The sequence below is a fragment of the Lynx rufus genome, unplaced genomic scaffold (genome assembly GCF_022079265.1).
Source record: "Lynx rufus isolate CCGP_SWC_20201006 ecotype Redwood Valley unplaced genomic scaffold, mLynRuf1.p SCAF_19, whole genome shotgun sequence".
Taxonomy (NCBI): Eukaryota; Metazoa; Chordata; class Mammalia; order Carnivora; family Felidae; genus Lynx; species Lynx rufus.
Genome location: NW_025814833.1, coordinates 23,349,333 through 23,493,511, shown reverse-complemented (window position 1 = coordinate 23,493,511; position 144,179 = coordinate 23,349,333). Strand labels below are relative to the sequence as shown.

At 44.0% G+C, this 144,179-nt stretch overlaps 2 protein-coding genes across 7 annotated transcripts; one reads left to right on the top strand and one right to left on the bottom strand.

Moving 5' to 3' along the window:
- The first annotated feature begins 29,948 nt into the window (after positions 1 to 29,948).
- On the top strand, positions 29,949 to 35,621 carry APLN (apelin). Its single transcript, XM_047081796.1, has 2 exons — positions 29,949 to 30,015; positions 35,455 to 35,621. Exons 1-2 carry the CDS (start codon positions 29,949 to 29,951, stop codon positions 35,619 to 35,621), a joined length of 234 nt encoding a protein of 77 aa, XP_046937752.1.
- A 31,263-nt stretch (positions 35,622 to 66,884) lies between these two features.
- OCRL (OCRL inositol polyphosphate-5-phosphatase) lies at positions 66,885 to 136,970 on the bottom strand. Of its 6 annotated transcripts, XM_047081928.1 has the most exons (24): positions 136,357 to 136,539; positions 136,016 to 136,095; positions 131,300 to 131,379; positions 128,510 to 128,548; positions 119,930 to 120,040; positions 119,411 to 119,500; positions 118,579 to 118,699; positions 118,330 to 118,491; positions 116,969 to 117,070; positions 115,867 to 115,981; positions 114,275 to 114,391; positions 113,983 to 114,170; positions 111,207 to 111,318; positions 109,515 to 109,624; positions 107,787 to 107,922; positions 103,048 to 103,158; positions 102,223 to 102,388; positions 101,723 to 101,958; positions 94,404 to 94,427; positions 91,487 to 91,603; positions 90,505 to 90,589; positions 89,756 to 89,883; positions 88,526 to 88,637; positions 85,846 to 88,322 (listed from the first exon to the last, which is right to left on the bottom strand). In XM_047081928.1, the coding sequence occupies exons 1-24, from the start codon at positions 136,393 to 136,395 to the stop codon at positions 88,201 to 88,203; spliced, it is 2,703 nt and encodes a 900-aa protein (XP_046937884.1). In that variant the 5' UTR covers positions 136,396 to 136,539; the 3' UTR covers positions 85,846 to 88,200. The 6 variants fall into 6 exon arrangements, with proteins under 6 accessions (XP_046937882.1, XP_046937884.1, XP_046937886.1 ...); XM_047081930.1 differs by lacking the exons at positions 136,016 to 136,095; positions 136,357 to 136,539 and adding an exon at positions 136,876 to 136,970; XM_047081925.1 differs by lacking the exon at positions 136,357 to 136,539 and having other exon boundaries at positions 136,016 to 136,268.
- Between the last annotated feature and the right edge of the window lie 7,209 nt (positions 136,971 to 144,179).

Sequence of the window (144,179 nt, the reverse complement as noted above, 5' to 3'; positions counted from 1 at the left end):
GCAGGCAGTCTACTGAGCAGGTTCAGAGCCGAAAGTGGCAAAGTACCAAACAGGCCCCTCCTGTTTGGAGAGAGGGCACTTCTGGCCTTTTGTACCTCACACATATCCACCTCCATGTACCTGAAGGACCAGCTATTTATCAAATCTCTGTTCTGTCTTCCTGGTGGGATATTTCATGCTTTCCCCCCTCTGGAACAAAGCCATGAGGCTCACCACTTTGCTCAAATGGAGCTGAGATTAGATTAGCCTTGTGCCCATTGCTCAGATGTCAGGGCCTTGAGCAGTAATCAGCATAGGTAGCTGAGTGCAGGGGAAAAGCCAGGCAAAGTTCTTCCAGTGACTTCCTTTGGGCCCTTTATGGGTCCACCCAGGACACCTGACCCCAGGCTCTGCTCTAGAGCCTTTAGCTGTGGAGAATTTGGGTTATTTGATACTCCCACTGCAATGGCATCTCCAGGCTGCCATTTCTGTAAGGCAGAGGTAGTCCTAGATCTTGGCTTGGGATGGTCTTTTAGGAAAACAATGGGCAGGCTGGTGCCAGTGGGGATGGGATAGGTTTGCTTCTTAGCAACAAAGGGAGCATTTAAGTAGAAGAGAAGCCCGGGGGCCCTCTGGGACTGTTGCAGTTGGTTATTTCTCTCTGCTCCTACACAACTTCAGACAGCTCAGGGACCTGGACTCCCTTTGCCTGTAGCCTGTGGCTGGCACCTACCCTGGAGTGAAAGGGGGCTGTGTTTCCAGGTCCTCAAGTGGAGGAGTTGGCCTTTTCCACACCAACACTGGCAAAGGCTCATGCGTCATTCAGAAAGTTGCAAAAACTGGAAGGCTGTGGCCGAGGAAGAATAGGAAGAGAGTTTAGGATGGCTGAGCTATTTGAAATGGGCTCTGCTGTCAGCTAGGGTTTTCTCTGGAGGGAGGTCAAGGACACAGCTGAAGCCTATTTGCAGCTCCCTCCCTCCCGAGTCCCTGTGATAATAGCTTCTTCCTATTGAACCCTTGGTACGAGCCAGGCACTGTTCTCAACACTTCCATGGATTATCTCATTTAATCCTTCACAACAGCTCAGTGAGGTAGGTCTATTATTATCCTTATTTTGGAGATTAAATATTAATAACTTTTTAAAACCCCAAGGCACATAGAGTTTAAGTAAGCTAGTAAGTGGCTCAACCAGGATTATGAACCCAGACAGTTTGGCTGAATAGGACAACACCTAACCACACAGGCTTACTGCCTGTCACCTGACAGCCCAGCTATATTGATCCACTCTCTGGGACTTCTTTCTTTTTTTTCATGTTTATTTATTTACTTTGAGAGGGGAGGGAGGGAGGGGCAGGGCAAGAGAATCCTAAGCAGTCTCGCACTGTAAGGGCAGAGCACGACCTGGGGCTCAAGGCGGGGCTCCATCCCATGAACCTTGAGATCATGACCTGAGCCAAAATCAAGTCGGATGCTCAACTGACTGAGCCACCCAGGCGCCCCCTAGGACTGCCTTCTGAAATGTCCCTTCAAGCCAGTCGCTTGGGGCCCTACATCATGCTTTGACTATAACAGCCATCAACTTACTGAATGCTCACTATGCACCAGGGATTGTGCTAAACACCTTTCATGGCTTATTCAGTAAGTGCTGTGGAATAGGTATTGTTGCTCTCTCCATTCTACAACTAAGGAAGCTGGGGTTCCAGAAGGTTTAATAACATGTTCAAGGTCAAGCTAGTAAGTAGCAGAAGCAGGATTTATTTGAACCAAATAAATTTGAACCAAAGTCTGTCTGATTCCAAAGCTCTAAGAACACACTTCATTCATTCATTCATTCATTCAACCAACTAACCAAAATAGACCATCTACCACATGGTAGGCACTGTGCTGGGCACAGGTGGATATACACAGTGGCAATGTTTCTGTATTTCTGACTCTCTGTCTCCAGCTTAGACTGCTCTCTAGAACTGCAGATTCCCAAATCCAACTGCCTATTTGACATTACTGTCTCAGGCTAATGTGTTCAAAATAGAACTCTTGACAACTTCCTCCAAAGCCACTTCCCCAAAGCCTTCCTCAGTTCTGCAAATGGCATTGCCATCCACACAGCTGCTCCAAAAGGGGCTCGAAAAGTTAGAGGCCATCTTTGTTTTTTTTTTTTTAACGTTTTATTTATTTTTGAGACAGAGAGAGACAGAGCATGAACGGGGGAGGGGCAGAGAGAGAGGGAGACACAGAATCGGAAGCAGGCTCCAGGCTCTGAGCCATCAGCCCAGAGCCTGACGCGGGGCTCGAACTCACGGACCGCGAGATCCTGACCTGAGCTGAAGTCGGCCGCTTAACCGACTGAGCCACCCAGGCGCCCCTAGAGGCCATCTTTGAATCCACGCTTTCCTTCATGTCCTACGTTCAATCTATCAGCCTGTCTGGTTGACTTTATCTCCAAACATATCCTAAATCTTTTCACCTTTTCTCCATCCCCTGATTTTCCCACCTATCCATTCTCTATAGGGAAGTCAGCAGGATCTGAAAATATCAACTTTACTGTGTCCTTCCCCCTGCTTCTGTCACTGCAGTGGACTCTCTGTGCTCCTGACCTGCAGAGCCCTGCCCAAGCTGGTCCCTGTGTTGCCGACCTGGTTTCCTGTGCTCTGCCTCACTCCCTGTCCTTCTGCCTTCTGTTTGTCTAACATGCCAAGCTCCTTCCCACCTTTGCCTTAGCCCAATACCTCCCTCTGCCTGGAATGTTCTCCCCCAGATCTCAACTTAAATGTCACCTTCTCAGAGAGGCCTTCTCTAGTCAGCTTCTATAAAGTTGTCACTCTCTTCTCTCTGCATGGCTCTTATTCGTAAAAAATATTTTCTTTTTTTATTTTCCTACTCATCTGTCTCCCCCACCCACTAGAATAAAAAGCACCATGGGAGCAAGGCACGGACTTTTCTTATTCATCATTTTCTTCTCTGCATCTGAAAAGGTACCTGACACATAGCAGGTGCTCACAAAGTAAAGTGGATGCTGGTGGCTACAGTGAGGAGGCGGGGTACGCAGAGCAGCATTCGGTCCTTGGGAGGTGACAATATTTTGTCAAGAACCTGGAAGTAGCAGAAGGAAATAAAGAACATGCTGACCCTTCTCTGAGCCTGGAGCCAGGCGAGGGGGAGGTGTGAGGCCTCCACATTTCCGCTCTGCCCCTCACTACTCAAGGCACTGAGCTTTCTGAGCCATAGTTCCCTCATTTGACAATGGGAATAATGCTACTGTCTTGTAGCAGCGCTCCCGGGGGTGGGGGTGTGTGGCTCCATTCAAGCCTTCTCACCTCCCCTCTGCCCTCCTCTCCCACCACTCTTCCACTCGCTCCTCTCCTCCAGCCCACAGGCCTCCTCTGTGTTCCAGCCTCAGGGGCTTGGCAAAGCTGTTCCCTCTGCCCAGAATGCTCTTCCTCCAAATCCCTGCGAAGGCTCACCCCTCACTTCCTTCAGGTCTAGTCCCAAATGCCCACCTCCTCAGTAAGACTTTCCATGGTCACCCTGTTTGACACTGCCCCCACTTTTCCCAAGAGGTACTCCCTCTCCCCTTTCTCTGCTTTGCTTTTCTCCATAGCACGTAGCACATCTAGCAAGCTGGCATACTGTGTCATTTACGTATTTACTCTGCATAACAATTTGTCCGTCCCTCTAGAGTGTACACTTCAGGACAGCTGGGAGTTTAGCTGTCTTATTCCCTGCCATCCCCACAGCCCCTAAACAGTGCCTGGCACAGAGCAGGCACTCAGTAAATCTTTATTGAATGAATGAATGAATGAGTGAGTGAGTGAATGAAGTGCCAGCAGGTACCTGGCATTTAAAAAGTGTTTGGCAAGTGTAGGTATTATTACTAATAGCTATCTCTCTGTGGCCCCCGATTCTGGTGGCGAGGGGCATAGCACAGAGCCCTGCACTCAGCAGATGTGCAGTTGACACGTGTGGAAAGAGGAACACTGTTGGAGATGAAAAGTCCTCCACCTGCCACAGAAGAAAACCAAATGACATAGGCTCTAAGAGTGTAGAGGAGAGACGGCAGGATGGCAGGCTGATTCTGAAACCACATCTCCAGCTCCACCCCTTCCCCCCCAAAATGAGAGCTGCAGTGAGGCAACTTGAAGCAAAGGGCCATTCCCATAGATGGGTATCTGTGGGTCCTTAACCTGGGCCTCTAGCCTTCTAAGGGGTCTGTGATTGGAATTCAGAGGGTTCATGAACTTGGACAGGGAAAATTGCATGTTTATATCTGCTCTCTTTTTTAAAAAAGTCTATTTATTGTTTTCATAGAGAGAATGTGCACGTGGAAGGGGCAGAAAGAGACGGAGACAGAGGGAACGCGAAGCAGGCTCCGTGCTGTCACCGCAGAGGCCAACGCAGAGCTCCATCTCAGGAACTGTGAGATCATGACCTGAGCAGAAATCAAGAGTCAGACGCCTAGCCGACTGAGCCACCCAGGCGCCCTTGTATCTGCTCTTTGTTAAACTATATTTTAGCACTTCTTTCAATCATGAATGCAGGCAAAAATGCACCAGAATACCAGAGGACCCCCAACAGAATTCACACATATTTTCATATCACAGTTGAGCGAAGTTTGATCTCTTAAAATATCAAGATGCTCATGACTATTTTGAAATTGTTGTAAGACTTACTGCTAGATCTTATTTCACGTGCTAGTAATGAGGCACAAATTTTAAAAATATGTTGTTAGCTGTATTTCATCATAATTGATTTCAATCATAATCCTTTATGTTTTATTTTATGCACTTAAAAACATTAGTCTGAAAAGGGGACTGTAGGCTCCACCAGACTGCTAAGGGGTCTGTGGCACACACAAAAAGGCCACAAGCCCCACATTATAGTACACACAGTCTGGTTGCAAGTGGTGCCAGCCCTCCTAGGTGACTTCCTCCAAGGGGAGCCTACACATTTGCATCTTTGAGCCTCAGGCTGACAGAGCAGGCCCTTTCTAGTCATTCCTGGATGGAATGCCCCCCTTCCCAACAGTCTCACCTTCTAACCCTATGATGTGTTTATGAAGTGGTTTGTCAAATGAGCGGTAGGACCAGTGTGATCAGAACAGGCAGTGGGGTCTCAAACTCCTTCCAAACACCCCTACTGGCCAAACTAGATTGCTCACTGTGCCCTGGGAGCGCTGCACATCTCCCACCTTCCTACCTTCACCTCTGTCATTCCCTCTGGCTAAAATGCTGGTTCAGCTCCAGCCCCAGCCTCAAGGCCATGCTACTCAAACATCACATCCTCCAGCCGTCCAAGCTAATGTGTTTTCACACTCCAAGACCCAATATTCTGGAACTTCATCTGCATACTTGTTCAAACACTTGAGCTGATCCACAGCTGTTTCTTTAAGGAACATATTGGCCCTGCTCCTAAGCAGTTTAGCAGCTTGAGGTGGGCGCTGGCCTTCTGTCTAGGCACTATGAAAGGCAGGCATGTTCATTTTGAAAACAAAATGCCAACTCCTCTACCTGTGTTAATGCTGTTGGTATCCAGAGCACCAAGATCTGAATTTTAATCTGCAGCACAGAAGCCTACCCTCTGAATACTCATGGAAGAGCTCAGCCTTGACCCCTCCTATCCAGGGTCTGTAGGGTGCACAACTCTTACCCCAGATCAGTGAAACTGAACCTCAGGGTTGGAACCCAAGCATGGGTATATTTTTAAAAGTCCCCTGGGGATGTTAATTTTCTGGGAACCTGTGATCTACATAGGTACCTCTCTGCCTTTCATGCTTCATCTTGCCCCATGACAACCCTGACTACATTCTGGCCACATGCCCAACTGTCAGTCTCTCTGCCTAGAACATTCTCTCTTCCTTCCAGCCTTTTCACCTATTAGTGACAATTCATCCTCCAGATTGCAGGTAAGTAATTTTCATTTTCCTGCCCTTACTCTCCCCATGTACACATTAAATCAGATTCTTTCCTTCCTAGCGCTCAGTCAATTGTACATTTCCATTTATTTTGGTGATTATTTGATTACTGTCCATGATAACACTAGACTGTCAGCTCCATGTCAATCTTATTCACTGCTGAATCCTTAGTAGCTAGCACAGTGCCCAGTACAATACAATGCCTCAATAAATATTTGATGATTGAATGTGAGGTAAAACGAAGTATTTGAAACCATACAGACCAATTATGTTTATTGATCACAAAATGAATTCTTAATTTGGTCATAACCCTACAGTTGGGCCCAGTATGAAATCAATGTCCCTGGCTACAGCCTATGTCCCTCCTCACAGCCGCTTGGGTGAGTGGTTCCCAATCCCGGCTGCCCATAAAAATCACCTGAAAAGCTTACTTAAGAAAAAGCCCAAATCTCACCCTAGACCAATTAAATCAAACTATCTGGGGGGGGGGGAGCATGGGGTGGGGCCTGGCCTAATTAGTTTTCCCCCAGCTTTATCACAGTACCATTGAGAAATAAAAATTGTATATATTTAGGTTGTACAACATGATGTTTGTAAAGGTTTATGATTTAATATAGGTATACATTGTGAAATGATAACACAATTGAGTTAACTTATCCATAACTTCACATAGGCACTTTTTTTTTTGTAGTGAGAACATTTAAGATTTTCGCTTTAGTGAAGTTCAAGTGTTTCAAGCTCCCCAGGTGATTTTAATACCCAGCTGCAGTTAAAAGCAATGATCTACCCCCTTGGTCTGGCTCCTAAGTGTGGTACAGGCAGCAGCGGCATCGCTTGGGAGCCCGTGAAGAATGCAGAACATCAGGCCCTGCCCAGATCTTCTAAATCAGAATCTGCATTTTAGTGGCCCAGTGGGTTGCAGCTTCTGATCCTCGATTTCCGCTCAGGTCATGATCCCAGGGTCGTGGGCTAGAGCCCTACGTTGGGCTCTATGCTTAAGATTCTCTCCCTCTCTCTCCCTCTGCCCCTCTCCCGGGGTCTTACGCTCTCTTTCTAAAAAAAGAAGAAGAAGAAGCATTTTAATAAGGACCCCAAGTGTCTCCTCCAAGTAACAATGTTTGAAAAGCACTGCCAAGGAGTCAGGCAGCAGAGTGTGAACTTCGGGGTGCTTCCGGGGAAGTGTGTGGCTGCTTGGGTAGGAGCAAATCTCCATTCCTCCACTCTGCCACACGTCCCCACCTAACGGCTGGCTCAGCGTTTTGGTAGTCTGGGGGGTCAACATCCTAGTGTAGATACTGTAAATAAGGTCTTAGCATGGACAAAAAACCCCGTCCCGAATAGCAACAGCAAAGCAGAGGTCTGCAAGCAAGCGGGAAAGCTGGGACTAGCAGAATGGGTTTGCTGGGAGCCCTTTCTGATGAGCGGGAACAATAGAATAAAGAACCAGCCCTCGCGGTCCTGTCACGTCCCTGCACCCGACTAACGGCTGGGCCTAGCGAGGATTGCTAGCATCGCAAGCACTGAGCTTGCACCGGGGGGACCGGTCGCAATGAGCGGCTCCCTGCAACTCTCTCCACCAGTCCCTTACCCTGCCCCGCCCCAAATCCCTCCAAACCCCCCACCCCGGCAAAAAAAAAAAAAAAAAAAGTCTTCAAATGTGTTCCAAGTCTATTATTCGGTTGGTTTCTAACTGTGGGTCCTGTTTTGCCCGGTAGCCCTGATCTTTCAGGCTGGGCCGGGTGGGCGGAGCGTCGGGGGTAGGGGCCAGGCTCGGCGGCACGGTGCCCTCGCCCCTGCCCGGCGGGCGGCGGAGACTGGCCCCTGGGGCTGGTGGCGCGGCGAGGAGGGCGGATCCCGCGGCGCGGGCCCCGGGAGGCGGGCGCTGCACTGCCCTCCTGGGGCGGACGGAGGCCCTCGCTTCCCGGGCGGCTGGCACTGCTCTGCGCCGCCGCCGCCGCCTGTCTGTCCGGCTTCCCCGCCAGGAAATGTCTTCTTACTGGAAAGACAGCCGCTGTCTGCTGCAGCGGGTGGCCGAATCTGAAACCAATTCGACAAGCCCCGGGCGACAAAAAACTTCGTGTTCGTTTTGGTGGGGGTGGGGGGTGTTCCCTCAGAACGGGCGCCTGAAAAACGCCACCTGTCAGGTCCCAGCTCGTAAGTGAGCACACACCCCACCCCCCAAGCCGGGGGAGGGCGGGGGCTGAAGGAGGCATTTTCATGGTCTAGGCTTAAACATCGCTGGAGCTGCCAGTTCGCAGCGCCCAGGACGCTGCCTGTCCGGAGCCAGCTGTTTGCTGTGTAACTGAAAGCCGAGTCCTCTCAGGACACTCGGGCCATTGGGTAAACACTCTCCTGGTCTCTCCTGCAGCTGCGTGTGGACCCAAGCCACCTTTGACTGGGGAAGCAAGGGCACCCAGCTGTTGCCCAGCCAAAGAGCCCGCAGGCCTCCCTCCAAAAGCCCCAGGAGCCAGGTCCTTTCCTGGGGGACGCAAGCTTCTGACACAAGCACCACCTGGTCCCTCTAGGGGGATATTGTTATGTATATATACATGTAGTCTATGTAACATCTTGTGCCTGGATGCTCAGCCCCTCCCCTGCCCTGGGGCCTGTACTCAGCCACCTCCATCTTGGCAATGGCTTCCGGGGCACGGACATGGTCTCCACAGGTTATTTGGATCCCTCATGAGCTCGTGTCCATCCTCTGCCTTCTTTCTCCTGCTTCCTTAATTTTTCTTATTCTTCTCTGGTTGTCTCTAGCTTTCTTCATCTTCTCTCCCCATTCATTCCATCCTTCCCTCTTCTATTTTATTCTTTCTCATTCATTCAAAAATGCATTCACCATGTATTAAGCAGTGTAGTAGCCAGCCTGGCTTCTATAACAACATACCAGGGTCCCGGTGGCTTAAACAACAGATATCTATTTTATTACAGTCTGGAGGCTGGAAGTCCGAGATCAAGGTGCCAGCATCCTCGGATTCTGGTGGGCCTCTCTTCCTGGCCTGCAGACAGCCACTTTCCCAGTGTGTTCTCACACATCTCTTCCTCTTGTAAGGACCCAAGTCCTATGGGATTAGGGCCCACCCTTATGACCTCATTTAACCTTAATTACCTCCTAAAGACCCTATCTCCAGATACAGTCACATTGGGGGATAGAGATTCAACATGGGAATTTGGAGGAGGGACACAACTCTGTCCATAGCAAGCACCTACAGGGACTGCTAGATTCCTAGGGGGAATTTAGTGGGAGAGATAGACAGCAGTGTAAACAGATGTGATCAGCTTTGTTAACAAAGTGTGAACAGGACACAGTAGAACAGAGGGCAGGGCTTGACAGAAGAGGTTACTTTTGAGCTGGCTCTTGAAGGACGAGGAGTTTTCTTGACAAAGAAGGGAAGAACTATATCTCAGGCAAAAAGAATACCATGTGCAAAAGCGTAGAGTTGTGAAAGGGCCTGGCCTGCTTGATAAGTAGTAACGACTTCTGTGGTACCGGGGTGGGGGTGTGTGTTGGAGGAGTAGTGGGGAATGCTGGAGGTGCAAGTTGGAGCCCTCCTATGATGATAATAGCCCAAGCTAGGGCAGAAAAGGTGGATGTGGAAAGTAAGAACAGAATGCAGGAGACATTGGCAAAACCAAATAGACCGATTAAATGGCAGGGTGACGATGAGGCAGGAGTGGAGGGTGAGTCTTGGATTTCAAGGTTAGGGCACTGGCACCGTTTCCTGAGATACAAAAGGAGTAGATTGGAGGTAGGAGTAAGAGCAGAAAGAGTGACTTTGAGGTATCTCTAGGACATCCTGACATGAGCTGGGCACTGGGGGGTGAAAAAGGGATGGAACAGACTCTGTGTAGGTTCATGAGCATTTGTGAGGACACTGTCTGATACTGGGGAGAGAACCATATTACATGACTAGAGTGAACAGTGCTCAGAATTCACACAGGGCTGAGAATAATACCAGCTCCCAATCAGCTAAAATTGGGACATTAGGTAGAGTACACAGAAGGGTCTTGCCTCTGTATTGGGGAATAATTAGCCCTAGACTGAGCACCACTCTAGTTTCATCTAACACAGCTTAACAGCAGGACCCAAAGGGATCAAACAATTTCCAAGAAATTTAACTGAGTCCCAGAATAAAGTTCAAGAATATTTATAGCAGGGTTTCTCAACCTCAGAACAACTGACATTTTGAGCTTGATAATTCTTTGTTGTGGGGGCTGTCCTGAACATTGTAGCATGTTTACCATCATACCTGGCCTCTAATTATTGGATACCAATAGCACTCCCCAGTTGTAACGACCAAGAATGTGTCCAGACAAACAAAATCGCACTGGTAAAGGAATACAGGCATATAAAGAACCCAGCAAGGTAGAATTCATAATGTCTGGCATCAAAAAAAAAAAAAAATTACTTGGCATGGACAGAGCAGTTAACCATGGCCCATAAGGAGTAGATAAATCAATTAATTGAAATCAAACCAGAATTGACATAGATGTTAGAATTAGTAATTAAGGATACTAAAACAATTATTGTAACTGTATCCATAAGTTCAAAATTGGAGACAATGGAAGATGTTTTTAAATGCCTGAATCAAACCAATAAAGGTGAAAACTACAACACATGGGGTTAAAAATACTTTCAATGGGATTAATGGCAGGTTAGACATTGCAGGAAAAAAAGACTAGTGAACTTGAATACTTAGCAATAGAAATGACTCAAAATGAAACACACTCAGAAAAGAGAATGAAAAGAAATGAACGGAGCATCATTGAGCTACAGGAAAAATTCAAGTGGCCTAATATAAATATAATTTGAGTCCCTGAAAAAGAGACAGGTGGGAACAGAAAAATGTTTAAAGAAATGATACCCCCTCCAAATTTCCAAATTTAATGAAAACTATAAACCCAGACACCCAAGGAGCTCAGAAAGGTCCAAGTTCAAGAAACTTGAAGAAAACCACATCAAGGCACATCATAATTGAATTGTTCAAAGCCAGTGTTAAGGAGAATATTTTAACAGCAGCTAGAGAAAAAAAGACATGTTATGTACAGAGAAACAAAGATAAGATTTCTCATTGTAAACAATGCAAGTGAGAAAGCTACGGAGCAAAAGTTTGAAAGTACTGAAAGAAAAAAACCTGTCAACCAGGGATTCTATATTAGGCAAAAATATCTTTCAAAAAGGAAGGCCAAATAAAGACATTTCAGTCATACAAAAGCTGAAAGAATTCATCACAAGCAGACCCACACTGCAAGAAATGGAAAGAAGATGAAAACATAGATTTACACAAAGGAAGGAAGAGCACTAAAAGTCATAACGACATGGGTAAATCCAGAAGATTTTTAAAAGTTATATAAATATCTTTGATACTAGACTGTTTAAGCAAAAAACATGTGTGCGTTTTATAACATATGTAAATGTAAAACCTATGACAACAATGGCACAAAGATTGGGAAGGGAGAAAAGGGCATGTACTATGGTAAAGTCTTTATTGTTTATGTGACGTGGTATATATCAGTTGAAGATTGATTAAGTTAAAGATGTTTACTATAGGGGTGGCTGAGTGGCTCAGTCAGTTAAGCGTCTCAGTTCGGCTCTGGTCATGATCTCATGGTTTGTGGGTTCGAGCTCCACGTGGGGCTCTGTGCTAACAGCTCAGAGCCTGGAGCCTGCTTTGGATTCTGTGTCTCTCCTTCTCTCTGACCCTCCCCCTCTCATATTCTGTCTCTCTCTCTCTATCAAAATAAATTTAAAAAATTTTTAAAAAGATGTTTACTATAAACCTGAAACAAAGAGTTATAGGTGATAAACCAAAAAATAAGACAAAATGGAATGAAAAAAATCCAGTTAGTCTCAAAGAAGACAGAAAAAAAGAAAAAAGGAAACAAAGAACAGATGGGGAAAATAGAAAACAAATAACAAAATGATAGATTTAAAGCTAACTATATCCATAATCAAATAAAATGTAAATGGTTTAAATACATAAATAAAGGGCAGAGGTTGTCACATTGCATAAGAAAACAAGAACCAATTATATTATATGCTGCCCACAAGTAAAGTATTTTAACTATACAGTTAAAAATACATTAAAAAAGTAAAAGTATGGAAAAATATGCCATGTTAACACTAATAAAAAGAAATGTGGAATTGCTATATGAGATGAAGTATATTTTAAAGCAGAAATCATTACCAGAGATAAAGAAGGTTCTGGGGCATCTGTATGGCTCAGTCAGTTAAGCACCTGACTTCAGCTCAGGTCGTGATCTTGAGGTTCGTGAGTTCGAGCCCCATGTCGGGCTCTGTGCTGACAGCTCCACGCCTGGAGCGTGCTTCAGATTCTGTTTCCATCTCTCTCTGCCCCTCCCCTACTCACCCCTGTCTGTGTTTCTCTCTCTCTCAAAAAATAAACATTTAAAAAATGAGAAAAAAAAGAAGGTTCTTTCATAGTGATAAAGGGCTCAATTCAACAAGACGATATAACAATCCTAAATATTCATGCCCTTAATAGAGCTTCAAAATACATGCAGCAAAAGCTGACAGAACCACAAGCAGAACCACAAGCAGAAACAGAAAAGCCCACAATTGTAGTCATAGAGTTCACACTCATCCCTCAATAAGAGAGACAGAAAAAGTAGGCAGAAAATCAGCAAGGATACAGAAGATATGAATAACACTATCAAGCAAGTTGACCTAATTGACATTTATAGAACACTCAACTCAATGGGAGCAGAACACATTTTCAAGAGCATAAAGCACATTTACTAAGACTGGTAGGCCATACTGTGGGACATAAAACAAGTCTCAAAAATTTTAAGAGTCCAAGTTACACAAAGAATATTCTATGACTACAATTAATTTAAATCAGGAACCAGGGCACCTGGGTTGCTCAGTCGGTTGAGCACCTGACTTCAGCTCAGGTCATGATCTCTTGGTCTATGAGTTTGAGCCCCACATCAGGCTCTGTGGTGACAGCTCAGAGCCTGGAGCCTGCTTTGGATTCAATGTCTCCCTCACTCTCTCCCCCTTCCCTGATCACTCTCTGTGTCTCTCTTAAAATAAATAAACATTGGGGCGCCTGGGTGGCTCAGTCAGTTAAGCGGCGGACTTCGGCTCAGGTCATGATCTCGCGGTCCGTGAGTTCAAGCCCCGCGTCAGGCTCTGTGCTGACAGCTCAGAGCCTGGAGCCTGTTTCAGATTCTGTGTCTCCCTCTCTCTGACCCTCCCCCGTTCATGCTCTGTCTCTCTCTGTCTCAAAAATAAAATAAAACGCTAAAAATAAATAAATAAATGAATAAATAAATAAATAAACATTAAATAAATTAAAAAAATAAATCATGAACCAATAACAGAAAGATCTGTGGAAATTTACCAAATACCTGGAAACTAAATTATACACTTCTAGATAATCCATGGGGCAAAAAAAAAAAAAAATCCAAAGGAAATTTGGAACATATTTTGAAATAGATGAAAATTAAAACACAACATAACAGAATTTGTGGGATGCCACTAAATGCCTATACTAGAGAAGAAGAAAGGTCTCAAATCAATGATTTTCAGCTTTCACTGTAAGAGGCTAGAGAAAGATGAACAAATTAAACCCAAAGTAAGTAGAAGAAAGGAAATAATAAAGATCAGAGCAGAAACCAAGGAACTAGAAAAGAAATAAACAATAGAGAAAATAAATGAAACCCAAAGCTGGTTCTTGGAGAAGATCAATAAAATTGATAAATCTCTAGCCAGGGAAAATCAGGAAAAGAAAAAAGAAGACACAAATTACTAATATGAGGAATGACAGAAGTGATATAACTACAGATTCTACAGATTTTAAAAGGATACTAAGGGAATATCATGAACAACTTTCTGACAATAAACTCGACAACTTAGATGAAATGGACAGTTTTCTTGAAGACATAAAATACAAAAACTCACTCAAGAAGAAATAGGCATTGTGAATAGCCCTCTATTAAGAAAATTGGATTTATAGTTAACCACCTTACTACAAAGATAACTTCAAGACCAGATGACTTCACTGGTGAATTCTGTGAAACATTTAAAGAAGTAATACCAATTCTATACAAAGTCTTCCGGAACCTTGAGAATGATGGAATATTTCCCCATTACTTGTATCTATGTTTGTTATCAGCATTACACTGATAACAAAACCAGAAAAGTATATAACAAGAAAATTACAGATTACTATCTCTCATAAATATAGATACAACAATTTAATAAATAAAATCTAACAATATATTAAGAGGAGAATACATCCATGATTGAATGAGGTTTATCCCAGCAAGACAAGGTTGATTTACCATGAGAAAATCAAGCAATGGAATTCACCATATTAAGAAATTAAAAAAAACCAGAAAACCACCATATGTTTATTTCAATAAATTCAGAAAAAGGATTTGGCAAAACCCAGCATCCATTCCTAAGGCAAACTCTCAGCAAGCTGGAAAAATAAGGAAACTTCCTCATCTTGATGAATGGTATCATGAAAAACCTATAGGTAACATAACATTTAATGTTATTACTGAATTCCTTCCCCCTAAGATCAGGAGCAAAATGAGGATGTCTACCCTTATTCAACATTTTACTAGAAGTTCTAGCCAGTGCAAAAGTCAAGAAAATGAAACAAAAAGCATCTAGATAGAAAAGGAAGAAGTAAAACCAACTTTAATTGCAATTGACATGATCATCTACTTAGAAAATCTAATGGGACCTATAAGAAAGCTATGAGAGCCAATAAGCAACTTTAGCAATGTTTCAGAATACATGATTGATACATGCATATCAATTTTATTTCTATATACTAGGAACAAACAATTGGAAACTGAAATTTTAAAACAATACTGTTCATAATTCAATGGGAAAAAGAATAGTATTTTCAACAAATGGTGCTGGAACAAATGCACAGCCATATGCAAAAGAATGAACTTGCTCTCCTTTCTTACAACATGTATGAAATTAATTCAAAATAGATCATAGACCTAAATGTAAGAAGTAACAGTATAAAGTTCTTAGAAGGAAACATAAGTGTAAATCTCTGCCCTTGTATTAAACAATTGTTTCTTAGGTACGACACCAAAAGCAAAAGCAACCAACAAAAACATAGATAAATTAGACTTCATCAAAATTAAAAATTTCTGTGCATCAAAGGACACTCTTAAGACAGTGAAAAGACAATGCACACAATGAAAGAAAATATTTGCAAATCATATGTCTGATAAGCGTTCTACTATCCCACAATATATAAAGAATGCTTACAACTTAACAATCAAAAGACAAATACCTCAAGTAAAAAATGGGCAAAGGCTCTGAACAGACATTCTCCAAAGAAAATATACAAATGGCCAACCAGCACATGAAACATGATTAATCATGAGGGAAATGCAAATCAAAACCACAATGAGTTACCACTTCACACCTACTACAATGGTTATAATAAAAACAAAAATAGAAAATAAGTGTTGGGGGAGGATGTGGAGAGGTTAGAACACTCCTACATTAAGTGTTTGAGGGAGGATGTGGAGAGATTAGAACATTCTTACATTCCTGATGGGAATGTAAAATGGTGCAGCTGCTATCAAAAACACGTTAGCAGTTCTTCACAAAGTTGATCATAAACTTATCATAACATCCAACAATTCCATTCCTATGTATATACATCATGGGGGAATTGAAAACATATTCACACAAAAATTTGTACATAAAGCTTATAGCAGCATTATTTATAACAGCTCTAAAGTGGTAGCAATTCAAATGTCCAACAACTGATGAATGGATTAAGGAATGTAGTATATCCATACAATGGAATATTATTGAACCATAAAAAACAAAAAAATACTGAAACATGCTGCTACATGGACAAACCTTGAAACTTTATGCTAAGTGAAAGAAGCCATTCATGGAAGGTTGTATATTATAGGATTCCATTTATATAAAATGTATGGAAAAGGCAAACCCATGTAGATATGAAGCGGATTAGTGGTTGCCAGGAGGTAGAAGAAGGGGCAAATTGGAACTGATTGCTTATAGATATGGAGTTTCTTTTTGGGGTGGTGGAAATGTTCTAGAATTAGATACTGGTGATGGTTGCACAACTTAGTGACTATACTAACAGCCACTGAGTTGCACACATTAAAATGGTGATTTAAAAAAAAAAAAAGCTCTACACCTAATATGGGGCTTGAACTCACTGTCCCAAGATCAAGAGTCGCATGCTCTACCGACTGAGCTAGCCAGGTGCCCCTAAAATGGTGAATTTTATGTCATATAAGTTATATATCAGTTTTTAAATGGACAAAGGATTTGAATGGATATTTTTGCAAAGAAGATAAAAGGCCTAAAAGCACATTAAAAGATGCTCAATATAAGGGCACCTAGGTGGCTCAGTTGGGTAAGCATTTGACTCTTGATTTTGGCTCAGGTCATGATCTCACAGTTCATAATATCGAACCCCGCGTCTGGCTGTGTGCTGACAGCATGGAGCCTGCTTGGGATTCTCTCTCTCTGCCTCTCCCCCCTACTCAAAATGAATAAATAAACATTTTTTTAAAATTTTTTTAATTTTATTTTTTAATGTTTTTACTTATTTTTGAGAGAGAGAGACAGAGCGTGAGCAGGGGAGAGGCAGAGACAGAGGGAGACACAGAATCTGAAGCAGTGTCTCAGTGACTAGGCTGTCAACACAGAGCCCGACGTGGGGCCCGAACTCACAGACCACGAGATCATGACCTGAGCTGAAGTAGGAAGCTTAACTGACTGAGCCACCCAAGTGCCCCTAAACGTTTTTTTAAAAAGATGCTTGGGGTGCCTGGGTGGTTTAGTCAGTTAAGCATCTGACTCTAGATTTCAGCTCAGGTCATGATCTCATGGTTCATGGGTTTAAGCCCTGTGTCTTGCTCCATACTGACAGCATGGAGCCTGCTTGGTATTCTCTCTCTCCCTCTTTCTCTCTGCCCCTCCCCCCTTCCTGCTGTGTCTGTCTCTCTCAAAATAAATAAATACACTTTTTAAAAAAGATGCTCAATATTGGTAGTCATTAGGAAAATACAAATCAAAACCACAGTATCACTTCACATCACTAAGATGGCTAAAAAAAATACAGACAATAACAAGTATTGGTGAGGTAGAAAAATAGGAACTTCACATGTTGTTGGTAGGATTATAAAATGGTACAGCTGATTTGGAAAATAGTTTGGTTGTTCCTCAAAAGGTTAAAAATAGAGTTACCATATGACTCAGGTAAGTACTTACAGGCATATCCCCAATAGAATTGAAGACATACTATTCCACAATATATAAAAAATTCTTACAACTTAACAATAAAAAGACAAATATCTCAACTAAAAATGGGCAAAGGATCTGAACAGACATATCTCCAAAGAAAATATACAAATGGCCAACCAGCACATGAAACATGATTAGTCATCATACATACATGAGTGTTCATAGCATTTTTTGCAATAGTCAAAAATTAGAAACAACCTACTGATGCATATGACACTATTAATACATACAACAACATTAATGAATCTCAAAATACTTTTGGTGAGTGAAAGAAGCCAGCCAAAAAGAAAAAAAGTGCATATTGTATTATTCCATTTATATAAAATTCTAAAAAATGCAAGCTAGATAGTAACAGAAAGCACATCAGTGGTTACCTGGGGATGGGGCACTGGAGGGTGGATGGAATGATGTATTACAAAGGGGCAAGAGGAAATTATAGGGAATCATGGAAACTTGGTGGTGATGGTTTCATGGGGGTACGTATATGTCAAAACTTAGCAAATTGTACACTTTTTGTACACGGCATGCAAGGTATGCAGGTTCCTGTATGTCGATTATACCTCGATAAAGCTATAAACAAAAAAGGAGTAGATCTTTGCAAGGTCCTTTACAGCTTCAGTTATACCTATTAGAGGGAATTGTCTTGAAGCTTTGTATCAAAATAGTGCTTCATACTAGGATGTCCAAATCATTGGGACCAAACTGGAGATTTTGCTTGGATTATTCAGAGACATGCCTTTGTTCTTCACCTTTCTGGGATGGTGTAGACAGAGCCTCAAAGCCCGGTGGAATGACAGAAGCACACTGGCAAGCCAGTGGGAAGACATCCAGGGTAGAGGAGGAAACGGGAAATGACAGCCTAATGAGTTCTGCTTTTTCCAATTTCTTTAAGTCTATGATTCAGAGGATCAGCTTGCTGTGGACATTCCAGACCAGTGAGGTATCTCAGGTCCTTGAATGCATAGACATCCCAGGGGAGAAAACAATGGAAGACAAGATGGAAATGAGAAATGCCTTTTTCGGTCTCTTGACCCAAATGCAAGGAGCTAAGAGGATATGGAGGAAGAGGTGGAAGTGTCCCTTCCCTGCAGGAAAGGAGATTATGATTTGATGGGGTCTGGGGAAATCAAATGTAAGAAACTAAAGACCTGAAATGTCAAGCCTCCAGGGATGCCTTTTAGATGCATGTGCTAGAGGAGCAGAAGGAAGGGGGTGATACTCTCCACCCACCCCAGCCCCCCCCACCGCCCCATTAGTAGTGAAAGCCAAGAAGGTAAAGAATGAAAAGCCAAGGGGCATGCTTCAAAGTCATTTGTCAGCTGGGCAGCTCCTTAAATGTGCTACAGCTGATAGATCACCTTGTGGGGGAGCACTGGTGGAGATAGACCCAGCCCAGGAGGCTGTCACCCTATCCTCAGCCCGCACCTGGAGCAGATGCTTTAATGCTTTAAAGGAAGACAATCAAAACTCTAAAGGCCCAGGGTGACTCCAGGCAACATTTACACCTGAGGAGAGTACCATTTTCTTTTGATCCCAGAGGGTGATAAGTTATGAGCTTCAAGTCTGGAGCAGGAGAATTGAGTGTTCTTGTAATTTTATCCTACACAGCAAAGCCACAGAAACCCTTCTTATTCAGAGGAATGTAGACGTCAAGTATCATACCTCATCTCCACCTTCATTTCTCCAGCTGCACCTACACCATGTGCAGTGCACCTCCCCATCCCCCCCAAAAGCTGCTTACATCTGCCAACATCATAATGATTCTTTAAATTACTAAGGCATCTCATGGTTTATAAAGCCCCTTCTCCATTATTTCATTTTGATTCTTACTCAACACCATGAGATAGACACTGTTTCTCTCATTTTAAAAAAAATGTTAAAATTTTTTTAATGTTTATTTATTTTTGAGAGAGAGAGACAGAGTGCAAGTTGGGGACGGGCAGAGAGAGACGGAGACACAGAATCTGAAGCAGGCTCCAGGCTCTGAGCTGTGAGCACAAAGCCCCATGCAGGGCTCGAACTCATGAGCTGTGAGATCATGAGCTGAGCCAAAACCAAGAGCCAGATGTTCAACTGACTGAGCCACCCAGGCTCCCCTCTCTCATTTTTTAGGAGAGGAACTTGAGGGATTAGAACACAAATGTTCAGATTAATCCATTCATTTGCTCATTCATCCATTCACATATTCATTCAAATAATGACTGAACACCCATTATGCATCAGACGCTGATTGAATGCTGAAGACATAATGATGAAACCAGACAGCTGCAGTCCTTGCCCTTGTGGGGCTCAGTCTAGTTGAGTTGGGGAGGGAGGCAGAGAGACACTGATGCAACACAAATCTAGTTGCAAACTATGAGAGATGCCATTACAGGGACAGCTGAGAGGCCAGACAAAGCATCTCTTGAGAAAGAGTTAGTTGACCTTAGAGTTGAGCTGATGGATGAGGGGTGTCAGTCAGGAGATGATAGGGTGAGGTAGAGAGTTTTCTAAGAGGAAGGGAGAACATTGGGAAGGCATTGTGACAGGAACGGACATGGAATTACAGACAGAAAGGGGGTGAGAGGTAAGAGAGGAGTCTGGCAAGGGGGACAGGGACTAGATTATGCAGGGCCTTGCAGACCATGGACAAGAATTGGGCCTTGATCCTCAGAACCCACAGAAAGTTTTCAAGAAGAGCAAGACCATCATGACCATAGCACTGCTATGGACAGTGATGTGTAGAAATGATAAAGATTGAATGAGATTGGGGCAGTAGAAACCTAGATGAGTGTACAGACTTTAGAGGTAAAATTGACAGAAAGTTCAACCTGTTCACATGCCAGGGATGTGAATGGAGGTAGTGGGACATAGTTGGTTGAAAAGTGACCCCCCAAAAGATATGTCTACATCTTAACCCCTGGAACATGTGAATGTAATCTTATTTGGAAAAAGGTCTTTCCAGATGTAACTAACTTGGTGATCTCAAAATGATATCATCCCAGATTATCCAGGTGGGCCCTAAATTTAACGACAAGTGTCTTTAAAGAGTGAGGTAGAGGGAGGTTACTGCAACAGAAGAGGAGAGGGTTATGGGAGGATGATACAGCCCCAATCCAAGGATGCCTGAAGACACATTGGAAGCTGAAAAAGGCAAGGAAAGAGTCACCCCCAGAGACTTTGTGATTTTATTTTATTTTTTAAATGTTTATTTATTTATTTTTGAGAAAGAGAGCAAGCAAGCAGGGGAGGTGCAGAGACAGGGAGACAGAATCCCAAGCAGGCTCCACACTGTCAGCGCAGAGCCTGATGCAGGGCTTGAACCCACCAATGGCGAGAGCATGACCTGAGCCGAAACCAAGAGTCAGATGCTTAACTGACTGAGCCACCCAGGCACCCCAAGACTTTGTGATTTTAGACTTCTGGCCTCCAGAACTGAGAGAGAGTAAATTTCTGTTGTTTTAAGGCACCAAGTTTTTGGTAATTTGCTACAATGGTCTTGGGAAACTAATACATGGGATTTTTCTGTAAAATGGCTGCTTTTCTTTTTCTTCCTTTTTTCCCCCCATAGTGTTACTTTTTAAAGGTTGGTACACTATTATACTCTCTCTTTATGCATTCAGGAAATGTATGAAAGGCAAAGAAAAGAGAAACCAAGAAAATCTCGGTCTGTGACTAGGGTTAGAACCCATGTGATGGTTGGTGCCAAACTCTGATCACTTTAGGGGTACAAAGTTGGATTTGGGATGAAGCAAAACTGACCCAGATGATCCTCCTGACTTTAACCTCATTGTCTCAGAGCTCCACGTCCATAACCAAACTGGCATAGACTCTACACCTAGTCCCCAACAGTCTTTGCTCTGGCTCAGCACAAAAAGGTGCCAGATTTGGGATTGGATAATATCCCACCTGATATAAGTCTAGATAAGATTAACCAGCAAAGTAAGAGGAAGAAAGGTTCAGTGGCTCACTGGGCCTTGGGGATAAAATGCTCATTTGGGAGTGGCTCTCCTAGGCCCACTCATGAGGGCTTTACTGCCTGAGGAAGGAATCCACACGCTTCCCCTGGGAGATCAGAGTATTTATAGACTGTAGAGGGGAGGAAGGATGGAGGCCCCTGGGAGACGTCATAGAGGATGTGCAGAGGAAATGTAACTGCTCTGAAAGACCAACAGGAGGAACAGGGACCTGTGTGGCTCTGGGATGGGCCAAAGGATCAGAAGGAATTGAGCTGGAGGCGAGGAAAAGGGGGCAACTCTGTGCAGATGGGACGGCAGCAGGAGCAGAGGGGCAGTTAGTTCTTCACCTTCTTGGAGGATCTCTCCCAGGACCTATTCTGCTAGTAAACAGTGAACCCTTTGAAGACATTTGAACTATGGCTGATTATCTGGATTCCATTGCCATAATATTTTTCAGGAACACGATCACTGTGTCAAATGAGGTGTGTCTGCGAGCGAACCTCTGGTGTCTCTGAAATATATAAGAGAACCAGAGAATGTATGTAGTTTGCCAAGAAGTTGGAAGAAACATGGGAGTGGAATAAGCATTTCTGGGACCCTTGGAGTCCCTTTGGGAGTGGCTAAAATGTGCTCCACAGAAGGATTTCGCGTGCAGTAGAGCTGAGAGCGATCAATACTGTGGATGTAAATAGAGGCATGCAGTTATGCTGCAACCTGGCTACTTCTTGACGTTTTGCAAAAGTGACAACTTGTAGTGGTTAGTATTTGAGTCTGTGTGCTTGGGGAAAGGACAAGTGTGAGAGAAAAGATCTCTGTCTGTGGCCAGAATTAGGATCCATCGATGATCATGACTAGGAGGCACTGGCCACCAAGGTGAAAGTAGAATCACACAACTAGATGAAGAAGAAACCACAGCAAAGTCCAACAAGTCCCAACAACCAGGGTTTTTTTCCCTCTCCAAACAGTCACGAATGTCTTTGATTGATAGACTAGGTTCCAGGCTAGGTTTGGCATAACTAACATCATGCTCTCTGATTAAAATGAGTAAGTTAATCACTGAATGTATCTTAAGCATGTACCGTATGGTAAGCATTGTGCTGGTTGCTCTGGTGGATACAGATGAGTTAGAAAGCTCAACTCTGGGGGCAACTGGGTGGCTCAGTCAGTTAAGTGGTTAGGCGTCTGCCTCTTGATTTCGGCTCAGGTCATGATCTCGTGGTTCGTAGGATTGAGCCCTGAGTCAGGCTCTGCATTGACAGCACGAAGCCTCTTTGGGATTCTGTCTCCCTCTTTTTCTGCCCCCCGCCTCTAAATAATAAATAAAAACAAAGAAAGCTCAATGCTGGCCAATAGAATTCAAAAGACAAATGCTAAGTAATGATACAGTGAAAATTCATGTGTTCTGCTGGTGCTTAACCAAGCAAAGACCATTTATCATGGAACTAGTTAGTGAGGCATCAAGTAGCAGCTAACCTCTTCGGCTGTTTTTCAAGTTCCGTTAAGTAGCTCCAGAGACAGGGGTAGCTTGGAGACTCTTCTTAAATATTTTTTATCAGTGTTGCTGCTACTGAATTTCTTTGCTCATTAATTTAGCTTATGTCTTAGGGAACAGATTAGATAAGCGATATTGGAAAGACACATTATTATGAGGTGCTCCAGAAGGACTGGGCTGTGTAATGACGATCCTATACCTAACTACAGAGCTCTGAGCACCTGCACAGCCAGCTGGGGCACCACTTGGCCACTGAGTGAGAGCTCTATACTGGGAAGGCATGGCAGGAAAAGCAGGAGATGGGAGTTACTTAGAACGTAGATCTTCATCCTGACTTAGCCATCAGCTTTCTGTGTAACCTTGGGCAAGTCACTATTCTTGTGTGGGCCTGGCCTTAGTTTTTCCATCTGCATAATGAGGGAGTTGGGGCTCTTTCTGTTATGAGATTTCTCTGATTACTGGCCAGGTCATCATTCTCCCGAAGTCCTCTCCCCACTGCGCTTTTTACATTATTCCAGTAAAAACAACCACTACATAATTGGGGGTGGGGGACGTTCACATCTCTTTGTTATTTCTGCTAACTGTTGGTATTGATCTATCTAGGAAACCCCTGCACAAGTTGTCATGATTTTGCCCAAATAAAAGTATCCAAATAAGGACATGATATATATCATAAACCCAGAGTGATTATTAATATGACTATACAGCTCCTTCCTGCATTCAATGAACATTTATGGAGCATCTGCTTTGGACACCAGCACTGCTGGTGAGAACACAAAAATTAATAAGACAGTGTTACTAACTCAAAGTATTGGTAAGACATACACACAAATATCTATGAAAATATGTAACATTTATATAATGTTTGCCTTTCTCGGAGACCCAAGCACTATACCAAGTATTTTCTAGGTATACCTTTATTTAATCCTTCCGATAACTCAGGGAGCTAGGTACTAGCCCTTTTTTCCAGATGAGGAAACTAAGACTCAGAATGGACAAATAATTTGCCTGAAGTTACCTATTTAGTAAGTGGCAGAGCTGCCTTACTCCAGAACCGAGATGTTTAACCATTATGTTTCACTGCTTCATTGATTCAAGACAATATGAGTTCGGTGTTAAAAGTGCAAATAAAGTGAACCTTCAAGAGAGTGCAATTCAGGAAGGTTAAGAAAAACTTTATTGGGGCGCCTGGGTGGCTCAGTCAGTTAAGCATCTGACTTCGGCTCAGGTCATGATCTCGCGGTCCGTGAGTTCGAGCCCCGCGTCGGGCTCTGTGCTGACAGCTCAGAGCCTGGAGCCTGTTTCAGATTCTGTGTCTCCCTCTCTCTCTGACCCTCCCCCGTTCATGCTGTCTCTTCTTGTCTCAAAAATAAATAAACGTTAAAAAAAATTAAAAAAAAAAAGAAAGAAAAACTTTCTTACCAAAGGTTCTGGACCTACCTCAATAGCTTTTGCTGCTTGTTCTTTTGTTTCAAATTCCACAAAGGAAAATCCCTTCAGATCTCCAGTAGATTTATAATGTGGTATACTTATATAAACAACGGGGCCACATTTCCCTAATACTCTTGCAATCCAGCCATGATTAACATTTTTGGGAAGTAATGCCTACGATAAATTAGAAGCAATATTAAATATACAATTACTGTTTCTCCAGGTCAATAAATTTTTACTTGTAATCTTTTTTTAGAAAGTGCAAATAAAGTGATATATGGGCCTAGAGATGTGAGCATTTGCTTCTCAAAGCTCAGTGAGGGAAGAGCCTTCAGTTAGGGCTTTAAGGTTAGGCAGGCCTGGGAAAACTACTTAACATCTATAAGCCTCAGTTGCTTCATCTGTAAAATGGGGATGTTAAGGAATAGGACTACTTCACAGGTGTGAGGATTAAATGAATTAATACATGTAAAGCATTCAGAACAGTGCTTGACACATGGCACATGCTCAATAAATTTCAGTATATCAGCATCATCATCATCACCATCATCATTGTCGTCGTCGTCATCTGTGGGGACAGGCAAAGAGGAATAGGCTGCAACAGGATTGCACTCTGTGGTTTCAGTAGCCAGACCTGCAGGTTAATAGTTGGGTTATGAACTGCCAGAGGTAATCCCTTTTTGCATTGACTTTGAAGCAGGGTGAGCTCCATTTAGAGCAGCTAAATGAAAGTCACTAAAGTGTCTCTTTGCTCAAAAGGATGAAGCTTGATATTACCCTAGGGTAGGACATTGTCTCCCAAAGGCCCCCGTTAAAATGAATACCATACCTAGGAGGCAAAACCTCAAACCAGTATCACACATTAACTCCCTGGATCAAATGCATTCAGCAGATTGGCTCCAGCAGAGATCGGTGCTTTGGGGGAATAAGACAGTGAGCAGTTTTGATGGCTACTAAAAAGACAGGTGTGGATGGAGCAGAGCAAAGACAGAGCCTTTCCTTCTTGATCAGTTTCAAGAGGCCAGAGGCCTGAGCCCTAAGCAGGAAGGGCGTGTCAGGAAGAAGAGAAAAATAACATTGAATGAGCAACTTCCATGGACTAGGGACCACGCTGCTAAGTTCTTTACATGCATTATCTTATTGAATCTTGCAACCATAATACGGAAGGTACTATTACTATCCTCATTTAACAGCTGAAGAGATGGAGGTTCAGAGAGGTTAAATCACTTTCCCAGGGTCACACAGTTAATGAATGACACTGAGGAGGGGGAATTTGAATTCAGTTATTTGAAATTCTAAAAGCTGAGTCTTTTCTGGTATACCACAGTGGTCACTCAAACCCAGAAGACAGAGCTGGATGAATCAATGGAAGGGCATCAACTGGTGATGGTGACATAGGACACTAGCAGTGCTGAATAGCTTGTGCACAGCAGTGATAGGGTGACAAGACACAAAATGGCTTCACATAGGTCAGCTATCTCATGTCTGTGTCCAATAATACACTGAGTCCTACCCTTGCCCCCAGGATTGTCCCTGACCTTGATTGGAAACTGAGTCTTACCCTGACCCAATACTCCTATGCAACAATGCACTTCAGAGCTGCTTGCTGCCTTGGGGCTAGAGGGTGGAGGTGGTTTTGTGTACGTCCTCTGTGCCCCTGAAGAAGCACTTTAAAACATTTATGTGCTGGGGCACCTGGGTGGCTCAGTCGATTAAGCATCTGACTTGGGCTCAGGTCATGATCTCGCGGTTGGTGAGTTTGAGCCCCACGTCAGGGTCTATGCTGTCAGCACAGAGCCTGCTTCGGATCTTTTGTCCCCCTCTCTCTCTGCCCCTCCCCCACCCCGTCTCTCTCTCTCTCTCTCTCTCTCTCTCAAAAATAAACATAAAAACATTTATTTGCTGATATTAACTCAATGGTATCATCTTCTTCAACAAATGAACAAAGGCAGCACAGTTATGTCAACAATTATTTCTTCAACAAGCAGTTTCCAGGTGCCGAGTATGTGCTAGGCACTATCCTCAGTACTATCATTCCAGCGACCTTAAAGTCGGTGAGTGGATGGGATGCCTGGGTGGCTCAGTCACTTAAGCATCCAACTTTGGCTCAGGTCATGATCTCACGGTCTGTGGGTCTGAGCCCCACATAGGGCTCTGTGCTGACAGCTTGGAGCCTGGAGCCTGCTTCGGATTCTGTGTCTCCCTCTCTCTCTGCCCCTCCCCTGCTCATGCTCTGTCTCAAAAATAAATAAAAACATTAAAAAAATTTTTTTAAAAAGTCAGTAAGTGGAGACAGATATGAAAACTGGTCATTTGAATATGATATTAAGATCTATGGGAGCCCCTGGGGGTTTCAGAGTGAGCAATCAATGTTGCATTCCTTGCCTTATGGGCCTCAATTCCAGAATGGGTATGCTGGTGGTGGACCCTTTCCACAGGCCCACAACGCACAGCATGCAGACACAGAAGTGCTCCCAACTCATCACAGGAGTAGCTGCCAATAAAAGATACAGCCACAGCTGTTATGAAGAGGGCAAATTCTCTGTAGTCAAGAGTAGCCTGAGAAAGGAGGAAGATGAAATCTTGGATCTGGGACTGGGAAAAATGGAGGGAACTTGGTTAAATGGAGTGACAGATTAGATTAAAACATGATTCTCCCATGTGTTCAACTCTTTAAATCTTGCTTTTAAATGCATGCCTTCGATCTACTTTGCACTGCTTGCCTTGAATGCTATTGGTTTGCTTTTGTATTTTTTCCCCTTGTGCATTTGAAGTTAGGTAAAGTGGGAAAAAGGATTACAGGACAAAGAAGAATGAATGAGGTGCTTTAAACCCAGCACTGTGTGATAGAACTTTATCAATGACTGGAAGTTTCTGTTCTGTGCTGTCCAATATGGTCGCCATGGGCCACATGTTGCTACTAAGCAACTGAATTGAGGCCAATGTGACAGAGGAAATGACTTTTTCATTTTATTTTAAATATTATTAGTATCCACTGTATTGGAAAGTGCAGCTCAAACCACTCAGCAAATAGCCCATGCACACCCTAGTAAAGGTGCTCCTAGGGGCGCCTGGGTGGCTGAGTTGGTTGAGTGTCCAACTTTGGCTCAGGTCATGATCTCTCAGTCTGTGAGATCAATCTCTCCCTCTGGCTTGTTGCTGTCAGTGCAGAGCCTGCTTCGGATCCTCTGTCCCCCTCTCTCTGACCCTCCCCCACTTGTGCTCTCTCAAAAATAAAAAAAATGTACAAATGCTTCTATTAACCTAGTTATGGGGGCACTCGTTTGGGGTTTAACAGGCTTGATCCATCAGGGGCTGGAGGATCACGCTTCCTATAAATGACCCTACAAGGGTTTGTTCCTCATTTGCACAGTGCCTTCAGGTACCTTATCTCATTTAATCCCCTAAGAACCCTGAAGAGAAGAGGATAGAGATGATCATCCTCATGAAATCCAGTAAGTAGGTAACGTTAGCAAGCCCCTACAGCAGATAAGGGTGCAGACTCAAGGCCAGGTGTTTGTCCTCCTAATTGGGAGGCTTTTTCCAGGGGGACAGCACCATCGGAAATGAAATCATGTTACTAATGCCAACTGCTTGCAGCCTAAGCCTTATGTTGCAGGATTTTATTACCTCAATACCCGGGATTTGTTGTCTCGCTGCTTCGAAGAATGAAGAGGTGGACACAAAATGAGCTGCAGGCAAAAGTTTATTAGAATATCAGATTAGAAAGGAAGAACAGTAGGAAAGCTCTCTTTACAGAGAGGGGGCATTCAAAAGTGAGTGCCCGTGGACTATAGGCAAGGGTCCTTGCTTTATAAGGTTCTGGTCAGCTCCCCTACCCTTCCCCCTTGTTCCTTCTCAGGCCCTACCCTTATTGGCTGGACAACTCTAGGTGCTGGGTTGTCCATTCCTGATTGGCTCTATCCCATTGTATGAGGGGTGGTCTATGGTCATACTGTTCCTTGTGGCTCATAGGTTTTATGGTCTACTACTTATTTTTAGTCAGGTCTTTTGTCAAATTCCTGAGGGAAACCTGAGGGGGAGTAGGTGGGGTCCGTTACATTCTTAAAAGGAACCTTAAGCCTGAGGGAGTTTGCCATAGTCAGACATTCCCAGCATTGTTCCAAAATATGTGTTTGTCCCCACCCAGGGACCTCAGGTCCTATCCTTTCCCTCTCTACCTATTTTATCCTCTCTTTCCCTATCATACGTACAGATGAAGAGAGACACTCTGCTTCACATGGCTCTGCCTTTTTCCTACTGGACTGTGGCTAATAGGGTCATAGACTATTAACAGGAACCCTCTTTTAGTCCCTTCCCACTGCCTTGATTGACGCAATATGGATGTTTTTGAAAACTTCATTTATATATTCAAAATTAGGTACTGAGCCCCAACCGGGTCCCAGTCAGTGTTCTAGATCTGGGATACAGCTGTGCACAAAGCAGAGATCCCCTTCTTGTGGAGTTGACAGTATGAGTGGGGGCAGACAGACAAGAAATAGTGTATATACTGGATTGTTTTAACATTTCAAAAATATTTTAAATAGGCCGTGGTCTCTCACATCTTTTATGGCACGCACACTGTCCAATGTATTTTTTGTGTGTAAATCTGCACCTGCACTTCAAGAAACTGTCTGGCTGAAATGTGGAAACACCTTTCTATTCAGTCTTTACCATGTGTCGAGTGCCACCTATGTGCAGAGTCTGATACTAGGGACCTTGGAGAGATGCAGAAGAATGAGAAGACAAGGTCCTATCTTAGGGGCTTCCCAGCCCCGTGAAAGAGGCAGTCCTTTCCCTTCGGAGCTCCTAGCCTGTATGAGCTGACAGACTAGTTTGGGAAGGCAAATAACTTCAGGACCCACTTACAAAGGGGAATCCCAAGTACGTGCAAAATGAATCCAGGCTAGACTGTTCAGAGTTGGGTAAACTGTCCCCTCTCATGATGATGGGAAACAAGAGAGGGGACACCATAGGAGCTGCTGTCAGTCTTGGGCACAAGCCTAGACAGTCACCCCCAATACAAACCCAGCTGAAGACGCAGAGGAGAAAGGAGGGCCAGTGTGTGTGTATAGGAGGGGAGGTGTCTTGGCTGGGGAGTGGCAGCAGGAAGGAGCCGGTCAGAGGTGGAGGGGGTAAGTGGGGACAGCCTAGGCAGGGGGGTCCTCCCTGGAGCGCCCTGGTTCCTGGACAGCCGTTAAGGAAGCGAGGTGAGAAAGGGTTAAGTGTGCCCCTCCACCGCCCCAAATGCTTCCTGTGTTTGAAATCCTTCAGGTCTCCAAAATCCTCTGGCCCCCGGCCAGGCGGGCATTGTCCAGGAGCGGTTGTGGGTTGTCGGAGCAGCGGTGCCGCCTTTGTTGTGGGGCCACCTCGAGGTTCCCTCTCGCGCCCTGGCTGGGGCCGCACAGTGTGCGCTGGGAGGGGGGCGGTGCGGGAGGCTTGCGCGCTCTCTCTCTCTCTCTCTCTCTTCCTGCCCCCCCTCCAGCCCTCCAGCCCTCCAGATGACCACATGACCAAGTGGGCTCGCGGCCAAGCCACAAGCTACAAAATGCAGCCCCTGGAGTGAGCGGGGAGCGTTCTCGCTGGCAGCCTGGGCCACGGGCAGTCGGAGCCGCGGCCGAGCAGCCAGCCTTTTGGAAAGAGCTCGCCGCCGTCCCCGAAGCCGCCCGCTGAGGCCAGTGTGGCGGCGCTGTCCGGCGGCGGGAGAGGGAAGCTGCCGGAGAGGCGGCGGCGAGCGAGCGCGGCAGCCGGCCAGCCCGCGGCGCAGCCCGGCAGCCAGGCGAGCTCAGCGCCCGCACGCACGCACGCACGATCCGCGGCTCGCGCCTCGCTTCGCCTCGCCTCCCGCCCGGTCTCCCCGGCCTCCCCGCCCCCTGGCCCCCGGCTGCCGCGCGGCGGCAGAGGAGCAGCATGAATCTGCGGCGGTGCGTGCAGGCGCTCCTGCTGCTCTGGCTCTCCCTGACCGCGGCGTGTGGAGGTGAGTGCGTGCCCTGCCGCTCGCCCGCGAGCCCCTCGCCGCGCTCCGGGACCGCAGCCGACGCGCTCCCTCCCCTCCGCCCCCCAGCTCGCGCGCTCTCCTCCTCCCGGGACCGGGCGCGAGCCCAGCGGGAGCAGCCACGCGCCGGCCGCGCCGGGCCACCGGCTGACTGACAGGGCGCCTTGGGCCAGGGACCCGTCGGCCGGCCGGGCCGACCGCTTCCTCCGCGGGGGAGGGGGGGTGCCTGGCTGGTTCGGGGGCATCACCCGCCCGGGGCCTTGCCCCTCCCGGCGGCCCCTCGAAGTCCGAAGAGCTCAGGGCCGCTGGCGTGCGCCCCAGGTCCCGCGGCCTGCACCCCGCGTGGTGGAGGGTGTATGTAGGGCGGGGGGGGGGGGCGACCGTCTTGCTCCCCGGGGATCAGTGGAGGGAACCGACCTGACTGAGCCTGGTGGGCTGGCCTCCCGAGTGGAAGGTTTTCCGGCCCCCGGAGGTTAGGGGCCAACCGCCGGTCCTGGGGCGCGGGCCACTGGGGATGATGTGCCAAGATGCAGACGTGACACTTGTTGCATAGGCAGGAGCGCGCGGCGGGGGCGGCGGCGTGGAGCCCAGCTGCTGCTCCTTCCAGCCTGCATGGGAGCGGAGGCAGGCTTCCCCGGGGCCGGCCAGGCAGGGCCAGGCCAGGCAGCTCTTCTCTTCCCTTTCCCCAAGGTCCTGTCTGGTCTGTTCTCCTGCTGCCGCACGAGAGGCCCTCCTCGCAGACTCCTCCACACCCCGGGGACTCCTTTGATATCCTGGCCCTGGCCTTTACTCGGCCCCAGGCAGGCTTCACCTCAGTCCCCGTGTCTCCAGGCACCTGACCTGACACCTCCATGCGGGGAGTCCTTTCTCCCCCACCCGCACCACACACCGCCCCTCACCTGGCATTCTTGGCGCTGGTGCTCCCTTCCCCTCCCCAAACCTGGTTTCCCCAGATGCCCTGGCAGCCCCGGCCCAGGCTGCTTGTCCCCTGTGCGTCAGTGTCTCCTGGGGCGGTCAGCTCCCACCTCCAGCTGCCACAGTCCTGTGATCTGGCTGTCACTGATGCCTGCCTGGCACCACAGAAGGGGAAGGCCAAGACCAGGTGGACTAATGCCAGTGCCAGGGCTGGAGTCACAGAAAGGTGGGAGCAGAGGGAAGGAGAGGGCAGGACAGCAGGTTTGCTAGAGGAAGGGCATGGGGCCCTACTTAGTTCCAGACCCTCCAGAGCAGGAGGATGGCCTGCAGCCCAGGAGCCTCTGAGGGGCCTGGCAGGGCTCTACCTCTCTCCCTTTGTAGGCTGCCTCCTTTCTCTGCTCTTGCCTTTTGGCACTGCCCTGGCCCTGGGAGCATTGCCTGGCTTCTCAGAAAGGTGCAATGGTTGGCTCTGTCACCCCCTGTCTTCAGCTAGCTGTCCAGTGTCTTCTTCTCCAGGACCCAAGTGCTGGGTCAGCCTCTTCCTTGGTAAGAAGGAGCCGGGCTTTTCTTCAGAAATCCCTGTCAGGCAGGCAAACAGAGAGCAAAAGGTATGAATGAGGGACACCACATGGACCTGCCCTCCAGGAGCCTGCTATCCAACGCAGTTGGCAAGACAAGACACCCGCATGACACCACTGCTGGCAAATAGTCCAAGGTGGTGCCTTCAGGGAAGAAAGAGTGGGTGCAGAGAGGGTGTCCCAGAGAAATCTGGGGCTTTCTGATCTACATACTTGGTGCTCCCCCAAGAGACTATGGGGAGACCCTTGGGCAACCGACTACCACTAGAACCCTTTCAGGATCCAGCCGGTAAAGGGAACAGGACAGCTAGTTTCAAGGGGGAAGTAACATTGTGTTTTGGCCCAGACCCTGTCACCTCTTGCTTTAATTCACCCTTCTTCATTAGGCCATCTGTCTTCATGCCCTTGTTTGGGTAAATTTAGTACCCTCACATTTTGCTTAAGCCTAGCACTGGACACTTCTAAGGTTCTCAGTGCCTTTTCCATTCCATGACATCTCCTGGAGCCAAGGAGGGGCACTTCCGGGCAGGTGGCCACCAGCCAAGGGTCTGGGTACCTATGGCCTGGCTCCTCCTGCTTCCTATCCTGGATCAGAAACAGGGACCCAAAACCACCTTGCCGTTGGCCCAGACTTGCATGCTCTCCCCAGCCAAAGTCTCCAAAGTCCCAGGCCTGAAAACCTTGCTTCCTCCACAATATACTCTGTACTGACTTGGAATGTCCTCCTGCCCTCCCCTCACCAGACACACACAGACTCCTTCAGTGCCTCCTGACCTGGGATACACCTTGTCTTCTGAGTCTGAGAACTGCCGGGCCAGGGCCAAGTGTCCCTTGGTCTTTGAGCACCTCTCTTTCTCCTTCTCCCCTCCCCCTCCTCCCCCTCTTCCTCCTGAGCCCTAACTCAAAGCCTGCAGTCACCGTGATAGTGTGAGTGAGGATAGCCTACTCTCAGAGAAGGGGCATCTGCACCCCATCCCCAGTTCCTAAGTGCCAAGCACTCTTGTAACCTGAGTCAGGCCTCTCCGGCGAAGGGCTAATGCAAGTGAAGTGAAGGGCCAAGCTGCCAGAGTGTGATGCGTCCAAGGGCAGCAAAACTGGCCCAGGAAGATAGCTCAGGGCACTGGGGTGGAGAGCTGGGCAGACAAAGGAAGGGTGCCTCATCAGGGAGGTACCTGTGGTACCACAGAGCAGTGGAGAGGACACACCCAGTGAGTCGCCAGCAGAGCACTCGTGTGGACTTTTAAAGCAATCATAAGATAGGCTGGACGGCAAGAGGAAAAACAGGTGCCTCATTCCTGGTGAGGCTGGCATGTTCCTGAAAAGTCACATGCACTTCTTTGTGCACTGGCAGGGTTAGAGTTCAGGTTACATGAAAATCAAATCCTGTTCACCCCTGACCGCAGTTCTCAGTGCAGAGATGCTGGAGCCCTGTTCTGATGGTGCTTCAGAGAGCAATGGCTCCAGTTCCTCTAGGCTTCAGATTCTTTGGGGGGTTGCCCCAGCTTCCCCTTAAGTAGCAAATGAGTTGGAAGAAAATATTTAAGTGCACTGTGGATGGCCGCCATTTCTAAAGGGGAATTCTTTTGTACAGGCAGGACCTCTGCAGTGATGAAAATCAGCAGCCTTCAAATGTCCGTTTGGACAGGATAAAGCCCGGGTTTCAGGTGTCAGCTTATCTTAGGGTGAGCCAGACTCAGAATCAAAAGTAGGAAACAGGTGGGTGATGGGATCAGGGTGTGGGAGGAGCTGCAGACTTCCTGCTACAAAGAAGACAGTGAGCCCCCCCCACCTGATGGGATGCAATGTGCCAGGGGCTTCTGGGTGGCTGCTCTCTGGGGTCTGGCTCAAAGTAGTTCTTCTCTGCAGGCTTGGAGTCTAGATGTCTCCCTGGCCAGAGTCTGAGCCAGCATCCCTGTTCCCCATCCTGGTTCTTGACCTCCCCCCACTTAGGGCCTTTCACCCCTAATCCCCCCTTCCTTACTGCCCCCAACACGCATAGTCCTGGGTGCTGAATACTTGGAGATGACACCCTCCCCATCTAGGCACCTTGCCTTTCTTCTCCATGCCCGCTATACCCCTGGGGCTATAACTTGTGCCATCGTCCCCCCACCCCCACCCCAGCCCCAGTAGTCCAGGACATGGACTCAGGAACCAAGGCCTCACATTATCAAGACCCCTCAGGTCCTTCCCTGTGCCTGGCCACACCCTCACCACAGTCCTTCCTGTCCTGAGTGTTTCTCTGGTACTGACTCCTTATCAGCTTCATTCTTACCCACCTCAGTGGTCAGGAAGAACCTTGAGGGGACCCCAAAACACAGGGCAGAAGCTGAAGCAGCTGAGGTTGGCCCCAGGAGCCTGGGTGGAGAGGGCCCAAAGGACAAACCTCGCCTGCTTTTGGCCCAAGAGGAGGATAAATGCCTGGAAATTGTGTGCAAAGGGAGGAGGAATCATGAGAGCCAAGGAGGCAACAGAGGAACTAGAGCATGGGGATGCTGGAGGCAGGAGGAGGGAAAGGAAGAGCCGCCAGGGGTATGACTGGGGGGCTAGCAGCCAACGGGTGGTTCTATGGAAACTGTGAGCTAGTTGTGGGGATTCCTGGATGGATGGAAGTGGGGCTTGAGGGGCAGGGACATAGCTGAGGGCGAACCCGGTGGTGTGGGAGGAGAGAGACTGGGATTAGTGATCACTGACCTCAGAGGCTGTATTTCTGCAGGCCAGCCCTGGACTGGCCGTTGCACAAGTTCCCCGCAAGTCTGCCTTCTGCCCAGCACTTTCTCATCTCCCTGTTCTGCCTGCTTCCAGAGGTCAGGCTTGTTTCTGGAGTGCAAGCTTGCCTTCCCTGGGTGTGCTGCAGCCTTCGTGAGAGCCGGCCCACGTGCCTTCTCCCTCACTGTGCCTAATGACACCCAGCACCACTTGGATTCTATCGTCAGGGCTTGGCCTGACATCAGGAGGCTTCTACTCTAAGCCAGATGTGGACAGATATAGAGCAGAGCCCTAGAGAGCAGAAGAGAAGCCAACTGGGATTTAAGTGGAAGGGGTTTACATCAGACACAGGGTAGGGGTGTGATCTGGGGATGAAAGGAGATGGGGCATCTGGTGGGGGGGCCAGCTGCAGCAGACCACACCCCTCCTGATGCACACACTTGCTGCTTCAAGTGACCATTCACTCAGTGGTTCACTCATTCATTCATATAAGATATTTTGGTCTCTAAATCTGGTCATAAACTGAATGGAACCCAGCTTAAGGCACACAGAGCCAGAGACAACCCCCCACCCAGCCATACCCACAGGGAGATCACAAGGAGCAAGTGAGATGCCTAAACACTGATGAGATGCCCAGGGGTGAGGTGTGAGATCTTGAGTACTCAAAAGTGGGTCACCTGCATATTGAAGGATGTAGGAGCACAGTGACATGATGTTCTGGATTTGCTATGGAATGCTTCACAAAGAAAGGGGATAACTAAAGCATATGTGACTCCATCTGGAGAACTGTGGAATCTGGGTGATGGGTACATGGTGCTGGGGGGAGTCATGTCATTGAAATGTATGTTTGAAATGTTTTAAGTGTATCAATTGCAAGGGTACAATGGAGGGGGGGGTTGTTGCTTGCTGTGCCCTAACCAAGTATAGACATATGCCCCAAACTGTACCCCACAATGATGTTTTAAATGAAGAATATGTTTGCACCTGCCAGAAACATGAGAGAGCTGCCAAAGGACATAAAGTGAGCTCCATAAATCGCAAGATGTGAGTAGTAGCCAGGGCAGTGTAAAAATTGCAAATTGTTCACCAAGATAGAAGATAAAAACAAAGAAAAGCTTTGATGAGTACTATCTCATGAAGAGATTGCCCTCTACCATGAGCCCATGGCCCCCTGTCCATTTGCATCAGCCTTCCTGGCTAACAGGCTTTCTTCTTCCTGCAGGGCCCCTGCTGCAGCCTTCTGATGGGAATGGGCTGGAGGAAAGCAATGTCCGCCACCTGGTGCAGCCCAGAGGGTCGAGGAACGGACCAGGGCCATGGCAGGGAGGTCGGAGGAAATTCCGCCGCCAGCGGCCGCGCCTCTCCCACAAGGGCCCCATGCCTTTCTGAAGCAGGTACTTGAGCCTCTGGTCAGTGGGCAGTGGAAGGAGCAGGGAGCGACAGCCTGGAAGCCTGGTGGCCCTGCTGCTTATCACTGGCAGACACCTGTCCCAAGAAGTTCCAGCCCCACACATAATACAGGGGCTTACAGAACACCCATCTTAGACCTTCCTTTTACAGACATGGAGACCAAGGCCCAGAGAGGGCTTACACCTCAGGCCAATCTCCCGACTCTCTAGGAATAGGGTGCCAGCTCCCCTCCACCCTGCTGCCTGGGTTTGGGCAGGCTGGCCCAGTTGGAGAGTTCTAGAAGTCCTGGGGAGCCTTGATGAGCTGGAGAGGGGTGCCCCAGGGTATGCTTATAGGTGTGCAGGGTGGATGTTCACTAGACAGGGGGAGGGAAGCAGAGAGCCTTAGGGGCAGTAGGCAGAGAACAGGAAGAGAGTTGCCCAGAGCCTTGGGAAAGAGAAAAATCCAAGGCAATAGCAGAGCAAGCAAAGCCTAAGACTGTCCCTGAGACCTGGCCTGCGGTGTCACCCCTGTAGCCTGGACAAGGTGGCACCAACTCAGAGACCTGGGGCTTTAGGCTCAGGGTTGTGGGGAGAGGGGAGTGAAGCCTGTCTCCTTTCCTTTCCCAGATTGTTCTTTTGACCTAGGACATGTCAGTGACTTCTCTCTGGTCATTTTTGTCTCTTTAGGACTGAACGGGTCCCTGAGTACCCACCCCCTGCAACTCTCACCAGTCCATAGATTGGTCTGCTTCTCTGGAGCCCTCACATCCATTCGCCTCTCATCTTGCACCTGTCCTCGCTGCTGATGGTCCCGGCTCTTCTCACCCACCGGCTTCCGCAAATGGCGTGATCCTGCCCCTAGTTGGGATGATTCCCTTTCTCTCCAATGGATCCATTCAGCCCCTCTTCCTGGCTCTTCCCTAGACTGATTTTGGAGACCCAGCACTGGAAGGCCAGCCTTCTCCTACCCCACCCCCCTTCCTCTAGTCCCCACCTCCTCCCATCTAACAGCCCAAGCTTCACCCAGCCCATTCTTCCTCGGGCGTGCTCTGCGGGCTGGGGGGAAACACTCCCTTCTTCAGTGGGCCTCAGCAGATCCCAGGCTTTCCAGTCAGGTGGACCCTTCACCAGGCAAGGAGCCTCTGGTTAGAGGGGCTGGGGCATCAGGATGCAGACAGGTGCCTGGGGAGGGGCATTGGAATGGGGGTTGGTTCTCTGGTGAAGGGGAGATGGGAGGCATTGGAGAAGAGGAGGGATAGCTGCTATGGCCTTTCCTTCATCCCATGTTTGGCTTAAGGAAGAGGCAAAGGAGAGGGGCCATGAAGTACTTTGTTACCTCTCTCACCTTTCTGTGTCTCCTAACACTGCCCCCCACCCCACCCCCAACTCCTTCCCTCCCTTGCCAGCTAGTTTAAGCTCTCACTCAGGAGATGGCTCTGTACCCTCCCAGGAGCAAAAGCCAAGCAGGAGTGTTTTTTGCCAAGAATCGCAATACCAGCGCCAAAAGGAACCTTGGTGATCACTTAGCTCCGCCTTATTATGCAAACTCCTGCAAAAATGGACCTGGAGAGGGATAGTGACCTATTCAGGGTCACTGCAGAGCCAGAATGAGGACCCAGGTCTCCCGCCCCCATTTGATGATGTCCTCTTCCCTCTTAATGATATCTTTTCAGAACACATTAAGTGCCTTTCCCAAGGTTGGGGCTGGGGGTGGCAGGGAAGGGAGAAGCAAGCCAGCTATGAACTGCCCCGTGGTGGTGTGGGGAATGAGCTGCTCCCGCCTCCCTGGCCTGCCCCTGCCAGTCCATTTCCCAACTGGGGCTGGAAAGTTCCATAACTTGCCAGCTGCCCCCATTCCTGCAGCACTTCCAGACCCCAGGTATTCTTATAGGGGCAGCTCAGGTATTGAGGCTACTGTTCCAACCCCAACACTGGTTTTCAGAAGCCAGAAGGTAGCCTTCAGGAATTGGACTCAGTAGCCTTCCCTTCATGTTGACTGGACCTTCTTTCCCAGGGGCCTTTCCTTAGGGGAGGGGCAAGGGGGAGAAGAAGGAAGGGAGGGAAGGAAGGAGAGAAGGAAGGAAGGAAGGAAAGATGGGAGGAAGTATAGGTCTGAGTAGGCTTCCTTCTCAGAAGCCTCCCAGGGGAGACAAGAGCCTGATGGCCACCTATGTATGTGTGGGGACAGGGGGAGTCAGGGCCCCCCGAGTCCCACAGTAATCCCAATATTGCCTAACTGCCTCTCCCCCTTACCTCCGCTGCTGCTAATGCTACTGCTGCTGCTGCTTCAAGGCCCACCCTGAGGAGCCAGTCTGGGCACCTGCTTCCCCCTACACCCCTCAGGCTGGGAGTGGGGGCTGGCCAGTGTCCAGAAAGCCTCTTCTGCCACTGATGCCCCCACCAGGGATTGGGCCTTCTTTCCCTTCCCCCTCTCTGTGTCTCCTGCCTCATCAGCTGCCCAGCCCCATGGGGAAAGGGGGAAAGCTGGGGAAGGTCCAGAGACACAGGGTGGAAGAGGGCAGTGGGGGGCTGGGGGACCGTCTTATTTAAACTGGTTGTGTATGATTCTTATACTAATTTATACAAAGATATTAAGGCCCTTTTCATTAAGAAATTGTCCCCTTCCCATAATTATGTTCACTGTGTTTGTAAAGATTGTTCTGTGTAAATATGTCTTTATAATAAAGAGTTAAAAAGCTGACAATTCACCCTTACTCTTGGAGGTCATATTCAGGAGGGGCATTCCTGTCCCCTGAGGTCCATGGTTGTCCCCATGCCCACATATCACACTTGCATGGAGGTAAGTGCCTGCATCCCTAATCGATTCCAGGTCAAATGGCCTTGAACCAATTTGCCACAAATTCACAAAAGGACTCTCTATGCTTAATGACTGGTTCACATAACACTTAGTCCACTTTTAAATGTTTTGGCGTCTGTTTGGATGTCCTTTTCTTTTTTTCTTCAGTGTCATTTAAAGATTTTTAAAAAGCAGTTTATTTAAGGACATTCTGGTTAAAGGTGGGATTTCTGCTAAAATGTGTCTTATATCCTTGGTGGGTGTCTTCTAATTTTATCTACTTTTGAACACTTTCGGGACTTTTTAGCCAGTTTACCTTTCTTGAAAATTGTTATGTTTCCTGCAATAAGTACATTTGGTAATGACTTTGTATGTATCATTTTACGTTTCACAAAATAGAGCTGCTTGATGAATGAGAACGCCTGAAAAATAAACTGCAAGGAGTTCAATACAGTTCTGCCCCATCTGTCTCACTTCTTCACGCTTGTTGTCAAAATGCCAATGCCTTGCAGAACAGAAAGGGGCACGGGTACATGCTAATTTGGTTAATCAACTCATTAGGTTCACACAGGCATACACAATACAGAGTAAAACCCAGTGAAAAGGAGACAGGAGTGATAAAAAAGGTCCATTTGATAAATCTTATGGGCTTTTCTGCAGATTTGATAAATCTGTCAAGTGCTAGAAATACATAATTTTAAAAAAAGGTCTGCAGACAAACTTGCTAAAAGGCCATAAAACTGCTCAGTAGGAGACAGAAAAAAGCCACACACAAGCATGCAAAACAATCTCGTCATTGACAAAATGCTGCAGATTGTGACATAGTGCTTTTAAAATAACGACATTATGTTGGAAGTGCCTCTTAGGAAAATTGGTACAAAATGCCTTCTTTCAAAATTACTACTTTGACTTTTAGGCAAACTGGTCATCAGAGTAACTGGTTTTAGGCAAAGAGGTTTTAGGTGGGCTGGCTTTATGCTGATTGGTCTGTTGGCTCCCTAATCACCCCAAAGCTCTAATTTTACAAGAAGCCAAGGAGAAGGGGGTGGTGGCAGGGCAGGATAACTTAATAGTGACCCATAAGTGTATAGCCCTTTAACAGCTTTCAGAGCTCTTTTTAAAATTTTTTTTTCCAACGTTTATTTATTTTTGGGACAGAGAGAGACAGAGCATGAACGGGGGAGGGGCAGAGAGAGAGGGAGACACAGAATCGGAAACAGGCTCCAGGCTCCGAGCCATCAGCCCAGAGCCTGACGCGGGGCTCAAACTCACGGACCGCGAGATCGTGACCTGGCTGAAGTCGGATGCTTAACCGACTGCGCCACCCAGGCGCCCCCAGAGCTCTTTTTAAAAATAACTCATTTTACCATCTTAACAACTGGGTGACATAGTCCACAATCCCCGTTTTACAAATGAGAAATGAAAAAATGGGCTCAGAGAGGTGAAGCCAATAAGTGAATCTAGAATCTGGACTTTGGATTCTAAAATGCAAATTCTTCCTATGGGACTATAGAAGTAAGTGCCCCTAATTAGAGGGGAGACTTAAGTACAAAGTGTGTTTGGCATTCTCGGTAAGTACAATAGAAATAGATGGCATGGTGTGGGCTGGAGGGAGCTGAGAAAGGCTAATGGAGACTGTCCTTCTAACACTGGCTCCAGAGGCCCAATTGCATTCGGTTAAGTTGGCAGGAGGATGGTGGGCAGTGGAGGTGGGGTCAGGAAGGGGAGTAAGCACCTGGGTCCTCTGGGCATATGTAGTCAACTGGATGCTAGTGGGTGACTGCAAGTCTGGCATCCTAGAGGCAGAGAATGAGGGGAAGGTGAGCTGATAGCTTTCTGGGAGGATAATTAGACATCAAACCAAAAGAAGACAAGACCTATGTGTTGCCCTCTTTGATGATATCTTGACCAAATAATCACAATAGAATCAGAGTTTTTAGAAAATACAGAGGAAAAAAGAAAAAGGGGTTCACTTAACTGTTTCTGGATCAGAAGTCCTAGACTGAGAGGTTGAAGGGTGGGGGTGGGGGACAGAGAACTTGAAAAACAACAAATCCACCTGGAAATTAGGCAGCTTCTGCAATGACAGAGATTAGGGAGGCAGACAGACCCAGACCACCCATGGCTTTTGAGGACCCTAGTTGTGCAGTAAAATGAGCCACAGTTTTCTGAAGCCTAACATTTCAGACTCTCCCACAAGCTGCAGCTTGGGCTGGGCTTCTCCACTGCGGAGAGAACTACCGGGCCTGGCGCAAGCAGCCATTCTGAAGTGCTTATATCATTTTATTGTTCAGGCCTAAAGGTTATTCAACTGAAATTTCTCAATCCAAAGTTTCTTTCTGACCAGAGTGAGCTTAGGCCAGCTAACTGCCAAAGTGAATGACAGAGATGACTTTCTGTCTTCTGCTCCCAGCCCTAAGAAGGGGCTGCAGACTCAGCCAGCATGTCTCTGGAACCCTCAAATGGAAGACCTCTCCACGGCTCCTTTTTTTCTTTTTTCAAGTTATTTAATTTATTTTTGAGAGAGACAGAGACAGTGAGAGTGGGGGAGGGCCAGAGAGAGAGGGAGAGTGAGAATCCCAAGCAGGCTCTGTGCCATCAGCACCCAGCCTGACATGGGGCTCAAACCCACGACACTGTGAGATCATGATCTGAACCGAAATCAAGAGTCAGACGTTCAACCAGTTGAGCCACCCAGGAACCCCAACTCCAGGGCTCCGTTGAAAAGTCCGTTTTCCCGGTGTAACTGGCCAGTGCTCACAGAAGGAGCCCAACAAGGGGCTTCCCTCATTGCCGCCTTGGACTTCAGCCAAAGGCCAGCACCCCATCTAGAACATTTCCTTGAATGTTTCAAAACAAGGGCCAGATAGTATTTTTGACCTTGCCGGGCCATTCCATCTCTGTCTCAACTACCCCAGTCAGCTGTTGCAAAAGCAGCCATAGGCAAAACGTAAATGAATGGCTGTGTTTCAACAAAACTTTATTTATAAAAACAGGCGGCAGGTCACAATTTACCAAGCCCTGTGTCAACTGAGCCCTTGGGCCCTTGCCTGGGGCCTGAGGAGAAGACTTACATTGTATAGCAAGGTCTAGAATTAAGGGAATTTAATAAACTGATTATGAGCTGTCCTCTGTACTATGCTAATCTGATAATAATCATTCTAACAAAGGGCTTTCAGTGGTGGGGGAAGCCTGGGTCACATCAGGGTTCAAATCCCAGCACTGCTGTTCACTTATCTGTGAGAACTTAGAGGCACTGACTTGATCTCATTGAGTCCTGTTTCCAAATCGGGCAGGATACTCTGCCTAACTTTTCAGCGCCGTGGTCAAGTCCGAATGAGATGATGCAGTGAAATGTTGGTCACAGTGCCTAGCCCATGGTACAAGCTTACTAGTGGGAGCTAATGCTATCTCTGCTAAGCCTCACTTTAACTCTGACAAGCAGACAGGGCAGCCATCATAATCCCAATTTATAGACGAGGAAACCAGCTCAGGGAGGTCAAGTTGCTTGCTCAAATTCACAGAGCCACTAATTGGTCAGTCAAGCCTCAAGCCCTGCTCTGTCCTCAGGTGGGGTTAACTGCCATACTCTCGCTAGGGATCTGCTTCCCCACCCTGAGTATGCCTTGGCCACTGGAAACTTCCAGTGTCCCAGACAGCACACAGGGCCTCCCCAGGGATGGAGCAGACTCTCAGGATTCTCCCCTGTAGCAGCATTAGCTTGGGAAGCACCTGGGCTAGGATTCCAAAGCCAGGCTCTTGCTCTAGGAGACCTGCCTGGCCCTTGGGTTCCTTTCTACACAAGGATAGGGGCCCAGAAACCTGAGTTCCAGTCCTGAATCTACTTCTGTCCAGGGCTTGCTCGGTAGCTTGGCAAAGTCTTTCCTTGGCCCTTTCTGGGCCTCTGCCTCATCACCTGCTCAGGCCTCCCTGAAGGGGTGAGTGGGTGCAAAACACCTGCTTGTGAAGAAGGCTTTGTTGGGGTCCCAGCAAACAGTGAGGATGCTTCAGGCCACCCTCCAGAGGGAATCCAGGAAGGAGCTCTGGGAGAAGAAATGGGCATATGGCAAGAAATGGGAACCTTAACCAGTTAGGAAGGCCACCCCTGGGTTATGTGGGTCTGCACAAACTTCCCTTGGTCCCAGAGGCTGCCATAACCTCCATCTCGTACTTCTGTCACTATGCAAACAAAATGCTTTCTGATCTTCCCTGGGTGCTCAGGAATCGGCAGGCTGCAACCTAGCCAGCCCAGTTGCCTGAAACTAGCGGTTTGGCACTCCGGATCCTAACCTCATCTTGGCCAGTAACTGGTCGTGTGATCCCCGGCAGGTTAGTTCATCTTTTGGGGAGCCCCAACCCCCCTCACCTATTATTATAGCACAACAATCCCTGCCCTCCCTACCTCAAACATATAGAATCTTAGAAGAACAAAGCTGGCAGGTGACTGGGAGGTCATTCAGGCCCCCAAACTCCTTTAATTTCAGATGAAGAAAGTGGGACTCCGAAAGGAAAGTGACCCACTTTAAGGGACATAGCTAGATGGTGCTCACAAATGTGCAGGGATCACTTCCTATGGACCAAGCACTGTTGACACATCACTTGCCCTGACTCAGTCTCTATCACAAACCCATTTATAGTTGAGGAACATGAGGCATGGAGAGGCTAAGTTCATCTGAGGATCTTCTGTGGTAGGTAAAAACGAAAGAGAAGGCACTTGAAGGGAAGGCAAAGGCAGTGCTGAAGTGCCAAGCAACCAGTCAAGGGCAGCACTCACCTGTTGCTGAGGGGAGGACTTCACTCTAGTGCCCCTGGTCCCAAGACAGCAGAGGTGCTGCTTCTGCAGGACCATGGGAGGCCGCCTTCCCGGAAGAAGCCCACCTTTCTGTAAAGTCAGTCTCTGGCTCCCTCCCCGGCAAGGGTGGGGACAGGGGCCAGTGACCAGTGCATAGTTGTGAGGCTTCATCCCCCTGTCTGTAAAGCCCCCAATGTTTCTCAGAGCCTGGAGTTCTCTCACCTCCTTCAGAGAACCGTGGTCAGTGGGGAAAGAAAAAGGAAGATACACAAAGCAGGGGCAAGGATCACACAGGGGTAGAGAAGGGCTGGATAAGGGGTCTCATGAGGGAAGGCTCACCTCTCAGCTCCTTCACCTCCAATCACTCAGAGATCGCAGACACTGATTTTGCCAGGAGTTCCGGTCTGATCTCCTTCCTTCCCCACCCAACTCTGGACTACCTCCCAGCTCAGCTCCACAGTCCTCTCCATCCCATCTCCTCTCCCAAATTGCCCATCAAGTTTCAGGTCCCATGTCTTGTGCAAGTTTCCCCTCAACCTGTACTGGCACTTTCAGAACTCAAGTGTAAGAAAAGCCCATTTTGCCTGCCCTTAACCCTCATGAGCTTGAGCGACAGTGGAGAAGACCTGCTCCTCGCCTTGCCTCTGGGAGGCTCAAGGGAAAGGCTTGTGGGGAGAGTGTGACAGCCCTTGCTGCCTGTGACTGCCACAGTGCCCTCTATACCCCTGGTTGCCCCCTCGGCCTCAGCAGGAGCTGTGCAGGAGTGAGCTTCATACACAGCTTTCAGGAAACAGAAGCTGGGAAGGCCTCAGCCTGTCACACAATCTCCATTTCCTGGTACTCTTCTAGTCTACCCAGACTTCCCTTCCCTGGCGCTCTGCCTCCCCAAATTCTCGCAATCCTTTAAGTGTCAGCCAAGTGGGCCTCCCCCAGGAAACCTTACAGGATGCTCCTCTACCCTGAAAGTCATGGCAGGTGATGTCTGGATGGGAACCCAGGCTTGTCTCCCTCCTAAGCCTGTGCATTTGCCAACCATACACTATCTCGCCAGACTGAGCATGGCTGAAACCCAATGGAGGTGACAATGCCCACAGTGATGACCAGGGAATATAATGATTACGCCTTTCAGCATGGGATCTGGAAAAAAAAAATCCTGTCTCCTCTAAATACTAAGCCTAGGTCACTCCACCCTCCTAGGTCTCAGTTTTATTGTATCTAAAATAGAAATCATAATCCATAGCTTCCTCACAGGCTTGTAGTAAGGCTCAAGTGAAGTAGAAATGTTTTTGAAGTTAAAATGTTTGGTACACGAAAGAGTGCCATGCTTGTGTGAACTGGGAGAAAAATGCCTTCTTTCCAGTTTGCCCAGTTTGCCCTGAAAAGTGCTTTGTCATCTGTTAAGTGTGATAGAAATTCACCTCCGAACATTCAACAAATGGTTGAGTGCCTATTATATGCCATATTCCTTACAACCTGGTGAGGGAGATCCGATGTTATTCAAAAATCACAAGGAATGTGTGACTATGTGGTAAAGGTTCTGGGGCAAAGCACAGGACTCCAAGGTGTTTACCACAGAGTCTATCGCAGTCTAGTTGGGGAGAGGGTCCACAGAGGCTTCCTTGAGAAGAAGCAGGAGCTAAGACCTCAGGGTCAGTAGAGGTTAAGCAGGAGAAAGGGAATTCCTGGCAGAGGGAGCATGCTACTTGAGTCCAAGTGCCAAGAAGGGAGTGAGCAGGTGTGATTTATTCTTAAACCCATTTCACAGACAGGGTGTGGGGCCTGAGAGGGGCTGTGACATGCAGAATGAGAGATTCCATTCAACTCCTGTGTGCTGGCTGGTTCTCTTCCAGGCTCTTGGCTGGGCAGAGCTAGAGCACAGGCCTGCCCGGTACCTCTTCTGACAACTTGCCCCATGCTCTATCAGTTTCACCGGCCATATGGGAAGGACGGAGGCTCCCACCCACAGGAGCGGGTGGCTGGGTTCACCTGGGCCAGCTGCAGGCTGGAGAGGCACTTTGAAAACTTCTTAGACGTTCCACTTTCCTTTTGCTCTGCCGCCTTTTCTCCTCCAAGCCCCTTAGTCTTTGGGTGAAATGCAGTGCGGTGTGAGAGGCTGCCCCCTTCTGGCTGATCCTGGAGACTGCAGGGACTTCTTCCTGCCCGAGCCAGGCCTTGGCTGAGGCCATGGAAGGGAAGCTTCCAGGTCAGCTCATCTGTCCTGTTCAGCAAGTTTTGTAAGGAAGAGCAAAGACCAAGGTGTGTGTGGAGGGGAGGCTGATTAAAGGTATTCAAAGCTGACTCTTGTAGCTGCTTCTGTTGCACAATTCTGAGTCTGTGAATGATTTTGGCGGTGTGAATATATGTCCCATGACTTAAGAGGGTGTGAGGGTACAAGGGTGTATCTACAGGTCATGAGTGTAGGTGGGCTGTGTGTGTGAACACCGACTGGGGCAGGTATGTATATTTGCTCCAAGATGTGTACTGTATTAGTCGGCGTGCATGCTAACCGTGCTTGTGCATGCTATGTGGGTCAGGAAGGAAGAGGAGCTGACACCCGGGGACACCAGGGGTGAAGTTATCCAGCTTGTGGTTACAAAAGGCAGCCGCTGGCCCTCTAAGTCCAAGCCAGGCCCTGTTTGCATCTGTATGGGGTGGTTCGAGGATATCTGGCTCTTGGGCTGTCCCAAGGAACATTTTTTTTAAGTTTATTTATTTTGAGAGAGAGAGAGAGAGCACACATGCACAAGCAGGGGAGGGGCAGAGAGAGAGTGGGACAAAGGATCCGAAGCAGGCTTCACGCTGACAGCAGACCTGAGGTGAAGTCAGATGCTTAACTAACTAAGCCATCCAGGCACCCCTCAAGGGACATTTCTCTATCCCTGCTAGCAAGTACACACCTACACCCTCACAGCTACTGGGCAAAATCTCATGGCCTCTGGAGGCAATAAGCAAATCTGATTTCTGCATGTGCTCATGGGAGAGGCCTAAAGGAGCACCCCACCGCTGCCAAAGCCCAATCTCGGGCTGCTCTTTTCCTCTGTGTGTTAGTGCAGCATTCCTAGGCACTTCTGGCCTGTGAACATTCTGATAGTTGGCACTGATCATTAAAGAATTTTAATGTCACCCCGTCCACTTCCCACACTCCCAGGTAATATATATATATATATATATATATATATATATATATATATATATTTTTTTTTTTTTTTTTTTTTTTAGCCTGGAGCTTCAGGAGACCCTGAGTTAGGGTATTACTCTTGTTCTCAAGCCTGACAGGAAGAGTCACCCCTCCAAATGGCATGAAAACACCAGTCCACCTTACTAGTTTCAGCAGGCAAAATTCCTTGGTGAGGCCATTGGCCATCTGTCAAATACTGGAGCCATTAGGTTGGGTTCAGAAGTATCAGATCAGAGTCTAATGACTCCCTTGGACTTTGCCCAAAGGCCCAGCTTTCTCAATAAGCTCAGAGGTAGGGAAGCTCTAGAGGATTCAAGTTCAGGTTCAAGTGAATGCTCAGGAGCAGGCCTAGCCTTGTCCTTTGCCCATGGGTGAGACACACCAGCCACACCCACAACATTTCTAGGAAACACCTTCTTCTGCTCCCTGGGCTTTGGCCTCAGCTCTTCCTTAGAGAAACTCAAACAGTGGAAGCTGCTTTCCACAGGTTGCAGTTGGGCAGGACTCCTCCTCTGCCTGCCCCATGGCTTGCCCTTTGCCCCATGTGCCCTTGCCCCATGTGCCCTTGCCACATGCCCTGGGGACTGCTAGATGGTATGATAGAGGGGAAGCTGCCCCACTTGAAAGCTGCTTCGCTCTCCCCCTCTGAGCTTCACCTCCCTTATCTATAACATGGGGATGATAATTGTACCTCTTGAGCTGTCTTGAGGCTCAATTAAGACACTGACACCTAAAGCGCTTTGGAAAGGAAACTATTGCTGGAAGCACGCAAGGGGTGAATACAAAGCTCTAAGGTGCTCCCCTCAGCCAGCTCCCCCGTGGGGCAGTCTCACTCTTGCTAGAATCCCTTTTGTAAAATATATATATCCAGGGTGTTCAGGTAGATTTGTAAACAACAGTCCTATAGAATCCCAGTGTTGGCAGGAACCACCATTGGGCTATCATTAGATCATACAAGCTAATATTCATTGAGCACTTATTATATGTTAGGTACTGTTCAAAGTGCTTTATGTAAATTATACTCATTTAACGCCCACAACAACCCCATGAGGTAGAAATTCTCATCATTCCCATTTTGCAGATAAGGAAATCAAGGCTCAATATGCTTAAGTAAATTGCCCAAAGTCACAGAGCTAGTCAATTGGGACAAGATTTGAAGCTTGGAAGTCTGGCTCCAGAATCTGTGTTCTTAATCATTGTGTCCTATGATTTCTACAGTCTTCACTGAGCAGTTGTTTTGCCTCCTTTGCATACCTCCAGGGATGGAGAACTCATCACTTCCCAAGGTAGTCGGTTCTGACATTACACAGCTGTGGCTGCTTGAATCTCCCTGCAAACCTTTGGTGATCCAGACCACACGAAGATCCCAATTCCCTGAAGATCCAAGCAAGGGGTAGGCTAAAAACAGGAGACTCTAGAAAGACTATATTCTCCCTATACCCACCACCCCCCCCTGCCCCGCCCCGGACACACCCAGACCCTTTGATCCTATTCCCTTTGGCATGTCAATACCGGCTCCTCAAATGGAGATTGAAGCAGGAAGTAAGATGAGTGAGTGAGCAGGTATTCTGATAGTTAGAGCCCAGGACATACACAGTGCCCATTGTATTAATAGGCAGTCAATAAATGCTGAATGAATAAATGGAAAAGTGAAAGAAGGACAGACTCACAGCCCCCTTTCCTGACAGCCTCAATCTCCTGGAAGAGTAACTTTTGGATTGTGCTTTGAGATCCTTAAGAGCAGCATTTCCATGGTAATGAGGCATGGCCAGCCACTTGTCAGGGCCAAATTCTTTCCTGTCTCACTGACTCTGAGCTCACTCCAGAAAACATCCTAAACTACCTTCTGTGTCCATGGAGTGGGTCATTGTTGACTGGGAGTCCTGCGGAGTGTGTGCTGCCATGGGTGGATCCCCCAGCACACATCTCCTCCAGGAAGTTCTAGCCTGATCGACCTTGCAGAGGTTTCCATGGTAACAACACTAGGCTAATGGGTTGCCAGGGTGATGGTGCGCTACTGCTAAGATTGCAAGGGACTGGACCACACAGGGCCAACGAGTTGAAAAGATGCTAATAACACCTTTCTGAGTCTCCATGACAACAACACTCAAGCACTGGGTAGGCTTTGTCCCAAATGCAGATTAGATCCTCACCCTCCACACTCAGTAAGAACACCCTGGGAGGCAGGCCACTGGCCCGGTGTCCTGCTGTTCCCTCCCAAGAGAAAGAGTTTGCCAGTGCTTATTCCCATTCTGAGGCTCCCACTCTACCCCAGCCCCACTCACCATATTGCTCTTCAGGGTATTTGGCTGAAGCAACCTGGGTTTAGGCAGTTTGGACTGTCAAGAAGAAGGACTGGTGCAGGAAGAAGGCTCAGGCTGGTTGGCATGGAAGAAAATGGGAACTTTGGGTCACATTTGGGGCTAGGAGCATCTCTTGGTATGGCTGCTCCCAGGCCACAGGGCTCATGCACTCTGGAGCTGAGGAAGCAGCCAGGGGCCATCTCCCCCTAGCGAAGCCAGGAGCATGGGCCCAGATTTTTCAAACTACCTTTAAAGTTGTGGCACATATGAATCTCACCAAAGGAAGATCTGGAGGACCACAGCCTCACCCATTCAGTCTTACCTTCTCCACACCACAGTGTGCCCTGAGGCACCTAGCCTTCTGTGGAACACAATCTGAAAAGTCTCCGGCCTAGGCCAGTCCCTCATAGTCTAGATAAGAACAGGGGACTACTCTAGATGAGGACAGTATGGATGGGGACCAGAGAGGACAGGTGACTTGACCAATGCCCCACAGCTGGTCATCAATATAGCGAGCACTAAAATCCAAGAGTCTCATGTTGGCAGGGCCACATCCAATAGACCTGGAAATTATGAATTTCTGAGTGACCTCTAGCTTGGGCTCATCGATTCCCAAAGACCACTGGGGCTTCTGTCTTCCTATCTATTCATGGACGTTATAATAAGGATCTGGAGAGGAGAGAAGGTTCTATCGTAGGGGCAGGCAAAATGTTTAGAATGGACCCTTCAGATTGACATTTTTGAGCACCTACTCTGTGCTAGACATTTTGTTAGAACATGCATTCTGTGTTAGACGTCATCTTATTTCTTCTTTATAACAAGCTATTTAGCCAGGCATAATTACCTTCATTTAGCAGATGGGAAAATGGAAGCTTTGGGGGTGAACTGAAGCTTGGGTCTATTAAAAGTCGGGCATCTCTTCAGGGGGGATGCCTCCTTATGAGCTCCAGCAGGGGATTCTGGGATGAATGCTGACCCATAACCTATCTCTGGTGACATTGAGCTGAAACAAGTGGATGCATTCGAAGCACTAGAGACCCCTTACCACCTGCCTCACCCGCCACTAATATCCACATCTAACTCTGCCCCATCAGGGATGACTGAAGGGCAAACCCAGTCTTGAAGGCCAGACATGTGTTATTTCTTCACAAGTCACACAGCTGCTGGCCATATCAGGCAAAACAGCTTGAGTTGGGATGGCGGGGGGTGGGGGGGGCGGGAATGATTCCTAGTTGCCATGTCAACTCAGGGGAAGGTGCTGGGAAGGCCACATCCATGTTGTGGAAGGTCTGGGGCTGCAGCATACAGAGCTACCTCCACAGTCGATGGGCCTGGTCAGTGTGGCCCTCCTTCAGCTGCCCCCCAGGAACCACGCAAGTGTGGAGGCTGTGGTCAGAGGCTTTCCAGGACCTCACTGGGACTCACAGGGCACTGAGCTCTATCAGGTCACACCCTTCCCCATAGACATCCTTCCCCTCTTTTAGACTCCATCTACTGTAGGATGGCTTTCTTTCTAAGCCTGCTCACCTCACACCTCTCCTCCATTGCACAACCTTCCCCGTTCATGGGAGCTTATTTGTCTTCGCGTGCTCTGCTGCACCAGACAGGGAGTCCGAGTGCTGACTCTGGGTCCCAGTTGTGTGACTCACTGACTGTCCCAGCTCTGTGACTCACTCACTGCACTGGGTCTTCTCTGTAGACCCCGCCATGGCAAGAATCAAACAAGACCTCCACTGAAAGAGTCAAGTTTTTGGGGGGACTTTCCCTGGCACCCTAGACTAGTTTGGACGAGATGTAGGCTCAGCTCCTCTCTGGGCCTCCATGCCCTCTCACTGCCCCTTTGCTGGCCCCTGTCACACTGCAGAGTAACCGTTTGCTGGTTTCTGCCCTTCCTTAGCCTGTGAGCTGGGTGACTGCAGGGTCAGGCCCCCTTGGCCCACTGCAGTAGTACCAGCCCCCTGCACAGCCACAGAGTAGGTGTCTAACAAGTGTTAAAGGAAAAGAGATGGCAACAGGCTGCCGGGTCCACCCCTTCTCCTTTCCTTTCCAAACTTTCCTATCCTGGTGTGGTCTCATTAGGACCCTGCTATCCCTGCAGAGGTCTGAGAGACTCATGTCAAAGCCTTCATTGGGGCTAATGGCTTAATAGGCCTTTCGTTCTAGCACCTCAGGCCCCATGACAGGTAGAGGATGTATGGAAGCATGTGGGACTCTGGCAACCCCAAAACACACACTGCTATGCCACCACCAAACAGGGCTGCTTTTGAGTGAGTGGGCCTATGACTAGTAGGGGCAGCAGCTCCACTACAAACTGCCCTTCTCAGCCAAAAGGCAGCGCAGTCTAATGGTTAGGAGCACGGTCATTAAAACCAGGTGGCCACTTATTAGTGGAGAGACTATGGGCCAAGTACTCAAGCTTCTCAGAGCCAGTTTCTTGATCTGTCAAATGGAGAAGTTGGTGGTGCCTGCCTCATAGGGATCGCATATGTCAGTGCTGTGTGTGTGTGTGCGTGTGTGTGTCCATGTGTTTCTAATACTGCGTGCCACCAGGTAAGCACTGAATAAAAATTGAAGGGGAAAGTAAGGGGGAAGACTTCATCCCAAGTAAGGGTGGGGCTTCCCTCTAACACCCTCTCATCGCCACCACCCCAGTGTCTTATCAGAGTTGGGTCCCATGGGAAGAAAGCCCAACTGGCCATTCCAGCCTCGCTGATGTGGACCCAGCAGGACCCTGAGCAGGGCAGAGTTTTCTACCCCTGTGGCCTGGTCCTTTCCTGCCCCACCCCACCCCCCAACTCTGCAGGAACAACACTTTCATTTATTTACGATGCATTTGTTAAGCACCTACTGCATGCCACTCCCATGACTTTTCAAGCATTGCTTGGATCAGTTCTTTAGAAGAATTGGGGCACCTGGGTAGCTCAGTGGGTTAAATGTCCAGCTCTTGGTTTCAGCTCTGGTCATGATCTCACGGCTCAGTTCGTGAGTTTGAGCCCCATGTCAGAATCTATGCTGACTGTGCAGAGCCTGCTTGGGATTCTCTCTCTCCCTCTCTCAGCCCCTCTTCTGTTTGTGATCTCTTTCTCTCTTAAAATAAATAAATAAACTTAAAATAAAAGAACTCCTGCCTTAGCTGCCTAGTAGTCCTTTCTTCCTTAGCTTCGAGTCTCCTTCAAACTGTGGCCCTCACCTTTGGCCTCTCAGTAGCTCTGTGACCTTGGACCAAATCCCTCCTTATTCTCTAGCTTAATTTCCTTTTCAAAAAAATGAGGTTCTAGAAGGTCTCTGACAACCCTTGTATATCAGGTGGTTCCAGATGACCAGTTGTCATTGGTCCCCTTCCCAAGCTCATGGTGATTTGTGTGTGCCCTGGGGCTCACGAATGGCAGGGCTTGGGTTCCCTGCCTTTTGAGAGAGACACAGCCCCCAGTCTCAAGGTGCTCCAGCTCTCCTGGGAAAGGGCTAAGGCCATGGTGACAGAGGGGGTGTGGCCTGAGACAGGGATTCCCAGAAGGACACTGCCATCTCCCCAGTGAGTTTCCAAATGTTGCCCAAAGCTGGAGGGGCTTCAGCTAAAAGGGTAAGACAGGCCTTGGCGAAGCTGGATAAAAGCAGCCACTCTCTGGGCTCATCAGCTAATTGGAGAGCCAGCGACCCTGAGTGGCTAGGAGAGGAAATCATGGGTACAGCACTTCCACAGTGACAGCAAGCTTCTCCTCCCCTGAGGGGCCTTGCTTGGCCTACAGAGACTCAGCAGCTCTCCTGCACACGCTGCTGCATTGGGCCTAAGCAGAGTCCCATGGACCGTGCTGGTTACATCTCACCAGCTACTGTGCAGGGGCTTCCCCACTGCCCCCTCACCCCAAAGCCATCTGATTTTATTGAGTTACAGCCCCTTGACAGTAAAGGAATTCTCACTCCTTTCCAGCTGTAGTCTGCCCTGCTTTAACTGAAACTCTAGTCCCTCATTTAGTCCCCTTGGGGGAAGGAAGTTTCTCCAGCTTTATAGGCACAAGGGAGCCAAGGTTGGTTCTTGAGCTGTGGAAGAGCATGCTGAAAGTACTGGGGCCTAGTAAGGAGCCAGCACTGGGCTTGAAACACCCAGAGATGGAATATGTGACTTCTAGTCCTGACTCAGACACGTACTGGCCATTTGACCTTGGGAAAGCCACTTCCCCTCTCTGCACCTGTTTCCTCATTTGTAAAATGGGGGTGATGCTATAATCTTCCCTGACAACCTCCCTGGGTTGGTATGAGGATCAAATCAGAATGTATATGTAAAAGTGCTTTTAAACCTACAGTGTGCTATATAAACGCTCAGCAGCAGATAACATGATGCCTTGCCTCTTCTCCTAGGAGTCTGGCTCCACACTTTCCCCTTCCATCTGTAATGTTCACCTCTCTGCTGGCTCCTTGCCTCCCCCTTGGCCTTAAAATGTGCTCAGAACTCTGTCCCTCCACTGACATACACCAGCAAAGTTCTGAGATAAATGGTGTCTGCTAGCTGCCTTTATTTTCTCTGTCTGTAGCCTATCCTCCTATTCCTGCTCTCTGGTTTTACCCCCCACCCCACCTTGGTCTTCATCCTCCTTGACATCTCTGCAGACATTTGATCCCACTAATCCTGTGCCCACCTAAGCCCTCTGGCTTCTGTGGTAGGCAGCCTCTGGAATGGTCCCCATGATCCCCGCCTCGTGGTATTCCCCACCTTCATCTAATCCCTCCCTGAGTGTGTGGCCAGACCTAGTGACTTGCTTCTCACAAGCAGAATATGGCAAAATATCACAAAAGAATATGGCAAATTTCCAGAATATGGAAATGTGCTGTCATTTCCAAGGCTAGACTGTAAGACTTTCACTCCTGTCTTTCTCACACTCACTTAGCATCTCGCTCTTGCTTGCACTGGGAAAGGTGGCTGCCATGTTGTGAGCTGCCCTATGGAGAGTTCCATGTGGCAAGGAGCTGAGGGAAGATGACAGCAGGGCCTTTGGACTCACTATTCCTTATCCCAGAATAGTTTTCTCCTGAATATCAGCAGGGTCTATTCTCTCACATCTTTCAATATGTGCTTAAATGTTCATCATCTCAGTAAACCTTCCCTACCCATCATATTTAAAATTACAAACCCTCCCCTACTCACTGCTCCTTTCTCTTGTGCCTTTACTTTTTTATCCATGGCACTTATCACCATGTGTCATATTATACATTTTACTTGTTTATTTATTGTTCTCCCCTCCCCACACTAGAATGTAAACTCCAGGAGGGCAGGGGTTTTATCTGGTGTGTTCTCTACTGTACTCCCTGTGCCTATAAGCCTGATGCATAGTGGGAGGGGAAATTTGGGGGCAGCTTCCATCCAGGAAGTTTTGCCTATCATCAAAGAAGGCTTTCTGGAAGAGTCTCAGTCCACACCCACAGCAAATGTAGTTTCTGATTCTGTCACATCTGATATCTTCCCTGGAAAAATGGACTGGTTGGGGGCATATGTATGAGAACATGTGTGGAACTCTGTGGAAATGAGTAGGATTGGGAATAGGGAGTATGGTGGTGGTGGTGGAATGTGTGTGTGTGAACTGTGGAGTAACTGTGTGTGTATGCTCAGGAGGTAGAGGGGAAAGATGCCCTCCTGGGGCCTTTAGGGTGAGCCCAAGCCACAGAGGCCTAGTTAGCCCCTCAGATTCCATCTGCGACCTCCAGCAGGTGTACTTGTGATGCAGCCAGCCTAACCAGACTCTCAAACAGTATCCCTTGAGGAGCCAAGAATGGTGGTGACTATTTGGTCAAGCATCTCTGAGGAGGTGGGGGGAAGCTTCAGGCATTTCCCCTCATGAGCCAAAGGAATGCTGGAGAAGTCCAGAGAACAATGGGGAGCTGACAGTCCCTCAGCGGACCTGGGACGTGCGGACCCTGAGAGGGGTGCACAGCTGCCTGCCAGAACCTGGGGCATGGGAGAGGGGGTGGCGGGGATACAGAGGAGCCACAGAATCCTTGAAGGAAGAAGCCGGAAGCAGCTGGGGATGACACTGATAGGCATTTCCCGCCTCAGGATGCCCTCCCGCTTTCTTCACTGCCGCTGCAGCTGCAAAAGCAAAAGCTGCAGCTTCCCTCCGGCCCCAAATGTCTGTCCTACCGGTTGGGAGCTGGGGGGCCCAGGCAGCCCCCACTCCCAGTCTCCCTTGCTGTCCCTGAGGAAGGCAGGCAGCTCAGCCATGCCACAACAGAGTGCCCCTTGGGCCTAAAGGAAAGTTTTGTTAGTTTAAGATGATTGTCTATGGCTCTTTCCTTGCCTGACCTCAAGCTTGTACTTCCTTTGCTAAAAGAGCGGTTGGTTCTGAATGTATTTGGGACTGGAAGATTGCTCGCCCTCCCACCCTGTCACTGCAGCCTGCCTAGCTCGGCCTGGGAGGGCACTGCCCAGCCTCTATGTCTTCCTTAAGTGCCTCCGTGAACAGCACCAGGCCCCAGACAAATTGAGGCCTCTCATTCTGGGAAACCTATCCCACCTCGGTACACTGTTCCAGAACTTCTCAACCTTCTTTGCGCCATAACACGCTCTAAACATGCTCCCATTGACATACTCAGATTGTGGTAACTACTACCTCCCCAACACAAATTTGTAGTAATCATGGCCACACCTATCAGTGATCCTTCATGGTTGCTCAAGGGCTCCGCAAAGGGAAGACAGACTGGGGGTCATGTGCAATTCCCAGCACAAAGGTATGACACCACCCTGTCTCTCCCATTTCAGAAGCTCTGCTCGAGTGAAAGTGACCTTGTTCCAGGGGTAACTCTAACCCCACTGTTATAATAATCCTGAATCCAAACTCGTTAATAATAAAAAGTCACTCGTTGCAAAGTTCCATACTTTATTATTAATAATGCACCTCATAACTGATCTACCTTAACTCTGGGGTTGACAGATGGCTCCATCCCAAGTCTGTTCTGGAATTGATTACTTAAGAGGGGTTCCAACCAGTGGCCCTCCTCTGGATGTCTCATTCCAGGTGGTGGCGCCTATGGATCCAGATGGCAGGTTGCCCTAGGGGCCAGCACCTGGGCTGTGCACACAGCAGCAACACTTGGCTCAAGCCACCTTGAACACTGGGAAGCAGCCTGCTCACAACCCCCGAGGTACACAGCACAGAGCTGGAGCCCATTTAGACCGGACCAGCTGAAATGATTCAGGGACACAAGCATTGTAGAGCCTGAAGACCAAAGATGAGGACACACTTCAGGAAATGCACGGGGGAGATACAGACATAGGGCGCCCTTCAGACAGAGAGAGAGGGAGGGCTGCTGAAAGATCATGTAGATCTCCACTGTCCAAAATGGCCACTAGTGTCACAATGGAGCACTTGAAATGTAGCTAGTGCAAAACACAACATGCTGTCTGTGTAAAACACATTGGAACTTGAAAACTTAATATAAAAAAAGCTAAATATCTCAATAATTTTCATGTTGAATTCATATATAAATGACAATATTTTTGATATATTGGTTTAACTAAAATATATTATTAAACATATAATTACAAAGGGCACAAAGACACTTTCTTGATTGTGGGGATGGTTTCACAGATGTATATATATTTCAAAATTTTAACTGTACACCTTAAATAGTTGCAATCATGTCATTTACACCTCAATAATGCTGTTACAAAATTTTATACTAGCTCCCCCATTGCTCCCCGAGAGGATAAAAAAGAACTCATTTCACCTGTTTATTTTTTTTTAATGTGGCTGTTAGAGAGTTTATAATTATGTATGTGGCTTACACTGTATTTTTATTGGACAGAACTGATCTAGTGGTTTTAGTCCATTTTATAGATCATGGAACCAAGGCCCAGAGAGGGGAAGAATCTTGCTCATGTAATGAGGTTGAGAAAATTTCATTATTTAGTATGAAGTACAGGGTAAGAACTATCTATGTCAGCAAAAAGACTTAGGTTCTTGAGGAAAGTGATACCTACCTCCAATCTTCACACACTTAATAGGTACCAAGGCTTCAGAAGTGGGGGATGAATTTGTAGCAACCTCAGAAACCTTGAAGGGAAAGGGTAAGGAGCAGAGGAGAAGAGGGATAAAGGAGCCAAAGAGATGAAGAAAGTCAGTGATCAGTGTGTGATGTGATCTCTTGCCCAGGATTCCACCCACCAAAAACCTTCAGTAAATTCTTTCCTTTACTTGGTGGGAATTGACGAAGGGTCAAGGTTTCATGCCTTGGTCAATGCAGTGAAAGCAGAGACCATGCCCCAAGCTGCAGAAACCTGGGCAGCAGAGGAAGCCACAAGAATATAAATCTTCTGGGGTTGCTGGTGGGCTCAGTTGATAGAATATGTGACTCTTGATCTCAGGGTCATGAGTTCAAGCCCCATGTTCAGTGTGGAGCCTACTTACAAAAAAAAAAAAAGAATATAAATCTTTCCTATTCCTCTACTCCAAGAAATTCATGAATACCTTGGACAGGGCTCTTGGCTTGCACAAATCATGGTATGGGGTGGAGGGCAGCTCATAATAATGTTTAGATCCCAAGGGTCATGAAGGGGTCTGGTAATTCATGGATCCACTAACATGATCAGAGTTTTAGAAGTTAAGAATATGATCAGAGTGATTGTAGTTTTATTTCCCTCTTCCAAGCCTTTAAGTCAGCAATTAAACCAAAAAGAATTAAGGAAGCCTCTACTACATGCAAGACCAACCTCCACCCCCACCATGCTAGGTGCTGTGAAATATATAAAAAAGCTATGGTCACTTGAAGCTCACAGAGAAGTCATTTCAGCAAGAGGTGGACAGGCAAAGAACAGAAGTCAGAGCGTTGAGTACTTTAAAGTATATAAGGGTGCTTGGGGCTACCAAGAAAACAACTCAGCACCATTGCAGGACCCAAGTCTAGCTTCAATCTATATGGGCCTTACTCAAGGAGGTGCTGGATGTGTCCATAATCCCTGACGAGGAAGGAAAGAAAATGGGCAGCCTCTGAAGGCCCCAGGTCAGAAGGAACTGAGTCAATCATATGGAAAGAGGAGCAGTGAGCTGCATTTTGGGGAAAGGAAATGTATGGCATTTGGCTCTAAGTTCTGGATTTATTTGGCTCTACTATGGACAGAGAATCCCAGGATCAGAGTGGGCATAGAGCAGCCGAGATCCAGTCCAATGTGCCTCATGGCTACTGTCAGGGGACAACATGATGGAGGCATCTTGGTGCATCCCTTCACTCTGTTCCATTGACTGTGCCCCAGCCTTGCAAATGCTCACAAGGAAGTCCTGACCAGGGAGTAGAGATGGATCCACATGAGCCAGCTGCACTGTCTCAGTCCGGGTGGGGGTGCCTATGGATCCAGATGGCAGGCTGGCCTAGGGGCCAGTTATACACATGACTTGCTGATTATGGGTCCCTCACCTTCCCCTGGGGAAGCCAGCCTTGGTTGAAGAAGAGTTGCATTGTCCCTGGATCCTTCTCAGCTCCATTCAATCATTCACCAAGCATCTATGGAGCACCTATTGAGTGTAAGATCCTGTGAAAGTTACAGAATGGGTCCCAGCCCTCAGGTAGCTGATACCTGTGCTTACATTGTTACAACACCAAGTAGTTAGGTTCCCAGGACAGATCCGGCTAAGGGGCTATGGGAAATTAGAGGAGAGAGAGAGCATCTCCATCTGGAAGGTCAGGAAGATTTCATGGAGGAGATGGCATTTGAACTGAACTTTGAAAGGGAGTATGATTTGGAGATCAATTCCTAACACTTTATACAGTGCTACCTATGTACCAGACACTCTTCCAAGTACACTAAAAATAGTAACTCATTTAGGGCTAACCACAATCCTATGAAGTAAGTGCTATCACCACCCTTATTTAACATTGCAGAAATGGAGGCACAGAGAGATTAAATGACTTGCCCAAGGCCACAAAGTAAGTGATGGAACCCAGAATCAAACTTAGAGTCATGCTCATAACCACTGCCTCTCAGATGGGCAGAGGCACAGAATGGTGGGGGCCCAGTGGTCCAAGGAACAGAATGAGCAGAGAGTCAGGGATGTAAGAAAACACAATCTCCTCATGGAAAGCAGAGATAAGTCTGTTATGGCTACAGCGTCTGGTGTATGAAGGGGAGTAGTCCAAGATGAAGTAGAAAATGAAGGTGCTTTCAAGCTAAGTCTTCGAGCACTTGAGGGGAATGGGTCTTGGGGAGCTTTGAGGGGTTCAGTGGAAGCACTCATCTCAGGCCTGACTCAAGAAAGGAGGCATGCTCCCTCTGAGTCCAGGCACAGCTGAGACAGTGTTGCCCATTTCCAGGGGGCCTTGAGGAGCCCCACTGCCAGCCTCTAAGCTCTGAGGTGGGTGTTCATTCAGGGAAAGAATGGAAAATCCATCATGTTCAAGACAGGAAATACCACAGTGAAGGCCCCTTGAGCCACATCACTACATTGAGAGCCGTTGCCGTGAGAGGCAGGTCCCATTCCTGTTTTGTTTGTTTGGGGACTGAATGTTGTTATTCCCTGCTCTGCCTGTGTTTATGTCAGGGAACGTTTGCTATCAAAAAACAAAGCTCAGGCAGCAGCCCTACTAGTGCAACAACCAGAGACCCCTTCACTCCGGCATTTCCTGGCTGGCTCCCACCTGATGGATTTCTCAATTGAACAACATCAAAGATCTCCTCTTTTGGCTTCCCTCTCATCTTAAAGGGACTGGTGCTGAGGGGAAGTCATTTGACTCTGGAAGAAAAGCAACTTCTAGACTTGGCATCCTTGCCTGTCTCCAGCCCAGGTGAAAAGTGAAACAGGCTTATTCCCCAACTCCCAGCAGGCCAAGACCTAGGCCTTTGTGCCTCCTCCCCGTGGGGACACAGCCACAGGAGTCTACAGGGCAAAGGCCTGGGAGAACAGCCCTAAGGAAGCAGATCTTACTCGTCAGATTTTAGAAGAACAGAAAGCAGGAGAGGGGCACCTGGGTGGCTCAGGCAATTGAGCAAGTGGCTCTTCATCTTGACTCAGGTCATGATCTCACCATTCGTGAGATCAAGCCCCGCATCAGGCTCTGCACTGACAGTGAGGATCCTGGATGGGATTCTCTCTCTCCCTCTCTCTCATGCTCACGCACACACACTCTCTCAAAATAAATAAGTAAAATTTAAAAAAAAAAGCACAAGCCTCCAATATGAGCACTGTTATTTTATGGATGAAATAACTAAGACTCAGAAGAAAGGAGGACAATGACAACCAAGGGAGAGAGACTAGGGGCAGTGATGAGAAAATGAAGGCTAAAAGAGAGCAGAATGAGGGTTGCTGAGGAAGGGCTACCCCCACGCCCGCGCAACCATGTGGCCAGAGGTCCCTTGGTACCTCTCTTATGTCCCCACCTCTGGCCCCCACCTGGGTGCTCTGCCACTCTCCTGGGCCTGACCAGCATCTCTTACACTGTTGACCACCTGCTAGTCCTGGTTACCAGCCCTCAGACAGCTGATTACCTCCCACCACACTGGCCACAATTGAGTCTGTGCCCCCCATCCCAGACCTTCCTTGCCTTAAATCCCTAGGCCTGCCTCTGCTGTGGCCCTCACTGCTCTTCCCTTCATCTTTGGTGGCATACAGTACAGGCTTCATAGTTTCACACTGGGCTATATATGGAATGTCCCTTGGGCTTCCTCCCTCCCTCCTGCATGAGATGACACTCTGTCAGCCAGGGCAGAGAGCAAGTATTTGTCATCTCTCACCTCCTCCCTCCTCCTCTTTCGCAAAGCAGCCAACAATGAGCCATGTCAGGTGGACCAGTAAGACATACTGATATGATCCAATGAGCCTCCCCATTGACATGGGTGATCCAGTGACCACTCAGGTTAGTAGTGACTGAGGACAAGAACTGGGGAGTGGGCAAGTGGTGAAAAGAAAAGGACACAAAAGATAATAGGCAGAGTCTCTGACAAGGAGGGGAAGCCAGTTCCCAAGAAAAGGGAGAAAGTGATGACACATTGCCAATGGCCAAAAAACTGAGGAGGGGAAACAGAATGCTGGTGATCCAATTACAATCTCCACAGCACTGGCACCCCACCAGCTATCTTATGCACAGCTGGGAAATGCATGCCCTGCTCTACTGTTGGCCTTAAACTAGCACGCAGTTGTGTCTCTAGCACTGGTGTGGGTGTAGGAGATGTGGGCATGGGTGGTGCACTAAACCAGTGACACCCTCTGGCCTGGACCCTGTGGGACCCTCAGCAGGTGCTCACACATGCACCAGAAAGGTCTCCTGCATGAGGCAGCTGGACTGGGGGCTGGGAAAGGAACAGAGTCAAGTTATCGGCCTCATTTCTGAATTCCTCCTACACACTCCTGCGCCTAGCACGGTGCCTGGCACATAGTACACGCTCAGCAACACCTTACTAATTACCAGTAATAACAGCTGCCGTGTCCAGAACACCTCCTGTGTGCAGCTGTGCCAGGCACCTTACAAAGATTATCTCATTTTATCTTGACAATCTTATGAGGAAGGTGTTGCTTTTGTAGCCCTGTTTTACAAATCAGGAAATGCCTGGTCAGAGAGGTTAAAAATGACTTGTCTGAAGTCACAGAACAAGTATATGGCTGTCTAGTATTCCGGTTCAAGTTTATCTGATGCTAGACTCAGTCAGGCTCATAACTCCACGTTATACTGTCAAATGAAAGAAAGAAACCAGAATTCACAACAATGACCTCATTAGTCCTACGCTGGAAGCAAAAGACATGGATTGATGAAACATGAGGGTCCTGAGACACATCCCCCCTTCCAAAGCACACATGCATGTATGCACACACACACACACCCCAAGCTTAGAGAACATCTCTTTGGTGCAAATGTTATAACCCTCAGCAGGGAAGTGACTCTGCAGAGCACAGGCTGCTGAGGGTTTGGGGGATGCGGAGGGAGAGCCATCCCTGGGCTGCCTTCACACTAAAAGGACAAAGCCAAAAGGACAGACAGCAGCTGAGGTTCTCAGCAGGGTACTGATAAAACACTAGGGAAGGGGGTTGCTCCTTTGAGACTTTGGGGAGTCTCTTTGGTTGTCCACTTGCCCCCTTCAGTTGCAGGAGAAGCACGGGGTCAGGGTTATTTCAGCATAACAGCTTCTCAAGCCATGTGGTGGGGGTGTCCCTTGGTCTGAGCTGCTCATGCCAACCCCCACCCAACAACTGCTGAACACGTGAACAGACTTAAAAAGAGATCCACTTCTGAGGCATTGGCAAGCCAGGCTAACACCCACTGGTTCACATATACAAGGGCCCTGGACTAGTCTACAGGGAACAGGAATGGTTCCCACATCTTTCAAGTCTACTCATAAGTCACTTTCTCAGTGAGGCTTACCATAGTCAACCTCTTGAGAATCGCACCCATCCCAAGCTCTCTCTATCCCCCTTCTATGTTTTCCTTTTCTTCAGTAGCATTTATCATCAAATGACTTTTTTTTAAGTTTATACATTTATTTTGAGACAGAAAGAACGCAAACAAGGGAGGGTCAGAGAGAGAGGGAGAGAGGATTCTAAGCAGGCTCTGCACCATCAGCATGGAGCTTGATGCGGGGCTGGAGCCACAAGATCATGACCTGAGCCAAAACCAAGAGTCAGACACTTAACTGACTGAACCACCCAGGCGCCCTTCGAATGACAGTTTTTACTTATTCATTTTCTTTGCTATCACATTATGTGGACCACAAAGGCAGGGACAGAGGAAGGGGTGGTGGTGGCTGTTTAGCTCACTGCTTGTGGCCCCAGTACCAAGAATAGAACTTGAGAAAACTTTGTTGAATGAACGAATTCTCTGATTTCAATTATTTTTGAGCACTAAACGTGATGATATTTACATTGTCATGCCTTCTCGGCCATCCCTGAGGAGAAGGCATGCCATTTGGGAACATAGTCATTAAACCGACCACTGTGAGATCTTAACTTAGAACAAAGAAAAACTCTTATAAACATGACTTCCCTGCCAAGATCAGTTACTGCAACGGTCACTTGAAGAAGGGCTTCAGTGAGACTGAGGTTCAAAGCTATTCATTCGCATACAAAATCAATGAGAAAATTCAGAAGTGCCCTGGGCACACACAGGTCTCCTACAGAATTGTTTGTTTACCACGACAATCAGCAGACAGGATCTAAACTGCAGGAGGGGTTGATGTAGCACTTCCTAAGCAACCTGGGTCAACAACAGCCACAACAGAAACGGAATTTCCCGGTTAGTGACTAATAATAGCTCATTTCACACTCACTGGCTGTGTGACCTCGAGCAACTTACTTGACCTCTTTGAGCCTCAGTATCTTTGTCTGTAAAAATGGGAACAATTATGGTGCCTGTCTCATAGGGCAACTGTGAAGTTTAAGAGAGTTAATTGATGTAAGGTACAATGCATGGTACATAATAAGCACTATATAAGTGTCACTTACTGTTTGTATTACTTCTAGATGGTGAGTATCTTTAGAAGAGGATCTATATCCCCCCTCCCCCAAGTCCAGAACAAAATACGTAAGCACAATATAAGTGTTAGCTGTTACTACTGCTATCAGGATGATGATGATGATGATGATGACGATGATGATGACGACGACGACAATGATTAGGAGTAGGGCTGGTGTAATTACTTGTTTGTGTGTCTTCCATAAGAACCGCAAGCTCCATGAAGTCAGGCAGGGACCATGACTTCCTCGAGCCCTAGAACACAGTGCGTACTAAACTTAAACACAGTAGGTGCTCAGTTGACTCTCATGTGACTTTCGCCCAGGGCTTTGGTAACTCTCCTGCTACTTTAGGATTCAAATATTCTCAAACGGGAGTCAGCAGTACTCCTCCCTCCTGCAGGGGAGACAAAGGATATAGAGACCTCAATCCCTATTTTCCAGGCCCAGCCCTCAGAAATCACTTCCAAGTTATTCATAAATAGGTACACGAAACAGATAGGTGGAGACTATGACCACTGTTACCAAAGAAATAAATTGAGTGATGATAAAAAGTATATGTGTATGTGGGTGGCTGGGGAAGAAGAGGAGAGACTTTATGACTTTAAATGGCTAGTAAGACCTCTATGAGGTGGTGGCATTTGAGTAGAGACCTGAAAGATGGGAAGGAAGCAGACTGCAAAGATCTGAGAGAACATTCCAGGCAGAGGAAACAGCAAGTGCAAAAGCCCCAGGGCAACAAAAGGCTTGGGGTCTCTTGGAACCCAATGGGGACCAATGTGCCTGGGTCATTAGGTAGAGGGGTGAAGCCAGAGAAGCAGGCATGGGCCCCATAAGCCATAAGAGAAGCCATTGAAGAACAATCCCAGACGACTGAGAGCTTTCCCTAGAACAATCTGTCAAAACATAATGCATTGGGGCACCTGGGTAGCTCAGTTGGTTAAGCGCCCAACTCTTGATTTCTGCTCAAGTAGTGATCTTGCAGTTGTGAGATGAAGCCCCGCATCAGGCACCATGCTAAGCATGGAGCCTGCTTGGGATTCTCTCTCTCTCTCTGTCTCTGTCTCTGTCTCTCAAAGTAAATAAATAAAACTTAAAAAAAATATATCTATATATTGCACAATTATCCACATTCTATTGTAAAAGAGGGAAGATGTGGCACCTAGTCATGCATTTCCCGATCATGGTTATGGACAGTTCAGAACAGCAAAGCCTGTCTATTTTGGACTTCACCAATTCAAACTTTGAACTAGTCCACACAGAGGCTGGGCTATGAGGTGGTGGGTTTGTTATACTGCCTTCCAAATGACACCAAATGAAAGCAGAGTTCATGTGTTGAAAAGAACAGACTTGCTGGCAAATTAGAAATCAACCATGGCTGTTGACCAGCTCACAGAGCAGGCTTATCTAATCATTAAAGCAGGTTTCTAAAGACTGACTTGGCAGCACTTTTTTAGCCTTTTTCTTATTCATATGTAGTGGGAAATGATTTAAACAAAATTTTTTAAAATGTCTATTTATTTTTGAGAAAGAGAGAGTACGAGGGAGGGGCAGAGGATCCAAAGCGAGCTCTGTGCTGAGAGCTAAGAGCCTGATGTGGGGCTGGATCCCACGAACCTTGAGATCATGACCTGAGCCAAAGTCAGACGCCAAACCAACTGAGACACCTGGGCTCCCTGGAAAATGATTCTTAAAAAAAAAAAAAAAGAAGAAGAAGAAGCAAAGCCTTGGTGGAGGGATGTTCAATATATCAATTTTTAACAATTGAATCAAAAGCCTGGTACCTGCCCAATTCACCAGAATTTCCTAAGCATCTATTGATATATCTGTAATGAAACATTTTGTTCACATCCTGGGAAGGACATAATAAAGCTCAAAATATACCAAACACAGGGATAAGCTTCCTACCCTCCCACCCCCACCTCTAAGGATCCTATTCAGAATCAGGTTCCAGGTCTTGGCTCTTTGAACCTACCTGGTAGATAGTGTCAGCTGTGTGCTTTTCCCGTTTATATCTCAGATCTGTTGTTCTACCTTCAAGACTTTCCTTTTCCAGCAAAGCTCGGCCCAGAAGAGAGTATAAGACAAAGATCGTGTTCAACAAATATACTTTTGGACCCCTTCATTTCCCAGCCTCCCTTATAGTTAAGTTTGACCCACATGACTAATTCTGACCAAGGGAGAGTCATCAGAAGTAATTTGCACCATTTCTGAGCTGAGGTAGTTCAGAGTTGGTGTGTGCTATGACTGAATTGCACCCCCCTCCCTCCAATTCATATGTCGAGGCCCTAACCTCCAGTCCTCCAGTGTGGCTATATTTGTGTTAAGGAAGTAATTAAGATCAAATGAGGTCATGAAAGTGATCTCTTTCTCTCTCTTTCTCCCTGTCCCTGCCATGTGAAGACACAGTGAGAAGGTAGCAGTCTACAAGGCAGGAAGAGATTGTCACCAGGAACTGAATTGACTAACACCTTGATCTTGGCTTCCCAGGCTCCAGAACAATGAGAAAATATATTTCTGTTGTTTAAGCCACTGCATCTATGCTATTTTGTCATGGCAGCCCAACCTAAGACACATGTTCCCTGGTATGGAGATCTCAGAGATCACATGTTCCAGATAGCTCAGTTATTTGTCATCTGACCTGCATTAGATGTTGTGTGATCAAGAAATAAGCCTTTCCTAGAGCCCGAATGGATAAAGAAGATGTGGTATGTATATACAATGGAATACTACTTGGCAATGTAAAAGAATGAAATCTTGCCATTTGCAACAATGTGGATGGAACTGGAGGGTGTTATGCTAAGTGAAATAAGTCAGTCAGAGAAAGACAGATATCATATGTTTTCACTCATATATGGAATTTGAGAACTTAACAGAGGACCATGGGGGAAGAGAAGGGGAAAAATTGTTTCAAACAGAGAGGGAGGCAAACCATAAGAGACTCTTAAATACAGAGAACAAACTGAGGGTTGATGGGGGCAGAAGGAGGGGAAAATGGGTGATGGGCATTAAGGAGGGCACTTATTTGGACAAGCACTGGGTGTTGTACGTAAGCGATGAATCATGGGAAGCTACTCCTGAAGCTAAGAGCACACTGTATACACTGTATGTTAGCTGACTTGACAATAAATTATACTAAATAAATAAATAAATAAATAAATAAATAAATAAATATTTTTTTAAGAAAGAAGCCTTTCCTGTGTCAAACCACTGAGATTTTAGGGGTTCTGTGTTACTGCAACATAACCTAACCCATCTTGACCAATGCACACTGGCAGAGAAAAGGACATGACATATATACCACGTTTGTCCAAACAAGGGCAAAAGCAGATGAGTGCCACCAGCACTAGTGAGTCCTTGGTATTCAGACAAATGCAAACTGTGTTTCCTGGGTCCTGGGATTCAGCCAACAGTGAAGATGTAAACAGCCCAAGGAATCCGTTGTGGTTTCACATAAGAAAACAAGAGCTCCAGCTGCTAAACATTGGGAAACCTGAGTGATAAGGCATTATCTCCAGAAAGCCCTAGTGAAATGCATACAAGTTCCCTGGAAGGACTCACTCATTTAACCTATGACAACCAGGCGGCACTGTCTTTTTCTTTTCTTTTCTTTTCTTTTCTTTTCTTTTCTTTTCTTTTCTTTTCTTTTCTTTTCTTTTCTTTTCTTTTCCTTTCTTTCTTTCCTTTCCTTTTCTTTTCTTTCTTTCTCTTTCTTTCTTTCTTTCTTTCTTTCTTTCTTTCTTTCTTTCTTTCTTTCTTTCTTTCTTTCTCTTTCTTCTTGTGAACAAATTTGTATTTAGATTTAGCCAACTGGACTCAGTTGAGATGATCCCAATTTTGTTGGCAACATCCAAAGCATCATAGTCAAGAGCCAGTTGAACACATGCCTTCTTTTCTCCATCCGGCCTGATCAAGGTGTTGACCTTGGCCATGTCAATGTCATAGAGCTTCTTCACAACCTATTTGATCTGGTGTTTGTTGGCCTTGACATGTACAATGGACATAAGTGCATTGTCTTCTGTCTTCTTCATGTCTGACTCGGGACTCGGGAACTTGATGATGGCAGAGTGGTCAAGCTGGTTTCTCCTGAGGGCACTCTTTTGAGGATATTTGGGCTACCTTCAGAGATGCAGTGTCTTGGGCCGTCAAAAGATAGGTGATGGGAGGATCTTTTTGGCGTATGACTGTGGACGCCTTTAAGCATGCTTTCTTGGTCTTCAAAGCCTTTGCTTTGGCTTTGGCTTTGGGAGGGGCCGGTGCTTCCGTCTTTGCCTTTGGCACTATCTTTGTGGGAAAAAGGAGGAAGCACTTTCTTAAGGACTGATTTCTCAGGAGAGGGGTGGAGGGATAGGCCCAGGGGCTCAGGTCCACTCTGGATCACAAACTGGAGGCAGACTACACAGTTTGGCCCAGGGTTGTCTCTCCTTCCTCTGCCCACCAAAGGATTTGAATTTCATCAGAAGCAGGAGGGTCATTTCATCACTCCAGTTTCCCTGTGGATTCTCACTGCCATACCTCTCTCAGTCCAGGCTACCTCTATGACTGTTTATGTAAACCACCCATGAGAGAGAATCAAAGTGAACTTTGGAGCTTTGGCTTTTTGTTTAAATGCTTGGCAAGACTTATCTACAAGCATCTTCTCCCATCTGAGCTCCCAAATTCTTCTTTTTCAAACCCAAGTTCAAGCCTGATCTCTCCTATGAAACCTTCCCTGACTCCCCATTCCCACTGTAATGCCTACCAATTTTTTCCTTCCTTCCTTCCTTCCTTCCTTCCTTCCTTCCTTCCTTCCTTCCCTCCTTCTTTTAGAGAGAGAGTGAGCAAGTAGGGGAGGGGCAGAGAGAGAGGGAGAGAATCCTAAGCAGACTCTGCACTGTCAGCACAGAGCCCAACACGGGGCTTGATCCCATGAACTGTGAGATTACGACCTGAGCCCAGATCAAGAGTAAGACCCTTAACTAACTGAGCCACCCAGGCACCCTGCCTCCTGATCTTTTAATAATAACTATAGCCAACATTTATTGTATACCACTATGCACCACTAAGCCTTTCAGTAGCTCATATTTCTTGTATGCTATCTTATCTGATCCTCCTACATTCTAAGGGAGGTGTTATCATCCCTATTTTACACCCAGGGAAACTGAGGTTCAGAGAGGGGAAGTGACCTACCCAGGATCCCACAGCTCATACGTGGCAAAGCTGGAACCCAAGCCTATCAGATTCTAAGACCTCCTGCTATAACCGGTACTCTCTTCTGCTCCTGACAGGTCAGCCTCCATTATCATATGTTTTGAGTTGCTCCTCAATCACTGTAAGTTCTTTGAGGATAGGGACAGTTTCTTTTAATTGGTTAATAATTAGCCTTTCTCTTTTGGCCAGCACTTTCCAGTTTCTATAGGGCTTCTACATACTTGGTGTCATCTGATCTTTACTGCCTTCCTGAGACATCTGTGTTATCCTCAGTTTACAGATGAGGAAACAGAGGTTTGGAGAGGTCCATGAGTTGCACAAGGCACACACCCAATGAATGACAATGAGCTGCTCTTTTTGCTATCCCAAGGTGCCTCTCACTTGTAAACTGGCCACCAGGTAATCCCTTCCTCCTCTCCTGGCACCATGGTGTCCTAAGCCTCATTTTTTGCCCAATTGAAAATAGCTGAGGTCAATGAAGGGCACTCATTTTATTTCTGATCCTTAGGAGTTGGAATAGAGGCATACAGACTTATGCAGTTGACATTCAACAAGATGTGAATGGGAGTTTTGTAGTTCCAGAACCGGTAACTAGGGCCTAAAGCTGAGGTCAAATGTCACATGAGAACTGCCAAGGGACTTCCAACAATGGGGGGGCCAGCACTTTCTGTGGAGTTTATCAAGAGCCTACTAGGGGCAAATGGGTGGCTCAGTGAAGCGTCTGACTCTTGACTTCAACTCAGGCCATGATCTCATGGTTTGTGAGTTCAAGTCCCGCATCAGTCTCCATGCTGGGAGTGTGGAGCTTGCTTGGGATCATCTCTCTCCTTCTCTCCCTCTCTCTGACTCTCCCTCTCTCTCTCTCTCTCAAAATAAATTTTAAAAAGAGCCTACCGAACAGGCTCTACTGCTCCAAATCCCCTCCCACACTGTCTATACAAGCAGAAAAGGGGGGGGGGTCATCATTGGGATCAGGAAGCTTTGGACTAGTGCTGTAACTTTTCCCCCCTCCCAGGCCCCCAGCCAGGTTAGGGGGTTCCAAGAGAATGCCATCAAGACTGGGGGACCTGTGAGGAGAGTAGAATGGCCTCTCATTCCTGGTTGGACATCTGCTTGCATGGCAGACTCGTGGCACTTTCCTCAGGTCAAGTGGATGCTTCAGAAGGTAGTGAGGTTTGAGCTGTTTTACCTTATACTACCCAAGAGGACTGGCCACTGGGTGAGGGGACCCTGGGAGCAAAGGCCTTTGAGGATACTGCTGGCAGCATCTGTGTGTAAGTGTGGGCATGAGGGCAGGAGGCTTGGTTGGAAGAAGTAGTGGCTGAATAGCTTCTTCCACATCAGGAAACTCTGAAGTGAGGAGGCCTCCAGACCCCTCTCAAACTGAAGATAGTGAGTGAAGAAAAAGAAAATCATTGTATGTCTGTACCCCATTGAGTTAAGACTACAATGAACCAGTTACACAGTGTGAAACACTATCCCTGAATACCTGCCATCCATCTGACCTTCCTTCAAAGAGCTCTGGTGGCCCCTGCCTCTTTGTGGACCCTCTGAGGTTAGGCTGGCCTGGCAGCTGGATGGAGAACAAGGTCTCAGATTTCAATGCTGTGCCTGGGGCCAGGGCACGGGTGAGGTGCCTAGGGCACAAATTGTCAGGAGGTGCTCACTGTCAGGTGCTGACCCTGAACTTGCTTGGCCCTGCAGTGGATGAGAGCACCCCCCCTAAATTTTGCACCCTGGGCACCTCACCTGCCTCACCTTCTCCCAGTCCTATTTGTAGCTGCCACAGGGCCTGGGCCAAGGCCCAGTGGTTTCCTGTGATTCACGGAGTCTTTCAGGTCTACAAGGACATTCTAGGCTTGGTTGATGAGGATCCAGGGATGTGCAGCTAGCACAGTGGCCAACTTTGAGCTGGGCGCACCCAGAACAGACAGGTTTTCCCACAGGGGAGTGGGGGGGTGGGGAGTGTCAAGATTCAGGGAGGCAGCTTTCTGTGCCATTCGCCAACAAGCCAAACAAAACTGAGGTAATTCTGCCCCCTGGTGTCCACTTCTGTCACTGCAGTCACTGCCAGAGGTCCCTCTAAGTTTCAGGAGATTTAGAATCACTTACTAACCATTCATTCGTGCCTCACACGAATATTGAGTGCCCCACCCTGGGCCAAGTGCTGTGCTGTACACTGTGGGTACAAAGATGAATAATACAGAGACCTCCCCTCCTTGAAGGGTGCTGTAGTCTAGTGGAGCAGATAGACACACAAAGATCATTTTGAAGCATTTAAGTAAGTGCTCTGTTAAAGGTCATTATGTGGCACAAAGAAGGCCTGCTTGGCTTAGCGGAAGCAGGGGACACATCAGAAAGAGCTTGGTTGAGTTTGATGACTGACTTTGAGGTTTTTTTTAAATGTTTACTTATTTATTTTGAGAGAGAGAGCACGAGTGGGGGAAGGAGAGAGAGAGAGAGAGAGAGAGAGAATCCCAAGCAGGCTCCCTTCTGTCAGCGCAGAGCCTGATGCAGGACTCAAACTCACAAACTATGAGATCATGACCTGAGCCAAAATCAAGAGTCAGATACTTAATTGACTGAGCCACCCTGGCTCCCTGACTTTGAGTTCTTTAGGTGGCTGAGGGAAAGGCCTTCTGACAGAGATAGGTATGTGTGAAGGCATAGAGGCACATGTAAGGGACAACAGAATGTTTCATATGCTGGGCCTGTAGTGCACATTGAGAGGGACAGTGAGAGATAAAGTTAAGAGCTGGCTGATGGTCAGGGCTTGGAGGGCCTTGTGTGCTACACGGAAGGCTTAGACCTGATCCCTAGGTGATCAGTAATCCCTGAAAAGCTTTGAGCAGGACAGTGACATTGTTGGATTTGAATTTTTGAGTTTATTCTGGCTGCTTTATAGAGAATGGGTTGTAGAAGTGTAAGGCTGGGGAGGCTCTTGAGAGGGTTGTCAAATGTAGAAACAAAATAAAACAGAAGAAAAGAAAACATGATGCCTACTGAATTTGGCACTTCAGATAGACAAATTTTAGTATAAGTCTATCCCAAATATTGCATGGGATATACTAAAATTAATTCTTCATGTATTTGAAATTCAAGTTTAACTGGGCATCCCATATCTAATCTGGCAACCTTATCTTAGAGACATCAAGGATATGCTGGAGGCTTGGACTAGGGTAGACGTAGTGAAGTTGGATAGAAGTGGAAAAATTCAAGGGGTATTCAGGAGATAGAAATGAAAGAACTTGGGGATGACATGGATGAGAAAAAGTGAGAAGAAGAATGGTGTCAAACATAAGACCCAATCTCCTGTTTGGGCTGCTTGCTCTGTGTTGGGTCCTCTAACCGCACCTCACCACAATTACCACATACCTTGAGGTCAAAGGTCCTTCCTAAAACATCCCAGAGAACCTACCAACCCAGAAACCAAGACAGCCTCCAGACCCTTGTCCTCCCCTGCTCTGGCCAGTCTCCTGCCTGGCTCCTTTCGATTTCACACCTGCTTGCTTCTGCACTTTGGTCCAGCTAATTGGCCAGGATCTGGTGCCTAGAATCAAGCTAGGGTCCCTTTAGGCTTCGTTCTTTGACTCTCTGCACCACTCTCCCCAACGGCTGGCATGAGGTGCCCAGGCCAGGCCTCCATGACTGACTAGAACAGATCCTTCCTGCCAAGGAGGAAAATTCCAAACATTCCCAGAACACCACAGGTTTCCCTAGGGGCTTTCTCACCCCCCAGAAGGCTGAGGCTAGAAGAGTGTCCTGGCTTCTCAGAGCTTCTTGTGACCCAACAGTGCCACTTAGTGGTCACACGGCACACTGCAGGCTGAGGCGAGATGGGAGACTGGTTTGCAGACCATGGAGAGAGCTTTACATTCCTATCTCTCCCCTGGCAGAGCACAGGAAGCCTGCCTCTGCTGGTGGCCATCCATCAGGAGTGCGGTTGACGCTCCTCAGCTCTTACGAATCTGAACAACACATCCATTTGGTGGACTTGCTGGTAGAGAGGTGGCCCAAGATGGCATCCAAAGAACTGAACAACTAGGCCTTGAGGTCTCTGTTCTTGACAGGATTCAGGAAGCTGGCCTCCAGGTTGAACTGCTCATAGCCTTCAAACTTCCCAGCCTTCCATATTTGATCAATACCAGCCTGGTATCTATCTAAAAATAGCTGTGTTTGCGGTCCCTCCCACACCTGCTTGTGGGACATTCCAGCCCAGAAAACTGGAAGTGCAGAGTGGGTCTCACAATCAGGTTCCCCATGGTGGGCGTGTTGCCAGACAAACAGCGGGCCTGGCCACTCTCCAGCATGCCACCATCTTCTCTGGGGTTATAGCCAGTCAGAAAGAACCTACCAGGTGCCCCACCCTCTCTCCCCTCCACACCAGAGCTTGTGAGTATGTGACCAGAGCCAACATTCTATGCCCCAAGCTGGGGATCTGAAAGACATCAGGCCTCAGATGACCCTGTGGGTTGTAGCACAAAGCTGATCTGGAGTTATTGAAAAGGTTTTCTAAGGAGACTGCCTCAGGAAATTCAGCTCCCTCCCTTCCCCTCTAGGAACTTGCCATGAGGGCCTGGGGACACCCAGGCTGTGTCACTGAGGCTGAGGTGATCACTGACCCACAGCTGTCTCCCACACCATCTGGCTGGAGATGGTAAGCCATTCCCGATGAATGCCATTTCCTCGTAGCAGGTTTTAGCCATCAGCCTTTTTCATGGCCTCTGGGAGCCCTGGACCCTATTTTCCTGTGCCTAAGACTTTGGAGAAATCTATAATTTATCATGTGTCATCTGCAAAATAGGAATAATAATACCCCATAGGGTGGCCACCCAGGCCACATGAGTTAATATACATAAAGTGTTTTGCTGTTTGTTATAATTAATACTTCTAAGGGTCTGAGATTGAGCCCCTGCAAGGATATAGACACCAGTTAGGTCCAAGTGCCTCACACTTTCTCCCTTTCCCTTCCCATCAGGGTCTCTGGTTGTTGACTTGAAATAGGAAGTCCTTCATCTTTTGCATGGGCAGTGAGTCTTCCAGAATGAGGACCTCTGGAGGTTGGGTTGGGGGGAGAAAAATTGTCACGGACATTAAGTTGTACAGTGCCCCAGCAATCTTTCAGTAACTAATGAACAACAGTTTGCCTGACCTCCTGGGCTGACAGGCTGTGGTCTTCTTAGGACATCAAGATATGCTCTTCAGGCTTCACCTTATGTGAGCCACTGGCCTATTCCATCCTAGACCGTCAGATTTAGCCCCACCTCCTGGCTGGCTTTGAGAGATATACATTTGAGAAGCCCAGCGTGGGTGCCTTCTGTCCAACCAAGGGCTCCACCTGTTGCAGACAGCTCCATGAAACCCAAATCCCTTGCAGTCTCTGAGTCCCACAAGGCACCAATCACCTTTCATGTCTCCAACCTGATCATCCTGCCAGTGGCCTCCTCGGGCAGGGGAGGAGTTTCTCAGTCCCTGATTGTGGGACTTGTTTAGATGTGAGCTGTGGATCCAGTTGTATTTTCTTCCGAATGACTACCCAGTTGTCCCAACATGGCTTGTTGAAGAGTACACACTAGAATCACACCCAGTATGGTAAGATGCTCACGCAGGGAAAAGCATGTAGGGACGGTGACTGAGGGAACAGCAGATTCACAGTCCCCATGTATCTCGTGCCCTTTTAAGGTATGTGCTTGTTGAGTGGTAGCAGACTGAAATCCCTTGCATAAATCATTTTATCTCTTTTTTTGTTCTGAGCATATATATGTAAATTCCTAAAAGTTAAATGCTACATGACATTTACTTCCTATCAAGGCCAACCTCCAGGTTTGTGTGTGCTCTTTAAGGAGCCCCAGGCTCCAGTGATGGAAGACTAATACCACAACAGTCTAGAGCAGGGGTCAGCAAACTTTCTCTGTAAATGTCCAGATAGTAAATATACTAGAATTTGCAAGCCATATGGTCTCTGTTGCAACCACTCAATGCTGCTTTTGTCAGACAAAAGCAACCATAGACAACATGTAAAGAAATAAGCATGACTCTGTTCCAATAAACTTTATTTACAAAAACAGATGGTGGGCCATAGTTTGTCAACCTCTGAGAGCAACTGAGACCTAATTTTACAAGACCTGTCCAGAGCCAAATTACACATCAGTTACACAAGAGAGTGCCAAATCAAATATAGGGTCATAGAGAATCTTCATGGACATCTTAAATGGAGCCTTTCTGGCTGTCTAGGTGGGCAGGGCATCTGGCTTATGTCCCTCAACTGTCCTGTGCCCACCCTCACAGAGCAGGACCTCCTGGCATTCTGGGTATCCTAGACTATCACTGGATTAAATCCAAACCTCAACTAGGGCCATTACACATAGGTATCAGTTCCTTGACTGCAGCAAGCCATTTATGTTAGCTCACTGGCTGATTCCAAGCACACCACCAGCCAATCCTGGGCCACCCCTTGCTCTGCCTGTCTGAGGAGAGAAGAGACATGAAGATTGCCAGGGTGGGATGGTGCTGGCATTCATTGAAAACACAGGAAGAGAAGGAGGTTTATGGGGGTATAGTGAGTTTGTTGTGGAATATGTTGAGTTTAAGATGGCTGTGGGACATTCAAGTGGAGATACCCAGCAGGTGGTTTCACACAAGCATTTGATTTACCTGAATTCAAGTCTACTCATGCTGCCAAAGAAAAAGATGACGATGGCAAGTATTCTAGTGATTCCACCTGCCCTTTGGCCAAGTAAGCATGGACTCTTCAATTAATGTAAGACAAAGAAGTGGGTCTGTCGCTCCTTCAGTGAGTCTCAGTTCTTCCATGCCTGTCACAGTAGGATCATCTCTCTGGGCTGATACGGGTCATGTATTTAAAACTGCTATTGTGGGGAGCCTGGCTGGCTTGATCATTAGAGCATGTGACTCTGAATCTTGCTGTAAGTTTGAGCACCATGTTGGGTGGAGAAATTACTTAAGAATAAAATCTTTAAAAAAAAAATAAAGCTGCTCTATCAACAATAACCAAATTATGGAAAGAGCCCCAATGTCCATCGACAGATGAATGGATACAGAAGATGTGGTGAGTGTGTGTGTGTGTGTGTGTGTGTGTGTGTGTGTATATATATATATATATATATATATATATATATATGAGAATATTACTTGGTGATCAAAAAGAATGAAATCTTGCCATTTGAAACAACGTGGCTGGAACTAGAGTGTGTTATGCTAAGCAAAATATGTCAGTCAGAGAGAGACAAATATCATATGATTTCACATATATGTGGAATTTAAGAAACAAAACAGACGAACACAGAGGATGGAAAGGAAAAATCAGATAAAAACAGAGAGAGAGGCAAACCATAAGAGACTCTTAAATACAGAGAACAAACTAAGGGTTGCTGGAGGGAGGTGGTGGCAGGGATGGGCTAAATAGGTGATGGGCATCAAGGAGGTCACTGGGTGTTATATGTAAGTGATGAATCACTGGGTTCTACTCTTGAAACCATTGTTACACTATATGTTAACTAAGTTGGATTTAAAAATGCAAAAAAAATAAAGCTGTTGTTTTATGGTGTGTGCATGTGCACACATGTGTGCGTGACATGCTTCCTGGGAGCATTATTTCTCTTTTGGGGTATTTAAGGTTTTTTTCTGTGTATATTCAATTTTTGCCTGAAGTACTTGACTGTAGAGTGTATGCTGAATGGGGTGTGATGACACCGTAAATGTGTCTGAAGTACAAGGTGGTGGGGAAGGACACCGTTTCAGAGTTTTGGGGTCCATGTGCACATAGGTGGCAACAGCAGACAGAAGAGTGAGTAGGGTTTCCGGAGCAAGAGTATAGAATAAGAAGACAAGTGGCTCAAGCCTGATGCCTAGGACCTAGGATATGCTATCATTTAGCAGTAGGGTCAGGGAGGAAGATGAGCCTACAATGGAGCCTGAGACCAAATGGTGGGTGAAGTGGGAAAGAAACCGGGAGGAGTTTGAGTCCTGGTGGCCTGGTGGAGGGAGTGTTCCAGAATAAGTAGTGAAGTGCTACTGAGAGGTTGGAGAAGGTAAGGGCTAAGAAACAACCTTTGGCTTTGGAAACATGGAGGTTGCTGGCGACCTTGGTGGGAGTGGTATCAGAAGGGTGGGCCAGAGAGGGTCAAGGGGTGAGTGGAGGTGAGAAAGTGGGGGTGGCAAGTGGAGATAACTCTTTTAAGAAGTGTGGCTGTGGGGGACAGATTGGTAGAACAGGAAGGCTTCTCTCCATCAGCCATCACTCCTCATACCAGCATGTATAGTCCTGGGGATGAGCAAAGGAATTCCATTCATTTTCTGCCACCATCTCATTTTTCCTAGAACTTTGGCCCAAAGAGTCTAGTTTTCGAAGAGGGCTGCCATGACAAAGTGCCACAGACTTAAGCAAAAGGCATTTATTCTCTCATAGTTATAGAAGCCACAAGCTCAAGATCCAGGTTGGCACAGTTGGTTCCTTCTTAGGGTGGCAAGGGAGACTCTATTCCAGGCCTCTGCCCTGGCTTCTGGTCATTTGCTGGAAGTCTTTGGCATTCCTTCGTTTGTACGTGCATCACCCAGATCTCTACCTTCATCTTCACATGACCTTCTCCCTGTGTGTGCGTCTGTGTCCAAATTTCCCCTTTTTCTAAGGACACCAGTCATACGGGATTAGGGCCCATCTACTCCAAAGTAACCTCATTTTACTTAACTAATTACATCTGCAGTGATGTTATTTCCAAATAAGGTCACAATCACAGGTACTGGAGGTTAGGGCTCTAACAGATGGATTTTCATGGGGGCAGGTGGGGCACAATTCAACCTATAACAAGCCTTTTGGTCTCCCTTCTTTCCACTTCCTGTCCAGTTGTATGGTCAGGAATTATTCTATTCCTTCCCATTCACATCTGTGCCTCCCCCTCCTCCAGCTGTTTCCAGGCCTCCATCCCTCCTGACCCCTCTCCAGAGAAGATCTAATGCATCATTTTTCTGCAGCAAAATGACCTCCCCACCCTTGTTGAAACTTTCTAAATAACTTGCAGCATTGAGTGATGGTGAAGGAAGCAAGAGACGAAAATGATATTTCATTTGGCCTGTTTTCAGCGAGATGGTGCTGAAACCTCCATGGCCATTACATAATCTCAGTCTAGTCCTGAAACATTGTTTTTGTTGTTGTTGATTTCAAAGGCCATAAGTGAGAGATTATAAGGAAAATAGCCAATGAAATTCCTCAAAATAGAAAGAAATGATCAGAAAATCAGAGAAGTGACTGCAGCTTTAAATACCAGCTTTACATCTGGGAACACGCTCCTCTGCCACCTACTGGCCACAGCTACAATCAGTAAAAAAGATCCTTGCTGCACGGAGCCAGGGCCACCATTAAAGGTAGAGTGGCCCATGGTCACCAGATGGCACTTGCAACTGTGCTTTATGCCAGGACATGGCTTAGAACATCATGCCCCAGGGAGCTGCCAGGCTGGCTGGAGAGCCCCATGGTTGCCTGCTGGTGTGCTGGTGTGCTGGTGTGCTGGGCCAGAAGTTAGGGAAGAGAAGCTTGCAGACGCTAGGGACGGAGCAGGCCAGGGATGTGAGGGAGCGGTGTCGGGCTGGGCTCCATGCCCGAGAGGCCCTCTCCAGCCTCCTACAAGCCTGAGCAGGACACTGTGCCCGTTCATTCCAACACACAGACGTTTCTTTCTTTTATGAAATAATGTTTTCTTTAATCTTTTTCTGATATAAAAAGTAATGGGTGCTCATTGTAAGACATTTAGAGAAGCAGAGAAATATAAAAATAACAAAATAATTTAGGTTGGCACAGAGGGTGGCTTGGGGGGCTTTACCGTAATCTCCATTAGCACTCCCAAAGTCGTTCTAAATATACACGCAATGTAAGGAAAAACTCCACTTGCTATGCAAATACGGCTTGCAGTTTCCAGACAGTCACTAGCCTCCCTTTGAATGGCTTCTAAACCTTCCTTTAACAGACATTCTGGAGCCACTGCAGCCCACAATGCCACCACCGCGGGGTGACTGCTATTGACTGAATGGAACATTGACTTTCACTATTTTTGTGTCTATGTATTATCTTTTGTAAATTTTACTTTTTGTTGAGATATAATTGATATATAACACGATATTAGTATCAGGTGTATGACATAATAATTTAATATTTGTGTATATTGTGAAATGATCACAGTCTAGTTACCATCCACCACCACAGAGTTACACAATTTTTTCTTGTGAGGAGAACTTTTAAGATCTACTCTTTTAGCAGCTTTCAAATAAACAATACAGTATTGACTGTATTCACCATGCTCTACATCACATGTTTTATCTTTATGTATTATCTTTATAACTGATTTTTAAAACTTAGGAACACTTGGTACATACCTACTTAGAGCCTGCTTTTCTGCTCATCCCTCAGCAACATTACTTGTAAAGGCTGCATAATGTTTTATCCATAAAATATATAACATGTGTACCCATCTTCTGGTTCTGATTGTTGCCAGGTTTTCGTTCTACTAACACTAAGATGAACCTCTGTGGACTTGCCCCTTTGTGCTCCTCTTGGCACATTTCCTAGAAGCAGAACTGCTACTATGAATGTCTCTAGGCTCTTGATACCTATGACCATATCATTTCTAGAGAGGTGACACTCATTTGCCTTTGACAAGCGGTGGACACACATGTTTTCCCTCACCTGTGCCTCTAGAGTTATAGATGACACAGATTATTGGGTGCCAGATATTGGGCTACGTCCTGGGGTTAGCACAGTAAGGAAAAAAAAGAACATGGTCTCAGCCTCCTCAGTTCCTGACCTGGTGGGAGAACAGCCTGACCCAATAATGACCGTGTAAGTACAGACTGTGACGATGCTGTGGCGGTGGGGGGAGGGGGACGGGAGCGCAGGATGGGAAGAGCTGGCTCTGTGGTGAGAGGAAGCAGAGAGCAGTCAAGGAAGAAGTCTGTATAGCTGAAGCAGAGACCATGGGAGTAGCAGGATGTGGGAGGAGGCTGGAGTCAGTGGCACTCAGACCTGCTGCCTTTTGGGCCCCGGTTTTGGGAAGCCACTAAATGGCTCTAAACAGAGGGGTGATGCGATTACATCTGCCTTTCGAGAATCACTTTAAAAAATGTTTTTTAATTGTGGTACAAATAAAAAAAATTACCACTGTAGCCATTTTTAAGTGTATGATTCAGTAGTGTGAAATATATTCATATTGTTGTGCAATAGATCCCCAAAATGTTTCCATCTTGTAAAACTGAAACTCTAAACCCATTAAACAACAACTTCCTATTTCTCCCTCCCCCCAGACCCTGGCAGTCACCATCTACTTTCTGTCTATAAATTTGCTAGGTAAGTGGGATCATACAGTACTTGTCTTTTTGCCACTGGCTTATTTCACTTAGCATAATGTCCTCAAGCTTCTTCCATGCTAGAACATGTGTCAGAATTTCCTTCATTTTTAAGGCTGAACAATATTTCACTGCATGCAGATACCACACTTTGTTTCTCTGCTCATCCATCAATGGATACTTGGGACTGCTTGCACATTTTAGTTATTGTGAATAATGCTGCTATGAACGTGTGTGCAAATACCTGTTCAAGTCCCTGTTTTCAATTCTTTTGGATCTATACCCAGAAGTGCGATTGATGGATCACATGGTAGTCTATGGCCATACCACCCTGAACGTGCCCAATCTCGTCTGATCTCGGAAGCTAAGCAGGGTCGGGCCTGGTTAGTACTTGGATGGGAGATCATATGGTAGTTCTATTTTTAATTTTTTGAGGAACCTTGAGAACCACTTTTAAAAAGCAAATTCAGCAAGGCTGATCTTGTTGCCCACAAAAACAATAGAAAATAGTACTGGATGGCTGCTAAAAGCTATTAACTTTTTGGACTACATTAATATAATTTACTAAGTACACACACACCCACAAGTGAACTCCTCTAAAGTTAATAGAGCTCAGTAGGAATAATTAAATGTATTCACCTTTTAAAAACACCTATTGTATACAGACTTGTGTCTTTAAGTGATCTGAAGAACAATATTTATTAACCAAATATCATGGAGCACTTCTCTCAGCAAGGCATTGTGGGAAAATCCAAAATATGCCTAGCTTGGTTCCCACTCTCATGATACTTTGAGTCCCAGGTTGGCAACAACACTTTTTTTGTGTGTGGTGTGTTAATATAGTGGAACAAGGGGAAGGTTCTAAGAGTTCACAGGAAGCAAGAGTTGTGAGGAAAAGCTTCCTGGAGCCAGTGACATTTGGATTTGATAGGGTTTGGACAGGTGGAGTGGTAGTGGCCAAAGAGTTCCAAGTGGCTTACACAGACTGAGCCAAAGTGGAGTGTATGTGAGTTTAGGGAAGGCGAGGGCATGACAAGGTCAAGAGTGGGAGGTTTGGCCAGAGAGGTCGGCGGGAGAGACGAAAGAGAGCTTTAATACTGGGCTGAAGAACTGGGACTCTGCAGTAAGCGGAGGCTTGGGACTATGAGGGGTTTTGATTAGGGGAGTGTCATCAAAGTAATGCATTGGGAAGATTAGTCTGGCAGTGATGTGTGTAGAATAGACTGAAAGGGAGCTGAAAAATCAGAAAGGGATTAAACAGGATACACCAGGCCAGAAGTAATGAGGGTTTGAATTTGCTGGTGGGATGTGGGAAGTGCGCAGAGGAAAGGAGGGGCCAGATGGACAAGACTATGAACAACCTGACCTTGGACTCCCTTCCGAGACTATCCCATCACACCTTTTCTCCCCTTTTCTCCCTCTTCTTCCTTCCTTCCCTCTTTTCTCTTTCCCTCCCTCTTCTTTTTCTTTCTTCTTTTCTTCCTACTTCTTCTTGAAAAATATTATGTATGTCTTACAATGACCAGTCTTGCTCATTTTGGTTTCCTTTAGAACCTTGCATAGTGGCCTACACTTAGCAAGTGCTCTGTAAATATTTGTTGAACTGCAGCTGGTGACTAATTCAAAGTGGGACAGGGGCCAAAAATAACCAAAGCTTTAAGCCTGGCTGATGGGAGAGAGTAGGATGCCAGGAGAAGCTGCTCAAAGTCAGGTTAATTTGAGCTTCTGGAAGGTCATCCAGCTGACTTGAAATTTTGGGATGTAGCTTGAAGAGAGATTTCAAGGAACATGCCACTTTCATTCACACTCCAGCTGGGGAGATAGTGGCTATATTTAAGAGCACCAATTATGGTCTGGGGTCATATTCTGGTCTGCCACTAGCCCAGTACCAAGTAGTCTCTCTGAGCCTGTTTTATCCACCTATGAAAAGGGGATAAAGTAGTACTTAATAAAGTGGTTATCAAGGGTGAATGTGAGGTTAAATGTATTAGTACAGCACCTGGGGTAAATGATAGCTGTAGTTGTTAGTGACTATCACTGTTATTAAAGTCAGAGGGAGCATAAATCATGTCATTACCAAGTAAAGCCATTCATGGCTTCCTGTTGCACACACAGAATAAAAGGCAGCCTCCTTCTCCAGGCTCCACAGGCCCTGACCACTTCCTGTCCAGCACCCCCATCACCACCCCACTGTGTTCTCCCTGCCTGTCCCCTGAACACAGCAAGCTACTTTGCTGCCTTAAGGCCTTTGCATTTGCTCTTTTCTTCCCCTGGAATGTTCTTTGCCAGATATTGTATGGCTGGCTTTTTTTTTGGGAAGGGGGGGGACATATATACTGTATAATCGTCATTCAAATCAGGATTTGGGATCTTTTGTCTTCCTGAAATTTAGGTCTTAGCAGACATCACCTCCTCAAAGCAACCTTCCCTGACCAAGTCCAGTCGCCATGCCCTCTGGCACATCATCCTTAATTCTCTGCAGAGCATCTGTCATACTAATTGGCTTGTGCACTATTTCTATGTCTGCTTTCCCCATCCTGCCCCACCCTCCTAGTGAAAGCACCGTGGTTTCTATAGCCTCAGCATCTTGAGAGGCACCTGGCATGCAGGAGGCCTCAATAAATACGTATTGAATGAATGGTTGATCAATATTGAAGACGCGAGGTGGGTGGTGATGAATGATGGGAACAAGCCCAATCAGGGTGGAAAGAGAAGGGCTCAAAGCACAGTGGAAGAGTTAGCCTAGGCAAGGAGGAAGACCACTTATTTCTGACAGGTGGGAAGGGGGAGGGATGAGCTATAGACATTTTGATTTGCAGAGCAGGGCTCTGAGATGGCTGCTTCAGCTAACTGCTTTGAAATTTGCATAAAGTAAAGGATGTGGCCACCTGCTGAGAGCTGAAGGGCTGAGGAAGAGAGGTCTGGGCCTTGAGGCCAGTGGAAGGTTTTAGAATTATACTAGTTGCCAATTATTTAGTGCTTATGCATGAGGCACTGCTCCCAGCCCTTGAAACATACTAGCCAATGCCATCTCATGATGATCCTATGAGGGAAGATACTATTATTACTTCCATTTTAAGATGTGGTAACTGAGGCCCAGAGAGGTCAGTGAACTTTTGCCCAAGATCAGACATCTAGAAATGGCAGAGCTAGGATTTGAACCAGGCAATGTAGCTGTTGGAGCCTATGCAAAGAACCAAAGCAATCTCCTGCCTCTTAGTTCCTGAAGCACCAAGTCTAGGAAGGGTCTGTAAGAGATGAAGAGGAGGACTGTGGAATGAATGATATATGGCAGGCCTAGGAGCAGTCAGCCAATGCTATGCCAGGAAGCCCAGGAATGGGAGCAAACAAACAAAAAACCAAAATCCCCCAAAAAAACCATGAATGGGATGGAGGTGTATGGGGTGGTGGTAACTTTGAGTTAGGCATGGTAAAGGTAGAAACTGAGCTATCCTAAAGTGCACAAGAGAGGTGGTTTCTGAGTAGGAGAAAACAGCATGTGCAAAGGCCCTGAGGTGGAAAAGAGCTTAGCTAATTGGGGGTAGTCAGTGTCAGAGCACAGTGGTGGGGACAGGGGAGGGTTGCTGGTGAGCATTCAAACATTGTAAGGTGGGGTGTAGGTACTAGTATTTTGTAAAAACCCTAGGTTATGTGGCCAGGGTTGAGAACCACTGATTTAGACCAGCTTCCAGGTGACACTCATTTGGGGACTACACTTTGAGAAACATGCCCTAGATGATTCTAATGAGCAGCCAGGGTTGAGAACCATGCATCTAAATTGAAGATGGGGAATTGAATGGCACAAAACCATGGCTTCAAAGTGTGATGGAGGAAGAGGAAAGCCCCTCTTCTCCACGCAGGAGCTAGGGGATGGGAGTAGCTTCCACAAGACAGAAATGAGGGAGAAGGTAGGTAGCACTGACTGGGTAAGAATCAATGTAGGTAAGAGCAGCAAAGGTACAAACTAGAGGTGGGGGGATTTATCCACAAAGCAGAAGGAAGAGAAAGAAGGGCTAGGAACCAGGCACCCAGGGCAGGGAACGGCAGCATAGGAAAGAGCAAAAGGAGGCTAATGGGGGGAAGGGCAGAACAGCAGGTGTGGCTCCTGAGGCTCAACAACAGCCAGGTGTATATGCTGGTGACCGCAGCTCCGCAGCTTGTTATTCATCCTTTCATTTACACCTCACCCCTACTCCCAAAAAATCTGCAGCAAAAGGCTTAAATACAGACGTATAGAAGATGGCACCGTGGTGTGTCTGTGGTGGTGGGGGGGAGGAGGGCAACGGAGTAGGCTGACATGGGGTCTGATTATACCTAGTTGACAAGGTTAACATCAAATGAAAGCCATAAAGCCTTTGGCAGTGCGGTAGAGTCAATGAAATATAGTGGAGAGCTAGGGGAGCAGGACATAAGTTGACATCTACACAACACCTGCTGCGCGCCAGGTACCGTGGTTGCCACTTTGTTTCTTTCTCATTTAATAACGCAGGGCCTGGTAGGCCATGGAAAGTTTGGATTTTCTTCTAATTAGACTGTGAAGTCACTGAAGTTTTTAAGAGAGAAGTGAGATGTAGTTAGGTCGTCAAAGATCAGTACTACACCTGTTCCATTTTATAGGCCAGGAAACTACAGGTTAGCCAGTCTGGGGTCACACGAGGAAGTGTCTGAATCTAGATTAAAGATCAGGCCTCTCTGAGATAAAGCAATGTGACAAAATGTTAACAGGTGATGAGTTAAGGGTATAAGGTATTCATTGTATCCTTTTGACTTTTCTCTATGTTTGAAAGATTTTGTAATAAAAAGTTGGGGAAAAAAAGACGTCTGGGGTGCCTGGGTGGCTCAGTTAAGCATCTGACTCTTGATTTCAGCTCAGGTCATGATCTCATGGTTCATGAGTTCGAGCCCATTGGGATCCTCATTGACAGCGCAGAGCCTGCTTGGGATTCTGTCTCTCCCCCTCTCTTTGCCCCTCTCCTGTTCGTGCTCTCTCTCAAAATAAATAAAGTGAAACAAAAAGAATTAGGTCTAACATCAAAGCTTAAACTCTTTTTTACCCACTATGCATTACTGTGTCACTAATCAGTGAGTGACTGATTCCCTCATTGTCCCCTCTGAGCCTGATTCTGCCCATTGTAACGAGGAGACTGGGTTAGATCACCATTAAGGTTCTCTCCCTACTACTCAGTAATCCCGCTGTGGCAGTGTCTAGCTTTAAATCATTAGGCCACACCAAGAGCCAGGTCATCAGCTTGTCCTGTGGTCTGAAAGAGCCTAATGGTTCTCCTGTAACAGCATCCAGGGATGCAGTTTGTAACCTCTGGAAAGAGGTGTGTGCTCGGCCATATCGCCTGCTGCTGTGTAAACACTGCTGGGTGTCAGTCTCCATCCACTGGGGGGAAATCACTCTCAAAAGGAAACATCTTCTTCTGCCAAGGCTTTGGGTGGGGCTAAGAAAACTGTTCGTGACAACACTGAATCAGCACATTCATCAGCGTCAAGCTCATAGTCAAAGGGAACTGGAAGAGGGCCCTGGTTATGAAAGCTCCAGCTGAGGCCTCTTCAGCCTCAAAGGGAATGGAACCAGAATGGGCAAAGTCATAATGGAGATCGGCAGGGGAATAAAAGGCAGCATGCTCAAATTAGGGGTTTCCTCCTAAAGTATTAGAGTTCAGAGTAGAGCTCCCTCAGAAGTACTTAATTTATGGACTTCATCCCCCCCGAGAGGTAATAAAGCTTCAAAATGGGTTTTCAAAAGTTGCAAAATGACTTTTGTGAAAACAGGCTCTTTGTAGGAACATGTCTAAACCGCTGAGGCTATTTTGGCAAGGACAACTGGGTTCTCCCAAAATGTGTATATTGGGGTTTGTCAGATTTCTGGGGCTGGAGTGATCATGGATCTGACCCAGTGTGATATTTACATGCATAAACAATCAACATCCTTTTTGGTAATCATGTTATTTTGTTGCCTGAATCCCTGGAGTTAAAATAAGAATCCTGGGCTGGCCTCTGGAAGCACTGTGACTTTATTAGCCTCAGAAAATAACGTGGCTTCTTCTCCCCTCCAGGGGCAAACATACCGAGCATTCTTCTATTTCTGTGTAAGACAGGAAATAACAGTACAGTCGTAGCTGTGAGGACTGCAGTCAAGTAGGATCCAGTGACCATAAGCCCCCGTTTACCAAGATCACACTGATTTTTCACACAACATATATTTATTCAGAAAAACATTTGCAATAAATTATAATAAAAAAGATGACACAAAATACAGAATCCCACTAGCAGCTTTGCTTAGTGACCAAGACATTTTTGAGAAATATAACAATTACAGAATAAGAATCAGAAAACAGTGAAAGGGAAACTAATGCAATGTCACCATATAGGTTCGAGCCATTTCTTCCCTAAAACAATAGATGTGGAGTCCTTCTCTACCAGTTGAATCTGAACTCCTTACTTCAGGAGCTATGAAATAAATAGCACATTAGAGTTACTTAGGAATCAGAGGTTGGCGTGCTGGAGTAGGCACAGTAGGGAGGCAGATTTCTTCCGTCTACTCTATTTCTGTCTCCCCTACCTAGAGATTGTCTCAAACCCTTAATGCAGTGTACATCCCAGGGCCAGAGCTGGAAAAACGTAGAGGCACTAAACAAATTTAGTGCATCTGCCTGCCTTATGAGGAAAGAGTTAGGATGCTGCCTACACCCCCCACCAACCACATCCTTGATCACCCAAAGGTCCCAGGTTGGCAATATACTAGATAATGTGTCCAGGACAGGCATCTCCCTGTCTTTGTGTAACGACCTTGCCCCAGATTCTATAATCTGCCTCTATGATCACCTTCTGGCCTAGTGGAGATGGCAAAAGCATTCTGCCTATAATATTCTATTAACTAAGTTCAATACCTAGCCTCCGACCTATCAGATCTGCAGCTGTTTGGCACAGAGAACTTAACTCCTAGTTCCATAACTCCCTATCAAGAAAGGATTTAACCAGTATATCACAGGATACATACCTTTTCTTCCCCACAGAACTCAACTTACAAGAGATGGGGGGAACTGAAGAACCATTCAGCAGTGGTGTTTCCCCTGGCTCTCTCCTTCAATGTGCTAGAAGAGTCAGGAGTCAATGCCCAAGACCAGACACAAAGCCTATACATTAGGCTCTTTGGATTTAATGTTAACAGCCAAGAATGAGTTAACTCAGGGTGGTTTTAATCAAAGAAAACCAGGAAGAAGCCAACTGCATCAGGTAGTTTTGCAGTTAGTGGCTGATGGCTGGTTTGCCAACCAACACAGAATAATTAAAAAACAACAACAACAACAACAATGCTCCCCACAGAGCTTGAGTGAATGAAATGCTCAGAGGGTTGTCTTGGGTGGGAGAGAAAGGGGCTTCCTTGGTCCCACTGCATAGTCTCTCTTACATAACACTGGATAAGGTGACTAGAAACCATGGGGAACTGGTCATAGAGCCCAGAACCAGCCTTGACGGGAGAGGGGGCAACATCTACCCCCTGGTATTTCAGAAGACCAGAGAGGGGGTTCTAAGGGTTATCCACAACAGCCTTGCTGAAGGAAGGAGCAGTATCGCTGGAGAGGCCCACCTGAGATGCAGACTGCCTTTTTGACTGTGATGCAAGCATTGCTCTGGAGATGGTTGTGTAAGTGGGGAACAGGTCCCACAGACAACCAGGATGAGTGCTCATGTACAATTTGAATAAAAACAGAAAAGGGATGGTAGAAAGCAGGACCTGTCAAACATGAATATTCTCACTCTTGAAACGCTCAAAGTGCTTCCACTCTGATCGTGATTCTCTCACATCAATGGGATGGCATCTCTGACAGTCCCTAAAGTTCTGCTACTCAATGTGGTTGGAGACAAGAGAATACGGTTCCACCTAGTGTTGATCCATGACAAGGACAATGTTACAGAGACATACAGATGCCACTGTAGTAGAAATGCACAAATGCATGTCACAACCACATGTAGACAGTTAACTCACTGTTGGGGACACCCGAGGAGTCACTAGCTTTACCCCGACTTCCTTCGACGTAATAGTACTAGTGGAGCGGAGTGCAAAGAGGTGATATGGGAGGGGGCCGGGCAAAAGTGCTTTAGACGAAGGACTACAGACTAGTCTGAGCTAGAGCACGTAATGCTTGCAGACCTAGAATGGGAACATCTCAGAATCTAGGCCTAGGGTGCTAAGGACAATCATGATAGCTGGCAGGAGGGCAACAAACACATCCCAGATAAAGGAGTGTAGATATAGATCTCTTGCCTTATAAAGAGAGAACACAAAAACACCAAAATATGGTACCTTTGGCTTGGCAATGTGAGTCTAAAAGTATTTTGCTGTGCAGGATATGGTATGGGAGGGATTAGGAAACTCTTTTCCTTTTGCACTAGAAACAACTTTTTCATGCCAACAGCCTCAAAATTCTGCAACTGCCCCTTCCTGTGGCATGACTTTTCAAACCATTCTGAAATACTTAGTGCCCAAGACCTTCCGCCTCTAGAACCTTGGAGAGTAGTAAGAGGTAAAGGCTTATTAGTCTTCATCGCTCTCAAGAAACCCCAGAAGGAACTGGATAGCACGTTGACGGTCACTTGGAGTCTGTCTTGCCATGAGGTTGGGTGGAGGCCTTAGGAGAAGACTAGTGAAGAGAGTAGCTAGAGGGTGAGAGAAAGGAAAGGTAAAACCCTTTGTCAGACACAGAGACAGGAAGTGGTGGGCCAGGGGACAAGGGCAATGGGAGGGAAGTAACTGCCATGTGCCTGGACGTGAAGGAAGGAACACACTGTGTACACCATACACAGACTGTCCCGACCAGCCTACCCCCACTCACGTTGCCATTCTTATGAAGCACTCTTACCGATCATGTTTTCGCTGACATTGTTGTATTTAGAGAATTTTAAGAGTTCTCGAAGGAATGCCATCAAGTAATGGAAAACATTTCTATGGCATCTTGGAAGCTGGGAAATCACCTGTTTTTTTTTTAAAAAAAGGGGGGGGAAGGGTGGGCAGTGAGAACAGGTGAAGGAAGGGAGTAAGAAGAGCTTACAGCTGCCACAGAAGTAGTTTATAATCCAACCTATACAGAACCCCATTCATCTGTCACAACTTTCCTTTATTCACTCATGACTAACAGAGTACCTGCAAATAATAACTTCCAAGTCAGAAAGGTCATCCTGTTTGGCCTGTGTATACACTCAATGACCAGGCTACGTGGTCATCACACAGTCACACGCACACCCCACCTCACAAGAAGGTTGGTATTAATCTGGTCTTCTCCCATCTCCTCAGACACGCATCCATGGCATCTGCCAAGCTGAATGGTTTTCTCTGTAATGTCATTTAGCATGGATGGGAGCTCCTCCCAATACTCACTAGCCTGATTGAGAAGTATTCTCAGCTACAGTGCATCAAAATTATTTCAAGATTAAAAACAAACACCAAGAAGGGGGTGCCTGGCTGGCTCAGTTGGCAGAGTGCGTGACTCTTGATCTCAGGATTGTGGGTTTGAGCCCCACGTTGTGTGTAGCCCCACACTGTCTGCAGAGACTACTTAAAAATAAAATCTTAAAAAAAACACCAAGAAGACAAAAAGAAGAAAGGCTCACAAGTATCACCGACCATTCCTGGTAATGTCAGCCAGAATTCAGCTTCATAAACAATCTTCTGCCAACGTAGAGGTATCCACCCTACTCAGTAGGCCAACTAGAAAAGTGTGGCAACTATAATAGGAAATAATACAACCTAAAATTTAAGAGTCCTAACTCTCGGGGCACCTGGGTGGCACAGTTGGTTAAGTGTCCGACTTAAGCTCAGGTCATGATCTCACAGTTCATGAGTTCAAGCCCTGTGTCGGGCTCTGTGCTGACAGCTCAGAGCCCAGAGCCTGCTTCGATTCTGTGTCTCCCTCTCTCTCTGCCCTCCCCCGCTCATAAATAAATAAGTCCCAACTCTTGAAGCTGGTGTTCTGCCATGAATAACAGATCCAGACCTATCTTACCACATAGCTAGCTACACGCCTGGCTTTGCTAGATTGATTTCTCTATGGGGGAACCTACCCCAGGCACATCCTCAGAGCAGTAAAACTCACCTGTCGACAGTTCTGGGGATCCTGAGCAGAGTCAAGGCATCGCTGATACAGCTCATAACAGATGACGGGTTCTGGCAGGGCCTCCAGGAAAATGAGCAGTGCTTCAGCCACAGAGTGATTACTGCCAGCTGTATCAACTTAAGTCAAGGGAAAGAGGCTCTAGGAAAAAGGCCACACAGAGACCTGATTTGCTTCCTTCCTCCAACCCCCTCAGGGACAGTTTCCTTCCTGTTATTCAGGGCACATTGATCCTAACTGGGGTTTGATATTTTATTGGTCCAGGTATGCTGCAGCTGAGTTGTTACAGAATTGATCAAAGACTCTTGGGAGGTTTGGCTCAACTTGAGAGGGGAATGTGGCATGCAGAATGATGTTCACACTCGATCAGTCCTTGAAACTAGTCCCCAGTGTTTCCCATTCTCTTTTATATCCTAGTGACAACATACATGGTGGCAGGAGTGATCAAAAGCCTGAAGCAGAACAGTACCAGTGCTGTGGGTCTTATGCTCCATGTTTATTAAAAGTTGTTGTTACCTACCCCTCTATTCCTTTCAGTAAGAGTCTGATACAGAGAGAAGTCAAAAGTTCCTGAAAGGAATTGAAAAACAACTGCAGACTTGATGATTACCTTATAATAGATGACAGTCAGAGAGAAAGTACAGATGGAAACACAAAAATCAAATGTAGGAGGGAAGAAAAGTTTGGTCAAGAATTCATCCAGCTTCCTAAGCCTTCGTCAAAAAGGATACGGATTGTCTCGGGAATGCTAGTATCCAGACAATCAATGATCTGCTGTAACTCCTCCTGCATTCCAGGGGTTTGGAATAGATCCTCCTACCAAAGACATGACAATAAATGGAACAAGGCAAGATAATCAGCCCTAAGGATCTGAAGTCCATCCAGGGATCAAGAGAGTGACAATGCAAATGGAAGTGTAATGTGCATACTTGTGATTAGGAATGGAGGTGTGACAATGGCATCTTTTCCCTTTATCATCTGTATAATCCGTGTGAAATTTTACTTCAAACCAGAAAATGATCTCCACAGGTTTTAGCTTATACCTGATATGGCAGAGGACTAGATGGCTACAGTGGGAGACCAGATGTTTCCACTTCTAGCTTCCTGACAAGTAGAAGGCAGAGTCCAAACAGCTGAACCACAGTTAAATACTGATCTTACGGAATGCTAGGGCAGCAGTAAATGGCATGCCCATACCAAACCTTGCTTTTGAGTTCTATTACACTTCAGTAGGTAAAAAAATGTTTTCCTTCAATTTAGTCCCAAGAAATTTCTCTTTTTAGGCGGTTGGCTTGGGGGTAGCTAATATTTTAGATAGGATTAAAAAATGAAAATCAAATTCAAGAAATGGGCTTGAAGTATTAGAAGTATAGAAATGGGCTTTGGACTTTAAAATCTGCAATGCCTATGTGAGACGGGAAACATGCATTATAGACCGAGGTACACAGTGGTCCAGGGGAAATTGTGTGGAGCCGGAAGACAGGCATGCTCAGTTTGGGCCTGGCTCCACCATTACACTTACACTGTGGTCTTAACTAAATCACTTAGTTTGTATGCTTCCATTGTCATATCTGTAAATACGGATACTTCCATCTGCCCAGATGATCTGACAGTGCTATTCTGTGAAGGTAGCTTGCAAAAGTTACAAGCACAATACCGACAGGAGGTATCACATACCTTCCAAAGTTGTAGGGTAGGCCCATAGTCACTTACCTGGTGGCAGGCATATTTGAACAAGTGATCTACCAGAAGCCAGATCTCCTTGGGGACCTGAAGGGGTCTCTCACTGGCACCTTCATCCAAGGGAACCATCTGCAGAAGGGATTTCTCCTAATAGATGACAAAGGAAGAGAATCAAAGCGGTCTCAATAAAAACATGTATGTAACTTGATGTCCTCCAGATTCTGCTTTATGTAAGTACAATTTCATCTTCATCTCTTAAGATTTTTCATTTTTTCTCACTGGGGTCACTCCTGGTCAGAAGGCACTTGATACTGATTCCCACAGTTAAAGAATCTCGTTTTCTAGATGCTTAACAGGTAAGCATTCCATTTGGGTTCATTATGTTTATCACTGGATGCACTGTGTGTGGTAAATCCTCTCAAGGGTGACACGGAGAGCCAGCGCTGTAGCAGTACAGTCACGGCAGAGTGCACATACCAACTGAGACTTGTGGGCCATTAAATTACAATGGTCAACACAGTACTTTGGAAGAGCAGCATCTACTTAGGTTTTTGGTGACTTTTAACTTCTGATTCTTTCAGGTCTTACCACAAAATTACAGTTTTCATTGCTGATTTAAATGAGGTTCTCTGGTCCACAGAAATTAAAGACAATTCTCCACATTACACCTACATTCATGAATATTTCAGCCTCAATAGAAGTCTAATCTTAAGGCACTAAACTCATAGCCCTTAAGATCCAAAAATAGTAAACCGAATACAGCATACCAAGAGCCAAAAATACTGTGAAAAGTTCCAGGTTTGAGTCCAGAAGTTATTCTTTATATTAATAACTCAGCAGATTTCTCAAGGCTGTGACCCCTTTCACTTTTCTACTTTCTGTTAGATTCTCCTGAAAGAATCTAAGAGAAAAACCCAAAAGTGACAACTAAACCTGAACTTGGAAATGGCTGGGGACATAAACTCAGTTATCTTGTGTTTATATAGTCAAATATAAATTATATCAAAAAGGTGTTTGAAATAGATTAAGTCCTTGAGGGCAGCCTTCAGAAAAATTCTAGTGGAGAAAACAGTAACCAATTCTTTGCATCTTCCCCCCTTCTCCAGCTTGAGGTTATAAATTGTGTACTTTCAACTTTAGGAAATTCTGTAAATTCTAGCCCAACCCCAGCCATGTTGCTTTATGGGAAAGAAAAGCGTTTTACGACTTCCAAAGACTGTGTACACTAGAGCAGAGATGAGGGCTCTGCTTAACACTATGTTCTTCAACCAGCACTGCTGACGTTTTAAAGCTGTTTTACCTTTCTAAGAGAATGAGGAAGAGAAAAGAGCATGACAGTTGGTTACCATTTAAAATCTATTTTCTTCACATCCATTTTGCTTTCTTTCTTTCTTTCTTTCTTTCTTTCTTTCTTTCTTTCTTTCTTTCTTTCCTCTCTCTCTCTCTCTCTTTCCTTCCTTCCTTCCTTCCTTCCTTCCTTCCCTCCCTCCCTCCCTGGGAGTCTATCACTTGATATTCATGCTCCCTGTGGCTGCCAGAACTTTATCAGGGGCTCATCCACTAACTTCTTTCTAGTTGCAAGTATTAAATCCAGGTATCCACATGGTATCTGAATCAAAACACTGTCCATAATGCACTCTGCTCATTTTCTGAACCAAATGCAACACATGTACAGATTTAGCAGATGCCTCCAAACTTACCATATATAAATTATTCAGCACTGATTCATGTACTTTTTAAAAAATCTGACATCCAACTGGTGCTTTTCCTGTACTAAGGCATTAAGGCGACACAAGGCACTGTCCGCGATGAAAAGACAACATGGCCTGCTATTAACAGGGAAAGGCCGGGAAGCAGAACTGTCTCAACCCTTAGTGGTTTAAAAAGGTTAATAAAATGTCAGTAGGTTATATACATCATCCACTATCCATTTTCAAATTCATGCGTGATAACATGAAATGTCAGACGTGTGTCTCTGAAGTCTAGAGAAAGATCATGCACAAGAAATAGTACTTTCTCAAAAGTCCACAAATTATCCTGATAACTTTAATTTTCAAAGGGAAATAAAGCACACTTTGAAACCTTAGCGCTAATAATTAATGCAGAAAAACAGTACACCATTTCCACCATCAAAATGCATTAAACTCCACCAAATGGGGAGATGGTGTTAGATGCTGTGTGACACCGCTTTAAGAATGGTTTTCAAGCCCACATTTCTCTATGTGATAGCCCTGTGTGGAGCCAGACAACCTCCAACTTGAAGATAGAAGTGGCAAAGCACTACAGGAGCCCTTTACTAGGTTCCTTGACTGAGTATTCAGGAGATGTGGGTTCTAGTGCCCTCTGCCCCACACCCCTGATACCAGGAGCAGTATGACATTAGTGAGTTTTTCAACCTTGGGCCTTGGTTGTCTTATCTATTAGAATGGGGAAAATTACCCTGTCTGAAGGCAGAGAGCTACACCAGATGATCCCTCATGGTCTTGTTCAGCTCTATAATTCTATTCTACACTCTTTCTTAACCATATAACTGCATTCTTTCGGTAATTAATGACTACTGTCACCAACCCCAAATCACTCTTAATACAACACAAATCCACTTCTGCTTTTATTATCATTGGAAATGGAGGACAGCTGAATGGTACCCTGCTCCACCTCATGAGCTTTCACATATATCAAGACAGCTCTTTAGTTACTTCTCATTTTAAAAATACAAATTTGGAAACTTGACTCCTATTGCTTTTATGTACTGGGTCTCAACAACCACCAGTGCAGTAAATATCTTTTCTATACTTCAGACACACTTAAAAACAGCTGGCAGGACTTTGGTGGATTCTCATGGAATCAGAGGTCTCTGATATGGGAAAGATTAGGGACAAATTCCAGGGACCACAGTTAAGTGTTAATTAAGCACAGGAAGCACATAACCACCAATGGATTGTATTACCTTTTCTAGGAAGCTGTCTTCTTCCTGAGAGCAGAGCAGGAAAAGAAAGTCATTGACAGACAGAAATCAGAATTAATTTACAGAATTAGAAACAGATCAGTATTATTAGAACTCACTATCTTGCTAGATGTATATACTTTAAACAGCTTTAAATTTTTCAAATTTATTTGAAAATTTATTCAAAATTTTATTCAAATTTATTTGAAAAATGCATGTTCTCTCTACATGCAAAGTTCTCTACTGTACATATTAAATGTTCATGTGGTTTATTGAGATTATCACTCAAGAAACATACATGTGCAGTTCTAGACTTTTGTGTCCTTTCGCAGCTTCCAGCTGACCTGGCCAAATGCCCAGTGATGGCTCCTTTCCACGTGCTGCCTGGAGGCAGGCACTGCTGCTACACTATGCGGCTTCCTAAGTCATCCTAATGCCACTCGATGCACGAATTTGGTTCTGAGTCTGACAGTGGCCATTCAGAAGGAGACAATTGGCTTCTCCCCTCTCCCTGCCATTCCTTTCACCCTAAGCAGTATCCCACACTCTTTTCCCTCGCCATGTACCTACTCCCCTCCTCAAAGGCCCCTAAACTCCCCAAATATGGAGGTCCCTCTGAAATGTAAATTTATTTCATTTCAGACCTTTGTGGACCAGAAGACCCATAATTATCCCTATTGTGATTTCTTGTATGATATAAGAGAAAAAAGAGAAGCAAGGGAGAGGGAAGAAGGTTAATTGGCTCTGTCTTCTGTGCTCTTATTATAATCCAATAACAAGAGCAACAATAACTACTGCCACCACTTAGGGAGCACCTGCCATGTACTGGAAACTGTAAAGTACTTGTATACAATGTCATTTAGTCTGCACAAGTGTGCACAGTAGATATTATTCCCATTTTACAGATGGGGAAACTGAGGCTCTACCAGGTTAAATTATTTGCCCAAGGTCATACTATTAGGTATTAAGTGGCAGGTACAGGATTAGAACTCAGGTCTGACTGACTCTATAGTCATTACCACTATTGTCCCCTAGACAACTCAAAAAATACAATCTAGCTGCTTCCTGGGCAGAGAGGCAAGGCAGGGCAAGGCTGTGAAAAAGACAGTGAGAAACAAAGCACCATGGTTAGTGGAGAGAGTACAGAAACTAGTGGTAGACAGTCCTGGGTAAAATCTTTGTTCTGCCTCCTATTAATTTTGTACAGACCTTAGGCAAGTTACTAAACTTTATAAAGCCTCAGTTTCTTCATCTCCAAAACAGGGATAATGATATTTACTTTGTAGGACAAGGAAACAGCCTAAAATCCAGGCATGTTGGGACACTGGTGGTGCAGTATGCCAGCACCTCCCCACCAACTCCCAGCTGGAATCCTGCCAACGCTGCCACAGGCCACCAAGAACCTGAGTATAAATCACACGTCTCATGTCTGATAGTAAAAGGGGGAGTCCCGATCTTACTATGAGAGACGTGCAGGAGGCTGGAGGTGGGGGAGTGTGTGCTCCCTGATGTTCCAAATAGAATGCTAAATACATTTCCCCCAAACAACTTTTATATATATGGTGGATAGGTTTTTTAGTATTATTAGATACATTATGGATTAAACAGGCTCTTGTAGGTTTACCTAGACTTTTAAATACCACATATAAATCGAGCTAAAAATAATCAGAGTAATATTGTCTTATGAAGTATGCAGTATTAATAGTATTGCAATTACTTTATTTTTTTAATTTAAAAGTTAAATTCTGAATGCCAAACATCTAATTTAACACAATTTTGGAGCACAACCTTTCTTTAAATTTAGGACTACTTATTAAGAAATAGTAGAACTAGCCTAACAGACTTCTCTATTTTTCCTCCCATGAATACATGCCACATGATACGATGAGTAAAACTAGGCAGAGTTTTTATACACTAACCTGTCAAACCAGGTCCTCAAAGCAGTTTTCTTTGAGCAGTGCAAGGCATGCCTTTGGGGGGTGTAGTGGGGGGTGGATGAGAAAGGAGGCTACACAGAAGAGAATGATATGGTCCCTGATTTGGGTATGCAATTGATTTGGGGTAAGAAATCCCAGAATTTATAGCCTGATATTGTTATAATTCACAGATAGGAGTTCTCAATAAACGGTTAATATGAAAAACAAGCAAAGGGGTTCAAAAGAAGGAGATGGCTTTAGGCTGGGGCTGTCAGGGGACTTTTCACAATGGAGATGGGACCTAACTAGCCCTTAAAAGATTCATAGGATTTTAAAGAGTAGAGATGGGGTGAGGACACTACAAGTGGAAGGGGCAAAAATAAGCAAAGATTCAGAGAAGGTAAATCCCAAGGTGGGTGTAGGGAAAAGCTGGTCATCTGTTCTGCAGACAGCATGGGAAGATGTTGAGAAAAACAGTGGAAAATAAGTATGAAAAGGAATGTTAAAGTCAGACTTTTGGTGAACTTGAATGACAGGTAAAGCAATTTGGATTGCATTTAGTAGGCATGGGCAGGCCACGGACTACCTTTAAGCAAGGAAGTGATAGGCCCCAAAGCTGTATTATAGAAAGATCAGTCTGACAGCCCTGAAGAGGAAAAATGAATGAGCAGCGATAGAGGCAAAAGGGATTGTTAAGAGGTTATCAAGGTAGATCAAAAAGGAGCGAGTAAACACTTTAATTATGGGAAAACTATATTTTTTTTAAATAAATAGATAAAAGAGAAAATTCTGAAAGAAGAATCAAAAGGACTTTGATTAGATATTGGTGGGGCAGCACATTTATACTGAGAGTTTACCTTTCTGGCTACAGGCATATAGTAGATGTAAATAACTTCTTTCAACACTAGGCTCAATTCTGCAAACAGAAACACTACTTAGCCTCCACTGATAAACAGCATACTCCTAAGGTAGTTCTAAGGTTGCTTATAATCACTTAGTTCAACTGACCTGTCCTCTCTCTACAAAAGGCTATGCATTGATTACATTTAAAATGTTTTAATGTTTATTCATTTTTGATTGAGAGAAAGAGAGAGAGAATGAGAATGAGTGGGGGAGGGGCAGAGAGGGAGAGAGAGACACAAAATCTGAAGCAGGCTCCAGGCTCTGAGCTATCAGCACAGAGACCGACGTGGGGCTCAAACTCATGAGCAGTAAGATCACGACCTGAGCTGAAGTCAGACAGCCACCTAGGTGCCCCTGCACTGATTACATTTAAAAAGGAAACCTAATTCAGATTCCCTAGTGGGGCAACATTGGCATGCTACAAATGCACTGCGAATCATTCTTCACTCCAACACTCATCCCTAGAGGAATTTTGCCAGTAGTAAATGTAGCTAAGATAATGTTAAAGAGTCATTTAGAGACAGATTCAAATTTAAAAATAAATAGCAAATGGGTGCCTGGGTGGCTCAGTCCATTAAGTGCCCGACTCTTGATTTCAGCTCAGGTCATCATCTCATGGTTCATGAGTTCAAGCCCTACGTCATGCTCTGCACTGACAGCACAGACCCTACTTGGGATTCTCGCTCTCCCTCTCTCTGCCCCTCCCTTGCTTATGTGTTCTCTCAAAAATAAACTTTAACAATAAAAAATAAAAGAAAATAAAAAGCAGAAAACTGAATGGATATCGAAGTTCTAGAAAGGATTAATTAAAATGAAATATAAAAAGGAGAAACACAAACCATACACCTAACAGGATAAGAAATGAGTGGTTGATCAGTAAGACGAAGTAAACACCTAGTGAAAAGATCACTGGGGATGAACTAATCACCAAACCATTATTCTTATTATTTCAACTTCGATATTGTTCTAACAAAAATGTCCCCAAGAAAATATAGTCTGTCCATTCATCCTTCAACATTTTTTGTCTCCGTATCTACAAGAAAACCTTTAACCATATCTGGCAAGTTCAAACCTGGTCTGTCCATTAGCCCACTCTATAAGCAAGACCAAGCTGTTCCTCCAAATATGTCAATTTACAACCTCATACTACCCATAAAAGTCTTGTGATAGTTGTAGATGCCCTCTGCTCCAGCATAAACTCATCTGTTGACTTCAAGACTTTCTATTCCCTGCTCCCAACCTACCCAACCAGCCTCACATACTCTTTTCTTTAATCTTCACTCTTCCCAGGGATATCTCTTTTTTTAAGTTTATTTATCTATTTTGAGAGAGAAAGAGAGAGAGAGAGAGAGAGCAAGCATACACACGCACAAATGCGGGAAGGGCAGAGAGAGAGAATCCCAAGCAGGCTCTGTACTGTCAGCACAGAGCCTAACTCAGGGCTTGACCTCACCAACTGTGAGATCATGACCTAAGCTGAAATCAAGAGTTGGATGATTACCTGATTGAGTCACCCAGGTGCCCCTTCCCAGGGAAATCTTATAATTTTTCATATGTGGTCTTTTTGCTTTCACCTTTTTTTTAAAGTAGGCTCAATGCTCTGCATGGAGCCCAACATGGGGCTTGAACTCATGACCCTGAGATCAAGACCTGAGCTGAGATCATGAGTTGGATGCTTAACTGACTGAGCCACCTAGGTGCCTCTGCTTTTACCTTCTAGCATTTATCCATGATGTCCCTTACACCTGGGAGACATGCTCACCCAATATGTTAATACATATTTCTTGAATACTTGGACTTAACTCAAAATACTTCTATCATGAACCCCAAAACACTTTTCTAGTCAATTTTATTCTTATGTGCTGAACTTGTTTCTAGTTATGTTACTGTTACATGAATCAAATATGCATTAAAGCCAAAATAAGCTGGTTCTGAGATTGATTTTTATAGAAATTAGCTGGTTAATCAATAAGCTTTTATAACATATAAGGCTTGAGCAAACAGCACAGGAAAGGAATCTATTGTTAATACAAATTACAAGCTCCACAAGTCTCATTACAAATGCCTTTCCAAAATATTGACTTACCAAATACACTGCACATTAACCAGTAAAAGTAGCTAATGTTTAGAGTATCTCTAACCAAATTCCCTATTAACCTTGATTTATAATTTAGCCATATTGTATATATAAGTAAACTTTCATCACCACTAAATTTCAGGAACCCACATAAACTCCATAATACTTTGTATTCAATGTGTAATGAATAAATATTGATGATTATATGCTAGTTAATAAACTAGAAAATTTTATCTTTATTCTGGAAAAGAATAAAGATAATTACAAACAAATTTTCCTCTGTCTGTCACTTGTGCTAATTCCAACTATTCTAGTAGTGGCAAATTCACTATCATTGAGAAGGGCAAGAAGAATGAAAAGGGTTTATGCCAGTATTTCATTCCACATTTGGTGGGAAGAGGGTATGGCACAAGAATCTTTCTGAAACAGTACAAGGAAACTCAACATAGGCACTGAACTAATTTCTGGTTTCACCAAAATTTTAGAGTAAATAATACAATAGAAGATAATGGGTATCATTATTAATAGCATCATCTGATAGGATGTGAAATATGTTGGTCTTGGAACAAATATAAACAAATACAAGAAAGCATTGCAGAAGGTCAAAATCAAATCAAAATACAGTGGGAAAATATTACAAATGGGGTACAGATAATTTTAGACTTCAGCTCAGGTCATGATCTCATGTTTCGTGTGTTCAAGCCCCACATCGGGTTTTGTGCTGACAGCTCAGAGCCTGGAGACTACATTGGATTCTGTGTCTCCCTTGCTCTCTGCCCCTCCCCTGCTCATGCTCGCTCTCTCTCAAAAATAAATAAACATTTTTAAAAATTTTTCAAAAAAGAGAGGCAGAGTAAGGTGTTCACCAGTGAAGTGACATATCACTACTTAATTTCAGATGTTACAGCAAAAAAAAAAAAAACAAGAACAAAAAAACAAAAAACAAAAAAAAATGTCTATTTTATGTAAGGCATGTGGGGGTTCATTGTACTGTCCTTCCCATTTTTCTGTACATCTGCCAGTTTCATAATTAAAAGCTGGGAAAAAGAAAGCTGGGAAATGATATTTAGGATGGAAGGAAGGGGGCAGGGAAAAAATGGGAAACTTCATTTAGAATATATCCTAAACAGTAAAATACGAAATTGGAAAGACAGAATATGGTGGTGAAAGGAAAAAAACAATATCATAAAAAAATGAGAGAATGTAAGGATGTAAATTTCTGAAGAAAATGGTTCTCTCTCAAACAGAGGTAATACACCCAGTTATGAGGGCTCTAGGGAAACAAGTATAATTCCAAGAAAGAATGCTGGGACTGGACTCAAGTGTTTTAATCTGCCATCTGAGTCATAGCTAAAACAATTCCATGGCAACAGAACAGATCACACAGGCCAGCAGTCTGCCTGCTGGTCTAGCCCTCCTTGCTAGATGATAACATCACTGCTCTGGTGAGGCTGAAGAACATCAACATGAATACTAATAGTAGTGATAAAGTATGGCTGCCACATCACCTCATTTTTCTTGGTAAAAGACCAAAAGCATGCTTTTACAGCCCAAAGAGGTCTGCACACAAATCCAGCAATATTTTTATTTAGAAGAAAAGTTCTTAACAGGATGAACTTGTTACTACATCAATTTACATTATGTTAGGTAGTAAGCATTTCCTATATAAGAACACTGCTATTATAGTTTGGTGTCAGGGAAGGGAAATCCTACTGCTTCCCTTTCTTGAGTCCCATTAAACATGCAGCAAACTTCAGTGTACATTATAATCATGTGGGATGCTGATAAAATGCAGGTTCCTAAGCCCTGCACACCGAGACTGTCCTTCCATTGCCAGAGGTGAACGGAGGGAAGAATCTGTACTTGTTCAAGGACCCCCAGGGATTCTGAGGTTCATTTACAGGTCTGGGCTGCAACATGCAGCCAAGTTTGGGGTTAGATATGATGATACAAGTAAGGAATTACCAAACTGGGAATGAGAAAGTCTGGGGGACAGATTCGTTGCTAACTTATTCCACTTTGGGAAAGTTATTGTCTCATGCCTCAGTTTTCTCATGTGTTTAATGAGGATAATACTGCCCCCCCCAACTTACTGGACCTCACACACATGCTAATTTATACAAAAGTAACTTAAATTATGAAGAGCATAACAAATAAGCATTAGATCTTTAAGAAGGGAGTCTTTAATCTAATTCAGTGAACACAGTATTATATATTCCTGACAAGAGCCAATTACAGATTACTCTCTCTTTTTTGAGACTTAATCTAATGAAAGTAGTGCTAGAGTAAAGTGACATTCTTGTTCTTATCACTTGACAATTCCCCCAACCCCAGCAAAAGAGAAAGCCTAGAGACAATGAGGACATCACTTAAGTATTGTGAAAATTATATCTAGAGGAGGTTCTGTGTCTTAGGATGTTTCTTACCAAGTCTATGAGTTTGGTTACAGGAACTTCTCGGATTGGTCTTTTCATTCGGCACAAAGCCTCTAAGGATGTACCAAAGCAACTTGGGAGGTAATTTCCACTAATGGTCAAGAAGTAATCTTTGCCTCGATCCAGGTGAAGGACTAGAATATCTTCAATCTTATCTTCCCCTGAGTTCAGGATGGTCACAGAGTCTTTGCTGACATACACATCAAGGGAAATGTCCACGGTCTCATCTGAAATATAAGAAATGACACATGGTAACAGAAACTTATGGTGGAAAAGTGAAAGGAGATGAAAACCAACAGAAGAAGCGTCCTCTAAAAAGTCATCAGGTGATGAAGGAGAGACTAGACACACAAAAGAGATCTCCCCAATATAATGACAGTAAAAGTAAGAGACATGTGGTTAGAAAACATGAAGTTAAACAGAGGGAGGGGGTGGGAGCCAGGGGGAGAGGATGCATTGCAAGCAGAGACAATGGTAAAGGGACAACTCACTTGGCTCCAAGTAGCCCTCAAAAGGTTCAGCCCGAAGCCATGGTTTGCAGTACTGGCTGTCATTAAGTTTAGGGATGAAAGAAAAATGGCAGGGAACCTGTCCATTGTTGCTGATCTGGAACTTCTCCTTTTGTAGTTGCCGAAACTTCACATTCTCAAACACAAACTGGGGAATAACAGACAGACACAAACATGCATCACTAGTAGGGGAAGTCAGTCAGTTGGATTATTCCATAGGGAATATGAATAAAGAATAAGGTAATTATTATTGACCAGGTGTACAACTATTGTCTGTACGCCTTCACTGACTGAGCTGGCTGTATGCCACGTCCTCTCATTTGTTATTCTACTCACACCAGCAGAAGAGGAATTAGGCAGCTCTTGCTACTTCTCTGGACTACTCTGATTATTCCTGAGATCCTAAGAGGATAACCCAACCTTGGGTCAGGACATTCATCCCATGACCAAATCCTGGTTCCTGAGATATGAATTAACCAGCAGCTCTGAAATACTAAGTAAGAAAAGCTAACATCTGAGGGCTTACTTTGTGCTGGGCACAGTTTTAAGAGCTTCACATGTACTAACTCATGTAATCCTCACAACCACCCCTTTAAACAGAAAAGGAAAGTGTGGCTCTGAGAGAGTTAGACATGCGCCTCTGGTCATACATCTACTAAATGACAGTGCTGGAATCAGCATGGAGGCAGTTTGATTTCAACACACATGGTTTTCACCACTTTGTTGTGTTGCCTTCTCTAACAAACATGCTTCCCCTGCACTGACCATGATGGGCAGTGCATGGGGAAGCCATGTATTTTTGCTCACCTCCCTCCTGCTGAGCTCCAAGGAAGGAAGGAAGTCATTTTCCATTCTGTCCATGATGCGTACAATATCTTCAAACACTTTCCGATACCTCCGTTCATCCACAACCTTCACCTGAAAGAAAGTAAACCCTCTTTTTCAGTCTTACATGCTCCTAGCTCATCTTCCTTTGAGATTACCTAACAATTTAAAAGGCGTTGCTACAGCAATCATTTAAAATAAAACGTGGTGCAAACAACATCTTCAAACACTTTCTGAAATATCACTCCATCCACAACTTTTACCTCAAAGAAAACAGATCCTTATTTTACTCTTGTGTGCTCTCAGCTTGAATCTCTAAGAGTCTAACAATTTTTTAAACATCACTAAAACAAATATAAATTAAACTAAGCATTTCAGCACTACACACTTTATGGTAAAGGTAAGGTTAATTGGTTAACTTCCTGGAAAAGTTAAACCTCTGTGCTAAAAAGCTTGGCAGTAAAAAATAAATAAATAAATAAATAAACAAACAAACAAATAAATAAATAAATAAAAAGCTTGGCAGTAATATTTGGGAAGAATATTTTCTTGCTCCATTGTTATTTGGTGTTGGGGGAAATGTGACAATTATGGTAAAAATTATTTCCTGCATTGCACAAATTAAGTGTCAAAACATACCTACTACTGTTTCTAACAATGATCACAAAGCGCTGAAACAGCAGAAAAATGATTAAAGCATTTAATTCTATTAGCTGCTATGCGCAATGCCAAGAATCATAATGTGAGTGCATTATATCATTATATAATGATAAAGGTACGTTAGTAAACAGATCCTATGGTTATTTTAGAGAAGAGCCAATACAAAATGCCCTAGATTAGGGTAAAAAAAGCATGACAAACAAATCATCTTGACTAATAGATCAAAAAATTTTCCCATCTGACACAGCGCTTTCAGCTTCCTGAAATAGCTTTGGGTTTTTTTCACTATTAAACTTCATACAAATCAATGCCAAAAATGAACATAATTAACATAGCATTTTAACTTATTAAGGTTGCAGCTTCTTTTTAGAAAGAAAACTTCACAGATTCCATGTTGAGGGAAAAAAAAGGACTGATGCATGTAGCAGAGGTTGTAAATCAAATATGGAAAATAAAAGCATCAAAGCTGAGCCAAAGATCTCAACGACTGGGAAGGTTTTTACATGTCTAAGCCATAACTCTTAGAGAACTGAGGCCCAAGCAATCGCTAGTGTCACCAGGGTCCATACTATAGTGTTAAGAGAAATTTTATATATTTTTAATATTTTTATAAAATTTTGCAATTTCTTATTTCATAAAGTATTTTATGTGTGTCATCTTTTCACAACAACCAGCCAGGCTACCAAAGGAAGGATTATTCTTCTGATCCTTGAGAATATCAAGATACAAAAAGATCAGCTAAGTTGCTCACTGCCACAGTTGTATCCACAATTGTATCCAATTGTTGTATCTGGACCTCTAGTGTAAGATCCTTTCCAAAATACCAGGTACGCAACAGGATTAATTCATGTAGGTCTTAAAAAATGCAGATGCCTTGGCCTACTGCATTTTTTAAAAAGATCTCTAGGCAATTTCTCTGTCCACCAAAGTCTGAGAACCAATGCAACAGATCCTATTACCAAGTACAGGGGTGAAAACCATATCTCAGCTAGCCCACAGCAAGTCTTCTGAAGTTAATTAACTGGCCATTGAGCACTTGGTCCCTTTATTAACAGTCATTGATGACAATGGTGGTAAAAATATAATGTGGTTTCTTAAAGCCTCTAATCATGCCCAAGCATGCCCAAGAGACCAAAATATGGGGTGGTTAACTCAATAAACTCAAAACTTTTCTCAGTGGGTTATCATGATCATACCCCTTAATGGCATATCAAGAATAATGAAGGGGAAAACCACCATAAGAATGTCACCACCTGATACACCCACTTTAGAAAAGGAAATTACCAACAAAATTAGGAATTAAGAATGAGTTAGATGATTAATGAGCTAGATATTTACGTAGTAACATGGGTAGCTCTCCAAGACACACCACTGAATTTTTTTTTTAAAAAGCAAGCTGCAGACCAACAAATACGGTATGAGACCATTTATGATACATGTACCAATATACAAAACAATACTCTATTGTATATGGGTAAACACTGAAAAGCATATGCAAAAGTCTAGAAGTGTGTTGTTCAAGATAATAGCCAGTAGCCACATATGGATATTTAAATTTACATTACTTCAGGGGCGTCTGGGTTGCTCAGTTGGTTAAGTGGCTGCCTTTGGCTCAGGTCATGATCTCACAGTTAGTGGGTTTGAGCCCTGCGTGGGGCTCTGTGCTGACACCTCACAGCCTGGAGCCTGCTTCTGGTTCTGTGTCTCCCTCTCTCTCTGCCCCTCTCCTGCTTGCACTCTGTCTCTCTCTCTCAAAAATAAACATTAATTTTTTTTTAATTTACATTACTTCAAATTAAATAAAATTGAAAATTCAGCTCTCTTAGTCTCACTACCCACACTTCAAGTGATCAATAGCTACCTGAAGCTAGTAGCTTTTGTACTGGACAGGATAGATCTATAACATTTCCATCATCACAGAAAGAGCTATTGGACTATACTGGTCTAGAAAGATATAAATTCATAATGGTAGTTGGCCTGGCTGGAAAGTGGGGGTTTGGGACAAAGGTGGGAGTAGAACAGGGATTGAAGAACTTCAGCCTTACCTGTAAATTTTGCTTAAAACTTTTTTTTTAATTTTAAAGAGAAAGCACTTTTGATTTCCTGCATAATTTAAGTAGTATTAAAAATTAGAAAGGTAGACATTTATTAAAGATACACAAAAATACACAGGTAGTATGGAAAATTTTTAACTATCCTGGATTATCCCTGGATAACTATCCTGGGCGCTCTGGATTAATATGTGTGGAATATTACAAATATTCCAAGGTTCTGAAAAGAAATACAAACAAAAAAGCCAAGCACAACTGATTAAACCAAAAAGGTTAGTGTCTGGGGAAAGACATCCTTTTAAAAATGAATTAAGAGAATTCAAATGAAGAAAACAGAGCAGCTCACAAGTACAAAATAGAAATTAGGTGGGCTAGAAATAGTATCTAAAGGTTTATGTAGTCTGTAAGTTCTTTGTAACTATAGAGGCATTGTGGGGTTAGTGGAAAGAACATCCATAGGCTTGGGAGTTAAACAGACAAGATTAAAATCTTAGCTCTCCTTCTGGTTGAATGCTCTTAAGGAAGTTATTTTAACTCATTAGTTCTCCATTTGCTCACCTGTTAAATGAGAAATATTTAACTCATAGTACTGTTGTGAGGAGTAAATGAGATATGTCTAAACTGCCCATCCCAGTCCCCAGCACACATAGCTACTATTTGAGAAAAACTATTATTTATTATTATTTTAAAATTTCAAAATGGATAAAAGTCAAGTCACAATTGCTTCAGATTATTCTAAGACCAAGAAGTAACTTTGTAAATAAAGGAAATACCCCCAAAATTCCCCTTTAAGACAGAAGGATAAGACATGTTGGGGATAATCTATCTCAGAAGCAAAAAGAATCAACATATACACAGAGGAAAGAAATCTACCCTATTATGCTCTTTGCATGTCTTAACTCATTAATCCCCATAAATAGTACCACTGTTATCCCCATTTTATAGTGGAGGAAACTGAGGCATAGGGCTGTTACATAAATTTTCATGGTTACATGGTCAGGAAGTAGTTGAACAAGGATGCAAATCTAAGCAGTCTATAAAGTCCACCCTATCAAGCACTGAACTATATAGATTCTGACAGATTACATGACTGTAGGTCTGGGAAATCTACAAGAAATAATCTAAATGTACTAGCTGTCATGGGGTGTCTGGGTGGCTCAGTCAGTTGGGCATCTGACTTCGGCTCAGGTCAATATCTCACAGTCTGTGAGTTCAAGCCCTGCATCCAGCTCTGTGCTGACAGTCCAGAGCCTGGAGCCTGCTTCGGATTCTGTGTCTTCCTCTCTCTCTGCCCCTCCCCTGCTCACACTCTGTCTCTCTCTTTCTCAAAAATAAATAAAGATTAAAAAAATTTTTTTAATGTACTAGCTGTAATAAATTAAATCAACAAGATCCCAAGATATAACCTACGTATACACACAACTAGAAAATACAATGTGAAAGCAAAAACTATTCACAACAGAGACAAAAAAAATTAACTGGCCATTAATCCAGCCTAGGATGCAACAGAGTTAAAGAAAAATTTAAAACATGTGCTCCTGAACAGGAAAGTTTCACTAATAGTACAGCTGACAATATGCCTTTTAAGCTAATATACAGATTTGGTTGTATGCTGATCAGTCTATGCCTTTGTTCTTGCTATTCCCAGCCCCTCCACCTGGAACCTCTCTCCTAGGCCTTTCCCTCCTTACTATCTATCTATCTACTCATTCTTTAAAACCTCACTTCTAACTCTTCTTTATGAATAACAACTTTAGGAGGCTAAGGTTACCACCCAGCCACTCTGCAGCATGAGAAAACATCTGTGTCACTAAAAGGCCAAGCTCATTAAGAACCATATGGACAGCATTTAGGACGGTTGGGGGCACTAATTTCTCAAAGTTGCAAATAATTATTTGGTTATGGTAACATTTATGGCTCACTGAACTACTGATCTGTTTTGAGTCTAAATGATGCCCTAAGAATATATACTTAACCTACAAACAAATAAATGAACAAACAAGTGTTTACCCCAATATGGAAGAGGGCGCTAACAGGCTTGTGGTCACTGGTTTTTAGTTCCATATGACTCCGGTAATGAAGCTGATTAACATTTGTTCCTCTCCAAAGAATCCGGTCACACCAGGCTGGAACCCGACATTTCCCACTGCAAATAAAGAAAGGAATTATGAAGGGAACATACCACACAAGAATGTAATACCTACCACACTGGTTTAGACCAGGGTTAGGCCGTCTTGTTAAATGCTTCTCCTTCCCTAATGATCCCAACTATAATATTCCCTACTATACTGCAAACTCTGTAAAGGGTCTGTGTCTGCTTGTTTGCCACTGAATCTCCAACCCCTAGGACAGTGTCTTGTGTAAAGTAGGTGCTCAGTGATTAGTTATGTAATGAATGAATAAAAGTGCTCCCCAAATTAGCATTACATCTTTAACAACACTGCCCCAGAGGAAAATATAATAGCATCTTCTTAAAATATCCTCAGAAGGTCAGGATTATACTCAGAATACTTTGCTCTATGACATTTTGCAATGACATTTCACAACAGATAGACAACTGGTAAGAATCTAAAAATCCAATGCTATATTCCTAGACTGGGCTTGATCTCTGGAAATAACTAGAGATTTCTCCTTTTCAACCTGGACTTTCATGACTAGCTTCTTCAAATAGAGATGAACTAACATCTAAGCATGCAAGTCTGAACATATAACAGCCCATAGAATACCAAGGGTAGGGAAAAAGCCTAGTCATCATTCAATTAAAATAAATAACACCTTGTACACCTAAGCCACAAGGTGACACACATAAGTTCTTATCAGTAGCTCTTCAATTGACTCTCAAGTCAGGTGAGTGGAAGAAACAAGGTGAGGTGTACAAGATCTTTGAGTGTCACTTTTCACTTGCTGACCAGCTCGCTCAGAGCACAGGAATGCAGACCCCCTCTCCACCCCATCCTAGTGCTCTCTGAGTCTAAAGAAGTTTAATCAAGCTTCTGGGCTCAGCCAGCTAGTACGCCATAGGGAACAAAGAGACAGTAGGTAGAAGGCAAGTAGTTAGCAGGAACATACTGACAGAGGTACTTAACTGGGGATTATCAGGAAATCAAAGGGCCCCCTGGACAATGGTTCTCAGCTTTCTCTGGCAGTTGCAGAGGTCAGGCCCAGGCATCAGTGTTTTTTAAATGTTTTATTTACTTTTGAGAGACAGAGAGCATGTGAGCAGGGGAGGGGCAGAGGGGGCAGGGGACAGAGGATCTGAAGCCAACTCTGCACTGACAGCAGTGAGCTTGCAGGCATCAGTATTTTTAAAAGTCCCCCAATAGATTCTAATGTGTGATCAGGACTGAGAACCATTGTGCTGGAAGAGCCCTTTGTGACTCAATTTCTGGTGTTCACAGTTGAAGAGTTGAGGAACAATTTGGATAAAACAATAAGAACAGGACAATAGATAAGGAAATGAGAGGGGGTCAGAAAGGTAAAAATCTCAGCAAGTCTGTTGAGATGATAGAAATAAGGCACTGCAGACAGCCCATAAAATTTCAACAAAAGTAATACTTTAAGATAAATTCACCTGTGAGTACACATGCATTAAAAACTTTTCTGTAACAGCACTGAACCATTAGGTCTTTATATCTGCATCTGGCATGACCTAAAAATTCCTAGCCATTCACCAATCTGTAGGGACAGAAATAATACCAGGCCTGAACCTATTCTGTGACAAGGTTCTTGTCACTTTACCTGGAATCCCATCGGTCTGTTTTAGAGTCATACTTATAAGTGGGGATAAACTTGATTTCTCCTTCAGTGAAGTCAGCAAAAGCTTTTTTCTGTGTGCGCTGAATATTTAGCTAGAGATAGAAAAAAGCATCACATAAGCAGGGTAACACCATGTTAACACAGGTGATTATCAGGTTGATCAACGATTTCTAACTATCAAGTTTCATTGCCTTTGCAACTGTCAGAGTGCATAAATAAAATTTCTGTACCTTATGAATTAAATCTTGCCATTCCCATGACATCTAAACTCACCCACAGATAGAATGCTCATTATGTGCAAATCACTAATTTTTTATTGCTAATAGTGGTTGGGTGGGGCACCCGGGTCGCTCAGTTAAGTGTCTGACTTCGGCTCAGGTCATGATCTTGTCATTGGGAAGTTCCAGCCCTGAATCAGGCTCTGTGCTAACAGCTCAGAGCCTGGAGCCTGCTTCAGATTCTGTGTCTCCCCCTCTCTCTAACCCTCCCATGCTCATGCTCTGTCTCTGTCTCTCAATAATAAATAAATGTTAAAAAAATTTTTTTTCTAATTTTAAAAATAGTGGTTGAGTAAAATGGAAAAATGAAATAAGAATAATCTTTCTCTGAAGTTGGACAGGAATCATCTAGCGCAATTTTAATTTTTTAAAAAAGCACACAAATGTTGAATGGATAATTCCAAAAGCCAAATTCAGTGAATAGTTATGGATAGTTTTGAAAGTTATCCTCACTCAAATACTCTACCAGAATTACATAAGACTCAGAATTTATTCCAACTGTACCCCCTTTGGAAACATGACAGAGGAAGAAATGCAAAGAAATTAGCCAGTCAACCTCAATATGAAGAAAGAGCCCAAAAAGACTCACTATATATATAAAAAAAAAACATTCTACTGCATAACTCCTACATTTTTACTATGTCTAAAGGTCAAAAAGGCTTTCATAAGGATTTAAAGACATTAAAATCAAGTCGAAACATTTTCTTCCCTCTGTAAGAAGTGTTCACTTTTAGCAACCAGTATCCATAAGCTGAAGTAAAAATTCAAGTCATGTGCCAGGTTCCAAGGCAAATTTACAGAAAACTAGGTTCCTGAATACCAAGTTTTATATAAATGTTACCAAATCAATGCTTTTCCCACAGGTTTTAACATCTATAAGCCAGCCAGGCCCAACTTCTCAATCAGTTCCCATTAGACCACAGTCTGTGCTATTTATCCCAAACTTCTGTTCTTTCCAATCCCCTCACAGGGCCTCCCTCTTTTACTTCTATGCTGTTTCTAAGACTGCCAAGTAATCATAGAGCAACTTTCCCTGTCCCATCTGCCAAACCGCATCAACATAGCTGAAGGCCCACTTCCTCCAGGAAGTGGTCTCCAATTAACCCCACCCATTATCCAACTTATTTTATATAAATCTCTAAAATCTCTTCTTGATAAAGACAATGAACAAATGTTATATTTACTTTTTATCTCCCCTTCTCCTATGCAAGCGCTCAATAAAAGCACTACAAACCTGTGTGCATTCACTGCATCGCTAGTCACACTGTTTTCCCAAGACAATGAGACCTTTCCATCTATTCCTAGAGTAAGACACACCTCCCACACATATATCTCATAAACCGAACAATTTTATCTGCCATCTAGGAACATACCCATAAAACGAAAATTTACTTACCTGGTCAAACTTCAAGAGTCTCTGAAGGTCATTCTTGTTTATAAGACTCTTCACTTCATTGGCATCAGGCATGCAAAGCCTATAGTTCAAATCTCCCAACCAGATGACAACACTGAAGATCAAGAAATACAGGAACAGAAGTAGCAAGAATTACCATAACAAGTCAATCAGAGAAGAATGGAAAGAAGAAAACTAGTAGATTGTTGATAAGGATTCATTTATCACTACCTGACACAAGGAGTTTAAGTTGTAACTTATCCTCTGGGGGCAAGTACTACCAACACCTGAGAAGGACTAGGGATTACCAAATAGGTGGGAAGATAGGCACTCCATACATGAAGAACAAAGAGAGGGAAATACAGTATATGTGTGGAATTCAGAAGCTAAGGAGTTAACTGCCTAAAAGAAGCATGTAGTTTATTTGCTGGACTAGCTCCAAAATTTTGTCTGGCTTCCTGCCCCTCTTCCAGGGGAAGAGAATCTGAACATTTTCTGCCTCTCTGAGCCCTGACATTCTGCAGACTCTTAACTAAGGTCCGCGTGGTCTGACCAGCTATGCACCATAGCCAATTTGCCTACTCCTGCCCCAGATGAACAGTCCAAGTCTCAGGCAGGAAGGAGACTGGCTTGCCACAGGCCCCTAGATGAGCTGAGAGTCCCCCCACAGGGAAGACCCAGAAATTACCACACTAAAAAGGATTCTCCTGTGAGCTATCTCAAGTCCTGAATGGGTCTCTTTGCCAATCTTAAATGCAACATGAAATGTCTGGAATCCTGAGGAAATAAATTTAAGGCATTTCAGGACAACCTCATGACCATTAATGTCAAGGCCTTGACTTTACCACCATGAAGCAGAATTCTATAGGATCCTCGGGGCACCTGGGTGGCTCAGTCAGCTGAGCGTCCGACTTCAGCTCAGGTCATGATCTCGCGGTTTGTGAGTTCGAGCCCCGCGTCGGGCTCTGTGCTGAACGCTCAGAGCCTGGAGCCTGCTTCGGATTCTGTGTCTTCCTCTCTCTCTGCCCCTCTCCTGCTCACGCTCTGTCTCTCCCTCTCTCTCAAAAATAAATAAACATATGGGGCGCCTGGGTGGCTCAGTTGGTTGAGCTTCTGACGTCGGCTCAGGTCATGATCTCACAGTTCGTGAGTTCGAGCCCCGCATCGGGCTCTGTGCTGACAGCTCAGAGCCTGGAGCCTGCTTCCAATTCTGTGTCCCTCTCTCTCTCCGCCCCACCCCTGCTTGTGCTCTGTCTCTCTCTGTCTTTCAAAAATGAATAAACATAAAAATTAAAAAAAAAAACATAAAAAAATTAAAAAAAAAGAATTCTATAGGATCCTAATTATTGAGACATTATGGAATTAGGCCAATATCACTACTCTTCCCTACTATTTTCACAAATACCCTACTCTGTGCTGATCCTAATATGTTAAATTATCTTTTGTTTTCCTAATTCCCATCTCAAATCACTTATTCCAAATCACACCACCCTCTCAGAATTTCAATTACCAATATTAATTTCTTGAAGACTAATCATTTTGTACTACCCAGTCCATCCCTCAACTGATTTCTGCTTGTATTCTTATTAAGTCCCATTCTTCACAAACTTTTCTCATATTATCCTGTTGATCCATTGTTGTCTACATCTCCAGTGCCCCAATTCTTAATGATTCACAGCCATTAAAAAAAAAATATAGATATAATACAATATATATATAATGCATAAATTAATATAATATAATACATATACACACTGGCTTGGAATGAGACCCACAATAGGACAATACAGTCCTCTATAATGAGTGTGCATGTGTTTGTATATAGAGAAAGGTCTAGAACAGCACTATTCAAAGGAAATAAGATGCATGTCAGAGATGTAATTTTAAATTTTTTAGTAGCTGCATTTAAAAATGAAAAGAAACAAGTGAATATAACTTTAACAATATATTTCATTTAACTCAATATATCCAAATTATCATTTTGACATGTAATCAATATTGAAAAATGGAGATATTTTACATTTTTCTAAGTCTCTTAAAATCCAGTGTATAGTTTATGCTTACAATACATCTCAATTTGGACTAGCTACTTTTAAGTGTCCAATAGCCACCTATGGCTACTAGCTATCACATTGGACAGCACAGTTCCAGGATACACACCAAACTATTAACAACACTTTCCTTTGATGATAGAAACTGGCTAGGGGACAGCAAAATGATTTCTACTTTTATCTTTTATTACATTCATAATAAACATTTCTATTTTATAATAAAAAACAATAAAGGGGTGCCTGGTGACTCAGTCAGTTAAGCACCTGACTCATGATTTCCATTCAGGTCATGAGTTCACGGTTTGTGGGTTCAAACTCCACATCAGGCTCCACACTGGCAGTGCAGAGTCTGTTTGAGACTATGTCTCTGTCTCTTTCTCTTTCTCTCTCTCTCTTGCTCTCTGCCCCTCCCCCACCCATGCTCACTCACTCTCTCAAAATAAACTTAAAAAATCTTTTTAAATAATAAAAACTGACTCCAATTGACACACCCCTCCAGCATTACTTACATGCCCACTAATAGAACCTCTGATAGCATATCTGATTTCTCTGTCTCAGTGAATCTCCTCAGTGAATCTGCCTCAGTGAATTCCTCAAAAACCCGCTCTTCTTTGCAACTCCAATCCCTAAACAGTATTCATTCACTCTTCACAGTTCCATAGTTTCCTACCAGTTTAATCTCATTTCAGCCCCACTATTCAAAGGACAAAGGAGATTTAACCACTCACTCATGTTTCATGATGTTCAGCTGTGGGAGTGTCTGATTTGGGACCACAAAACTCATTCGTGCACAGATGTCCTTATAATCTTGGTTCCTTCTCTCAAAGTCCTCCACATGGGCAGCCAGGTGAGAATTGACAATGCAAAAGGTAGTGTTGTGAAATACAAATCTCACAGCTACCCCACCTTTGTTTCCCTGTTAGCAAGAGTAATTATTCACAATTAGTACGAAGACAGAACTGGCAGGTGAATTTCACATGGACATAAATAATAATCAAGCTCATTTCCAAAGTAACTCACCATTTTCCCCATGATTCCAGTTCCAACTGTTTCTGTAGCAACATCACGGATATATTGCCACTGGTCCTTTCTGGCAAATATGAGGAGCATCATCCCAACAAGGCGGACTAGCTGAACCTACGAGTTCCAGGGAGTTAGAAAAAGGTTCATGTTAATACACTCTTTGCCACACATCTAATCCCACAACTAATTTTCCACCAAGAAGATATTAATGATGTTCAAATCTGAATCCAAACCCTCTAATTTCCCAGTGGACCCCATACAAAGGAAACAAAATTTCTCTGGGGAAACTCTAATCCAGCTCTGACCAGTTGGAGATAAAAATCTTTGGGGACATCAAGCATACTCAGCTCTAGGATACATTATTTTAATCAAATCTATGTATGTATGTATGTATGTATGTATGTATGTATGAATGTATGTATGTATGTATGTATGTATGTATGTATGTATCTATCTATCTACCTACCTATGTATCTATTTTAATCACTTTTAAACTTACCAGGAGTAGTTAGCACTAAAAAATCAAATCTAAAACCCCTATCCCAGCTTATTCCTTTTGCCTCTCCTTCCTAGTTTCTGATTTCCAATTTCTTAAGAAATTAAAATTTCTAAAATAGCAATCTTTTTTTAAGTATGTAAACTAGAGCTAGAAATATGTCTGAAATATGTGTTAGTCAGGGATCTATGTGAGAGGAATAACACCTTCAGTATTTTTATTACCTATATCAACTGTTGGAAGGAGTGGATGAAAAATATTCAGAGGACTCCTTTTAAAGGGGTTACTATGGTAACCATGTAATTAAAATAACTCTTCTGGTAGCCTCTACCACATGCCTTCCAAAGACCAAGAAATTAGCCCACCTTGCTAAAGTCAACTCTACTTTTGATTTACAAGGTTTAGAACTCATTTAAATTCCACAATACTTCTTCCTGATTCCACAGCATACCCTATGCACCCACATGCTTCAAACTGCTTTTCTGTAAAGTATCTGGTTCTGACCAGGTCAGTGAACAATTTTGATCTTAAACTCTTACTGTTGCTCTGTAAGTAATTATCATAAGCTAATTATCATTCTGAGAATAAAATTCTTTTTTTTCTCCTAAAAGCTACCTAAGCAATGAAAATATAGGGTCAGAAAGCTTAGGAAAAAAATTATTTTTAGAAAATAGGTGTATTCACTCTTATGTGGATCCTGAGAAACTTAACAGGAACCCATGGGGGAGGGGAAGGAAAAAAAAAAAAAGAGGTTAGAGTGGGAGAGAGCCAAAGCATAAGAGACTGTTAAAAACTGAGAACAAACTGAGGGTTGATGGGGGGTGGGAGGGAGGGGAGGGTGGGTGATGGGTATTGAGGAGGGCACGTTTTGGGATGAGCACTGGGTGTTGTATGGAAACCAATTTGTCAATAAATTTCATATATATATATAAAAAAAAAAAGAAAATAGGTGTAAAGGACTATTCTGCCCTATTGCAGTATTACACACAGAGAAGAATTCAATTAAGCCATTCTTTTGGAACAAGTCATAGATAACAGAATAACTTCTAGTGAGTTCTATTTAGTTGTATACTAATAATGAAATGCAGCTTACTTTCTTATACTTGGCTTTGGAATGCAAACCCCTCTCTACAGCCATGGACCACTCTTGTTCCTTCACAGATTCAAAGTAGAAAAAGGCTTCTGTGCTCAAATCCAGCTCTTGGAATCTGAAAAAAACACGAAGACATGAGATCTATACATATCCCATAATTATCTCTGACTACCTCCCATCCCATTTTCTGAGATATTAGGTGGAAAGGGAATGGGGAAAGAGAGAAACTTTATAGAACTGGTCCACTGACCCAGGTGATCAGTAAGGACAAGCAACTTTGTTTTCAAGAGACTCTTTATAAGTATATGCACAGGTTATGCAAAACATAAACAAACAAACAAAAACCTCCACAAGGGATAACAGTGGAGCTTTGCTTATATATCCTAGGAATAGTCACTGTTGGAAATGACCTCAAGTCTCAGTTGCTCTTAAGAATATAGTTTTAGGGGCACCTGGGTGGCTCAGTTGGTTGAGCGTCTGACTTTGGCTCAGGTCATGATCTCACAGCTCATGGGTTTGAGCCCCACATCGGGCTCTGTGCTGACAGCTCAGAGCCTGGAGTCTGCTTCGGATTCTGTGTCTCCCTCTCTCTCTGCCCCTAACCCACTCGCATTCTGTCTGTCTCTCTCAAAAATAAAATAAACACTAAAAAATATATATATATATATATAGTTTTATTTGGGGGCACCTGGGTGGCTCAGTCGGTTAAGCACTCGACTTTGGCTCAGGTCATGATCTCACGGTTTGTGGGTTCGAGCCCCATGTCGGGCTCCGTGCTGACAGCTCAGAGCCTGGAGCCTGCTTCAGATTCTGTGTCTTCCTGTCTTTCTGCCCCTCCCCTGCTTGTGCTCTCTCTCTCTAAAATAAATAAAGATTCAAAAAAAAGGAATATAGTTTTATTTGCATTTTGAGATGACTAGATGTTTCCTTTCACCATTTCAGGTATCATTCCTTTCTTATCTCACAAATTTGACCCACAAGATAATTCTCACATATAGTCTATAGTAGGTTTTTACCAAATCGTTAGAAAAAGGAGGGCAAAATGTCATGTAAACTAATACCAAACATATAGCCAAAAGGAAATTCCAGATGTGTTCTTTACCCAATGCAGTAGATATCAGGAGGATTCGAATCACAGTTCAGCCAAGGTTCCAGCTCACTATCTGGAGACTGGCCATTCACGTTCCACGTTCCAACAAAAAATCTAATACATAATATGAAAAATTACTTGAAAACAAAGGTCAAGTATGAAGCAATGAAAGTTCTCTCATCACTCTTTATACAAGGGTATATTCACAATAAGCCAACATAATTTCTCAAAATGTTTTGCTATACACATATAAGAAAAACCTCTTGCATGTAGAACACAAAGGCAGTAGGCTCATTCTGTAAATTTTATATTAGGTGAATCCACAAAAGGAAACCAAGTCTCTATTTAAAAAACATAAAGTTAATTGCTCTACCACATTTCCTTTCAATTAAACTCCATCCAAACTTATACTTGAAGGGAGAGCTTGTAGATGGGGAAAAAAGGTATCTTCATGCTGTAAATACGTCTGATGTGGATAACTATTCCATAAGGAGCTATAGTTGAATCCAAAAACTCACTTTCCAAAGGATTACAAGGACATCTGTGTAGGAAATTCTGTTGAGGCAGATATAGTACTAAGGGGGAAAGCAGAAGGAAAAACTCATAACTGTCTTAACTGTTTACATACAAAAATAAGCATCATGGGGAATATGAGGAACTATAGATTTTGGCGTAGGGATACAGTTATAATTGAATTATAACAAATGAGGCTTAATGGGATAGCAGATGGGACTGGAATCTTGGACTATTAAGGGCACGTGCCGTTCACAAACAACAAAGAAAAGTGTTGCTGCTTTGCACGTTGGGATATACACCACGCCACATCAGATACCACTCATGCTAGGTACAGAGAAGAAGATATTGACAAGCAAAGGTGAAATGAAAAATATGATACAGAGAAAAGAAGAAAGAATCCAAGACAGACCTCTCAATCAAGAGGACTGGGTGAAATGTTCTTTAGTTAACTTACCAAAGTAAGCAAGTTAAACTAGTGGTAATGGGAGACTTTAATCTTCTAATATTGGTGAGAAAAAACTCAGCAGTCCAGAAAGATAAACACATTTGCTTAGGGAATGTGCTAAGGGATAATTCTCCAGTACATGTGAGTTTGATTTGGTTCTGAGTAGACAGAACCATTAGTAGACATGGTATCATTAGTAGTTAGAAAATCCAAGGGAAACTGTAGCATTTGCTACAGTTTTGTATATATATATGTTTGTATATGTATGTCATTGACTAATATAGAGATAGGGGCTTGAACTGGCTGACCATTCCTTTTTATTATGCTTTGATTCTTAAGCTAATTAAACTAATACCTTAAGTAACAAAAGGACATTTTATGCCATACCTCAGTAAGTAGAAGAGAGACTAACCTGAAATTCTGAATATTGACATATTCTTTCTCTCGCTTTGCCAGGATATGTTTGATGAGACCTTCTCGCTGCCCAGACTGGGTATTTGGTACAAAGAGCTTCCGCATGGTGTTGGTCACTTTGGGCTGTTCCTTATTAGGAGCTTCTTTGTCACGTGGAAGCCTAGCAAATAAATGAGAAATTCAAAAGTGAAACTGCCTAAAATATAAAAGTTCCTAAATGAGAAATACGTTATGACATAGGACTTACATTCTATTCACAGAAGGGGGTGGAGGTGGGGGTTCCCGATGAATCCCTGTAGGATGATTTTGTGAATTAATTTTCTTGTCCAAATTCATAGATGAAAAATTATCCTCAAATCCAAGAAGCCCTGAAGTACACAGAATCCAGAATCAAAGGGGGAAAATAAAGATAACATCCAAATTATCCAGGATAGACAGAGCTTTTTGCCTTCATCACAGTGGTTTTGATTTGATCACTATTTGCTCAATGGCATTACCAAACAGAAAGGTATCACAAGGAGAGTGATAAGTTAGACTGGGGGAAGAAACACATCTGTCCCTGAAGGACTTGACATATTAACTAGAACAACAGCAAGTTACATTAATTTGGTACCTAAATAATAACAGCTAACATTTATTGAAGACTTAGCATAATGCCTGGTTGATAGTAAGGGATTATATTATTATCTCTTTTAATCATCACAAAGACCCCATATGGCCAGTAGTGTTAAAAATCTTCCCATGTTACAGAAAAAGAAATGGAAACTCAGCATTGTTGAGTAACTTGACCAAGGTCATATGTAACTAGCAAGTCGTAGAATTGGAATTTAAACCCAAGCAGTTTGGCCCTGGAGCACGCCGATCTTTACCACACTGCTAAGCTGGCTCCTGAGGAGCTAACATGCCACAGAAAAGATCAGGAATGAACATCAGTCAGTGGGCATGAACTCAATAAAACCACTCCATAGGAGAAGGTGTCTGAGATTGACATTAATCCACACTATCTTATCTGTCCAGATAAAATCTATTGACTCTGCAAATGATCATAGCAACCAAGCAAAAGAGAATCTTTTCAGTACCTGAAAAAGCAGAAGGTTTGTCCTTAGTGTCTAATTTCTGGTACCAGCTAGATGAGTCCTTTGGCTCTGGAACAAGAAGCTGTGACTGAGCTAGAGAGATAAGAGTCATGGTCAGAAACAGGGGAGCCCTTCACTGAGTGAATTTTACCATAACCAAAAGCCATTCATTCAGCACTCCTCAAATGCAGGGACCAGAAGCATTCTTGCATGTAAAGGAAGAGACTAAGAGAATGAGGGCAGCTCTGGGATGATCTGGGAACAGAAGGAGGATTACTGTCTTCAGTAACCTGTCCATGCTGTGACACTGAAGATTCTGGAAAATGGCTCAGTGTCCTTCCTTATAGCTGAATATACCTGTTCCCTAGCCTAACCCTGGTTCATTCCTGAAGGAAGAAAAATCAGCTATGAAGACTCAAGGGGTGAGGTACTTTGCTAACGGCTGCTTGCCTCTACATCAGCATGCCAGAATGTCACTGCCATTCAAACAAGTAGAAAGAAAACTGCTGAGTCTTGAGTTACCTTCCTGAGCAGCAAGGACCTCTGAGAGGAACTTCAAACAATGTTCCTCATCAGGGATTTCAAAGCGGCGCTCCCTGGTCCAGTCTCCCTGAATCCGAATTTTGCAGCCACCTAAAAAGAAGTGAAATCCATACACATACAGCTATGGAATATGTGCTTTCTTGGGGTCAGATTCTCAGCTTATTAGTTTAACAAGAGAAGGTCCAGATCACACATATTCTAAGACTTATAATGTAGGAAGCATATCTACAGGATCAGGGGATTTGTTGTGGTGGGGGTGCAATACAGACAGGGAAATCTAAGGGGCCGATGAACTGTGTCAATGAGCAGCCCAGTACAGTGATATTGAAATCATAGTCTCCATTGTCAACGTAGGGACCAAATTCTAACAAAAGATCAATTCCCCAACCACCTTCCTCCCATCTTCCAGCCGTAGATTCCTACCATTTCAAATACAGATCATATAGTAAGAGTATCTAAAGCATAAAGGGAATAAAGAAAATAAGATGGTTTGCTCCTAGGTACATATTGTACCTAGACAATTGAATTTACAAACTAATTAAAAAAGAAAAGAGTAGTGGAATTGGTTTGAATTATTCCGGAAAGAAGCATCTAGATCTCATTACCTCAAGTAAACAATGCATATCTTGAATAAACATATGAAAGCAATATAATGACCTATGACTAGGAGTGGCCTGGTTCAAGCACAGCCAACTGGAAAACAGTATAATTAATAGTAAAGTTATCTAGGACTTTAGTTTCTTATGTATCTAACATACTGTCTCCCTTTTTCTGATGCCCTAGTTCTCATCCATATCAATGGTCTGGATATGGTGATCCAGGAAACCTATGTACTTGTTTATATTCTTATTTAACTGACTTACTACATATATTGCTTTCTCATGCTCCTGGAAACTATAAGCTCCTTGAGAGCAAGAAGTGGGCTACACATACAAGTTATCCAACACAACACTTCCGAGGAGCTCCTAGACTGTCTGGGACGGAGGGGCTTCTCAGGACTCAGGACTTTCAAACCGAACACTGGGAAAGTCTCAGGCAAACCAGGATGGTTGGTTCCTTTACTGGTGACAATGAATGTCAGACTCCACAGACAGAAGGCATTTAATAAATGACTATTGAACCTCTTTCATACTTGTAAATGACAAAGAGATGAGAAAATGAAATGAAAATCCTAGTTTCTTATGTTGGAAATCCACTTGTGAACCTCTGACTCTTTTTCCTTTGTATTTCTGTAAGTTTCTATCTTCACAGATTTAGTGATTAGAAGAAAAGAGGTAAAAATACTGAGAAAGGAGGCACCCAAGCAGACCACAGATAAGAAAATTACTGAGGGTGTTAATGTAAGGAGAAGAAGAAAATGAAGGGCATGAATAAAGGCTGTCAGTTATCGCAGCCTTGAAGATACAGGGAAAACCTCCTTCAGGGCACAAGTAGTCCTCCCTTTCTCAGATAATTTATATTAAAAGTAGAAAAGAAATTAAAAGATCAGTCTCTATCTGATAAAACTTAAACAATAATACATTTTCTCTCTCTCCCACAATCCTTGAAAGATATATTTTAGCAAACAGAAAAAATACACTGACTCATTTAACAGAAAATTCCAGAAATTGCTTACAAAATAACATTGGATGTTCTCTCACCATGTTGTATGGGAAAGAGGACAAATTATCCCATGACCCAACCTTCTACTACTCTTCCTTCCAAAACCCCCGGCCTCTTTGTGACCAGCAGGCACTCCTATATCCTCAAACTTCTCCTCTGAACATTCCCTATGTCTCTCAGTAACTCTCAACAAAATGCATTAGAATTACCAGAAGCATTTTTAGAAAACAGACATTTGCATCCCATCCCAGGCCAATAAAGCAGAATGTCAGGGGGTGAAGCCCAGGCACTGGTAGTTTTTAAAATACTCCCCAAGTGATTCATGTGCATCCAGATTGAAAACCAAAGAGTCATCTGCAAAGTGGCTTATCCCTGGATGTTGTTTATGGTCTCTCACACCCTATGGAATTTAAGACTGGTGTCCTTTTTTGTCCTAACACCAACTCTAGACCATTCCCTCTTCTCCTCCCTCAGGACAAATCCTTTCTCCTTCGAGGTTCACCCACTGGGCTATACCAGCTTCTTCCCTTCCCTCCCCCATGAGATCATGTGCCATCCTTCCCAAAACTTCTGAATCCAGGGGCGCCTGGGTGGCGCAGTCGGTTAAGCGTCCGACTTCAGCCAGGTCACGATCTCGCGGTCCGTGAGTTCGAGCCCCGCGTCGGGCTCTGGGCTGATGGCTCAGAGCCTGGAGCCTGTTTCCGATTCTGTGTCTCCCTCTCTCTCTGCCCCTCCCCCGTTCATGCTCTGTCTCTCTCTGTCCCAAAAATAAATAAAAAAAAAACATTGAAAAAAAAAAATTAAAAAAAAAAAAAAAAAAACTTCTGAATCCAGGATTCAATACCTGACTCATATGACTTCCTCTCCACTCAAACTCTTGGCTTAAATTTGAGTCCCTTCCAAATTAACACAGAAAACACAGTAAACATCTTCAACTTCCTCATGCAATGACCTTGACCCACCATCTCAGCCACCTACTCCCTCAGTCCCTATGGGGACTCCCTCAGTTATACCCTGAAATTTTTCATCATAGAAACACTATCACCTCATAAATCTCTAATTAAAATACCCAACTCTGACCTGCTATTTCCAGCTTACTTGCTCAAATGGGAAACTCCAGCCTTCTACTTAGTGTCCATTCACACACTCCTACATTCACTTCCCATTTTATCAAACAGATGTCATCATTAAACTCTGTTGCAGGGGCACCTGGGTGGCTCAGTCGGTTAAGCGTCTGACTTCAGCTCAGGTCACGATCTCGCGGTCCGTGAGTTCGAGCCCCGCGTCGGGCTCTGGGCTGATGGCTCAGAGCCTGGAGCCTGCTTCCAATTCTGTGTCTCCCTCTCTCTCTGCCCCTCCCCCGTTCATGCTCTGTCTCTCTCTGTCTCAAAAATAAACATTAAAAAAAAACAACTCTGTTGCAAAAGCTCAGAACTGCCTTACCACTCTGTTCTTCCACAGCACCTACCTGATTAACTTTCAACCCTCAGAAATCCAACTAACTGCCTTACTCCAGAGGGAGTAAACACACACACACACATACACACACACACAATTATTACAAATTGATTGCTAACTTCAATCTGGCCCTCTATGATAGGAAGTAATGTTAAGTTTCAATAGTCAACTAGTCTCCCACTACTATCTGGAAAAACTATTTCACACCTCCTCATTTATCTGTGGATCCCCCTCTTCTCAAACCCTCTCATTCCAAGCTGATTGCTTCACCTCATGCTTCAGAGGAAATGGAAGGCACCACATGGAAAGCTACCTGTATTTGTACCCATCTTTTCCTTTCCCTTCTGATATAAGAGGAGCGCTCCTATCAAAGACCACCTTCTCTTTGAATTATAACCCCTCTAGTTCTCTCAGGAATTTTACACTCACAATCATTCCCTAGACACCTCCCACCAATATCTTTCATCTCCCCCTTTCACAGGCTCCTTCCCATTAGCATTAAATTAAATTGCGCCTGGTGACTCAGTCTGTTAAGTACCTGATTCTTGGTTTCGGCTCAGGTCATGATCTCACAGTTTCGTGAGTCTGAGCTCCACATCAGGCTCTGTGCCAACACTGCGGAGCCTGCTTGGGATTCTCTCTCTCCCTTTCTCTCTGCCCCTCCCCAACTCGTGCTGTCTCTCTCAAGATAAAATAAATGAACTTTAAAAAATTAAAAGAAACAAATTGTGTTCTAAATTCTTCCCATTTGAAAAACAATAACCTTCCTGGACCCTGTATTTCCATCCAACTCCAGTCCATCTCTACATTCCCCTCCACAGTAAAGCTTTATTAAAAACACACAGTCACTACTTACCTCCCATTTCTCTCTTTAATCCATTCCAATATGACTTTGGCTCCCACCACCCCTCTGAAATAGCTTTGTTAAGGTCACCAAGAACCTCCAAATTGCTAAATCCAATGGATCCTCTTCAGTCATCTTATCAGACCTATCAGTAGAAATCAATAGTTGACCACTCCTTGAATATTCTTTTCCAAAGGATTCTATGATACCATCCTCATCTAGTTTGCCTCTGTCTTTGATCACTAATTTTTTAGTGCCCTTTGAGGTATCTCCTCCTCTATCTAACCTTTAAAAAAGAATTCCTTAGCGTTCAGTCCTAAACCTTTTTCTCACTCTGTATCAGCATTGTCCAATATGGTAACCAATAATCACATGTGGCTACTGAGTACTTGAAATGTGACTACTTTGAGGAACTGAACTTCTAATTTTATTTCTAATTAATTTAAATAGGCACATGTAGCTAGAAACTAACGTATCTGATAGCACAGCTCTATTTTCAATCATATCATCTCTCAGGGTTTCAAATACATCTATGTGCTAGTGGCCCAGACCTTTCTTTTGAGCTTCAGATGCATACATTCAACTGTCAATTTATAATCTACACTCAAATGTCTCAAAGAAATTTCAAACTAAATATAGCTAAAACTGAACTCATGACCCCCTCAAAGGAAAACTCATTCCTCCCACAATGTTCTTATTTTGGCAAATGGTACCATCATCCACATTCATGCTAGTAACCTAAGATTCATCTCTGACACTTCTCTAACTTACCCCCATGCCCAAACCAACCTCTGCTGATTTAACCTCTGAAAACATTTATCAAATCCGTCTGCTTTTCTCCATTTATACTGCCACCATACTCATAGTCTCTAGCTTAAACTCTGGAAACAGATTCCTAACTGATTTCCATGCAAATGATTGACACCCTGGGATAAAATCCTTCATATTCTTCCCATTTTTTTTTAAATATAAAAATCCAGATTCCTCACCATGACTTACAAGATACTACTGGATCTGGCCTTACCCCATCCTAACTTGATGCCTAAGCCTTGTTCCAACCACCCTGGCCTTCTTTTATTTCAAAGGTGTCAAGCTACTTACCCAATTTGAGACCTTTACACATGTGGTTCCTTCTACTTGGCATACTTTTCTCTCCCCCATTTTTACCCGTCTTACTTAGCCCCTCTGGTCTCAATTTAAATGGTACTTATTAAATAGGCCTTCCCTGACCATGCCACCTAATTTAGTCAGCCCTTTTATAAACTCTTTGTATTTCTCCTTGATAGCATTGATCAAAACTGCAATTATGTAAGTATCTATACCTTATCAGTTTAAAGTCTGTTTCCTGCACTATTAAATGAAGTACCATGACTATACTGCTTTCTGATATATCCTTAGACCAGCACAGTGCCTGACACATAAAAGGTATTCATATTTTTATACGATGGATTATAGGTATCTGTGTGACACTAGTACCAAACAGCACAGAAGCAAGAACAAAAGCAGGAGCAGCAATCTTAGCTATGTTGTTCTCTACTGATTCTGCAGCACTTAGAACAGTGCTTGGCAAACAGAAGGCACTCAACAAATATTTGCTGAATAATGAATAAGGGAAGATTTATTATTAGGAAATTAATATAATACAGTCCATCGATGGGACAAATAAGGAATAACAATATTCCTTTACACTACAAATAGTGTAAAGACATCTGATAAAATTCAATATACATTCATGATCTTAAAAACCACACAAACTTGAAATGGAGTTTCTTAATATGGTTTTTTAAAAAAACCCTATCAAATCCACAGGCAATAATGTCCTCAACAATGAAGCACCACCTGAGGCTTTCTTACTGAAAATAGGAGCCAAACAAGGATTATCATCATTATTTAATACTGGTCTTAAAATTCTCATTGGTATAATGAGACACAAAGCAAAACTAATAGTTGTAGCTACTAAAAAGGAAACAAAATTATTATTTGTAGATGACCACGGCCGTCTATCAAAACCAAAAAACAAAATAAACAGAACCCCCCAAATTTAAAATATATTTCTATAAAGTGGCTAGATAAAAAATAAATATCTAAAACTCAGTAACTTCTCTATATAATAGAAATAAGCAATTAGAAAAAGATTCCACTGACAACAGCACTCAAACAAATAAAATGTACCATAAAATCCTTAACCTACAAATGTATGATATATATGAAGAAAACACAAAACGTTACTGAGAAATATAAAGAGGACCTGAAGAAGTAGAATGATAGACCATGTTCCTTGACAGTGTCTTAATTTTGTAAAGGAGTTAATTCAATAAAATTTGGCACCTACCTATGGTGAAATATTAGTCTTTAAACATCATGTTTTTAAATAATTTTAAATGACATGGAAAAAAGTTACAATATAATATTAAATGAAAATGCAGGATAAAAGCTACATATAAAGATTCCAATTGTATTGGGGCATCTGGGTGGCTCAGTCGGTTGGGTGTCCGACTTTGGCTCAGGTCATTATCTCAGTCTGTGGGTTCAAGCCCTACGTCGGGCTCTGTGCTGACAGCTAAGAGCCTGGAGCCTGCTTCGGATTCTGTGTCTCCCTTCCTCTCTGTACCTCCCCCGCTCATGCTCTGTCTCTCTCTCTCTCAAAAATAAATAAACATTAAAAAAATTTTGTTTAAAGATTCCAATCATACAAAAGTAGAAATAGAAAACTGGAAGGAGATACAATATTAACTACAGTGCTGATCTCTAGGTTGCAGAAGCATAATTTTAATTTGGTACTTTAAACTTTTCTAAATTCTTCAAATTGTTTATAATGAAGATATGTCTATTTCCTCTACAATGAGAAAAAAATTATTTTAAAATGTTTAATACCAACATGCAGATAATGGGAAAACACATACTTATGTTAAAATCAGGACTACAAACAAACCCAGGGCCTCCCTCAAGCAACATACTGTGTGCTTTAAAGGTTTATGTATGAAGCCCAAGGATCATGATAAAATCTTATTTCACTGCAAATATTACTAAATGGGCAGACGTAACAAAGGATTTTATTCAAGTGGTTACTGAACTATTACCTTGCTGTGATCTAGTAACTGGAACTCTGGACAGAACAACACATGGCTAATTTCTATGTAGGCAAGGCCAAAACAACTAATGCCATAAATGTTTATGAGAGAAAAAGCACAGCTCAGTTTAACTTTTTCAGCCTTAGATCAAATATCTATTTCTACAGCAAGAACAGGACACTTCAACATCTTATTTCAGCAGCAATGCCAGTCACTGCTGAAATGCCTTTGCTCAAATTTTGCTTTTTTAGTGTTGTTTCTACCTTCTCCTTTCTAAGCACAGTAAGACAGAGATAGTAAGTTATTTGCTCTCTTGGATACCTGCAAGAAGTCAGCAGCTGGGTTTATTTAGCCTTTCAGAATCAACCGTTAAGACTTCTAAAATCCATGACCAATGAAAAGAATAATAAAACCCAAACCAGAAAAAGCCTATCTAAACTGTTCAATACAAATTAATGGTGGCAAGTACAGAGACTGTTTCTAAACAAAGTTATGTATAACCCATAGCCCCAAGGTAAGGGCTAAGCCCCACTATCCAAGGACTCAACAAGGAGATAAGGCAACCACTTTGATTTACATTTATGTGATCACAAACTCTTTTCCATAGCAACCACAGACTAGTCAAGGTAGCATTCAAGTGCCCATTTTCTCCTCCCCATAACACAGTACAATTAGATGATAAACAGAGAACAGCTTGCACAGAAAGTCAAGATGATTTGCTTCAAACAGATAAAAATGAGAGAACTGAAACAGTGAGAAGGAAGATCATGTTCTTCCTGATAAAGGGATGCCCTGAGGGGATGGAGGTTAAATAAAAGACCAAAATTATTTTAAGGAAAAAAGGGTAGCTTGGGAAAAGCAAGGTATCTGGTACGAGAGTGACTCTATAGCCTCCCAAAATGATAAAATGAATAAAGGAAAAAATTATGATTTAATATGCAAAACTAAAAAGTCAGAAAATTTTTAAAAATATAATAGCAGTTAAAATAAAAACAAAACCACTCATAAACCTTATGTGCTTTAAACATTTTCTGGCTCTTTCTGGAATTTTTAATTCCACAGTAATGATTTAACTGATGGCAAAAATACTGATGGCTCAAAAAAGTTCAGCATTAGACAAGCAGATCATATATTCAACTTTTTAAAGATTCTTGCCAGCCACCTGCTTTTTCTTATGCTTAGCCTAAATGTTTTTGGGAGGACAATGCTAATTCACATGGCTGCCTTAAGAAAATGAAGAATAGAGGCGCCTGGGTGGCTCAGTCAGTTAAGCTTCCAACTCTTGATTTCGGCTCAGGTCAAGATGTCACACTTTGTGAGATCGAGCCCCTCGGTGGGCTCTGTGCTGACACAGCAGAGCCTGCTTGGGATATTCTCTCTCTCTTTCTCTCTCTGCCCCTCCCCCACTCAGGCTCATGTGTGCCCCCCCCAAATAAATAAATAAACATTAAAAAAAACAGAAAATGAAGAATACAGAATAAGACAGTAAAATAAAAATGTGCCAAAAAAGGTGTCTTAAATATAGTGGGTATTCAATTAAATATTTGTTGAACAAAAATCAACTCCACTCAGAAAGATACTCACTGTTTGAAGCTATATCAATCAAAAGAGTTTCTTCTGCTTCTGAGGGAAAAGAAGAAAGAACAACATTAGGGAAGGGAAAACCATTCATTACAACTAAAAGAAGTACATGCCTAAGTAAATAACTGCTTCTCTCAATCACCACTCCTAGGTCTTACAATACATTTTACAAATCCTTTGTTTTTTTGTTTAGCATTTTTAAAAATGGATTTTGGTAGCACTAGGTTCTAAAGATTATGGCAATTCAACTAAAAGAAAACTAAACAAATAACTGAATGGAACAACTCAAAGCAAATCAAGCAATGACAATAGTAGGCAATATAAGAACATGTTAATTCAAGTGAAGGGGAGTTTAATTCCCCTCAACCAAAACATACTGACTTTAATATAATCTGTGTCATTTATTCTTTTTTTTAAGATTTTATTTTTAAGTAATCTCTACACCCAACATGGGGCTTCAATTTAAAACACTGAGATCAAGAGTCACATGCTCTACCAACTATGCCAGGCAGGTGTCCCTAGATAATTCTTATAAAAAGTCAAGAAAGTGACCCCAAAGGCCCAGAAGTGAATTATTTTCTTAACTTGGACCTAGTCTCTGAAAACTTCCAGCAATCTCCTTTCTTCAGCCTTTGCCATGTTTAGGATCAGAGAATACCTTCAGTTCTTGACCTTCAGGCTACAATTTAATACCTGGGTCGGGTCTACCACACCCAACAAGGAAGTATAAAACAGGGCAAAGCACAGTCTCTGTAGTTCAGAGCTTGGTTTTCTCCCCTCCCCCGGCTGTGTCTAGATCCAACCCATCTCTTCCTCTTGGACTTCCCTGGATTTGGCCAACAGCACCTGTAAGACCCTCCTGGCTAGTTGAACTCTGGGTACTGACTCCTTAGGATTAGTCTGGATCTACCTTGGCCAGATGGAGTAGCCTCAGCCTTTTCTAGCTCCTTCAGAAGCCCAGATTGTATATTTGGCTGCATTATTCAGTTACTACAGAAGCTATGGTAAGGAACTAAGTAGTCTAATATTAAAAAAATAGCCTCAATATCCTTACTAGCATGATGAATCAACAGACAATAGTGAATCAGGACACAGTACTTTAAGTTCCCCACTGTTCTCCAGTAACTTTAATTCCTTAAAACCCAAGTATTTATAGACTTATCAAAATGGATGCACAGGCTGGGAAACAAAGGATGTGAAAACTGAAGGAGGTAGCCATCCTAGATTTGTTATGGGGAACGACTATGTGTGCACACACATATTTTCTTAGATTCCAACCTAACAATCTACCTTATATTTCTTATTAAAAACAATACTAAGAGAAAGAGAGTTAAAGAGACTGTAGAAGTAGTACAAAAAGGTAGAGGGTTAATAGGATGCAAAAACCTAAAGTTGTGTTCTTTAGTTTTTCTCCTCCTTAAAGGGCTAGGTATGTAATAAAGGGTACTACACCATGAAAAGTAAAGTGACCACAGCAACTTACTATGGCAGGCAAGTGCCTTGTTCAACATGTAACTCTCACACAGGTCAGGCTAAACGGCTATTTCACTCTTCTACACAATGTGGAGACTGTTGTTTTTAATTCTCAATACGATGTTGTCTTAAAAAGTCATACCCACTTAGTATTTCTACTTACAGGAATAAATCCTAATACGAGATGTGCAAGAAGATTTATGTACAGAGATATTCATCACATTACTATTTAAACTAGCAAAAAATAACTCAAATGTCAAACACAGGAATACTTACATTATAGGCTATTCATAAAATGGAATAGTACACTACCTATTTATAGCATGGAAAAGCACTCAATATGATGGCATGCAGAACAGACAAAAAACTACATATAGTGTGAGTTCTGCCCACCATGAAAGTTACATGTGTAAAAAAAAAAAAGGGAAAATGTTATGTGTTTGTTCCTGAAGGATGGGAATGTACTTATTTTCTGTATACTTTTCTGTTCTTTCCAAACTTTCTACAGTATACACATTACTTCTGTGATAAAAAAAAGTTCAATGTAGTTTAAAAAAGAATCCATGCAAGGTAAGATTCAAGTTTTTCAAGAAGCTACAGCTGATACAGAATGTTTCTTTCTGACAAAGCCAATGAACCTACTGGAAACATAATGCGTTTGTTCTCTAGTAATCAATTTTCCTTCTACAGCAATGTGAGACGACAGAAGCAACACTTCCCACACAAAGCTCCCAAATTTTGAGTCTCATTGTAGCAGATGAAACAACAGATTTTCTGTTCTCTGTCCCCAAATTTGAGGGCACGAAGCCAAATATGTCCTCTCTGGAGTATGATTCACCAACATCAAGGTCTGAGAATCAGCACAATTGAGTGTAAGGTATTAAAATCTGGTAAGGCATGTTGCCAAATGTTTTAACTTCAAACAGTGTGGGGAGAAAGTACTGAATGTGTGTGAATCCAGTGACCTTGATACTTTACAATGAGCAGTGTGTTTGTTAAACCAAGAATGTCATTTAAATCCACATAGAAGTCCATAAGCATAAAAGACTACCAACATAGGTAAGAGACTACATACATCTCTAACACCCAGCCAGGGAAGCAGGTGAGTCTATATACATATTTCAGTATAGCCCTTCAGCACTCATAGACAAAGTATTTACCATGTTCTCAATGGTAGCTTAGTAATGTTATCACTTTATGCAAAGACTAATACATTTCATTTTATGTGTAGTGACATATTTAAATATGTATGGTATTAGACAATGCAAGAACGACTAAGGAAAAACACTGTAAAACTAGCTAGGCAATTAAAGCTAGTACCTTGAACGCATCTAAAGTGGCTATTTATAGGAATGATATCTTGAACATGCTGTTCCTTCTCGCGCAACTGGATTATTAACCTAGGAAACAGAAGAAGGCATCAACGAATGGCTACTGAAAAACCCAAACATTTAACAACAAAATATACTGCTGTGTTGTTACACAAATCTGGTCCATATTTATGAGACTTACTATATCTCATATTACTTACTATATCTCATATATTCCCTGGATCTGAGCATCATGACAGTGAGATATCACTCGAGATCTAAGAGAATGTTAGTGACGATCAATATCTGAATACCCACACTGTCCTATGCCATAAAGAATATATAATAGTCTATGTCCTAAAAACAGCTTACAATCTCAAAAGCAAGGATTATAGTGCATACACCTTCAGAGTATGTATACTAGAGCAAAGAATAGCTAGGTGTGAATGCCATGAGGGCAGACTTATGATTGCATTTTCACCATAGTATTTCTAGCAACTATCACAGTGCTTGGCACATAGCAGTCACTCAAGTTTGCTGAATAAGTGAATTAGAAATTTCATAAATTAGCTTTCAGATTATATTCCTCTGGCTTTTACCAAAGAATGGCTCTATCTCTTCAAACGACTATATAGGTTCATGGAGAAGTAAGAAGAGGTGCCCAGCCAGCTGGATCAGTTAACATAACCTGTGACCAAGGCAGCAGATATCATAACCAGTGCCTTATATTCCTTGTGTTTTACTATGGTTTCCAACTTCATGCTGGTATTTCTAGGTAAACATAACTGATTTGGCCTCCCAGTATGAAATGAAGGACTTCTAAATTCCTAGGTACTCATGAAATATTAATTTTCATTTACTGCTTATCCTTAGTGGCCCAGGATCAAGGTATGACCTACTGGTAAAACGACCATTCTGAACATCTCCTAGCTTCCCCAAATCAAGCAGTCTTCAGGTGGTTCTTTTTGCCAGGAACACTCTTGTATTCTTTCCGAGACCCAGCTCAAGTATCACCTCCTCTTTGCAGCTTTTCCTAATTCTCCCAAGCAGAAGCAGTCCCCTTTGTTTGGTCCCCTTTGTTTGCCCCTCTACTAGAGCATTTACACCCTTCATTGCAGTTATATTTATTTCCTTCATTGATTTGAGCTCCTTGAAAACAAAGACCCTATCATATTCAGTTTGCCTCCTGCCTAAGAGATGCTCAATAAATATTGGTTGAATCAATGGCCCAGTTTCACTAAGCTATAAACAGAGATAAATTTCTAAATATAATTTGTTCAACCTGACATTAAAAAATGTCATTGTTTTGAAGGGCTTTATTTCTAGTTTGATGTCTTCTCAGGGGCTTGTTTTAGCTTTTTGAATTTTTTTCAAATGTATTAACTTTAAAGGAGATCACATGGGGAAAGGAATTGCTCAGATAGAACTAAGGGAAATAAAAGTATTAATGCTGTATTTCTGCTCTGATTCTGCATGCCTAATCTGTAGGGGTTCATATTTTAAGGTGACTAGAGGAATATGGGGCAGGCTCCTTTCAATGTGCAAAATTCATGAGTCAAGCAGAGTCCTATAAACCCAGATGGAGATCAGAAACTAGATAAAAAGCAAGAGTGAAGGAGGAAGAGCTTACTTTGGGGAAAATGAACACAAACCAATACAATCTCCAAGAAATGACTAAAAAGACAGTGTTTGATATTAGCAGTTAAAGCTTGAACTAGGTTGTACTGTTAAAAGCCCTCACAAAAGGGACAACATAGATGGACCTTGAGGGCATTATTCTAAGTGAAATAAGGTAGAAAAAGACAAATATCATATGATCTCACTTATATGTAGAATCTAAAAACAAAACAAAACCAAAAAACCAAAATCATAGATACAGAGGATAGGTGGTGGTTAGAGGTGGGGGGTAGGTGAAATGGATGGAGGGGGTCAAAAGGCTCAAACTTCCAGTTATAAAATAAATAAGTCATGGGGATGTAATGTATAGCATGGTGACTACAATCAATAATACTGTACTGTATATTTGAAAGGTGCTAAGAGAGTAGATCTCAAAAGTTCTCATCATAAGAAAAAAATCTGTAACTATGTATGGTGATGGATGTTAAGGAGCCTTACTGTGGTCATTTCACAATATATACAAATATTGAATCATTGTGTTGTGCACTTGAAACTAATATATGTCAATTATATCTCAATTTAAAAATGCAACCTCCCCCCAAAAAATCCATCACAAAACAAAGATCAACTTGGAATTTAAGTCAATTCCACAATATCTACCATGTGTTAGTCACTAAATAAATTGTAGCAAGAATAGGGTTAAGAATAAGTATAAAAATTCTTCTGGAGTTCATGGCAGGCTCAGTCAGTAGAGCATACGACTCTTGGTCTCAGGGTCATGAGTTCAAGCTCCATATTGGGCATGGAGCCTACTTAAAATTTTTTTAAAAAATTCTTCCTAAATGTAATCATTACTTTCAGAACAGAAAGATGAAAAATAATAGGTATATGACAAAACAATGGAAATTAGAACCTGAGTGTTGTCAAACAGAAAAGAGTAACAAATTTTGAATGCAGACTCAGCATTATTCTAGGAAATACTTTGATTTGTTCAAGGAAGGTTAAAGATGAAACAACAGGTTGCATCATAATCCATTCTCCTTGAAAAAAACCCTTATTTTCAATTGTAATTTTACTCTCTCAACTAAATTTCTCCTATTGACAGCAGGTTGACAGCAGGAACTACAGTACTAAATACTAAAACAGACTTCAAGTTCTAGAATAAAAAGACCAAAGGAAAAAAGTTGTGAGAAGAGCCCAAGTCAGAGAAGGTACCCATGAGACAAGAATGTGAGGATTATAGATGGTATGACAATAGTCGGTATCTCCAATAAATGATTTCAAAAGAAACTTCTCAAACGGTGTCATTCTGAAATGTTACATGTGTTCAAATCTCAGGTATGCTACTTCCTAACTATGAACAAGTGACTTAATCTCTCTGTGCCTCAATTTCTGTATCTAGAAAATGGGGGTGATGGTGATATCACAATTTCACAGTAACCCTGACATGAGGGTTAAATGAACTAATTCATGCAAAGTGCTCAGAAGAGTACCTGGCACACACCAAGCCAATTAAGTCTCAGTTGTTGCTATACCCCCTTAACTCAAACAGATATGGAACATAAAACTTTCATTTCTTTGTGGAGAGGACACAAATAGAGCTATCACTCCGAGTTTACCAGTTCTCCTACCACATGAGGCAAGATAGAATGAGGCATTCATTTCAAGGCCAGCTGCTCACTCCCCTATTAGCTAACTAGAGCTCCAACCCTATCAAACCAAGGAACCATATCTGAGGCTGTGGTCATTTCAACAATGTAGCTATTTTATTTAATCCTCAAAACATTGTTTTTACAGAAGAGGAAACCAAGATGTAAAAAATTTACTGATTTATTCAAGGGTCACATCTCTCCACCCCATTCTAGCCTTTGGAAGTGGCAGTGGTATTCCACTTTTCAATTCACTTTTCTGTTGAATTTACTATTCAACTGGTCTTTCAGTGTTTGATGAAATCTGGGGAAAATAACATCAATTTACCACATCAACAGAACTGACCAAGCAGGACCTAAGGAAGAACCACTTCATAGGCCCTGCTGTTGTCCAGTTAGAGTGGCAGCAAGAGTCTCAAGAAAAGGGCAGGCTAGGTCAGTGGGAATTTCTTCTGTGTAAATTCGACAGCATAGACCCAGACTGAGTCTGTAAGATCTAAAAGCAGGGACCGAGAAAAATTGGCCGAATCCAATGTTGGGAGAAAGCAGGATTTAAAAATCACCGATTTTTAAACTCCGATGTCAAGAAACCAACAGAAGACCCAAGGGAGGTGAATTGGGCACAGAGCGATAGGGCCTATGCTATGTATGTAATGGTCACCATGGATACTTTTAAGATGAGGCATTAGTGGAAAGGGAGTGAGATCAGCAGCTATAGTGATAGCTTATCAAAATAATCTTTTATTCAACCAGTCAACAGTATTTACTGAGCTCCTATATATGCAAGGCAGAATGGAAAGTAACACACACTGATACACTGCCAAATGCTGTTTATATTTCTACACGTTTCGTTACTTTTTCTAACAGTCAAGTCAATAAGTGAGGCAGTTACTGGCTTACACTAAACCATTACTGAATTAATGAATATGCCTGCAAGCAAGTGAAATAAGGGAGTAGGGCGACAGGAGGAACCAGTTGAATGGGTTAAGAAAAGGCACTTCTGTAAGGTTAACAATGCAGCTCTTCTACAACACTTTTACTTTTTGCAAACCGCTTTTGCATTTATTTATTATTCCACCAGTTGCAACTTCAAAGTCTATAAGGTAAGGCAGTTAATGTTTTCATTTGACCGATGAGGACACCAAGGCCCAGAAATCATTGTTGACTTGCCCAAGATTACACAACACATGCCAGTTGCAGAGGCAGGAACTAAAAACCCAGGCTTCCTGCTTCAACGCCCGCCTGTTGAGTCCTTCCACTGAGCCACACTGCCAGGAGCGACCTAGCGGCTTGAGAGTTGGGGACAAAGCCCCATGGCTACAGCACTCACACTTCACACCTGGGCCTGAACCTGTTGCCCACGCTGCCTCAGTGGACGGAGAGTGGGCGGCTTGTCGCGGTTTGGGGTTAGGAGGTAATGGCAGGCTCCCCTCCTCCGTGGGAATCAGGTGGTTACTTACTCATATTGCCCGTTCCTTTGGGCTAGCGTCAGGAAGCAGGGCTCCCGGAGAGCACCCTTCATCTCCATACCCTCAACAGTATGTGGGCGACAGTCAAGGGTCTCCTCCAGAAGCGCGGCCGGGGAGGGGTGGCGCGGTGCGGGGTGGAGGGAGGCTCCCGCCCCTCTGCCCGCCCTCCTGGGTGCCCAAGGCATCGCCTCCCGCGCCGGCCCCCCTCCTCGGCTCGGCTCTGCCTCTGAGTCCGACCGACCACCCACCCCTCTGCCGCGTTCCGCAGTCCCTCCGACCCCCGCCCCTCCCGCCCTGCGCGGCCTCCCCTCCCCCTTCCCTCTGGTGGATACGGCAAGGGGCTGGGCTCCGACCGGGAGCGGCGGCTCCATCCCGGCGGCCTCCGGGCTCAGTGGGGCTGCGGACTGCGGGCGGATCCCACCGCCCTTGGTTGCGCGCTGTTTGAGGAACAACTCCGCGAAGGGCACCGGGCGCCGGGCGCCGGGAGCCGGGAGTCGGGAGCCGGGAGCCGGGAGCCGAGCCGAGAACCGAGAGCCTGACCCGAGAGAGAGCGGCGCCTTGCGCCCCCGTCAGTTTTCCAGGCCGCCGCAGATTTCGCCCCCTGCGGCCAACCTGCGGAACTGCAGCGAGAGACCGACGGACGCGGGAGTCTCTACCAGGTCCAAGGAGGAGTGCGTTTTAAATGCTGCCTGTGACACCAGAATTATTCTGTGGATTTTGAAGATTGCCACAGAAACAAAACACAGCCATACCTGTGGGAAAACTCAAATGTGTTGGGCCAATAGGACCCACATCATCCAGAAAAAAAAATCCTTATTACAGTTAGAACGCGCCGTGTTGGTTAATTCTACCTCTCAGATGTTCTCCCCTTCCTCTTCTTCCTTCCACCACCGAAATCGTCGGACAAATCCTCAAAGCTTCGACCTTTGCTCTTCCTATGCACCCCCTCCAGGTCCTCTCTAAGCAGACAACGACCAAATACACTTCCCTTAGCTCAGACCCCTTGCCTAATACACCCCATCGTTAACACAATACTGGATGACAAAACTAACTCGTCATTTCACACTGCCACTCAGGCTTGAAACTTCGAAGCCGTATGCTTTCTTCCTCTCTCCTAATTTCTCTGTATCTAATCCGTCAACAAAGGTTGTTAATATTTTATTTGGAGTTACTTTCAGATTCCTTGTTTTCTCCCCATCTGTACCACCATTCACTTTGTTAGCTCTTGTGATATCTCCTTTGTCATTTTACTCTGTTGATAATCATAACAACATTCTTCTCAGAGTAATGTTTCAATTGTATTTTTTACTTGTTCAAGAATCTACACTGGACTAAATAGCAAGACTGATCTTAAATCTATAGTAATTAAAACAGTGTGGAGTGGAGTGGAGCTGGTCAGACCCATAGAACAGAATACAGAGCCCCAAACAGACCCACACATATATGGAAAGTTGATATGCAACATATGTGGCATTTCAAATCAATGGGAGAAGAATAGATTATTCACTAAATGATGCTGGGACTCCTGATCATCACTATAGAAAATAATAAAACTAGATCTCTACCTCATACCATAGAGGAAAATTTCAATCCCATGTTGATTCAAGATCCAAATGTGAAAAAGCAAAATTTTACAGCTTTCTGAAGAAAATAGGAGAATATCTTTATGAACTGGGAATAGGGAATGAGAATGGCTCTTTAAGACACCAGATAGTGCAAACAATAAAGGAATCAATAGATACATTTAACTACATTAAATTTCAAAATGCATGTGCTTCAAGACAACATAAACATGTTAAAAGACAAGCCACATACTGGGAGAAGATATTTTTGATGCATATAACTGACAAAGGATAACCTATGAAGTTCTACACTTCTACTTGTCATCATCTTACCTATTTCTCTCCCACCACACTCTGCAACTCACTCTGCTTAGTCACACTGCTCCTTGTTATTCCTAGAACTTTCTAGGCACACTATTGCTTCAGGGCCTTTGCACTTGCTGTTTACTCTGCCTGGCCTCTCACCTCCTTTGGGTCTTTGTTCAAATGACACATTCTCAATGAGGCCTTCCTAGACATCTTCATTTAACATTGCAATTCAACAATCTCCTTATCCATTTCTACTGAAACATGCAGCTTCATTCATCTTCCACATTCATTTTTCCCCCCACAGGATTCATCACTATCCATTATCCTATATTTTACTTATTGATCTTGTTTATTGTTTACCTTCCTCCACTAGAATATAAGTTCCATGAGGGCAGAGATTTTGTCTGTTTTGTTCATAACTGCATTCCCAGCACCTACAACCATTCTTGGAACAAAGTATACACTAGAAAAATATTGATTAAAGTAATGAATGAATTAGTGTTCAGAATGTATAAGAACTGCTATAAATCAGTGAGAAAAAGAAAGAAACCTGGTAGAAAAATTGACAAAATATATGAATAAGCAATTCATAGTCAAAGAAACCCAAATGGCCAATAAAGACAAGAAAGGAAGTTTCACTTCATTACTATTCAGAGAAATTGAAAATTGAAGCAATGAGATAGCATTTCACAACCATTGGTTCGGCAGAATTTGAAAATTCACATCACACCAGGGCGCCAGGATGGCTCAGTTGGTTGAGCATCCGGCTCTTGATTTCAGCTCATGTCATGATCCCAGGGTCATGGAGACTGCTTAGAATTCTCTCTTTCTCCCTCTGCCCTTCTCCCCTGCTCATTCTCTCTCTCTCTCTCTCTCTCTCTCTCCCTTTGCCCCTCTGCCCCACTTGCACTCACACGTTCTCTCTCTCCCTTTCTAAAATAAAACAAATAAGAGGTTGGGAAAAAATGGAAATATATTGAGGTGAGGTCACTAAAAACTGTGGTCTCTCACAGGGGAGACAATGACTTTCTCCAAAAAAAAAAAAAAATAGTAAGTGGATGTTGTAATAGTAATACCAAAAATAATCCTGGTGGCTAGTGTTGAATGCTCATGTGACAATCTCCACATGGATTTACATACATACTTTCATTTAATCCTCACTAAATCCCTGTAAAGTGGTAATATTATTGTTTCCATTTTAAAGGTGAGAAAAATGAGACTCAGAGAAGTTTAGCAGCTTTCCCATTAACTAGTAAATGTCAGAATCAAGATTCAAAGTTAATGTTAGTCTGACTCCGAAGATGGAACTTTTTTTTTAAAGTGGGCCTCATGCCCAGTGCAGAGCCCAATAGGGGGTTTGAACTCACGACCTCAAGATCAAGACCTGAGCTGAGACCAAGAGTCACCTGCTCAACTGACTGAACCACGCAGGCACCCCAGAGTTGGAACTTTTTAACCAAACACATTATGCTGTTCGTTCAATATTAACAGTATTAACAGTAAGTGTTTATTTAGAACCCTCTATGTGCCAGGCATCATGGTAACTTCCCTACCTGTATTATCGCATTTAATTTGATGAAACTGAAGTTGAGAGAGAGGGTTTGAGAACTTGAATAAGGTGGAGAAGGAGGGAACAGCCACAGTTGGAGAGTGACAGTGAATCCAGAAAAATTAATAAAGTGTTTAGGGTCAACAGAGAAAGCCCAATTGGAGGAAGATGACATGAATTTCTATGGTGGTCCAAATCAGCATGGGTCTGTAACTTTCTGTAGCAATGCTTGGCAGATTTTGAAAAGCGGGAGTAGTAAAAATATACCAAGAAGGTGCATTAAGCTTGGGAATTAGTATAGCAGGCAAAGCAGTAGGTCATGGGGTGAGGGAGTTTAAAGTGGTAGTTGGGATGCATTGAAATAGCTTATTCTGGAGTCAAAGTTAAGTAAAGGTATGTATCCCCTCAGCCTAAGACCAGCAGAGAGAATGAAGGCAAGCTTGACGAATGCAATCATTCCCCTGGGTCTGATCCTGTAGCAAATTATTGTATTTTTTTAGGATCACTTCAGGGACTATGCTTACTTAGATGCTTCTGTATATGTTAAGTAATTTTTGTAAGTTGGCTAAAATCATTATTTTAGCCACAACCACCTTCTGACTTAGCTACAGTTGTTAATGATGTCATTGTTTAGTCACCCAAGTTTGAAACTTCAGATTTATTGGTGAACCGTGTTTCCCCTTCATCCATCATATCCAATAACTCAAGTTTTGTCAGTTCTATAGCAAATTCCTTAGTGTATATCTCTGATCATTCTCACCTATCATCATCAGATGGCATTGTGCCTAACTAAATAAAGGTCTTACAGTCTATACTTGTATTTAGATGCAAGAGACATCCAATGCGAAGAGTTAAATGGCTGTGGAACAAAATTTAAATAAGTGAAACTCTAGTGGGGCACCTGGGTGGCTCAGTTGGTTAAGTATCCAACTTCGGCTCAGGTCATGATCTCACAGCTCATGGGTTCGAGCCCTGTGTCAGGCTCCGTGCTGACAGCTCAGAGCCTAGAGCCTGCTTCAGATTCTGTGTCTCCCTCTCTCTCTGCCCCTCCACTGCTCACACTCTCTCTGTCTCTCAAAAATAAGCATTAAAAAAATTAAATGAAACTCTAGCTTCAAGAAAACATGAGTCTCACCACCTTCACCACCACCACAAATATACACAGACAACACACATGCACACCATATATGTACAACATACACACACACACAATTAAATTGGTGCTCAGTGCCTATCTTTTATACATTAGACTACTGTAACTAAGAGCTTAGAACTTACAGGCTTTTTAGAGACAAAATTTAAAAAGTGAGATCTTAAGAAAAGAATATAAAATACTAAAAGAAAATGAGAAAACTTATAAATAATTATTTAATTAAATGGCTACAAAATATAACATATCAAGTTCATTATTACATTTTCTTTTTTATTTTTTTAAAGTTTACTTATGTATCTTGAGAGAGAGAAAGAGAGGCAAGCACGCAAGCATGAGTGTGAGTGGGGGAGGGGTGGAGAGAGGGAGAAAGAGAATCTGAAGCAGGGCTTCAGGGACTCTATCTCCTGAGCCATGAGATCCTGACCTGAGCCAAAATTGAGAGTCAGACATTTAACTAACTGAGCCACCGAGGCACCCCAATTTTCTATTTATTAAAAAATCCACTGTCTTTAAAAACAATTTCTGGGTTGGATCTTCTCACTTCTCAAGAATTTCCAATATGCATAATAATTATGGAGAAATCACAGCCATTATAAATTAAATTAGTTATGCACAGACAAATAATTCCAAAGCCGAATTACAAAAGCCCTTTCAAAAATTTATAACAAAAATATAAATATTTAATGCAAGATGTGGATGCATTTTAATATGTTTAATATGATGCTGGCTGAAGCCTTCACAAGTGAGAGAGCTTAGGGCCTACAAAGGCAGAAACAGGCCTGCCTAACATAGATGAGGCTGGGGAGGATTTCACATAGGTGAGTCAGCAGCCAGAGGCTGAAAGGCAAGATGAACAGAGGTATAAATGATTCACTGATTTTTAAATCACTGCTAGTTGAAAAGCTTCACTTTTCATATACACAAATCCAACATAGATCTGGCTTTCCATACAAAGTGGCATAAAGAAGAGCTCATTTTTATTTACAGATTTCCATTTGTACTTTTCATTTCTTTTAGAATTTGGTACTTGCTGCTTTATTCCCACCCTAGCTAATTTCTTCATTTCCTTCTGCCTCCACCCCTATTTCTTTCTGCTAGGTCAGGCTCTCCTTTCTGTTTCAAGAATCCCATAGCCAGGTCTGGCATTGCCCAGGCCTACTTTCCTTCTGGAGATGCTGAACTGAAAGAATACAGAGTTAGCCGGGCATTTAAGGCCCCAAGGATTCTGTGCTGAACATATCTTCCCAGTTACTTCCCAAGACCACTCTTTATAAACCTTATGCTCTACCCAGCGTTTCTCTTAAGAACTGAACATGTGCAGTGGTTAGTGGCAATCAGACTGGTGTGCTCACGATTCAGGTACTCCATTGATAATTCAGCTGAATACTGCTAACTTGTCATCTCGGTCTTAACCTTTATAGAGTGTTAATTTTTTTTAATGGTCACAAGCTGGTTAATATATACCTACAAAGAATTAGAGAGATGCTGATGTTGAAACACAGACTGTAAAAATGATAAAAATTCTACAAATTCTCGAGGTGATAATCATCAGACCCATAAGTTGCATTTATCTGATCAAAATTCTTACATGGCACGTAAAGATTTCTCTAGTACATACTTCAAAAACCTGAAAATAGGGTTATGACTAAATTCAACTTTTTTTTTTGTCTATTTGTGATATTTAATCCACTGTGGGGGCGCCTGCTGGCTCAATTGGTAGAGCACGCAACTCTTAATCTCAGGGTCATGAGTTCAAGCCCCATGTTGGGCATGGAGCCTACTATGAAAAAAATCTACACTGTGATAGATCTAGTGGGATGATCTATGAGCATTACTTAAGCTCCCTTCTATCCTCAACCCTGTGACCCTTCTCGAGGCAGGCAGTGACACATAAGACTGGTCTCACCTCCAACACAGGTATCATGAAAGAAGGACAGAACATTCTCTTTAGGTTATTGTTTTATGCCTCAGTCCAGGGTGTAAGACAGATTTAGGAAGAATACTTGCTGGGGAAGATATGTTATGTTACTCACCCCATTACTCTACCCTAGTGGATAAAAGCCTCAGAACTGAGAAGAGGAAGGCAAGTAGGAAAAAGGAACTTAGAAGATGGGATCTTGTGGTCATGATGAGAGGAAGCAGCGTTTGGTAGCAGTAGGGACTGTGTCATTAGAGGCCTGACGGGGAGTTAGCTGCCTTAATGAATGGCAGTAGGGATGGATAAGAGGGTGACTGTATATCCCAGGGAAGGATGGTGCAGAATATATCAAGAGCCCTAGAAGTAGACACCTCCTCCCCACCACTGCTATTTCAGTCTTGCATAAACTCTAGAGTTCCAAATCAAGGTGAGAGTAAAGAAGGGAAGAGGTAACTCCTAAATCTGATTGAGTTTAACATGAAATGATACACACACACACACACACACACACACACACACACACGCACACACACACACACACACACAGCAATGAATTGACTAAGTTTACGGCGACAAGGCTAGATTGTTTTCTGCTCTCAGGAAGAATGGTGCCTCTAGAAAGAAATTAAGTCTAAATATAGGCAGTGTAAGCTCAAGAACCTTTTCTCTCTTGCTATGGCTGTGTACCTAGCACCTAGCACCTAGCACCTAGCACGGTAGCTATTTGATAGGTATCTGTGGAACATATAATTATCCCTTGCAGAAAATAATGCATGATTTAGAATTTTCCTAATGCTGTTAAGCATCAAAACAAGTTGTGAAATGCTGCTTTAATCAATTTGACTATTTAATTTCTTGATCACATGGTACGATTTCCATCTCATTAATGTTGTCTTTTCCCCAACCTCCTCTGCAACTATACCTGCTGGAATATTCTCTGTTCTTCAATGCTCACCTCAAATGGTCCTTCCTCTTGAAGCTCTTCTCCTGTCACCCCTCAGCTGGAAAAGAATGCTCCCTCTTCTGAACAACAGTGTCTCTGTGTACCTCTTATAGAACTTCTTGGAACTTTTCAAGGTCTATCTTGTATCATATTGTTACAGAACGAATAAGCACATGATGAGCTCTGATGTTTCTTATCTTTACTCTCCCACCACCTCCTCAGCATTTTATTGTTATACTTTTTCAAGTAAATCATTTACAAAACATTTATTTATATTTTTCCATAGTATGCCTATTTTTTCCTTCTTTTGATGAACATAAAATATATATGTACAGCTTAACAAATGATTATAAAGTGAATGCCCATGTAACCTCTAGCCAGGTCAAGAAATCAAACATCATTGGGGTGCCTCTTGATCTCGGGGCTGACGGTTCAAGTTCCAGGTTGAGTGTAGAAATTACTTAAAAATAAAGTCTTTAATAAAAAAATAAAAGAAAGCAAACATTGTTAGCATTTTGGAAGACACCCCTCAACCTGATACCTCTCTTTCTGACCACCTCTTCTTCTTCCACCCAGAATTAAACCAGGGCTGGTACTGAGTCAGGATAGTCTGATGAGGCATAAAAGCTTCTGTCTGTTTGGATTAGTCAAGGTTTGTGTCTTACCAGTTGTTTAAATTTTTGAGGATCATCCCTGTACATAGCCACTGTCTTGACTTCTA

Bases quoted from the DNA above. Each gene is read 5' to 3' on its own strand.
- APLN (XM_047081796.1), top strand. From the start codon at position 29,949: ATGAATCTGCGGCGGTGCGTGCAGGCGCTCCTGCTGCTCTGGCTCTCC. The intron at 30,016-35,454 runs GTGAGTGCGTGC...TTCTTCCTGCAG, and splicing joins CCTGACCGCGGCGTGTGGAG to GGCCCCTGCTGCAGCCTTCT.
- OCRL (XM_047081925.1), bottom strand. From the start codon at position 136,209: ATGCCTTGGGCACCCAGGAGGGCGGGCAGAGGGGCGGGAGCCTCCCTC. The intron at 131,380-136,015 runs GTAAGTAACCAC...TCTGTTTCCTAG, and splicing joins CAAAGGAACGGGCAATATGA to GTTAATAATCCAGTTGCGCG. The intron at 119,501-119,929 runs GTAACTCAAGAC...TTATCTCTCTAG, and splicing joins GGTCCTTGCTGCTCAGGAAG to CTCAGTCACAGCTTCTTGTT.